We start from the raw sequence: 118,904 nt of genomic DNA on the forward strand, positions 1-118,904 counted from the left end.
CAAGAAGAGGTGACTAATCCAAGAATCCATACATGACACGCTCCTCCACTAAGAAAACCCTCCTTCTCGGTCGCAGCCGAAGGCGGAGAAGCCTTGTACAAATTCTCACACACACAAACAACTCACACAAGAAGAAGAAATACAAATACAAGTAAAAACACTCTCTTCTTGCTTACTTGTTGCTTGTTATTGCCTCTTGAACCTTGAGAGAACACTCTCAAGAGCTTTCAAGAATTGGCGGTGAAAGTCGGAGAAGCTCGTTGAAGATCGCAGAAAAATCGTTGGAAGAAATCGCAAAGATCTAGCGAAGAAAACGCTCTGCCCATGCTTTATACAGTACCTCCAATCGATTGAAATCAACCTCAATCGATTGTCATGTCAGCACCGCTCCATCGCAGTCGTCCATCACCTGCATCCTGCGCAACGGTCGAATCTCAATCGATCGGCCAATCGATTGGGACAGTCTGAATTGATCCACCGAACGATTCAGATGCTTTATGTGTTCTCGCGATCGCGCGAGAACTCCCAGCTCCAATCGATCGACCGATCGATTGGAGATTCCCAATCGATTGCCCGATCGATTGGGAAGGTCTCTATGCTCGCGACTCATGCTCCCAATCGATCGACCAATCGATTGGGCCATTTCTTCCTTCGCAGCACACTCCAATCGATTGGTTGATCGATTGGACCATGGTTCAATCGATTTCCCAATCGATTGACCATCCTGGACTTGAATCAATCTCAAGTCCAAAGTCTCCAACCCAACTCCCCGTCAATCGTGACCTGTTGGGTCTCCATGCCTAGCATTTGGCCACACCGGACCAACCTTGAACTAGCATTCTAGCTTCCTCCATCAGCCTCGCGTCCCTCGGATATCTCCCCATCCTTCACGCCTTGCCTTTAGGAGCTTCCTTTAGCCTCATCCTAGTTGTCGGGTTCTCCTTGCCAAGTTACACTAGGACTTATCTTGCCAAGACCACATGCTTGGACTTACACCCTTTGCCAAGATCACACTTGGACTTTCCAATTGTCTGGCTCCTCACCAGGACTTTCTCCTTTGCCAAGATCACACTTGGACTTTCTAATTGCCTGGCTCCTCACCAGGACTTTTCCTTTGCCAAGATCACACTTGGACTTTCTCCTGCCTAGCTCCACACTAGGACTTTCTCGTTGTCTGGCTCCTCACCAAGACTTTCTCTTTCCTAGCTCCACCTAGGACTTTCTCGTTGCCTGGCTCCTCACCAGGACTTTCTCCTGCCTAGCTCCTCATTAGGACTTTCCCGTTGCCTGACTCCTCACCAGGACTTTCCAAATGCCTAACATCCAGTTAGGACTTTCCCAGTCAAGTCTTCTGTCAACCTTGACCTACTTGACTTGTATTCTCATCAACCTGGTTAATCCTTTGACCATCTCTGCAACTGGGCAATTGCTCCAGCAATCTCCTTATATTGTCAGACATCAAAACTCAAATCCTGACTCAAGCTTGACTCAACTCAAGCTTAGTCAAACTAGTCAAACTTGACCCCAACAGTGGATTTGATTCTTAGGGATCCAATACTAATCAAGTCCAACTTGATTAATCAAGTTAGACTTGGGGACCTATGCTTAAACCACTTTTTTATTTGTTCAATTAACAAGTGACAGATAAGGTTTGAATGTGTGTTTAGCCTTATACCCAAGTTTGGATCACTTGTGTACGACCCTTTATTTCCCAAGAATTAAGTCAAGGTTCTTGGAACCCAAAGTAAATCGTTCCAATGAGTTCCTAAGTTCCTTGACTTGATTTTTCAAGTTATAATTTTCTTCCTCAAGTTGTTGGACTTGAGTTGAAGTTCCAACTTGAACAGATTCGGTCAAGGAGCTTAGGTTAGTCACTTCCTTGAGGGCTTTGACCTCCTCTTGAAGTGACTTAACCCGGAGGGTGGATTTAGTTAGTTTTCTAGATAAGTATGAAATTAAATTATGCGATCTAAAAAGATAGATGCTTATAGTGGATTGGCAACCTTCTGAACCGGATACAGATCCGTAGCTTTGCTCGGACTTGTCTTCCAATTCTGTCTCAAACTTAAATTTGATGACTTGTTCTCGGGCCGGAAGTGTGAGGAAACTTATCGGTTGGATATCTTCATCTGAATCTTTTAATGAAGATTCATCTCACGTTGCCTGCAATGCCTTCTTCTTCTACTACTTTTTCATTTTCTTTTGGTTTGGATAGTTTGCTTTGTTGTGTCCCTTCTTATTTCAGTTGTAGCAGGTGACTTCAGACTTAGCCTTTGTGTTTGGACTTGGTTGTGTTGTTTTTTACTGGATCACTTTCTTGATCTCGCATCTTGTGAAGCCCTTTTTTCTTGCATAGTGTTTGTACAAGGTTAATAAGCTCAGCGATGATTTCATCGTCATCTTCTAAGTCTGATTCATCTTCGGACTCGAGTTTGGTCTGGCGCTTGTTCCTAGACTCCTTGATCTTGCTTGTACCTGTAACCAATGCAATACCTTTCTCGACCGAACGTGTATTAGTCTGTTCGTGAAGTTCAAATTCTACAAATAGCTCCTCTTTGGTTAAGCGACATTGAAGAGTTTGAGTTGCCTTGGCATCGGCTTCGATCTTCTTCATAACACTTTGGTCCCAATTTTTGCAGGATACTAGTTTTCTAGTGTCGTCGAGTGGAAGTGCGAAGCCGGTTTGGATGATAATTCACATCTCAACTTGTGTTTTGAGGTAATACTTCATTCGACTCTTCCAGTAGCCGAAATCTTCCCCAGAGAAGAGTGGTAGACGCGGTGCTATAGCCTTCTCGATAAGTCATTTAAGAAAGAAATCTTGTAAACAATAAAATATTAAAACTTGTCCCAAGACTTTGTCTTGGATTAGTAGTGTGCTATGAAAAGAGAGAGTAAAACTCGAGTGGTGTTTACACCAATTTCGAGAAAAAATAATTAAAAAATAAAATAATAAAAAAATTATGACAAATTTTGTCAAAAGGGTTATTTCACTAATTATGACTAATTGTGAAAAAATGAGAATTTTTCAATGAAAAAATTTTGGAGGGAACCCCCTGCTCGATGAGTGATTTCACCAATTTAGAGCAGCTTCATTCTATTACCACTTATTGGATCGTTAAGATAACAGGGGGGTGAATAGCGTTCATCACTTTTTCAGAAATCGAGAATAGGCGGCGAAAATAAAGTTAAGGAGAAAGATGTAGGATCGTTATGCTAGAGGGGGGTGAATAACGCTCGTGACTTTCACGTTTGTTTAAAAACTTTTGAGAGATGAGCAGCGGAATAAAGACAGAAAGAAAGATAAGCAATCGCTAACACTTTGATTTACGTAGTTTAGAGTCTATGACGGCTCCTATTTCAAGGCCCGCACGTGAGAGTGCTTTCGATGGTCAATCCATTAGTAGTTCGAAGAAAGATTACAAATATTATGTATAAGAATTACAATTATAAAACTATAAACAAAACTATACCGACAACTTGTAAAGATTTGAAGTCACGAGCCTTCAGTTGTCAGAGTAGCCGTTGGGCATCGTGGAAGCATTTTCTGAGCAGCGCACAAGGGTAGAAGATGCTTGGAATATTGTACTTGAGGTGCTTGTCAAATCCTCCTTTTATAGCCCACTCCGAGCACCTGGAACCTCTCCCAAGTGCCCCAATAGGGCTGACATGGCATGCTCTCATCGAAACTTGATCTGCAAAAATTATCCATCTTTGGGCGTCTAAACCACCCCCGGGCGCCCAGACCATGACGTAGGTCAGCCAATCATCGTGCTCTAGCTTACTGTAAGGATTGATTTTCGATCGTTCAGGCGTTTGGAACAACTCTGAGAGCTCGGACTGCGAGGGCTCCTGGCCAGGCACCCTACTCCTGGCGAAGGCATCCCGGGCGCCTGGACTTCGGGCGCTTGGACCATATTTTCTGTACTTTTGTTTATTGCAAAATAAGGTTAGTATAGACAAATAATATTTAAAGAATGGAAAGTTTTGACAACCTTCGAACTATCCGGTCCTGACTTTGAGTTTCGTTGAAACTCTAGGTCAGACCGACGCTTACTGTTCCCTCTTCGGGGAACACATCCTTACCTACTCCTCAGGAGAAATTACCTTTTGCCAGATCGGTCCTCCAGACCGTCTAAACTTCTGCTCAGCATCTGAGGCTTCAAGATTTTTCCTCTAGACATCCGATTCCCGACCCACTAGTCTTCCACCTGGTGTTCGTGACCCCTAGTACTTCCACCTAGAATTCACAACCCTAGGATTTCGCCTGACGTCCTAAAGCTACTAATACTTTGCCCAGTTCCCCGGATCAGAACTTCATTGCCTAACCGTAGTTGGGACTTTCCTTTGCCTAAGATCAGTTAAGACTTTCCTGCACACTTAGTTCATCTAGTTAGATCACAAGACAGCTTAACTTTGAATCTTTTGCCATAATCAAAATTTAGGTTCGATCGTCTGGTACTTTCTGCACTAACAAAAGATGCGAGAAAGAAAAAGATAAATATTAACACAAGTAGTTTTTTACTTGGTTCAAGCCTTCGACGACTCCTACTCTAAGGCTCGCACTCGTTGAGTGCTTTCGATGGGCAATCTACTAATAGTTTGAAATGTTACAAAAGTGAAGTACAAGAACTATAAGGAAAAGTTACCGACAACAGAGAAAATAAGTAGAACTTGATCGTCGATTGTCAGAGGAGCGTTATAGTGTCGTAGGAGCTTATTTGGACCAGCGTGCAGGAACGAAAGTTATAGCAGATGTTATATTTAAGCTACTGATCAAAGCCTCCTTTCATAGCCCCGTCCGGGCACCTGGATCCCCTCATGGGTGCCTAATTGTGCTAACATGACGAGTTTTCATCGAAACTTTATCCCTAAAGTTTATCCACCTCCGGACACCCGGACCCCCTCTGAGTGCTTGGACCGTTGACGTGGATTTGGCTAGTCGACACGCTTCAACTCAGCTTCTGAATGAGCTTTGTTGATCCGAGCGCCTAGAGTATCTTCGAGCGCCCGAACCACTCGGGTGCCAAGTCAGGCACCCTTCTGGGTGAAACTGGTCCAGGCGTCCAGATCCCTTATGGGCTCTCGGTCAACTCTTTTTCACCCTTGCTTTTCTGCAAAAAAGAGTTAGTCCAGATAATCATAATATGTTTATCCTGAAAAACAAAGTTAGCACAATAAAATAGTAGTATTAATTAGATCTTGTCTCGCCGAGACCAGGATCTAGTCAAAATCTCAGCTTAGGTTTTCCAAATAGACCTAAGTTGGACTTACGCCTACTGCTCTCTCAACCGGTAACGCGTCCTCACTGGATCTCTATTCCAGTTGCTTACCTCCACTTATTAATTGTCAACTTGGTTGATGTCAGGTCCCTTGATCCACCAGGACTTCTTGCCATATTTCAACCAATCTAGACGTCCTCCTGCCAGATTTCAACCGATCTGGACTTTGTGCTAGCTATCAACCTAGCTGGACTTCCTTCTGTCAGAACTCAGCCAATCTAGAATTCGTGCCAGCTATCAACTTAACTGAACTTTTGTCTGGTTTTCCAGTCCTCTAGACCCATCATGCACACTTGGTAAAAAGGTTAGACAAACAACACATCTAACTTTAACCTATTTATTATACATCAAAACTTGATTATCAGTACAATCTGCACCAACAGACACGTGGTCCAATGCAACTCTTTAGCTCAGCAGAAAGGCCGAGTGAAGACCGAGTCCCTGATATCATTCCTTAAATCCGACCTGGCCGCTCCTACAAGCGACATCTGATCGTACCACAAAAGAGACTCAGTTGATTTGTCGATTAAGAACACTAAGGGCCCCTTTAACCTAACGACCTAACCTTCCTCCTTGCCAATTTGTACAACAGCTGTCAGAGAATTAAAGAAATATCCCTTATGCAAGTTATACACTAAATGTTTCTACCTTGCAAAATGTAAAGATTATAGATTTATTTTAGGAAAGGTGTTAGAATATCATTATGATCTATCATTTTCTGGCAATGCATCAAGATTCGTCCAAAGAGGAAATTAACACAATAAAAGGAGGATCTTCATCTATAGGCGCAGGTACGCTTCACACATAGGCGCAGGTACACTTCACACAATGCTACGCATATGCCACCTTATGCATCAACTATTCATTTACTACTATTCACTATCTTCTGTTCGATCAGTCAACTTGAGTATCGGAGTATCTGCACTGGAGACCCCTCCCTGGCTTCATTGTTGACACTTTTTAACATGTAAAAGCGCTTAGAGTCATCTTTTTTCCAGCTAAGAGTTTTCACATAGTCAATTTCAAAGTCACTTGTCTAGTGTATCATCTTCTCCATTTTTAGATAAAATTAATAATCATTATTATTATTATTTAAATATTATTAAAATATCTTTATAATTTACTACTGTTATTTTAGTTTGGCATAAACATGATCCCTTTCATTAATATTAGCAGACATACGAATCCATAGTAAATTACAGCATATAAAAGTGACTACCCTCGTCCATCTCCAAATTATTTAAAAGATGATAAATTATTGGGTACCGTCAAGTGTCCAGTGGATTCAAAAAAAAACTTTCCTAAGGTCACGTATCGGTCGAAAATTAATCCCTATTTATTATAATAAATTTACCACTCTCACACAACTAATCATCCTGAAAAAAGATAAAAATCAAAATTATTGCTAGGGATAAATTTAAACAAAGTGTTAAATAGATTAATCTTAAAATTTATTTGTAATAACATTTTATAATAACATTTTCACCTGAGATCTAAAATCCAGTGAAATATTTATTTTCGAGTAATTACATTTACATCACCAAAGACAAAAGTGATAGAGATTATACGCAATTATCAATTCGCCTGCCAAGCTATTGAATGGCGGTTAAGTAATCCAAAATAGCAGACAAGAATATATCATATCAAGAGTAGCAAAATGATACCCCAAAACAAAGGACAGAGTAGTCTTCAGTTAAATCTTCCTATATCAATTGACAGAAAACAGACAGAGAAGAACAGAGTTGAAATTGGCACACTTTCTGTCATTCTGCTAAGGGTTTCACTTAGCGTGTACTTTGCTTTAATATTTCGAAAGAATCTACTGTTTCCTCCAAGAATTCCTCCAGTTTCACTGCGCATGGCATGCAAAGAGTAATCCACGAGAAGTTCTTACAGTTGACAAAATCTGATATGCCATGAGTGGTAAGGCATTGCAGAGGGCTTCAGTATAAGAAAAACCAATCATTTAAGCCATGAGACTTCCAATCCAAAGCCTCCAGAGTTAGCTAACATTCTTCTATGTCATCTTCTTCGCTTTCCTCTACTTTGTTAACCTCTGATTTATCTGAACCGCCACTGTAATCTTCAATTTCAGAAAGATCGTCATGCATATTGACGCATAAAGATGTCTTTGAACAGAGCCATTTATTTGTTGGTCTGAATTCAGTGGCTATGGAAGCACTGCTGCAACAACTAAACGTACTGTAGGCTTCAAATCTTTCAAGCAACATCCGAACCTGCACAATGATGAAAAGAATAGTCAGTCATATTCCACCAACATGAAATGTCTTTGTGTTTAAGGCAAGTAGATCAGACAAAGTCTCCTGTCTAATATAACTTTAGCATTTGATGTTAAATTTTACCGTGTGATTCCAAAATATGCCTACACTAATTACTCAGAAAAATGGAATCAAAAGTAATATTGCAAACTGTATAGGAGTTCTGCCTTGTAACTCAAGTCTTATAGATCTTACCTGAGTCGATGCATCTCTCACAAATAGACAAGTTGAAACAAAGGGCATTCCCTTTGTTTAGAAAAACGAAAATTTTGTGCTAGAATCCATCTGGAAAAGGCACAAAAGCATACAACCTACTTTTAGCTCCTCACCCACTGCTTGCAAAGAGTTACAGCCAGTACAAGTAAAAGAGATACCATTACATGCTACCTTAAATACTCTGAAAACAATTCATATATCTATCAAAGAAAGCTTTGCATAATCTATAAATACTGTTGGTGGAACTCTCTAGACTTCTAGTCTTTTTTTTTTTTTTTGGAAAAAACATATTAACATCAAAAGCATTCTCCAGCTAAAGAAATTAATTGACATGACAACTGAATTACCTTATTGTGCCCTAACGATGGTTCAAGCTGCCAAAGTTTTGGGGCACGGATGGCATGCCACCTGCTTACATGATAGTCAAAAATGTAATATGCTCTTTTTTTTTTACTTTGTTGATATTAAAAAAATATTAAAATAATGAACCTTGAAGGTGAAGGACAAGAGTTTCCGAATAATACACCACGTACAGCAACTGAGGCAACAATCTGTTGTCTAATACTGTCCGGTTCGTATGTATCAGTTATTCGATGAAATCTTCGGTGTGTCATACTTGCAAGAATGTTGTCAGCATCACTTAAATAAGAGGCGATGAGCGATGCATTTTCAATTGCCTCATCACTTAAAAAATCAAGCACTGCAGGTGAGGAAAGTAATTGTACTAAATTCCAAAGGATATTTCACAATCTAAAGAACAACAAAATTAAGTTGGCAATTGTAATCTGAAGTAGTTATAAGCAATCAGTCAGTTCCAAACGGGTAAGGAACTAACCTGGTAAAGATGGATAATTGGTATTTGGTAGTTTACTTACTTTTTAATGCAAGTTTAACTAAATATACTCTAGTTAATAGAAAATATAATAGATTTATTCTATCAAAAATAGCATTTGTGTGTTAAGTTCACTAGGTATAAATGTAGAATTCAACTCAAGCAAGTTCATGGTTTGATTTCATTGGTAGTGTGGTTACTTGCCAATACATATGAACTGGACTGTGATTATCCAACGAAAGGCTATATATATCTGAAGATATATACCATTGCTTCGAATGGAAAATAGTTTAGTTTCTATAGCCTCTTTTCTCCAGATCAGAGCAACACTGAGTTTTCTAGTCAATCAGGCCAGTTTCATTAGTAACTAGAGTCAAAAAAAAATATGTGAGTGGAGTTATTTTAAGCTCTAGGAAAAATTAAACATTCTCATGACTCAAAGGTGTTCTAAAATAGCTAGGCTCTTTAAGGCATCAAGGTCTTAGTATAATGTTTGAGGTGCAAGGTGATAGACCAAAGTGCCCAGGCAAGCAAAGGAAGGCACTTGTGGCTCTTTGGAGATCATCCTCATCCAGATATGGAAATAAATAAAATTTAGATAATATCAAATTAGGCATGGGAAATTTTATGAGTTGCAATAGATTGTATTCCCATAACTAAAGTGTCAATCGAAAAAGAAAATTATAGTTTTCGTACATGCTAGGTGAGTTAGACTCTTACCTTCAGGGATATTTAATTCTGGGCGAGATAAGGGTCATAAACGATCTTTGTGAAATTTAAATTTGATATGAATCCTTGAAAAATTAGACATGTATAAGTGGCAACCTTTTAGGAAAAAACAAAGATAAACAACTTTTTGAACATCTTTAGGACCTGGTAGTCTTTGCCCAATTTCATTCTATATGGATCTTAATGTCTTACTAACTTAATCATAAAAATTGAAATGTAGGATTTCATAGTAAAAAATGAAAGAGAAGAAAATGTATGTTTATGTAGTTTACAGCAATGGAGAGAGAAGATAAGAAATACAAAAGGCTGAAGTAGAAAATAGAGAGATGCGCTTTAGAAGAGAGATTATGCTAAAAGGGGAAGGAAAACAGGAACTTTCTATCTATCGACTTAACTGTCCTTCAAAAATATGCCAATTATCAGAAATGACATGAAAATTTGGACAAAATAGAATATCAGCCAAACATGGTAATCAATCACAAAGTCATTCTACCGATGGGGAAAAAATAGATAAACAACTACCATTTTCATGTAGAAAATCAGAAACGGTCTGTGCTTCTCCATGTGCCTGTGAAACAACTTTCTCAGGAGCATCCATTTTCATTGGCTTCCTTGAATATCTCTCTTTCAGAACAAATGGTTCTGGTGCTACAGAAGCCAATCAAAATGTGAGCTTACTCAAGTGTAATAAAGAATAGAAAATAACATATACTTTTCCATTTCAACTGAGACATTGTTGGAAGTGCCATACAGTGGCTCAGATTAATTTAAACTGATAAGCAAGGCTATTCTAACACGAATACTAGAGTCCTAGCACTAAGAAACATCTGCATGCATTCAGCTTCATGCAGGCATACCTTTGACAAGAGGCTTATTCGCTACCACTCCCATAGAGTCTCGGAGAAAATCCTATTATTAATTGGTCCACTGTGCTCATGATTTATCTTAATGGCATGATTGTAAAAGAGGGCTGTGTCCATAACTGCCAAGCACATGAATTGTCAAATGGTGAAAATTCATACCTGTTCGGTTGATCATGACTTAAATAGGTTTTGTTGCATTGCGATTTGTATTGCAGTGCACATATTGAAGCAGATAGTTACTTTGTGGTTAAACTTGTCTTTGCAGTTTGCTGCTTGTGAGTTTGCACTAATTATGTTGTCAGTTGTTGGACTCATGTTAATAAATAGATTACATTACTGATGCTATTGTGGAAGCACTCCTTCAATGCGCATGATTATACTTGTGCTCATATACTTTCTGCATTTCTGCATAGCATTTCTTGTGTTAATTCATCAACTCATCTCCTATTCCAAGAGTGAATGTCATGTTTCCTGGATTTGATCTTAGACAGTTGCAATGTTACCCAATAGAGGTATGGTGTATATTGTTACGCACATCTTTAAGACTAGGAGTTCTTAAGGTTATGTGCATCTATGCGAAGTAATTTCCTACGAATTTGCTCACTGAATTTCTGCCCAACTCTTTCCCTTCCCTTCCCTTCCCTTCTTTCTCCTACACCCTGCATCAACAATCACAAAATAATAATTTTTCATAAACCTATAAACAGAAAGACACCTTGGTCAATGTAGCTCGCTCAAACTAGGTGAAGAATTGGCCACCACCTTTGCACGTTGACACTATCTTCCCAAAGAAGCAAATTCTCATGTTGGCCTAAGTCCTAACAGTGCCTCCCACAAGCAACTTTAGCACCACCTCTACATGAGTACAAATCTCCTTTGCCAATGTGTCCTTAAATGAGGAAAATTATCTAAAATGACCTCCTCACCATGACAGAGATGAAGACCTAAATGACCTCAACAAGGGAGAATTGAAATACTCAAACTAAACAAACCCATAAAATTGGTAGTAGTAGTGTTCATGCAAACTCTGTGGGAACAGAGCTTTCTTATGGGAGGGTAACAAGAGTGGAAGTAGAGAAATATCTAATTGGAGGGTAACAAATTTGGTTGTGGGTATCCATTCAAGTAAATGTAGGAAAATGCAGCCACTATCTATGAATATAATTCAGAGTCACTTACCAAGTGTAAGAGCATCTGTTTCTTCTCTCTTGTTGTGAAGGAATTTCCCCAATGCATGAAACAGAGAAATTTTTTCATCTCTCCCCCATGGCAGTGATATTTGAGAATTAATTTGTCCGTATCCAGAATGTGAAATTGACAATAAAACAGGATTAGTGGAATTTAATTTGCAGGAACTGCCATTAAAAGTTGATGCCTGAATGGGCAAAGATTCCACTTTTTTTAGACAAGAATACTGTAAAGATATTATGGCATGTCTGATGTCACCTCCACTAAATCTGGCAATCTGATCTAGCAATTCTGCAGGAACATTACACTTCTCTTCTTGGCAAATTCTAGTAAGCCTTTTCTTTATGGAATTTTCAGTTATAGGATTGAATACCACCTGCAATATAAATATTACCCATGAAAAATTGTTGCTAATACAATCTTCCAAAAATTTTAAAATATTTTTACGAAAAAAATTACCTTAAAAGCCCCAGCTTGCTCAATAAATGATTCAAGTTCCTCCCAATTCCCTGCAGCACTGTCACAAGAGTCAATTTTGTGATACTGAGTAATTAAAATGACTGTAGGGACCAGTGCTGAATGTGTAAGGGTTTCTAAGCACTTCCTTAATCTGGAAAAAGCAACTCTTCCATTTGTTACTGGGATGTCATCAATTAAGAGAATAAGGGGCTTTCTTATTTCTTCAAAACAGGCTGGATGAAGCAATGAATATTTTCTTATCCTTTCGACAAAACTTTCAAATTCATCCAACTTTGAGACATACTGTAGTCCTGTCAAAACATGCAAGTCTGAAAATATTACAAGTTGTACAACAAAAATCATTTGTAGTTAACAGTTGGTCTAACAAAGAAAATCATAGAAAGGTTAATTTACATGAAATGATTGTGCAGTTGCACTATTGTTAGTAAAGCAGATAACATGGTGTGAACATCATAGAAAATGAAAATACCTGAATTAGAATTATGGATATTTTCTCCCCAAAGTGTAGGTGTGGGAGTCATCCATTCACACAACTCAGCTCCAAGTAGTGATGCAATTACATGAATAGCTGTCTGAAGAGGTAATGAACTCATCATGTGAGAATATGAAAAAAATGCAGTTCTATGCTTCAACAATCTTTAACACCAGCACAAAACCAGGGGATGGATTAGCATATTTCCAGGTATCTCAAGTAACAAATAGAAGTATTTATGAATAAGATTGCATGCATTGTACTGTTTTGCGTATGCAGGACAGCTAAGATTTTTGAAATGTCTAAAATATCTAATTCATGTCAAACTTTTTGTAGAGATTTATACTAACGCTTTTAATCAGTTTGACTGTATAAACTTTGACTGCAACTTAAACAAAAAAGCAATTCTGGTTTCAAGTTTGCCTCTCCCTGACTTTCACAGAAGTTATGCAGTACCTATGCCAGCAAAAAGTATTTTCCAGCTACAGTCTACCAAAAAACAGAAAGTACAATGATAGCAATATAATCATACAAAGCAGAAGGAAGCAGATAGAAGTAACATTCAGAAAGTTAAAAGGAAAGTAACATACAGATTTTCCAACTCCAGATTGACCAGTGATAAGAAGACAGTTGTTTCTTCCTTCCTGTATTCAAGGAAAACAAGCATATTGCAGGATGTCAATATGCTTCCATATAAACAAAACAAAAAGATACAGAGTTGAATTAACAAGAGTTCTTTGAAAAGAAAGGTGCTGCTGCACTGCACTAGTCCCAATATACCCACATGGATATCCAAAAATTTAGAAACTTCTACAGAGTGACACCAGTTTCAACTTATCTCGTGTATGCATACAGCCATTCTATTATTCTGCAAGAAGGGAGGTAATAAATTATAGAAGATCAGACTAGGAGGCAATGATGTGCATTAGACCATCATGACAGCAAATTAATGCTCTTTGTATGGTTAATGATAACTATTTGATTAAGGATAGCATCTTCTTCACCTTCTCCCTTGTCTCCTTCCTCATACAGTATGCAAGTGTAGGTGGCAAACCATGAGCATTTGGATGCACAAGCACGTGTTACAGATGCACAAGATTGGACCTATTTTTTCATAGAGAATCCCTCAGAGTCATATGAAGAATTTTCTTAGAATTTCTGCTGTTGATTTCATATTTCATCAATTTTATTGTTCATATAATTTGTATTTGAGATTCGAGATGTTAATATGTTATTTTTGCTAATGTTCTACTTTTGCTTGCAATTATCATGACTTTTACATGTCTGAGCCCTATTCATCATTTGCTAAGTTTTGCTTCTGCTAGATTGTTATGTACTAAGTCTTTTGTTATCAGTTTTAATGGTTTATGTAGAATTTATTATGGATTATATGATGGTTTAGTTGTGGTTACATGCTTTTAGAAGTGAAATATACTACAAAAAGTAGGGTTTTTTCAAGATATTTCAAAACACTGAGAATTAAATTGTCGCACAGAAGGAGTGGGTCAAGTGATTTTATAAAATGGAAACAATCTCCTCAGGATGTGATAGCAAGTTCAAGTAATATGCTGCTACAAGATTACAAGCAGAATCATTGTATGATGAGACTAGTAATCACCTTTCTTCTCGTCATCCTCTCTTCCAACCATCTTTTGACTTCTTCAACCTGAGAACTAAAAGTGAAATAAGAAAATCGAATCTGCTAAACCTGGAGAAAGATGAACTGAAGAACTGCTGGTGTGTTCTCATTTAAAAATTAAAAAAAAAATCCTCTATGGGACAAAAATTAAACCAATGCAAGTTGAAACTAAATCAAATGCAAAAAGAATACTGTTAGCGGTGGGTATGAGTTCAACATAATTAATGTCCATCTTTAAGCCTTAGTTTTCTAGGTGGATGGAAGAGAGGGACAAATGGGCTGAGGGAATGATGAAATTGAGTCCACATTTCTCCCTGTTTCCTGTGTGAGAGAGAGTGGGTGGAAGAGAATGCTGGAGAGATTCATCTCAGTCTCAAGCTAACACTGTCACCTGATTGGGTGGGAAAACAATACAATTGAAAAATGCTTGCTGTATTTATAAACAATAAAATAGGAGGGGGGAAAAACTCATTCTGATTCTTTTAGGATGTTGTTTTTAACTTTTTATATTTTTAGAAAACTATTTTAACAAAATTATAAAAAAAATCCATCTTCGTTCCCCTCCAAGGCAACAATGGGAAAAAAAAAATCATTTGTTCTCTTTCTCGCAACTAAATATTACGAGGGAATGACTATCATATCTCTTATTCCCACTTTCTTTCCTTTTGGGCATTTATTTCTTCCCCACTTCCTATCACTTGTTGCAAACACAAGGACAGCATATTGATCATTAGCGTACTATCTCATGTTTCCATTTTCTTTGCTGTATGTGTTTCTCCATTTGTATGAAATAATAAATGTAATGAAGATTCTAAGGGAACGTGCCAAGTTTTGCATCCAATTACCGTCATAACTCATGGGTTACAATAGTTATAGACCAACACAAAATACACATAGGCGAATTATCAGCTAGCAAAATCCAAAAATGATCTTTCACTTTACAATCTTGTTATTCTTTATTAGCAAAATCCCAGTTGTGTTTGTCAACATTGAAGAACAAACTTCATACATGTGACATTAATAGTTAGAAATTTTGAATTAAACAACCTAAAGGAAACTAGAATTCAGCAATGGAAGTACAACAAGGTGCCTTTCAAGAAAGAACCTTTTTTTTATGGACAGCAAGCTCTGCCAAGGAATGTGGCTTGTGCTTCTCATTCCAAAGTTCTTTCTTCTCAGTATGTGTAACCCCTGTTTCAGTTGAACGTTTTGGGAAAAAATAACTAAAAGAGCTGTTGCATTACATAGGCATGAAATTAGGTAAGTTATGGAGGAACAATAAGCTAATAATTCAAGTATTAATGTGTCATTTTGTCATGAGCTTTATATGAACAATGAAATAAGAACAAGCAAAACCAATAGCTATATACATTAGTCATTATGATGAATGACAGGGAAAAGAATCAGGTTCATATTATTATAGAAAAGTTAAGGTCTAGGTGTAATATACTTGATGCAATCAGATCGCACAATCAAACTCAGAAGCAATTAAATGTAGCCATAAGCATGATGATTCTGCAGCATGTACATAAACTAACTGAATAAGATGGATTTGGCTTGTGCCTTTACATAAGCCAACTAAATCCAACCAGACAATTGTACAACCTAACTACAACCAGATGAAGCAACCAAAACCAACCCACTCCGACCACCCACTCACATTTTCCTACCTAGATAGAATACGAAAGCAATAAATTTGAGTCATACTGAACTGATATGAACTATACTACATTTGAGACCTAGGCTCTATCCTAATAAGTCAATATTTGAATGTTTCTGCATTTGAGAACAGAATCTACAAACTGCCACCAATCCTATGGCAAGTTTGTACAATCATACAAGTATTAGCAACCAAATTAGAAAGTGATTAGTCAAGTCTTCAGAGTTCAAACATCCAATTTAGCGAACAATATACAAGATGGAGCCTATGGTGTGCATGATCAACTCAAGTGATGAGATATAACCCAAAGGGAAATGAAGAAGAAACGAGGAGCAAGGCTCAAGCAGAGATGAAAAAAAAAGAATATATATATATATATATATATATATATATATATATATATATATATTGTAAGGAACTAGGGCGCTAAACACGCAAAAGCGCAGCGGAAAACATCTAGTTCCTCTCAGAAGATCCATGCGAAAAAAAACCATATACTAAGTTTTACATGAGAGGGAGTTATCCCTTTGGAGCGTGCACTCGATCTCCCGACAGCTAGGATCTCAGCACGATCACGTGTCCGTGCCTCTTTCGGTATCCACACGAACACAAGGAAATGGAGAAGACCAACACTCAAGGTTGTGCTAGCAACCCTCTTGAGGAGTTTCGGCCAAGAAGAAGAGGAGAAGAAGAAGAAGAATGAAATTCACCCTCAAAAATGAGAGGAAAAAATGTTTTTTGTACTTCATCCAATGAAAATACTTAATGAGCATTAATTCATTTAATGCGACTTAATGAGCATTAACACTCCATTAAGGCCATTTTGAAACTCTTCATTTTTTAATTCAATTTTCAAAATTAATTCTTCCAATGTTTCATTAATCTCCATTAATCCTCTTTAGTGAATGAATTCACTTGAGTCTAACTAAAGTCTAATTCGGATTAGATTGAATCCATATGGTTGGGTTCACTTGAGTCTAACTCAATGATACTAATATGGATGTGTCAATCATCTCATAATTGACTCTTAGAGCTAATACTAACATTATATATATAACCAAAAGGCTCTTGATCTAAAATGTTATTACCCCCACTGCTAGTGACCATCAGGTAGGCATTACTAATGAGACCTATAAGCCTAATTTATCTTTCACAATGATGAAGGATTCGTTACAAGTATTTTATATGTATTTTCATTGTTGACAGTGTTGCAAACAGTATAACCAACAAACTGCTGAAAATAACCAGTATTTTATATGTATTTTCATTGTTGACATGATGACATCTATTTATGAACCAATAATCTATTTCACAGGATGTCAAATTCAGTTGACTCCAATACATAAAGAATCATTATGAAACTAAAAACACTTCAACTCAAGAGTATATATTTACCAATTATTGTGAAAGATTACACTACGACATAAAACTTTTGCAATTTCAACATTATGTGATCAGATTATACCTGGTGTAATACTGAAATTGTGAAGATGCTCAGAAAACTCTTCAGAAAGACTATCAAATGCAACCTTAAGAAGAGCAATAGATGTAAGAGTTACAGTGACAAGCATGAGAAGAAGAAAAAAATAGTTGAAGATACAAAGTTGCATGAAAAAAGAGAATATCTTGGCACTAAGAAAGCATTTGGTGATAAATATAGGGGGTTCAAACTCTAATCAGCACTGAGATAATAGAACCCTATTCTCTCTGTATAGTATCTTCCAAGTAGTTTGTTTCTTTTTTGAGTTTGTTTTTTCTTTTGATCATCCTCTCTTTTCTTTATAAGTTATAATTCGGTAACCATCCACCTCCTCTGAATCCAACAAAGCAACTATTTTGTCAAACATATATAGATTTAAATGACAATCAGCACCAGGAAGTCAGTTCTTTCTCTGTTAACCCATTCTCCTCTTTGCTGGTAACTTAGTGAATCATCACCCTTCAGGCTCCAAGAGATATCAGCCACACACAAATATTTGATGCATATTCATGCATTACATGTAATTACTTATACAATTCTAATATTCACAATGATAGATAGTATACAGCTATTTTAATCTACCAATGCCAGAGCACTATACTGCATCTACTATTTCCTAGGCAAATGATGTTTGAAATGAAGAATGGCAAATGGAATGCTGTTTGCTAAATTCCAAGGGAAGTAGTGGAGTATAAATGGGGAGGTCATGGTATATGGATATGCATTCCCAATGGCTAATAACTTATTAATGTCAGTCACTAGCCCAATTTGGAACAATGAAGAGAATCACATGACAAATTGAATAAGGATAACTTTGCAGGAGTGTTTTTCTGTTAATACCTTATTCAGTTATCTCAGTGTTACCTCGTAAAGATAAGCTAGATCAGTCATCAATATGATGTTTTGTATCATTAAAAAATGCTAGCTACATTTTATTGCATATACAACACTCTTTTGTGAGACTTGAAAATTTTGGCATCACTGACACCATTCTTGTGTTTCTCACTTTTAACCCTTTTTGTCATGATTGGGCATCCATCTCTGATTTTAGTGTCAAATTAGAATAGGCATACAAGATGATATATAAGGCCCTCAAAAAATCAGTCTGGGAAATCTTCTTTTTGTGTTCTCCTGACTAAATAAAAGTTCCCCATCAGTGACATCACAAGGCCTGAAGCATTACCAAAACCACATATGATACCCTAGACTCCCCATTGTTATATATCATCCCGCAAGCTTAAGAGTACATAGATTCAGAGTCAACCACATTGCAGTTTTAAGCTTTGACGCATGCAACGTTCAACGAACTTGGTTGCCATGATCCAGAAGTGCTCCAACATACAAAGAACCAAAAAAAAACATATTTTAACAAAGAATTAACATAAAAGAAAACAAGAAACAGATCCTTCAGCTGAATAAACTATAACAACAACAATGGTTGAAGAAGCAGACTGATCCGAGTAGCGTACCGGATACGCCGGCCGAAGTGCTGATGCGGCACCCTTACCCTTCCTTGAGCCCTGTCCTCGGGGCCTCTTCCTCGCAGTAGACACCGACCTTGACTTCGGTCCGGAAGAACCGCGGCCGGGAGATGTGGCGCGACCTCGAAATTCACCTTCGTTCTCCTCCTCCGAGGAAACCACCACGACGGGGGTCCGCTTCCGCATCGAGAACCTAAGCGGCGCCCATGCTTGCGAGTGATCGTCGCGGACTTTTGTTTTTACTTTTTCCCCCTTCAAGTTAAGTAAAATAAAGAAACAAAATGAAAATAAAGAAATATGCATTTTTCCCATCGTTAAATTATTTTATTTAAATAAAAATTGAAAATAAATACTAGCGCGAACAGAGGGCACCGACACTCCGCGCCACCGACGTTTGATCCGATTGTCACTTTTCTCTATTAAAGTACCCACATGTGGAAAAAAAAAATCTAATGTGACATTTTTATTCTCTATATTTCAGCTTCTAACTCACTTGATCATTCACAACATTAATTATCAATGGAAATATTGAGAGAACGTAATCTCCAAACAAGAAAATTGTGAGGCCATTCCACAATTCCTTCTGCAATATTCCATCTGAGTTCATCCTTCCTCTGCTGATTTTTCTCAGCTGTTCTTTTCTTTCTGGTATTAGAAAGGTGTGGCTGAACTAGATTCTTAATTATGTCCTATACGTGACCCACCCCTGGCTGTCTCCCCTGGCTGATTTCTGGAGTTGGGTTGGGTTGGGTTGTTGCTAAAATGATGTCTCAGGTAGCAAATCCCTTCTAAACTAATTAAAAGCTTGCAGGACTGTGACTAATCAACTAGCTTTAGGTAAAGCACACAATTAGGAAGATTGAGGGTTTCATTTGGTTTCCTTTGCAAGCTCTGTAAAATGAAACCATACAGTAAGTGATCCCCCTTACCTCCTACCTTTTAATGAGACCGTTTTGGAACTTGTATTTGTTCTGCTCCTTGCTCACTTTTCTCCTTGGCCAATCATTATTGATCAGATCGAGAATCCGAGCATCAGAAATCTGGATCGGAGACTTGGTGCCAATGGGGGAGGCATTCTCGGAAGACCAATTCAAAGGAAGGAGCATATTGGTAGGGCTTGAAATGAATGCCAAGGGCAAGGAGTTGCTCGATTGGACACTCGACACAGTGGCCGAGCAAGGTGATCGAGTCGTGGCAGTTCATATCTGCCATTACTCAGGTACTAAAAACCAACATGGACTTAAATTTTACTGCGACGGGCGACTTTTCTTGTTCAATTAGCATTCTCTTGTTTCAGACCTCAAGAACACTACCTTTTCTCTCATCAAAGTGTTGGAAGACTACCTGGAAACATGCGAGAGCTTATGTAATCTTAAGCAAGTGAGCCAATTTAGCTTCAAGGTCTCTTTTTTTGGCTTCGCTTCTATTAATTTGTGGCTTTTAGATTGTTCTAGTGGGCAGGGTGTCGAGGGGGAAGTCGATCAGAGAGACTTTGGTGAAGGAGGCCAAGGTCTATGATGCCGAAAAAGTAATAGTAGGAGCAAACAAGCAAATCTCACTAGGGTATGTGAGATGTCTCAGAGCATTCGAGTTCCTGTTCTAGTGCTGATCTAATAGAAATTCTAAATTCTTTAGAGGCTCAGCTTCACTAGCTAAGTACTGTGCCAGGAAGCTCCCTCCAACCACTGCTGTAATGGCAGTTCAGAATGGAAAAGTGATATTCAAAAAGGTGGCTACTACTAATGCCAATTCATCTCTAGGTAAATTCCCGGTTATTAGGAAACCACTAAAGTGCAACATTTTTTTTTTTTTGCTTGTTCTTAAACTTATTCCTTTTGCTGGAACCAGAAGTGGCACTGAAACCAAGCCCGGATTGCAACCTAGTGCAGAAGCTGGCAGAGGCAAAACTTGGTTGGCCCTTGCTTAAGAGAGGAGCGACAAAGCACGTGGAAGATGATGCGAGGAAGATGTCGGTGGTTCGATGGGTGATGAACTTGCCAAACAGATCTTTGTCAGTGGATCAACAGTATCTAAATCTAATCCAGGAGTTAAACGATATCCTCATCAGAAATGGTTCCAACTGCAGATGGTTTCAATACAATGAGCTTCATAGTTCAACCAGTCAGTTCTGTTCAGGTTCTAATTTCAAACGCTAGCTTTCATTAACATGGATAAACACATTAATCCCTGCAATTACTATATTTCTGTTATGTAAATAGAGAATTTAATTGGGAAAGGAGGGAGCAGCCAAGTTTACAGAGGGCACGTTTCAGATGGCCAGCAAGTAGCCATAAAATTGTCCAAGCTTTCTGAAGAGACATCAAGGCATTTCCTTTTGGAGGTCGACATCATTACTAAGCTGGAACACAAGCTCATTGTTCCACTGCTCGGGATCTGCATTGAGGACAGTACTCTAGTTTCAGTTTACAAGTACTTCCAGAAGGGAAATTTAGAAGAAAACCTCCATGGTGAGACATTATTTAAGAAACCTGTCAAATAGATATATATATCAAAATAACTGGTGAAGAAAGAGAAAACAGTTAAAAATTTCATTTAGGAAAGAAAATCATCTAGTTTGAATGGTGATCTATGCATGGATGCTTTCCTTAATATTCATATGTAAAAGCAGGTAAAAATGGCAAGTGTTTACTGAACTGGAACCTGAGATTTAGGGTTGCAATTGGAATTGCTGAGGCTCTTAGCTACCTCCACAATGAGTGTTCGACACCAGTGATCCATAGAGATGTCAAGTCTTCTAACATTCTTCTCACCGACGAGTTTGAGCCTCAGGTGAGGTTGCTTCACAAACTTCTGATGAGCATTCACAGCTCGTCATGAGTATATAACAAACTCTAACGCATGCAACAGCTATCTGATTTTGGGTTGGCAATGTGGGCACCTACAAGCTTGACCTATCTGACACAAGACAATGTGGTGGGCACTTTCGGGTGAGTTTCTTGTTCATGTAAATTAACCATGTATATCATCCCTATGATTCATATATACATCTCATTCCTAGCTGCAGATACCTGGCTCCAGAGTATTTCATGCACGGGAAGATCAGCAACAAAGTGGATGTCTTTGCATTTGGTGTTGTTCTACTTGAACTCTTAACCGGGAGAAAGCCAATTGATGAGGAAATCTCCAAGGGTCATGGAAGTCTGGTAATGTGGGTAAGAACAAAGAAGCCTCTCTGGTTTTCTGAGATTGATTTAGCAGCTAGCGAGACTGAGCTGCTTTTGTTTCTCTAGGCAATACCACTACTAGAGAAACAGGAATTTACAGCCCTGCTCGATCCCAACCTCAATGGCAAGTACGAAGAAGCTGAAATGAAAAGAATGATGATGGCTGCATCACTCTGCATCACAAGGAGGGTTCATCTACGACCTCGAATGAGGGAGGTATATATATATATATATGCCATTTCAATTTCTGATGCATCTTTGTATTATCTTCATGATGCATGTCTCTGCAGATACTGAGTCTTCTGCAAGGTGAGGAGAGCATGGAGTCATGGATGAACTGCCACAGCGATGCTACCTCAAAGTCAAACAGGGCGTCAGATTGCCAGGACGACGGAGCATATCCATGTTCAAGTATAGGATCGCATTTAAGCCTTGCGTTGTTCGATGTGGAGGACGACACATCATCCTTCACCAGCTTTGAGCAGAGCAACCTTGGTTCTTTGGACGACTACATAAGAGAGCGATGGGGTCGTTCTTTAAGCTTCGAGTAGCTCTAACAGTCCGCCGGTGTCTTCTATTAATGTAATCACCGATCGTCATCATCGTTGCTTTTTGGCTACACAAAGTAGTATCCTATTTTCTGAAGTCAAAATCACAAAAAAAAAAAAAATGATCTAAGATTTCGTGATCAAACCTGCTCATCAATCAAACAGCAAACGTACATGATTGATCTGGTGGGAAGAAAGGGGGGTCCGTCTGACAGAAGATCAAAGTGGTCAACATCCGACAGACGTTCGACCCGGGCGGGGGTTATCTTCTTAATCAGTAAAAGGATTAGCCGATCTGACATCTCGACAGCTCGGCCTGACGTCGAGTTTCCGACGTACATAAGGCAAAGCAAGAAGAAACGGAGGCCGAGCGGCCATCCCGCTCGGCCAACAGTAGCCATGACATTCGGTCGAGCGGGCATCCGCCTAAAGGCCGTCAGCCGACGGGCCTCCACTCGACACGGGAAAGGTACTAGCCGTGTGCAAAGCAAGAAGAAACGGAGGCCGAGCGATCATCTCGCTCGGCCAACAGTAGCCACGGCATTCGGCCGAGCGGGCATCCGCTTAAAGGTCGTCAGCCGACGGGCCTCCACTCGACACGGGAAAGGTACTAGCCGAGTGGTCCCTCCACTCGCCATGAGAAAGGCGCTAGCCGAGTGATTCCTCTGCTCAGCCCGAGAAAAGCGCTAGTCGAGCGGTTCCTTCGCTTGGCCTGGTAAAAGACAGAGGGAGCAGGTGGCGAAATCTTCCTAGGAACCAGTGTCGCCGATAAGAGGCATGGACAGCGCCCTGGTCGAACGGAGAATCGTACGGTGGAAACTTCCACTGTCGCATCAGGAATATGCTCGTACTATTGGGGTATGATCTCAGGCATGTTTTCCTGATACACTCATTCCAGGTATGCTTCGAGGGACGTGCACGTCTCAGGGAGCGTGCACGTGCCTCTGGGGAGCCATATATAAAGACCCTCATGTTTCGACGGAGGTATGTTTTATATCTCTACTGTAGCTATAATTCTTGCCTCTGATATACTTCTTTCTTTTTTGTTGCCGGAAGTTTGATTTGAGCGTCAAAGAGTCATCGTCGGAGAACTCCTCCTCGGCTCAGCACTGTATTTACAGGTCCGCGGCGGCAAGGGATTTACATCTCTGGAGTTTTCGACCATGCAACAAAAGCGCCACGTCTTCAGCGTTCATCGACTCATCACTCGGACAAGATGAAGGATCAACTTACTTCAAAATATAAACAGAAGCAACAGAGCAATACCCTCAAAGGTTCTGGTAAACTATAAGTTTTTAAATATTTTATTAGAGAAAATGTCAACTTAGAATCTACTACTTGGTCTTTTTTATATCGATAAACTGAAAGGTTAATTATTTAAGCTGTCCTTTTAAGTTTAGTAAACTCCTCCCTTAAAGAATGCCAATTCCAGTTGTTTTTCCAAACAACTGATGCTGATGGAACACTGGATTATAAAAAAACCAAATTCACAAGCTACAAATGGCATCATGAAAGAGAAATATGTACGACATGTTCAGTATATTGATACGAATATAAAAATTCGAAGAAAGAAAGAAAAGATAAATTAATCTGGTTTTTAACTGCATGACATAAGCATAAATCATTACTGAAAGAGACTTATCAGAATTACCTTAGTTAAGCAGAGTGAAAAATGAAGTCCAAATTAAAAGTAAACAAAAAAATTTGTTCAGATATATTTTAAAACTGAATCCTAGATTTTTCTTAACTATGAATCCATTAAATTCACGCAATGATTATGAGAATATATGTTTTTCTAAGGCCTAAATACCATGGCAAATAAGCCTGTGGTATCTCTGGCTTCCAATGATTGAGGTCCCTCATGCTCAGCTGTTCAAATTTAATCAGATACAAATCATGCAGGCAGGAATTGCAGTGAGCATATTCTCCTCACAAAAGAGTTTATTATTGCTTTCTGATCCTCGAAGCAACCTTCTCAAATCTGATGGAGCAACCTCCGCAAGAAAAAGATTAATCAACTAAAACAAAAGAAGAGGATAAGAGTGGAAGAGCCACAGAGTCCTGTAATCTCGAAGAGAACAATTGATGATCTGATAGGAACGAGATAGGGTTAATTTTTGTATTATTTGATGGGTACAGCCACAATTGCATCAGAAAGGATGATGATAGCGACTCATGTTAAATCCTGCATGCACTAGGAGCAGTGCTATCCAGAGAGCTCATCATCCATCGTGATTAACTTAAGAGATTACTAAACATGAAGAAGTGACAGCCATGTTGAGCTGTGTTCATGATCGACATCAATGAGGCAGACTTAGTTTTAGTTCCTGCAACTGTTTGGGTTGTAAAGAACGAGATAGAGCCAGTAGAGCAAAGTGGCAGATGCAGTGAGCAGTACACGTGGTTGGGCTGTCAGCGGGACCCACTTGAATCGTCCACATAAATCCAACAACCTTTGTTGCTGCAATTGAAGGCGGGGAACACTTCACGTGAAGCCTATATCCAATCCAATGTGCAGCGAAGGTGTTTGTGGAAATACCACAGTAGCAAAACAAAAAATGATTATTTAATTTATTCAAAAAAATTGAAAATTTTACTTATTATGTTCTTTATATTAATATAAAAAAAATCAATAAATAGTTATTTTTTTTATTTTTATTAATGTGGGGCTGTGCCAATATCAAAATCAATCATGGTCTCGATAAAGAGACCATCGCCCCTGCGCTTTTAGGTTTGAAGAACGCAGAGAAGCAGCTGAAGCAGTGGGCGAATCATGTCGAAGGAGGTTAGCGTGGAGGCCGAGCAACCGCCGGCGAAGGACTACTCGGACCCACCGCCGGCGCCGTTGCTGGACCTGGGCGAGCTGCGCCTCTGGTCCTTCTACCGCGCGCTCATAGCCGAGTTCGTGGCGACGCTGCTCTTTCTCTACGTCACCATCGCTACCGTCATCGGCCACAAGGAGCAGAACGCCGTCAACCAGTGCGACGGTGTTGGCTTGCTCGGCATCGCTTGGGCCTTCGGCGGCATGATCTTCATTCTCGTCTACTGCACCGCAGGCATCTCAGGTTCTCAGTCAGCTTCTCTACTCTCTCGGGCACTAAGCCAAACACCTTGTGCGCACTGATTAGAAGGTTGTGTTTTTTCTCAGGTGGGCACATCAATCCGGCGGTGACGTTCGGGCTTTTCCTGGCGCGGAAGGTGTCTCTGGTCCGGGCGGTGCTGTACATAGTGGCGCAGTGCTTGGGCGCCATCGTCGGGGTGGGCATCGTGAAGGGGATCATGAAGCACCCCTACAACTCGCTGGGCGGCGGGGCGAACCAGGTTAACTCCGGCTACTCTAGAGGCACGGCTCTCGGCGCCGAGATCATCGGTACCTTCGTCCTCGTCTACACCGTCTTCTCTGCCACCGACCCCAAGCGCAGCGCCCGCGACTCCCACGTCCCCGTACGTCAAAATCCCATCCTTCTTCAGCTCGACATCAACAAAGTCCCATCGTTTTCGTCTCATCTCAAAGAAAAAAAAAATCGATTTTGCTTGATCGCAGGTACTGGCGCCGCTCCCCATCGGCTTCGCTGTCTTCATGGTGCACCTCGCCACCATCCCCATCACGGGAACCGGCATCAACCCCGCCCGGAGCCTCGGTCCCGCCGTCATTTATAACCAGGACAAAGCCTGGGATGATCAGGTAAATCCACCAGCCAAGTACTGAAGTGTGTGATTAACTCAAACAAGCTCACTTCATATTCTACTTTGTTTTGTGCCTGCAGTGGATCTTCTGGGTGGGTCCGCTGGTCGGAGCCCTGGCGGCGGCGGCGTACCACCAGTACATCCTCCGGGCAGCTGCCATCAAGGCCCTGGGATCCTTCCGGAGCAACCCCACCAACTAAGTCTCGAAAGCCTTGGTCTTTCTTGTTTGCTTTCATAACTCGTGTGTGTGAGGGAGAGGACCGGTCTCCGTTCCCTTATTTCATTCTGTCTCTGTTTCCTATCCCTTTTCTTCTGCTTCTTCTTCTGGCTTCTTCTTCTTCGTCTGGTTCCTTGTCCTGTGTAAATCTGTAACGTTTGTTAACTCACCTGGGAGCTCATTATGGATGGCTCATGGTTATCTCTTGTCTGCGTGATTATTAATTGGGAGCAGAATCGATCGCCATGGCCCATGGCCACTGAAATTGTCCTCCACTTTGCGTTTTAAAAATACATTATGTTTTTAATCATTTTTTCCCGACTTTTACGTTTCACCGTTGCATTGCATGCTTTTGTCCCAAGCATCAATCATAAAGCGGAGACTGTTTAATTTTATTTGGTCGAGGCTAGCTGGGCGTCACTGTCGCGCCATGCCCCGCCGGCCCGTGCTCTGAGAAAAGGGACGAAGTCGAGGGTGTGCTGCTGCTGCAGCTTTGATCTCGGCGAGGGTAAAGTAAGCAAGTGGGAAAACGCGTTGAGCGTCGCAGAAGATGCCATGGCCAGTGGGGCCTGCGCCTTAGAAGCATGCGAACAGAGGTCACATCGCCATGGCTCCACACCTACGTGGATGCTTGTCCTATTCGAGCGACGCCATTAATGATCATCTTAAGCAAGACAATTTTTCATAATCTAAAAGAAATCATTAGCAATAGGACTTACAATTCCACTTCGATCGGGCGATAAAAAAATCTTCGCATCTGCAGAGACTGCCATGCCGGCATCAAATTCGTCTCCAAGATTGAGAGCAGAGAGATGCTTGTGATAGTTACGAATCGGTATCATTGCTTCCACGATGGAAGTTGCTTTTGTGGTGAGTGAGCATTTTGGAAGTTCTTCTTTGGTTCCTTGTGCCAGTCTGGATTCACAGAGACAGGTCAAACTGGCATGGTGAATGACTGTGACTTGTTCCGATCCAAATTGTTCTTGATGAGTTTCTTCTGAATCTTCCGTTCATTTGTTGCTCTACAGCCTCAGTTATCCTACAGACGTGGTATTCTTGGGCGTAATGGAAAAAAAAAAAGACTGGGAAAGTCCACATTTAAATGATAAGTTCTCGGACTACGTACACCATGTATGATATTTGAAGAGAGATCAGACTTTTGGCGTTCCGTGTGTAAATGCCCCGGATGTATGGTGAGAGAAGAGAACAAAAACTACAATCCAGTAGACGTTTGAGGTTTGTTTCAAGCAAATTTTAGCAACTAATGGGATTGATTTTTAGATGAAAATTGTTCCAGTGGTCTTCTTCTGTTTGCCTTTACTAAGTTTCTTATGATATCTGCAATGTTATAGTTCAGATCGACTGCCAATTAAGCTAGAGTGTTATATAGAAAATATTTTTGGAGGGGGCGGGAAGGAGATTTGTTAGATAACGAACTCTTGCCTTAAGTTGATCCACATCGTGTCTAGCCCACTCCCATCCTGGCCTGCTTAGTGCATTCATTCCTTTGGACAAGCCAACCCACAATTTCACTCGTTTGATCTCTCTTTTGGTTCATTCATTGCAATGCCTATCCGTTCTGCTAAGTCTAGTCCAATGCTTAATGAGCATATCAACTGATACGGTTCTACAAAAACCAAAAAGAAGTATATCCTTCTTTCTTGCGACCTACTAGATCCATTCCTGTGCAAACAAAAAAAAAGGGGGAAAAAAAGTGTCAAGTGCTACAGGTTCCTACATTATTCTCAGTGACTCTCCTGTGATGAAAATCAAAAGAATAACATCTTCTAATGAGCATGACATTGTTTGCAGGAGAGTGGTAGATTGCAAACAAAATTTGTCACCATCCCACTTCACTTTAGAACGTATAGCTCTTTCAAAACCTGGCTTCAGTTAATCATATACGAAGAAGAAGAACAAGAAGAAGACGCCGCTGAAGATGACGACGATGATGGAGGTAGGGTCGTAACATCTGGCAGGCTTGGACCTTTCTTAGAGATAGCCGCCCTAATGAGGTTAGAATCAAGGAACACAACAATGACAGTAATGTCATCGTGGAAATGCCGGCGAGCGTGATTATCAACGCTCTCCAAATCTGAGTACCTCATCTCTCTTTTCGTTGCTGCTTTTTGTAGTGCAGCTTTGACAAGCTTTCGTGCACTTCGCTGCAAGTAAATGACATGTAGCAAAGTTAACAGTTGACTCCATAAGTATCCAAGAGTAAAGTTATACACTGGAGGGAAGAAAGAAATTTGCAATATAATTCTAAAAAAAAATTAAGGTATGTTTAGTTTACGGAATGAAATAAACAAGGAATGGATGCAGCAAATAGTAGAATAAGAATAAATTACCTTAATTTTGGTTCATAGAATTCAATAGCCATGAAATAACTATTTGGTTTATAAAATGTTGTAAAGAGTAGACAATGAATAGTTTGTACAATGATAAAACATCCCTATAAGAAATATTTTATTTAGCACGTCCGCTACAAACCAAACACATCATTAACGTACTGTACGTGGACCCAACCAGACAAAAAGAAACAGTTGCTTTCCCTTATATTCTCTCTAACTAAGCAAAGTCTTGATACACTTTTCTTGCACAAGCACAATACAATATGATAGTGTATTTTGGAATGACAAGTGCTGAAACACTTTTGGATCTGCACAGTCAAAACCAATCCCTCCCATTGCACCAGAGGATCTAAGGCGTTTGAAAGGCAGTGTATATGAGTCATCAAACAGAGCACGGTATTCTTCCTATTCTTCGTTCATTGACAGTGAGATAGTTTATCTCACAATTTGTTGATGCATATCTTTCATGTATCTTACAAGGCACCATATGTACTATGATAGATAGTTTGGACGAACCTTGTACTATTTCACTCTATACATGCAAATAGTTTGGACTGAAATTATCTTAAAATGAACAAAAAATATTCAACCATCATATCTATTGTATATTTAGCATGTTAGATTGTTAATGATGGAAAAATGCACCAAACTTTTCATGCAAAGTTGAATAACTACTTTAGTTCTGTAAGATAGAATGATGGTAGTTATCAGTGAGCCTTAACTACTCTTTTACCAGGGAGAGATCAAAGTCATTTCAAGACTTGGCTATGAAATTGGACAGATATCGCAATTTGGTCTCACGGAAACGACAAAGAATGGATCAGTCAAATGAGAAGTCAGGCACGTCAAATCCAATGAAGATGGGAAATCAGACTCATCAAAGTCCAACAGAACTCGCAAGTCCTAGACTGGAGGACAGAAAGAATGCAATAAGTGACATATGATCTGACCACAGAAGAGACTTGGTCGGTTTGCTAGCTAAGCACATTAAGGGTCCCTCAACCTAACGACCTAACATTCCTCCTTATTGTTTTGTACGACAGCTGTTAGAGAATCAAAGGAATATTTTTTATGCAAATTGTACACTAAAAGTTTCTACCCTGTAAAATATAGAGATTGAGGGTTCATTTTGGGAAAGGTGTCTGAGCATCATTATGGTATGTCTTTTTCTAGCAATACATCAAGATTCGTGCGGAGAGGAGGGAGCCTTTATCTATAGACATAGATACGTTTACTGCATGCAACGCTACGCATACGCTACCTTATGCATCCACTGTTCATTTACTACTATTCACTGTTGGAGCAATCTGGGTACCCTAGGTTTTGATATTTGGGTAAAGGTTTAAGTTAGGTTTTATTGTTGTATTTGATATGCATTGTGAGTGTGCAGGATACAGGTACAACAAGAAAAGTCCAAGTGTGATCTTGGAAAAGGAGGAAAGTCCAAGGATGAGTCTTGGCGGTATAAGTCCAAGCATGTAGTCTTGGTAATGGACGAAGTCTCGGAGGTGCGACCTCTTGGCAAATGAAGACTCGACAACAATGACAAGGCCGATGGAAGCTCTAGAAGGCAAGACGTGAAGGATGGGGAGGCATCCGAGGGACGCAAGGCTGATGGAGGAGGCTAGAAGGCTAGGTCTAGGTTGGTCGGACGAGAACGAGTGATGAGTGAATGTACTCGGGATAAAATCCTAGAATTAGGATTTACTGTAGAAGTCGATTGGTGGTTTCGTCAGTCGACTGGTGCAGTCGACTGGGAGCGAACAAAGAGCTGGTATCGAGCCGTTGGGCTGCAACGGTCGAATTTCCACGAAGGTAGTCGACTGCATGTTTTGGCAGTCGACTGGTAGGCGGGGTTTTCCAACCTGTAGCCTATATAACCAAGCATTGGAAGGTTGGTTAAAGTTGACGAAATTAGTGGTGGTTAACCCTAATTAGAGTCTCCTAATGCCCAAGTGATCTAGCGTGCTTGTACAAGGTTGTGGCGAGGTTTCTCCACCCACAAGGAGCTACATGAGCTAGCCGGAGGTTTTCCGAGGAGTCATCCACCGACGGATCAGGATCGTCCACCTTACGGACAGCCGTGGAGTAGGAGCTTCATCTTCGAACCACGTTACATAACGTGTCATTGAGTTTGCTTCTTGTTTATTATTTTCTAGGGTTAGCTTTCCTTTTGTTTGTTAGTATTTTTATTCCCGCTGTGTACTAACAAGCGTAGGAAGCAACGATTTAGGTGAGACGCTATTCATCCCCCTCTAGTGAACGTCAAGGTCCCAACATTCACTACCTTCCATTCAAACTGTCACTGATTTGAGCGTCGAAGTGGCTGCGCCAGGACACCTCCCTGAACCGGTTACTGACGTTCCTTTTGACACTCAAGATCGCTCGGAGTCATCTTTTTCCAGCTAAGAGTCTTCACACAATCAACTTTAGAGCCACCTGCCCAATACACCATCTTTCCTACTTTCAGGCATGATCAATTTTGGTACTGTCTGTAGAAAACATTGCCTACATTTGAAATGTGAAGATAGATGAGACTGGACAACTCACTATAGTAACTTTGTCGCAAGAATATTTGGAGCTCCTGATAACTGCCCGAGCGCGGAGATTAGTACAACAATAATAAGTAGCGACCGAGTGTCCTTTACCCAACGACTCAGCTGTATCTACAACTAGCCCTCAAGATGAGCACGGAACTCGAGTGGAAGGCTAGACTGAGTGTCAACCGATTCCTCCTCCCAACCATCTTCACGCAAGCAGCTGCGCATCTGACCAGCCTCCCACCCGTGCCCCTGTCGTTGATCGCATATCACCAAGCATTATTTTGCATGTCGTTCGATGAGATGGGCCAAGTGGATAGATCACAAGGATTGTCTTCTGAACACGCGTCCGCTTGAGACATTCAAAAGGGGAAGGCTTCGATGGTTAACAATTCCCCCGAGTGAGTCAGCATGCTTTTCTCCCAGGAAATATTGGAGGACAAGTTGTCAATGTTAGGATGTATACTAAAAGCCTAGCTTTTGTATAAACATTTATAAAAATTAAATTGGTCAAATGTCTATATTTTTACTAAGTATAGTTGTCCATTTCATCTATATTGAAGATAACATGGTGTGAAGAGACACACAGAAGATCATGTTATCAGTCCCTTATAAATTATAAATAATAACTCACAACCAAGATGAAATTGGACAAACCATTGGAGTGGTTGTAGTGTAATTTGGTATTAGTTTATCTTGACTATAAAATTACACTAGTACACTATGAGTGTATTTGACCAGGACCATTTAAAGTAGTTTCTTTTATACTGACTACATAAAAGAACAAAATCTCTGTTATTATGGAAGTACGTACTCTTAATCATGATATAATAACAAGCACGTATACTTAATATTTATTTCTTTAATTTATCAAAGTGTGCGATTTAGCTCGTTAAATCAATAGGCCCGATAAGTTAGGAAATGATATTATTTATATGGTATGTTATTGATTATAGAATGAAACTGTGTCCTAGTAATCTAGGTTGATGATGTCCCCTTGAGGAGCTCATAAGGATTATCATGTAAACCCTGCAGGTGGACTTAGTCTGACATAATAATAAAGTTGAGTGGTACTACTCTTGGAGTTAGATATTAATTAAGTGAGTCGTCAGTAACTCATTTAATTAGTGGACATTCAATATCTTAAACACAGGGAGATTAATGCACTCATAATAAGAAGGAGTCCATAATATAATTTGGGATTGGTGCGGTAGTTCACTAATAACTTTTTAGTGGTATGAGTTATTATTGATGAACTTGAGTTGGGTGTTCGGGGCGAGCACAGGAAGTTTAAATTCATCGGGAGACCAAAATCAATTTCTCCTCTCCGTTCTTGTTGTAGCCTCTATAAATCCTTGTATCCACAAAATCCACTTCTTACCCAAGTAATGGGCTGGATACATCCTTGCTTAATGCAAGGGGTCGGCCAAGCATGAGCTTGGAAGCCAAGAGGTGGCCGACCAAGCTTGGTGCCCAAGCTAGGGGTCGGCCACTAAGAAAGGAAAAGGAATTTTTTATAAACAAAATTTTGTTAAATCTTTCCTTATTTGTAGTAATATACAATGGTTAAAAGAGAGATTTTATTTTGTTAAAATCTTTCCTTTTTTTGTAGTTATATATAATAGTTAAAAGAAATATTTTAATTTTGTTAAAAACTTTCCTTTTATAGCCATCTTCATGGATTTAAAAGAAAGTTTTAAAATCTTTCCTTTTATAGCTATCTACAAAAGATTAAAGAGAGATTTTAATTTTGATAAAATCTTTTCTTATTTGTAGTTATCTATAATGTTTAAAAGAAATATTTTAATTTTTGATAAAACTTTCTCTTTTTGTAACCATGATTTAAAAAGGAGAAGTTTTAATTAATCTTTCTTTTTTTGTAGTTGTCTACATGTTTTAAAAGAGAGAGAGATTAATTTTAAAACTTTCCTTTATTCCCATGTACAATAGGAAATTTAGGAAAAAGAGATTTTAATTGTTGTTAAAATTTCCTTTTTTAATAGGAGGCCACAAATAAGGAAGTTTTAATTATGTTTAAAATTTTCCTTTTTTGTCTTGAGCAAAGATTATAAAAAAGAGGTAGAGGATGTCTCATGGGAATTAATTCCAAGCTTCTCATCTTAGCATTGTGTAGCCGACCCCCTCTCCTTGTTCTCTTCTCTTATGCCAGCGGAACACACAATCAGGGCATCTCCTCATCTTCTAATCCTTGGGGGTCGTTTTTCCTTTCTCCCTTTCCTTTTCCTAAAGCTGGCGACACCATCTCTTCTTCTCTATTTTTCTTCTTTCTAAGGCCGACTTCCATCTATTCTTGGTGGCCGAAAATTGAAAGAAAAAGGAGAAGCTATTGGTGGCCGAAACGTGGAAGAAGAAGAGAAGGAGTTTCCTATTTTGGCATCACTTGGTGGCTCGAGAGTCTTGGAGGAGAAGAAGTGGTTCGAGTGGATTCTATCTTGGTAGATCGTTGCCCACACAACGTCCAAGAGGTGGAGAGGAATACAACAGAAGATCAAGAGGTCTTTAGCTACAAAGAAAGGTATAATTAGTTATTTGTTTCCGCATCATAACTAGTTCATGTTCTTTGTATAGATCTTGAAACATCAAACACAAGAGGCTATCGATTTTATGTTATCATTTTTGTTATCAATTTTGTGTTTTGATTTCATGTTTCGATATCGTGCTTCTATTGAGTTCTCTGTAGTTAAACCTAGTTTATTGTAAGAAGTTAAATATCTGATTTCTTTGAAAGGCTTTGTTTAGGAAGTGTTGGATGATCCCATACCCAAGAAGCCCTAGTGTCTCGCCATGTTTAACTTGGAAGTCGATCTTTGAAATAGATATTTAATTAACTTCTGTAATATGATTTAACTTAGGAAGATCACATCGGTTAAACTTAGAGTAAAAATGTTAAGTATCGTTTCCAATCCAAGTTTAACTTCTGAAGAGCAATTTGGATTAATAATGTTAAACATCATTTGCAATCCAAATTTAACTTCAGTAGAGCACATGAGTAGCTAGGATAGTTCTATGCTTGTACAAATTTTTATACAGGGGAACTAGAACGGTATTCCGAGTAGCAACCAACAACCGAGCCATTTCCTACCTCTGACAATAGGAGAATATAGAGGAGTGATAGACCCAGAAGACTATATCCTCAAATTTAAAAATGTAAACTATCCTCCATCAATACATGGACAGAGTTAAGTACTAAGTGTTCCTACGAGCGCCCGGACCACCATTTTCTGCACTTTTATTTTCTGTAAAACAAAGTTAGTTCAGACAAATAATATTTAAAGAATGATAAGTTTTGATAGCCTTCAGATTGTCCAGTCCTGATTTTGAGTTTCGCTGAAACTTTAGGTTGGACCGACGTCTATTGTTCCCTCTTTGGGGAATGCATCCTCACATATTCCTCTCAGGAGAAATTACTTTTTGCCAGATCGGTCCTCCCGTCTAGAATTCCGCTCAGCATCCAAGGCTTCGAGACTTTTTCACTGGACGTCCGATCCCCGATCCGTCCAGTCTTCCGCCTGGTGTTCACGACTCCCAGGACTTCCACCTAGAATCCACGACCCTAGGATTTCACCTGATGTCCTCGACTTTTGAAGACTTTTCCCAATCCCCCGGACCAGGACTTCGTTGCCTAATTACAGCTAGGACTTTCCTTTGCCTAAGATCACTCTAGACTTTCCTACACACTTAGTTCAACTTGTTAAATCATAAGACAACTTAACTTTGAACTCTTTACCATAATCAAAACTTAGGTTCGATCGTCTAGTGCTTTCTATACCAACAATCTCTCCCTTTTTGATTATGACAACATAATTCAAAGTTAAGTTAAAATAAGTAAAAACAAGTAAAACTAAGTATGTATTCTTACAAGTAGATAGAAATTTTTTCAAAAGCTAAGGGGGCGTTTGGTACCTGCGTTTTTCATTTTCATTTTCTGGAAAACGCGCGTTTTCTGGAAAATAGTGTTTGGTTTGCATTTTCCGCGCGCATTTTCTAAAAAATTGACTATCGTTTTCTAGAAAAACAAAGAATGATAAAAAGTCGTTTTTTGTTTTCTAGAAAACGCACGTTTTCCAGAAAATGAAAATGAAAACGGTGCAAACCAAACGCACCCTAAGTTTCTAAGTTTTTGAAATGGAATTAAGAATTCTTTAAAGAGTTCAAAAACTTCCTCTAAAATATTACATTTTCTTTAGCTTTTTCTTTAATAACAAACTTAGATTTATTTTTAGATTTGAAGAAACTTTGTTAAGTACTTAGTTTTAAAAAAAATTGATGGAAACTAAGTTAAGTACTTACTTTTTTTAAAAAAAAACTTAATTAAGTACTTAACTTTAAAAAGATTTTTATAAAAACCTAACTTAGTTAAGTACTTAGCTTTAAAAAGATTTTTATAAAAGCTTAACTTAGTTAAATACTTAGCTTTTAAAAAAAAACTTAGTTTAAGTAAAAAATGAAGCAATTTTATTACTCCTTTGTCATATATCAAAAAGAATTTTAGAAAAAAGAGAGAAGAAAAAAATTTAATCTCTCCCTTAATGCTTTACAATAGTCTAAGTGAATGCTTTTAAGTTTGAGGGGGAAGTCCCTGATTCTTATCCTAAAGTCCAAGCATGTAAATTTTAAAGTAAAAAAATTTAAAAAAACTTTAAAACATTCATTTACTTTCCTTAGAATAAATATCTAACCTTTATATACTAGTTGTTTACCATAAGGTAGTAGTGTTTATTTGGTTAGTCAAGTTAAATATGTGATCCAGTTAGTTTTGACTAAAAATGATGACTCGACTTGATCAATTTGAATTGGTATTTATAGGCCAGGTTTATGTTGATGCAAAGATATAAGCATTTTGAAGTCCAAGCAATACCCTATGCATCTCACATAATTCTAAGTATTTGTTCATATACAAGCAAGGTATTCTTAGTGTGCTTGTAAGATGCTCTAGCTAAAACTTATGGGTACATGCTTTCTAAGGGGGAAAACCTATGCTAAATCTAATCTTTGAAAGTACTAGTAAAATTGGGAGTTTTGAAGAAAACAAAATGATTTTATCCTAAAATTTTAAAATCAAGCTAATTTTGAAGAAGTAATTTTGGAAAATCATAACTTTTTTTTAAAAAAAATAAAAAAATAATTTAAATATTTTATTTTGAATCTATTCTACTAAACACATACTTAACTGTCTTCTAAGTATACTAAACTCGAGTTCAGTTAAGGCTTTTGTGAAAATGTTTGCTAGATTTGACTTAGACTTAACATAGTCAGGTACAATATCACCCCTAGATACATGATCCCTTACAAAGTGATGCTTAACCTCTATGTGTTTAGTTCTTGAGTGGTATATTGGATTTGTAGTTAAATTAATGGAACTTATGTTATCAATTGAATTTTTTATATTTTTATATTCTAATTGATAATTTTTTAAAGTGCATATCATCCATAATAGTTGAGATGCACATTCTCTCATGGTTATGCACTCTACTTTAGTAGTGAATAAAGCAACATAGTGTTGTTTTCTACTAGACCAACTTACTAGGCACTGACCCAAAAATTGGTAGCTTCCACTTATACTTTTTCTATCTAGTTTACACCCAGTATAGTTTGAGTCACAGTACCCAACTAAGTCAAATGTGCTCGTCGTAGGGTATCAAAGTCCTACACTTAGGGTTCCCTTAATATATCTAAGTATTCTTTTTACATTAGTTAAGTGTGATTCTTTTGCACAAGACTGGTACCTAGTACACATACCTACTGTAAATAAAATATCATGTCAACTTATAATTAAGTATAGTAGACTTACTATAACACTTCTATAATATTTTAAGTCTACTGATTTTCCTTCTAAGTCAGAGTCAATTTTAATATTGGTTGACATAGGAGTAGTTATATTTTTAGAATTTTTCATTCCAAACTTTTTAATTAACTCTTTAGCATATTTTATTTGAAAAACTTAAATTTCTTCTTTTGTTTGCTTTATTTGTAAACCTAAGAAAAAAAAATTAAGTTCTCCTACTAGACTCATTTTAAATTTATTTCCCATTAATTTAGCGAATTCTTTTACAAATTTAGTATTGGTTGAGATAAAAATTATGTCATCAACATAAATTTAAGTTATAAAAATATCTTTTTCTAAGATTTTAACAAATCAGATTTAGTCTATTTAGCCTTAGTTAAACCCCTTAGATATTTGGTATGTTGATAGTTGTTCATATCAGACCCTAGATGCTTATTTTAGTCCATATAAAACTTTCTTTAATCTAGGGACATGGTTTGGGTGATCTAAATCCTTAAATCCTGGGAGTTGATTTACATAGACTTCTTCTTTGATGAATTATTGAGAAATGCGGACTTGACATCCATTTGGTATAACTTAAATCCTTTATGTACTACATAGGCTAGCAGCATCCAAATGGATTCAAGTCTGGCTACTGGTGCATTGGTTTTATCATAATCTAACCCTTCTACTTGGTCGAACCCCTTTGCCACTAGCCTAGCTTTATTTCTTACTATTTCACCTTTATCGTCTAGTTTATTTCTAAATACCCACTTAATACCAATTATAGATTTATTTGTGGAGTTTAAGCACTAGTTCCCAGACTTAGTTTCTTTCAAATTGAGCTAGTTCCTCTTGCATTGCAATTATCCAATCTGGGTCAGGTAGGCCTTCTTCTATAATTTTAGGTTCAATTTTGGAGATAAGAGCTATTTGACTTAGGATGATTGAGTTCGAACTCCTAAGATTGGATCACCCAAAATTTGGTCAGATGGGTGATTTGATCTTATCCTTGATGGTCTTATGTTAGGGTCAACAATCGATTCACTTGTTCTATGTTTAATTTTACTATCTTATTCATCATCTATTTTTCTTATATTCTGATGATTATTTTCATTGATTAAGTTAGGTAAATTATTTTCTTCATTAAATATTACATTGGTTGTTTCTCTTGTTGGGACCATTGGAGGCCGGCTAGCAGGGGGGTTGAATAGCCTGCACAAATAAAAACAAACTACCCTTCACGGACTTTCAAAGTAACACTTGCATAAATTAAATAAAGAACTAAAAAGGTAGAGGCACAAGAGTTGATTTTTGGTCGGGGTCCTCTGCTCTAGTGCTGCTCGCCTCAATCTGGGTCTTCCGCTCCGGCTCCACTCGCTTGGGTGATTTTTTAAATGAGTTTGATGTGAGTGTGACCCAGTTTTCTGTGCCACAACTTGTTTTTCTCTTGTTGTATCAAGACACTTTAGTGAGGAGGTTTGTAGGTCAATTGTGTAAATATTATTTTTCCTAATTCTCTTAAGTGTAATTTCAGAGTTTTTAACATTTTTAATTAAACATTCAAGGTTAGAAAATATTACTAAGTATCTAAAGTCACACAGTTGACTTATGCTAAGTTAAAATTGAATTTATCGACAAATAATACTTTTCGAATAATGAAATAGGAACTCAGTTCGATATTACTTGTTCTGATTACCTTAAGTTTCCGTCATTGTTAAATGCAACTGATCCTAAGATCTTGAATTTTAGCTTGGTGAACTTCAATCGATCTCCAGTCATGTGTCTGGAGCATCTACTACCCAACATCCATTGGTCCAAATCATTATGTTCCTACACATATAGTATTTGATTTGGATTCAATTTTAACGGATTATAAGATAGATTGATTGAATTCAACTCCTTAATTTTCTATCTTACCCAGTCTAGGTTGTCAATCATGCTATAGCTATGGGTGATTGTGAGGTGGTTAATTGAGTTTAACTTAAGTTTAATTAGATTAATTAGATTTAAGTTTTAAATTAATTAGATTTAAGGTTAATTCGCTTTGATTTAATTAGTTTATTTTAATTTGATTTGAGTTAAATTTAATTTAAATTAGATTTGACTTAAGTTATATTTAATTTAGTTTTGATTTAGGTTAGATTTAATTTAGTTTTGATTTTACTAATTTTTATTTTAATCTAAATTCATCTCATCATTTTCTATATTATCAATCAGGGAATCTTATGAGTTTTGTAAGATGAATAATTTTAATATTTAATTTAGATTAACATTTAAAGATTGATTTATATTCGAGTTAGATTAAGTTTTAATAGTTAGTCAATTAAACATTTATTTCAATAATTGACTTCCAAGCTGTGGTGAGGCACTAGGCCTTTTTGGATATTGGAACAATAACCACTTCTAGACAAAGCCTTTTAAAGAAATTAAATATTTAATTTTCTTTTTGAGAATCCTTAGTCTAACTAAACAAGTGTCAATCAAGTCTAAGTCCTTATCTATTCTAATTTAAGCATATATAAGGAAAGTAGTAAATCAAGCATCAAACAAATTTATTTAATAATAAAAATGATCTTTTTATTGGCTCCCTTTGGATCATAGTCTCAATATGATTTATCAAGGTAGTGGATGTTGGGACTGATGTGCCCACTAGAGGGGGGTAAATAGCGTCGTCGCACGCTCGTTGATTGTGTCTTGATGATGATATGCAGCGGAAATAAAATACAAGACTCACACAACGCTACCAAGTAGATTTACTTGGTATCCACCTCAAGAAGAGGTGACTAATCCAAGTATCCACACATGACACGCTCCTCCATTAAGAAAACCTCCTTCTCAGTCGCAGCCGAAGGCGGAGAAGCCTTGTACAAATTCTCACACACACAAACAACTCACACAAGAAGAAGAAATACAAATACAAGTAAAAACATTCTCTTCTTGCTTACTTGTTGCTTGTTATTGTCTCTTAAACCTTGAGAGAACACTCTCAAGAGCCTTCAAGAACTAGCGGTGAAAGTCAGAGAAGCTCATTGAAGATCGCAGAAAAATCGCAGGAAGAAATCGCAAAGATCTAGCGAAAAAAATGCTCCGCCCAGGCTTTACACAGTGCCTCCAATTGATTGAAATCAACCCCAATCGATTGCCATGTTAGCACCGCTCCATCGCAGCCATCCATCACCTGCATCCTGTGCAACGGTCGAATCCCAATCGACCGGCCAATCAATTGGGACAGTCTGAATCGATCCACCGATCGATTCAGATGCTTTCTGTGTTCTCGCGATCGCGCGAGAACTCCCAGCTCCAATCGATCGACCGATCGATTGGAGATTCCCAATCGATTGCTCGATTGATTGGGAAGGCCTCTGTGCTTGCGACTCATGCTCCCAATCGATCAACCAATCGATTGGGCCATTTCTTCCCTCGCAGAACACTCCAATCGATTGGCTGATCGATTGGACCTTGGTTCAATCGATTTCCCAATCGATTGGCTATCCTGGACTTGACTCAATCTCAAGTCCAAAGTCTCCAACCAAACTCCCAGTCAACCGTGACCTGTTGGGTCTCCATGACTAGCATTTGGCCACACCTGACCAATCTCGAACTAGCCTTCTAGCCTCCTCCATCAGCCTCGTGTCCCTCGGATATCTCCCCTGTTGGTGTTGCATGATTGCAAACATAATCCCACATTGAAAACACATGGGAAAGATCATGAGTTTATAAAGAGAAAATTATCTTCATTGGCATGAGACCTTTTAGATAGAGCCTAAGAACAAAACCATGAGGACTTAGGTCCAAAGTGGACAATATCATGTAATTATGGAGATATCTAAATTCTTTTCGATCCTACAATTGGTGAGGGTCAGGAAGACCTGGTGGGTCGAGGATCGAACATGGGAAGTCTGTGGTCCTTTGTTTGAGGGGTGGATTGTTGGTGTTGCAAGGTTGCAAACATAGTCACATATTGAAAACACATGGGAAAGATCATGGGTTTATAAAGAGAAAAATATCTCCATTGGCATAAGGCCTTTTGGGTAGAGCCTAAGAACAAAACCATGAGGGCTTAGGCCCAAAGTGGACAATACCATGCAATTGTAGAGATATCTAAATTCTTTTCGATCCTACATCCCCATCCTTCACGTCTTGCCTTCAGGAGCTTCCTTCGATCTCATCCTAGTTGTCGGGTTCTCCTTGCCAAGTTATACTAGGACTTATCTTGCCAAGACCACATGCTTGGACTTACATCCTTTGCCAAGATCACACTTGAACTTTCTAATTGCCTGGCTCCTCACCAAGACTTTCTCCTTTGCCAAGATCACATTTGGACTTTCCAATTGCCTGGCTCCTCACAAGGACTTTTCCTTTGCCAAGATCACACTTGGACTTTCTCCTACCTAGCTCCACACTAGGACTTTCTCGTTGCCTGGCTCCTCACTAGGACTTTCTCTTGCCTAGCTCCTCACCAGGACTTTCTCCTGCCTAGCTCCTCACTATGACCTTCCCGTTGCCTGGCTCCTCACCCGGACTTTCCAAATGTCTAACCTCTAGTTAGGACTTTCCCAGTCAAGTCTTCTGTCAACCTTGACCTACTTGACTTGTATTCTCATCAACCTGGTCAATCCTTTGACCATCTCCACAACTAGATGATTGCTCCAGCAATCTCCTTATATTGTCAAACATCAAAACTCAAATCCTGACTCAAGCTTGACTCAACTCAAGCTTAGTCAAACTGGTCAAACTTGACCTAGGGAAATTGCCCCAACAGTGGATTTGATTCTTAGGGATCCAATACCAATCAAGTCCAACTTGATTAATCAAGTTAGACTTGGGGACCTCTGCTTGGACCACTTTTTTATTTGTTCGATTAACAAGTGGCAGATAAGATTTGAATGTGTGTTTAGCCTTATACCCAAGTCCGGATCGCTTGTGTATAACCCTTTATTTCCCAAGAATTAGGTCAAGGTTCTTGAAACTCAAAGTAAATCGTTCCAATGAGTTCCTAAGTTCCTTGACTTGACTTTTCAAGTTATAATTTTCTTCCTCAAGTTGTTGGACTTGAGTTGAAGTTCCAACTTGAACAGATTCGGTCATGGAGCTTGGGTTAGTCACTTCCTTGAGGGCTTTGAGCTCCTCTTGAAGTGACTTAACCCGGAGGGTGGATTTAGTTAGTTTTCTAGACAAGTATGAAATTAAATTATGCGATCTAAAAAGATAGATGCTTATAGTGGATTGGCAACCTTCTGAACCGGATACGGATCCGTAGCTTTGCTCGGACTTGTCTTCCAATTCTGTCTCAAACTCAAATTTGATGACTTGTTCTCGGGCCGGAAGTGTGAGGAAACTTATCGGTTGGAGATCTTCATCTGAATCTTTTGATGAAGATTCAACTCACGTTGCCTACAACGCCTTCTTCTTTTGCTACTTTTTCATTTTCTTTTGGTTTGGACAGTTTGCTTTGATGTGTCCCTTCTTATTGTAGCTGTAGCAGGTGACTTCAGACTTAGCCTTTGTGTTTGGACTTGGTTGTGTTGTTTTTTACTGGATCACCCTTTTTTCTTGCATAGTTTTTGTACGAGGTTAATGAGCTCAGCGATGATTTCATCATCGTCTTCTAAGTCTGATTCATCTTCGGACTCGAGTTTGGTCTAGCGCTTATTCCTAGACTCCTTGATCTTGCTTGTACCTGTAACCAATGTAATACCTTTCTCGACCGAACGTGTATTAGTCTGTTTGTGAAGTTCAAATTCTACAAATAGCTCATCTAGTCAAATTAAAGAAAGATCCTTAGATATCTTGTAAGCATCTAACCATCGATGCCTACAAGGTATTTCTCGAAAAAGCTCGTTAAGGGCATACCTGATGATGTCACAATTTATGTTTTTTTTTTGTCCGATTCGTGGGAGCCGTTAAGCATATCTTGGATGCGAGCATGGGTTGACTTCTGGGCTCACTATCCTAAATTTTAATATTATATAACTTATTCGATATTAGATCTACGTTTGCTTACCTAAGTGTAGGTGCCCTGTGCATCTCGATCGACTTTCTCGATAATTCATCTCTTTGGTTAAGCGACATTGAAGGTTTGAGTTACCTTAACATCGACTTGATCTTCTTCGTAACACTTTGGTCCCAATTTTTTACGGGATACTAGTTTTTCTAGTGTCGTCGAGTGGAAGTGCGAAGCCGGTTTGGATGATAATTCACATCTCAACTTGTGTTTTGAGGTAATACTTCATTCGACTCTTCCAGTAGCCGAAATCTTCCCCAGAGAAGAGTGGTAGACGCGGTGCTATAGCCTTCTCGATAAGTCATTTAAGAAAGAAATCTTGTAAACAATAAAATATTAAAACTTGTCCCAAGACTTTGTCTTGGATTAGTAGTGTGCTATGAAAAGAGAGAGTAAAACTCGAGTGGTGTTTACACCAATTTCGAGAAAAAATAATTAAAAAATAAAATAATAAAAAAATTATGACAAATTTTGTCAAAAGGGTTATTTCACTAATTATGACTAATTGTGAAAAAATGAGAATTTTTCAATGAAAAAATTTTGGAGGGAACCCCCTGCTCGATGAGTGATTTCACCAATTTAGAGCAGCTTCATTCTATTACCACTTATTGGATCGTTAAGATAACAGGGGGGTGAATAGCGTTCATCACTTTTTCAGAAATCGAGAATAGGCGGCAAAAATAAAGTTAAGGAGAAAGATGTAGGATCATTGTGCTAGAGGGGAATGAATAGCGCTCGTGACTTTCACGTTTGTTTAAAAACTTTTGAGAGATGAGCAGGGGAATAAAGACAGAAAGAAAGATAAGCAATCGCTAACACTTTGATTTACTTAGTTTAGAGTCTAAGACGACTCCTATTTCAAGGCCCGCACGTGAGAGTGCTTTTGATGGCCAGTCCATTAGTAGTTTGAAGAAAGATTACAAATATTATGTATAAGAACTACAATTATAAAACTATAAACAAAACTATACCGACAACTTGTAAAGATTTGAAGTCACGAGCCTTCAGTTGTTAGAGTAGCCTTTGGGCATCGTGGAAGCATTTTCTGAGCAGCGCACAAGGGTAGAAAATGCTTGGAATATTGTACTTGAGGTGCTGGTCAAATCCTCCTTTTATAGCCCACTCCGAGCACCTGGAACCTCTCCCAAGTGCCCCAATAGGGCTGATGTGGCATGCTCTCATCGAAACTTGATCTACAAAAATTATCCATCTTTGGGCGTCTGAACCACCCCCCGGCGCCCAGACCATGACGTAGGTCAGCCAATCATCATGCTCTAGCTTACTGTAAGGATTGATTTTCGACCGTTCAAGCGTCTGGAACAACTCTGAGCGCTCGGACTGTGAGGGCTCCTGGCCAGGCACCCTACTCCCGGCGAAGGCATCCCGGGCGCCTGGACTTCGGGCGCCTGGACCACATTTTCTGTACTTTTGTTTTTTTGCAAAATAAGGTTAGTCTAGACAAATAATATTTAAAGAATGACAAGTTTTAACAACCTTCGAATTATCCGGTCCTGACTTTGAGTTTCGCTGAAACTCTAGGCCGGAACGGCGCTTACTGTTCCCTCTTCGGGGAACACATCCTTACCTACTCCTAGGAGAAATTACCTTTGCGGATCGGTCCTCCAGAATGTCTAAACTTCTACTCTGCATCGAGGCTTGGGGTTTTTCCTCTAGACATGGATTCCCAGGCCCACTAGTCTTCCACCTGGTGTTCGTGACCCCTAGTACTTCCACCTAAATTCACAACCCTAGGATTTACTTTGGCGTCCTAAAGCTACCAATACTTTGCCCAGTTCCCTGGATCAGAACTTCATTGTCTAACCGTAGCGGGGGCTTTCCTTTACCTAAGATCATTTAAGACTTTCCTGCACACTTAGTTCAACTAGTTAAATCACAAGACAACTTAACTTTAAATCCTTTGCCATAATCAAAACTTAGGTTCGATCGTCTGGTGCTTTCTGCACCAACAAAAGATGTGATAAAGAAAAAGATAAATACTAACACAAGTAGTTTTTTACTTGGTTCAAGCCTTCGACGACTCCTACTCCAAGGCTCGCACTCGTTGAGTGCTTTCGGTGGGCAATCTACTAATAGTTTGAAATGTTACAAAAGTGAAGTACAAGAACTATAAGGAAAAGTTACCGACAACAGAGAAAATAAGTAGAACTTGATACGTCGATTATCGAGGCGTTATAATAGTGTCGTGGAGCTTATTTGGACAATGTGAGGCGAAGATTATAGCGATGTTATATTTAAGCTATTGATCGGAGCCTCCTTTCATAGCCCCGTCTGGGCACCTGGATCTCCCCATGGGTGCCTAATTGTGCTAACATGACGAGTTTTCGTCGAAACTTTATCCCTAAAGTTTATCCACCTCGGACACCCGGACCCCCTCTGAGTGCTTGGACCGTTGACGTGGGTTTGGCTAGTCGACACGCTTCAACTTAGCTTCTGGATGAGCTTTGTTGATCCGAGCGCCTAGAGTATCTTCGAGCGCCCGAACCACTCGGGTGCCTAGTCAGGCACCCTTCTGGGTGAAACTGGTCCAGGCGTCCAGATCCCTTGTGGGTGCTCGGTCAACTCTTTTTCACCCTTGCTTTTCTGCAAAAAAGAGTTAGTCCAAACAATCATAATATGTTTATCCTAAAAAACAAAGTTAACACAATAAAATAGTAATATTAATTAGATCTTGTCTCACCGAGACCAGGATCTAGTCAAAGTCTCAGCTTAGGTTTTCCAAATAGACCTAAGTTGGACTTATGCCTACTGCTCTCTCAACCGATAACGCGTCATCACTGGATCTCTCCTCCAGTTGCTTACCTCCACTTATTAATTGTCAACTTGGTTGATTCCAGGTCCCTTGATCCACCAGGACTTCTTGCCATATTTCAACCAATCTAGACTTCCTCCTGCCAGATTTTAACCGATCTGGACTTTGTGCTAGCTATCAACCTAGCTAGACTTCCTTCTGTCAGATCTCAGCCAATCTAGAATTCGTGCCAACTATCAACCATTTGAACTTATGGTTTCAGGTCCTCTAGACCCGTCGTGCACACTTGGTAAAAGGTTAGACAAACAACACATCTAACTTTAACATTGTATACATCGAAAACTTGATTGCTCCGGGTACAATCTTGCACTGTGAGACCACGTGGTAATGCAACTCTTAAGCTCGTGAGAAGTAGAGGTGAAGGCCAGGAGTCCACCCCGATGTCATTCCTTAAATCCATTTTAGCGCTCTCTGACGACATCAGTCGTACCACAAAGAGACTCGGTTGATTTAGCCGATTAAGAACACTAAGGGCCCCTTTAACCTAACGACCTAACCTTCCTCCTTGCCAGTTTGTACAACAGCTGTCAGAGAATTAAAGAAATATCCCTTATGCAAGTTATACACTAAAAGTTTCTACCTTGCAAAATGTAAAGATTACATATTTATTTTAGGAAATGTGTTAGAACATCATTATGATCTATCATTTTCTGGCAATGCACCAAGATTCGTTCAAAGAGGAAATTAACACAATAAAAGGGAGATCTTCATCTATAGGCGCAGGTACGCTTACTGCACACAATGCTACGCATATGCCACCTTATGCATCCACTATTCATTTACTATTATTCACTACCTTCTGTTCGATCAGTCGCTTACTTGAGTATCAAAATGTCTGCACCGGAGACCCCTCCTTGGCCCCATTGTTGACATTCTTTTTAACATGTAAGAGCGCTTGGAGTCATCTTTTTTCCAGCTAAGAGTTTTTACACAGTCAACTTCAAAGTCACTTGTCCAATGTATCATCTTCTCCGTTTTTAGATAAAATTAACAATCATTATTATTATTATTTAAATATTATTAAAATATCTTTATAATTTACTACTGTTATTTTAGTTTGGCATAAACATGATCCCTTTCATTAATATTAGCAGACATACGAATCCATAGTATATTACAGCATACAAAAGTGACTACCCTCGTCCATCGCCAAATTATTTAAAAGATGATAAATTATTGGGTACCGTCACGTGTTCAGTGGATAAAAAAAACCTTTCCTAAGGTCACGTATCGGTCGAAAATTAATCCCTATTTATTATAATAAATTTACCACTCTCACCTAACTAATCATCCTGAAAAAAGATAAAAATCAAAATTATTGCTAGGGATAAATTTAAACAAAGTGTTAAATAGATTAATCTTAAAATTTATTTGTAATAACATTTTATAATAACATTTTCACCTGAGATCTAAAATCCAGTGAAATATTTATTTTCGAGTAATTACATTTACATCACCAAAGACAAAAGTGATAGAGATTATACGCAATTATCAATTCGCCTGCCAAGCTATTGAATGGCGGTTAAGTAATCCAAAATAGCAGACAAGAATATATCATATCAAGAGTAGCAAAATGATACCCCAAAACAAAGGACAGAGTAGTCTTCAGTTAAATCTTCCTATATCAATTGACAGAAAACAGACAGAGAAGAACAGAGTTGAAATTGGCACACTTTCTGTCATTCTGCTAAGGGTTTCACTTAGCGTGTACTTTGCTTTAATATTTCGAAAGAATCTACTGTTTCCTCCAAGAATTCCTCCAGTTTCACTGCGCATGGCATGCAAAGGTAATCCACGAGAAGTTCTTACAGTTGACAAAATCTGATATGCCATGAGTGGTAAGGCATTGCAGAGGGCTTCAGTATAAGAAAAACCAATCATTTAAGCCATGAGACTTCCAATCCAAAGCCTCCAGAGTTAGCTAACATTCTTCTATGTCATCTTCTTCGCTTTCCTCTACTTTGTTAACCTCTGATTTATCTGAACCGCCACTGTAATCTTCAATTTCAGAAAGATCGTCATGCATATTGACGCATAAAGATGTCTTTGAACAGAGCCATTTATTTGTTGGTCTGAATTCAGTGGCTATGGAAGCACTGCTGCAACAACTAAACGTACTGTAGGCTTCAAATCTTTCAAGCAACATCCGAACCTGCACAATGATGAAAAGAATAGTCAGTCATATTCCACCAACATGAAATGTCTTTGTGTTTAAGGCAAGTAGATCAGACAAAGTCTCCTGTCTAATATAACTTTAGCATTTGATGTTAAATTTTACCGTGTGATTCCAAAATATGCCTACACTAATTACTCAGAAAAATGGAATCAAAAGTAATATTGCAAACTGTATAGGAGTTCTGCCTTGTAACTCAAGTCTTATAGATCTTACCTGAGTCGATGCATCTCTCACAAATAGACAAGTTGAAACAAAGGGCATTCCCTTTGTTTAGAAAAACGAAAATTTTGTGCTAGAATCCATCTGGAAAAGGCACAAAAGCATACAACCTACTTTTAGCTCCTCACCCACTGCTTGCAAAGAGTTACAGCCAGTACAAGTAAAAGAGATACCATTACATGCTACCTTAAATACTCTGAAAACAATTCATATATCTATCAAAGAAAGCTTTGCATAATCTATAAATACTGTTGGTGGAACTCTCTAGACTTCTAGTCTTTTTTTTTTTTTTTGGAAAAAACATATTAACATCAAAAGCATTCTCCAGCTAAAGAAATTAATTGACATGACAACTGAATTACCTTATTGTGCCCTAACGATGGTTCAAGCTGCCAAAGTTTTGGGGCACGGATGGCATGCCACCTGCTTACATGATAGTCAAAAATGTAATATGCTCTTTTTTTTTTACTTTGTTGATATTAAAAAAATATTAAAATAATGAACCTTGAAGGTGAAGGACAAGAGTTTCCGAATAATACACCACGTACAGCAACTGAGGCAACAATCTGTTGTCTAATACTGTCCGGTTCGTATGTATCAGTTATTCGATGAAATCTTCGGTGTGTCATACTTGCAAGAATGTTGTCAGCATCACTTAAATAAGAGGCGATGAGCGATGCATTTTCAATTGCCTCATCACTTAAAAAATCAAGCACTGCAGGTGAGGAAAGTAATTGTACTAAATTCCAAAGGATATTTCACAATCTAAAGAACAACAAAATTAAGTTGGCAATTGTAATCTGAAGTAGTTATAAGCAATCAGTCAGTTCCAAACGGGTAAGGAACTAACCTGGTAAAGATGGATAATTGGTATTTGGTAGTTTACTTACTTTTTAATGCAAGTTTAACTAAATATACTCTAGTTAATAGAAAATATAATAGATTTATTCTATCAAAAATAGCATTTGTGTGTTAAGTTCACTAGGTATAAATGTAGAATTCAACTCAAGCAAGTTCATGGTTTGATTTCATTGGTAGTGTGGTTACTTGCCAATACATATGAACTGGACTGTGATTATCCAACGAAAGGCTATATATATCTGAAGATATATACCATTGCTTCGAATGGAAAATAGTTTAGTTTCTATAGCCTCTTTTCTCCAGATCAGAGCAACACTGAGTTTTCTAGTCAATCAGGCCAGTTTCATTAGTAACTAGAGTCAAAAAAAAATATGTGAGTGGAGTTATTTTAAGCTCTAGGAAAAATTAAACATTCTCATGACTCAAAGGTGTTCTAAAATAGCTAGGCTCTTTAAGGCATCAAGGTCTTAGTATAATGTTTGAGGTGCAAGGTGATAGACCAAAGTGCCCAGGCAAGCAAAGGAAGGCACTTGTGGCTCTTTGGAGATCATCCTCATCCAGATATGGAAATAAATAAAATTTAGATAATATCAAATTAGGCATGGGAAATTTTATGAGTTGCAATAGATTGTATTCCCATAACTAAAGTGTCAATCGAAAAAGAAAATTATAGTTTTCGTACATGCTAGGTGAGTTAGACTCTTACCTTCAGGGATATTTAATTCTGGGCGAGATAAGGGTCATAAACGATCTTTGTGAAATTTAAATTTGATATGAATCCTTGAAAAATTAGACATGTATAAGTGGCAACCTTTAGGAAAAACAAAGATAAACAACTTTTGTAACATCTTTAGGACCTGGTAGTCTTTGCCCAATTTCATTCTATATGGATCTTAATGTCTTACTAACTTAATCATAAAAATTGAAATGTAGGATTTCATAGTAAAAATGAAAGAGAAGAAAATGTATGTTTATGTAGTTTACAGCAATGGAGAGAGAAGATAAGAAATACAAAAGGCTGAAGTAGAAAATAGAGAGATGCGCTTTAGAAGAGAGATTATGCTAAAAGGGGAAGGAAAACAGGAACTTTCTATCTATCGACTTAACTGTCCTTCAAAAATATGCCAATTATCAGAAATGACATGAAAATTTGGACAAAATAGAATATCAGCCAAACATGGTAATCAATCACAAAGTCATTCTACCGATGGGGAAAAAATAGATAAACAACTACCATTTTCATGTAGAAAATCAGAAACGGTCTGTGCTTCTCCATGTGCCTGTGAAACAACTTTCTCAGGAGCATCCATTTTCATTGGCTTCCTTGAATATCTCTCTTTCAGAACAAATGGTTCTGGTGCTACAGAAGCCAATCAAAATGTGAGCTTACTCAAGTGTAATAAAGAATAGAAAATAACATATACTTTTCCATTTCAACTGAGACATTGTTGGAAGTGCCATACAGTGGCTCAGATTAATTTAAACTGATAAGCAAGGCTATTCTAACACGAATACTAGAGTCCTAGCACTAAGAAACATCTGCATGCATTCAGCTTCATGCAGGCATACCTCTGACAAGAGGCTTATTCGCTACCACTCCCATAGAGTCTCGGAGAAAATCCTATTATTAATTGGTCCACTGTGCTCATGATTTATCTTAATGGCATGATTGTAAAAGAGGGCTGTGTCCATAACTGCCAAGCACATGAATTGTCAAATGGTGAAAATTCATACCTGTTCGGTTGATCATGACTTAAATAGGTTTTGTTGCATTGCGATTTGTATTGCAGTGCACATATTGAAGCAGATAGTTACTTTGTGGTTAAACTTGTCTTTGCAGTTTGCTGCTTGTGAGTTTGCACTAATTATGTTGTCAGTTGTTGGACTCATGTTAATAAATAGATTACATTACTGATGCTATTGTGGAAGCACTCCTTCAATGCGCATGATTATACTTGTGCTCATATACTTTCTGCATTTCTGCATAGCATTTCTTGTGTTAATTCATCAACTCATCTCCTATTCCAAGAGTGAATGTCATGTTTCCTGGATTTGATCTTAGACAGTTGCAATGTTACCCAATAGAGGTATGGTGTATATTGTTACGCACATCTTTAAGACTAGGAGTTCTTAAGGTTATGTGCATCTATGCGAAGTAATTTCCTACGAATTTGCTCACTGAATTTCTGCCCAACTCTTTCCCTTCCCTTCCCTTCCCTTCTTTCTCCTACACCCTGCATCAACAATCACAAAATAATAATTTTTCATAAACCTATAAACAGAAAGACACCTTGGTCAATGTAGCTCGCTCAAACTAGGTGAAGAATTGGCCACCACCTTTGCACGTTGACACTATCTTCCCAAAGAAGCAAATTCTCATGTTGGCCTAAGTCCTAACAGTGCCTCCCACAAGCAACTTTAGCACCACCTCTACATGAGTACAAATCTCCTTTGCCAATGTGTCCTTAAATGAGGAAAATTATCTAAAATGACCTCCTCACCATGACAGAGATGAAGACCTAAATGACCTCAACAAGGGAGAATTGAAATACTCAAACTAAACAAACCCATAAAATTGGTAGTAGTAGTGTTCATGCAAACTCTGTGGGAACAGAGCTTTCTTATGGGAGGGTAACAAGAGTGGAAGTAGAGAAATATCTAATTGGAGGGTAACAAATTTGGTTGTGGGTATCCATTCAAGTAAATGTAGGAAAATGCAGCCACTATCTATGAATATAATTCAGAGTCACTTACCAAGTGTAAGAGCATCTGTTTCTTCTCTCTTGTTGTGAAGGAATTTCCCCAATGCATGAAACAGAGAAATTTTTTCATCTCTCCCCCATGGCAGTGATATTTGAGAATTAATTTGTCCGTATCCAGAATGTGAAATTGACAATAAAACAGGATTAGTGGAATTTAATTTGCAGGAACTGCCATTAAAAGTTGATGCCTGAATGGGCAAAGATTCCACTTTTTTTAGACAAGAATACTGTAAAGATATTATGGCATGTCTGATGTCACCTCCACTAAATCTGGCAATCTGATCTAGCAATTCTGCAGGAACATTACACTTCTCTTCTTGGCAAATTCTAGTAAGCCTTTTCTTTATGGAATTTTCAGTTATAGGATTGAATACCACCTGCAATATAAATATTACCCATGAAAAATTGTTGCTAATACAATCTTCCAAAAATTTTAAAATATTTTTACGAAAAAAATTACCTTAAAAGCCCCAGCTTGCTCAATAAATGATTCAAGTTCCTCCCAATTCCCTGCAGCACTGTCACAAGAGTCAATTTTGTGATACTGAGTAATTAAAATGACTGTAGGGACCAGTGCTGAATGTGTAAGGGTTTCTAAGCACTTCCTTAATCTGGAAAAAGCAACTCTTCCATTTGTTACTGGGATGTCATCAATTAAGAGAATAAGGGGCTTTCTTATTTCTTCAAAACAGGCTGGATGAAGCAATGAATATTTTCTTATCCTTTCGACAAAACTTTCAAATTCATCCAACTTTGAGACATACTGTAGTCCTGTCAAAACATGCAAGTCTGAAAATATTACAAGTTGTACAACAAAAATCATTTGTAGTTAACAGTTGGTCTAACAAAGAAAATCATAGAAAGGTTAATTTACATGAAATGATTGTGCAGTTGCACTATTGTTAGTAAAGCAGATAACATGGTGTGAACATCATAGAAAATGAAAATACCTGAATTAGAATTATGGATATTTTCTCCCCAAAGTGTAGGTGTGGGAGTCATCCATTCACACAACTCAGCTCCAAGTAGTGATGCAATTACATGAATAGCTGTCTGAAGAGGTAATGAACTCATCATGTGAGAATATGAAAAAAATGCAGTTCTATGCTTCAACAATCTTTAACACCAGCACAAAACCAGGGGATGGATTAGCATATTTCCAGGTATCTCAAGTAACAAATAGAAGTATTTATGAATAAGATTGCATGCATTGTACTGTTTTGCGTATGCAGGACAGCTAAGATTTTTGAAATGTCTAAAATATCTAATTCATGTCAAACTTTTTGTAGAGATTTATACTAACGCTTTTAATCAGTTTGACTGTATAAACTTTGACTGCAACTTAAACAAAAAAGCAATTCTGGTTTCAAGTTTGCCTCTCCCTGACTTTCACAGAAGTTATGCAGTACCTATGCCAGCAAAAAGTATTTTCCAGCTACAGTCTACCAAAAAACAGAAAGTACAATGATAGCAATATAATCATACAAAGCAGAAGGAAGCAGATAGAAGTAACATTCAGAAAGTTAAAAGGAAAGTAACATACAGATTTTCCAACTCCAGATTGACCAGTGATAAGAAGACAGTTGTTTCTTCCTTCCTGTATTCAAGGAAAACAAGCATATTGCAGGATGTCAATATGCTTCCATATAAACAAAACAAAAAGATACAGAGTTGAATTAACAAGAGTTCTTTGAAAAGAAAGGTGCTGCTGCACTGCACTAGTCCCAATATACCCACATGGATATCCAAAAATTTAGAAACTTCTACAGAGTGACACCAGTTTCAACTTATCTCGTGTATGCATACAGCCATTCTATTATTCTGCAAGAAGGGAGGTAATAAATTATAGAAGATCAGACTAGGAGGCAATGATGTGCATTAGACCATCATGACAGCAAATTAATGCTCTTTGTATGGTTAATGATAACTATTTGATTAAGGATAGCATCTTCTTCACCTTCTCCCTTGTCTCCTTCCTCATACAGTATGCAAGTGTAGGTGGCAAACCATGAGCATTTGGATGCACAAGCACGTGTTACAGATGCACAAGATTGGACCTATTTTTTCATAGAGAATCCCTCAGAGTCATATGAAGAATTTTCTTAGAATTTCTGCTGTTGATTTCATATTTCATCAATTTTATTGTTCATATAATTTGTATTTGAGATTCGAGATGTTAATATGTTATTTTTGCTAATGTTCTACTTTTGCTTGCAATTATCATGACTTTTACATGTCTGAGCCCTATTCATCATTTGCTAAGTTTTGCTTCTGCTAGATTGTTATGTACTAAGTCTTTTGTTATCAGTTTTAATGGTTTATGTAGAATTTATTATGGATTATATGATGGTTTAGTTGTGGTTACATGCTTTTAGAAGTGAAATATACTACAAAAAGTAGGGTTTTTTCAAGATATTTCAAAACACTGAGAATTAAATTGTCGCACAGAAGGAGTGGGTCAAGTGATTTTATAAAATGGAAACAATCTCCTCAGGATGTGATAGCAAGTTCAAGTAATATGCTGCTACAAGATTACAAGCAGAATCATTGTATGATGAGACTAGTAATCACCTTTCTTCTCGTCATCCTCTCTTCCAACCATCTTTTGACTTCTTCAACCTGAGAACTAAAAGTGAAATAAGAAAATCGAATCTGCTAAACCTGGAGAAAGATGAACTGAAGAACTGCTGGTGTGTTCTCATTTAAAAATTAAAAAAAAAATCCTCTATGGGACAAAAATTAAACCAATGCAAGTTGAAACTAAATCAAATGCAAAAAGAATACTGTTAGCGGTGGGTATGAGTTCAACATAATTAATGTCCATCTTTAAGCCTTAGTTTTCTAGGTGGATGGAAGAGAGGGACAAATGGGCTGAGGGAATGATGAAATTGAGTCCACATTTCTCCCTGTTTCCTGTGTGAGAGAGAGTGGGTGGAAGAGAATGCTGGAGAGATTCATCTCAGTCTCAAGCTAACACTGTCACCTGATTGGGTGGGAAAACAATACAATTGAAAAATGCTTGCTGTATTTATAAACAATAAAATAGGAGGGGGGAAAAACTCATTCTGATTCTTTTAGGATGTTGTTTTTAACTTTTTATATTTTTAGAAAACTATTTTAACAAAATTATAAAAAAAATCCATCTTCGTTCCCCTCCAAGGCAACAATGGGAAAAAAAAAATCATTTGTTCTCTTTCTCGCAACTAAATATTACGAGGGAATGACTATCATATCTCTTATTCCCACTTTCTTTCCTTTTGGGCATTTATTTCTTCCCCACTTCCTATCACTTGTTGCAAACACAAGGACAGCATATTGATCATTAGCGTACTATCTCATGTTTCCATTTTCTTTGCTGTATGTGTTTCTCCATTTGTATGAAATAATAAATGTAATGAAGATTCTAAGGGAACGTGCCAAGTTTTGCATCCAATTACCGTCATAACTCATGGGTTACAATAGTTATAGACCAACACAAAATACACATAGGCGAATTATCAGCTAGCAAAATCCAAAAATGATCTTTCACTTTACAATCTTGTTATTCTTTATTAGCAAAATCCCAGTTGTGTTTGTCAACATTGAAGAACAAACTTCATACATGTGACATTAATAGTTAGAAATTTTGAATTAAACAACCTAAAGGAAACTAGAATTCAGCAATGGAAGTACAACAAGGTGCCTTTCAAGAAAGAACCTTTTTTTTATGGACAGCAAGCTCTGCCAAGGAATGTGGCTTGTGCTTCTCATTCCAAAGTTCTTTCTTCTCAGTATGTGTAACCCCTGTTTCAGTTGAACGTTTTGGGAAAAAATAACTAAAAGAGCTGTTGCATTACATAGGCATGAAATTAGGTAAGTTATGGAGGAACAATAAGCTAATAATTCAAGTATTAATGTGTCATTTTGTCATGAGCTTTATATGAACAATGAAATAAGAACAAGCAAAACCAATAGCTATATACATTAGTCATTATGATGAATGACAGGGAAAAGAATCAGGTTCATATTATTATAGAAAAGTTAAGGTCTAGGTGTAATATACTTGATGCAATCAGATCGCACAATCAAACTCAGAAGCAATTAAATGTAGCCATAAGCATGATGATTCTGCAGCATGTACATAAACTAACTGAATAAGATGGATTTGGCTTGTGCCTTTACATAAGCCAACTAAATCCAACCAGACAATTGTACAACCTAACTACAACCAGATGAAGCAACCAAAACCAACCCACTCCGACCACCCACTCACATTTTCCTACCTAGATAGAATACGAAAGCAATAAATTTGAGTCATACTGAACTGATATGAACTATACTACATTTGAGACCTAGGCTCTATCCTAATAAGTCAATATTTGAATGTTTCTGCATTTGAGAACAGAATCTACAAACTGCCACCAATCCTATGGCAAGTTTGTACAATCATACAAGTATTAGCAACCAAATTAGAAAGTGATTAGTCAAGTCTTCAGAGTTCAAACATCCAATTTAGCGAACAATATACAAGATGGAGCCTATGGTGTGCATGATCAACTCAAGTGATGAGATATAACCCAAAGGGAAATGAAGAAGAAACGAGGAGCAAGGCTCAAGCAGAGATGAAAAAAAAAGAATATATATATATATATATATATATATATATATATATATATATATATTGTAAGGAACTAGGGCGCTAAACACGCAAAAGCGCAGCGGAAAACATCTAGTTCCTCTCAGAAGATCCATGCGAAAAAAAACCATATACTAAGTTTTACATGAGAGGGAGTTATCCCTTTGGAGCGTGCACTCGATCTCCCGACAGCTAGGATCTCAGCACGATCACGTGTCCGTGCCTCTTTCGGTATCCACACGAACACAAGGAAATGGAGAAGACCAACACTCAAGGTTGTGCTAGCAACCCTCTTGAGGAGTTTCGGCCAAGAAGAAGAGGAGAAGAAGAAGAAGAATGAAATTCACCCTCAAAAATGAGAGGAAAAAATGTTTTTTGTACTTCATCCAATGAAAATACTTAATGAGCATTAATTCATTTAATGCGACTTAATGAGCATTAACACTCCATTAAGGCCATTTTGAAACTCTTCATTTTTTAATTCAATTTTCAAAATTAATTCTTCCAATGTTTCATTAATCTCCATTAATCCTCTTTAGTGAATGAATTCACTTGAGTCTAACTAAAGTCTAATTCGGATTAGATTGAATCCATATGGTTGGGTTCACTTGAGTCTAACTCAATGATACTAATATGGATGTGTCAATCATCTCATAATTGACTCTTAGAGCTAATACTAACATTATATATATAACCAAAAGGCTCTTGATCTAAAATGTTATTACCCCCACTGCTAGTGACCATCAGGTAGGCATTACTAATGAGACCTATAAGCCTAATTTATCTTTCACAATGATGAAGGATTCGTTACAAGTATTTTATATGTATTTTCATTGTTGACAGTGTTGCAAACAGTATAACCAACAAACTGCTGAAAATAACCAGTATTTTATATGTATTTTCATTGTTGACATGATGACATCTATTTATGAACCAATAATCTATTTCACAGGATGTCAAATTCAGTTGACTCCAATACATAAAGAATCATTATGAAACTAAAAACACTTCAACTCAAGAGTATATATTTACCAATTATTGTGAAAGATTACACTACGACATAAAACTTTTGCAATTTCAACATTATGTGATCAGATTATACCTGGTGTAATACTGAAATTGTGAAGATGCTCAGAAAACTCTTCAGAAAGACTATCAAATGCAACCTTAAGAAGAGCAATAGATGTAAGAGTTACAGTGACAAGCATGAGAAGAAGAAAAAAATAGTTGAAGATACAAAGTTGCATGAAAAAAGAGAATATCTTGGCACTAAGAAAGCATTTGGTGATAAATATAGGGGGTTCAAACTCTAATCAGCACTGAGATAATAGAACCCTATTCTCTCTGTATAGTATCTTCCAAGTAGTTTGTTTCTTTTTTGAGTTTGTTTTTTCTTTTGATCATCCTCTCTTTTCTTTATAAGTTATAATTCGGTAACCATCCACCTCCTCTGAATCCAACAAAGCAACTATTTTGTCAAACATATATAGATTTAAATGACAATCAGCACCAGGAAGTCAGTTCTTTCTCTGTTAACCCATTCTCCTCTTTGCTGGTAACTTAGTGAATCATCACCCTTCAGGCTCCAAGAGATATCAGCCACACACAAATATTTGATGCATATTCATGCATTACATGTAATTACTTATACAATTCTAATATTCACAATGATAGATAGTATACAGCTATTTTAATCTACCAATGCCAGAGCACTATACTGCATCTACTATTTCCTAGGCAAATGATGTTTGAAATGAAGAATGGCAAATGGAATGCTGTTTGCTAAATTCCAAGGGAAGTAGTGGAGTATAAATGGGGAGGTCATGGTATATGGATATGCATTCCCAATGGCTAATAACTTATTAATGTCAGTCACTAGCCCAATTTGGAACAATGAAGAGAATCACATGACAAATTGAATAAGGATAACTTTGCAGGAGTGTTTTTCTGTTAATACCTTATTCAGTTATCTCAGTGTTACCTCGTAAAGATAAGCTAGATCAGTCATCAATATGATGTTTTGTATCATTAAAAAATGCTAGCTACATTTTATTGCATATACAACACTCTTTTGTGAGACTTGAAAATTTTGGCATCACTGACACCATTCTTGTGTTTCTCACTTTTAACCCTTTTTGTCATGATTGGGCATCCATCTCTGATTTTAGTGTCAAATTAGAATAGGCATACAAGATGATATATAAGGCCCTCAAAAAATCAGTCTGGGAAATCTTCTTTTTGTGTTCTCCTGACTAAATAAAAGTTCCCCATCAGTGACATCACAAGGCCTGAAGCATTACCAAAACCACATATGATACCCTAGACTCCCCATTGTTATATATCATCCCGCAAGCTTAAGAGTACATAGATTCAGAGTCAACCACATTGCAGTTTTAAGCTTTGACGCATGCAACGTTCAACGAACTTGGTTGCCATGATCCAGAAGTGCTCCAACATACAAAGAACCAAAAAAAAACATATTTTAACAAAGAATTAACATAAAAGAAAACAAGAAACAGATCCTTCAGCTGAATAAACTATAACAACAACAATGGTTGAAGAAGCAGACTGATCCGAGTAGCGTACCGGATACGCCGGCCGAAGTGCTGATGCGGCACCCTTACCCTTCCTTGAGCCCTGTCCTCGGGGCCTCTTCCTCGCAGTAGACACCGACCTTGACTTCGGTCCGGAAGAACCGCGGCCGGGAGATGTGGCGCGACCTCGAAATTCACCTTCGTTCTCCTCCTCCGAGGAAACCACCACGACGGGGGTCCGCTTCCGCATCGAGAACCTAAGCGGCGCCCATGCTTGCGAGTGATCGTCGCGGACTTTTGTTTTTACTTTTTCCCCCTTCAAGTTAAGTAAAATAAAGAAACAAAATGAAAATAAAGAAATATGCATTTTTCCCATCGTTAAATTATTTTATTTAAATAAAAATTGAAAATAAATACTAGCGCGAACAGAGGGCACCGACACTCCGCGCCACCGACGTTTGATCCGATTGTCACTTTTCTCTATTAAAGTACCCACATGTGGAAAAAAAAAATCTAATGTGACATTTTTATTCTCTATATTTCAGCTTCTAACTCACTTGATCATTCACAACATTAATTATCAATGGAAATATTGAGAGAACGTAATCTCCAAACAAGAAAATTGTGAGGCCATTCCACAATTCCTTCTGCAATATTCCATCTGAGTTCATCCTTCCTCTGCTGATTTTTCTCAGCTGTTCTTTTCTTTCTGGTATTAGAAAGGTGTGGCTGAACTAGATTCTTAATTATGTCCTATACGTGACCCACCCCTGGCTGTCTCCCCTGGCTGATTTCTGGAGTTGGGTTGGGTTGGGTTGTTGCTAAAATGATGTCTCAGGTAGCAAATCCCTTCTAAACTAATTAAAAGCTTGCAGGACTGTGACTAATCAACTAGCTTTAGGTAAAGCACACAATTAGGAAGATTGAGGGTTTCATTTGGTTTCCTTTGCAAGCTCTGTAAAATGAAACCATACAGTAAGTGATCCCCCTTACCTCCTACCTTTTAATGAGACCGTTTTGGAACTTGTATTTGTTCTGCTCCTTGCTCACTTTTCTCCTTGGCCAATCATTATTGATCAGATCGAGAATCCGAGCATCAGAAATCTGGATCGGAGACTTGGTGCCAATGGGGGAGGCATTCTCGGAAGACCAATTCAAAGGAAGGAGCATATTGGTAGGGCTTGAAATGAATGCCAAGGGCAAGGAGTTGCTCGATTGGACACTCGACACAGTGGCCGAGCAAGGTGATCGAGTCGTGGCAGTTCATATCTGCCATTACTCAGGTACTAAAAACCAACATGGACTTAAATTTTACTGCGACGGGCGACTTTTCTTGTTCAATTAGCATTCTCTTGTTTCAGACCTCAAGAACACTACCTTTTCTCTCATCAAAGTGTTGGAAGACTACCTGGAAACATGCGAGAGCTTATGTAATCTTAAGCAAGTGAGCCAATTTAGCTTCAAGGTCTCTTTTTTTGGCTTCGCTTCTATTAATTTGTGGCTTTTAGATTGTTCTAGTGGGCAGGGTGTCGAGGGGGAAGTCGATCAGAGAGACTTTGGTGAAGGAGGCCAAGGTCTATGATGCCGAAAAAGTAATAGTAGGAGCAAACAAGCAAATCTCACTAGGGTATGTGAGATGTCTCAGAGCATTCGAGTTCCTGTTCTAGTGCTGATCTAATAGAAATTCTAAATTCTTTAGAGGCTCAGCTTCACTAGCTAAGTACTGTGCCAGGAAGCTCCCTCCAACCACTGCTGTAATGGCAGTTCAGAATGGAAAAGTGATATTCAAAAAGGTGGCTACTACTAATGCCAATTCATCTCTAGGTAAATTCCCGGTTATTAGGAAACCACTAAAGTGCAACATTTTTTTTTTTTTGCTTGTTCTTAAACTTATTCCTTTTGCTGGAACCAGAAGTGGCACTGAAACCAAGCCCGGATTGCAACCTAGTGCAGAAGCTGGCAGAGGCAAAACTTGGTTGGCCCTTGCTTAAGAGAGGAGCGACAAAGCACGTGGAAGATGATGCGAGGAAGATGTCGGTGGTTCGATGGGTGATGAACTTGCCAAACAGATCTTTGTCAGTGGATCAACAGTATCTAAATCTAATCCAGGAGTTAAACGATATCCTCATCAGAAATGGTTCCAACTGCAGATGGTTTCAATACAATGAGCTTCATAGTTCAACCAGTCAGTTCTGTTCAGGTTCTAATTTCAAACGCTAGCTTTCATTAACATGGATAAACACATTAATCCCTGCAATTACTATATTTCTGTTATGTAAATAGAGAATTTAATTGGGAAAGGAGGGAGCAGCCAAGTTTACAGAGGGCACGTTTCAGATGGCCAGCAAGTAGCCATAAAATTGTCCAAGCTTTCTGAAGAGACATCAAGGCATTTCCTTTTGGAGGTCGACATCATTACTAAGCTGGAACACAAGCTCATTGTTCCACTGCTCGGGATCTGCATTGAGGACAGTACTCTAGTTTCAGTTTACAAGTACTTCCAGAAGGGAAATTTAGAAGAAAACCTCCATGGTGAGACATTATTTAAGAAACCTGTCAAATAGATATATATATCAAAATAACTGGTGAAGAAAGAGAAAACAGTTAAAAATTTCATTTAGGAAAGAAAATCATCTAGTTTGAATGGTGATCTATGCATGGATGCTTTCCTTAATATTCATATGTAAAAGCAGGTAAAAATGGCAAGTGTTTACTGAACTGGAACCTGAGATTTAGGGTTGCAATTGGAATTGCTGAGGCTCTTAGCTACCTCCACAATGAGTGTTCGACACCAGTGATCCATAGAGATGTCAAGTCTTCTAACATTCTTCTCACCGACGAGTTTGAGCCTCAGGTGAGGTTGCTTCACAAACTTCTGATGAGCATTCACAGCTCGTCATGAGTATATAACAAACTCTAACGCATGCAACAGCTATCTGATTTTGGGTTGGCAATGTGGGCACCTACAAGCTTGACCTATCTGACACAAGACAATGTGGTGGGCACTTTCGGGTGAGTTTCTTGTTCATGTAAATTAACCATGTATATCATCCCTATGATTCATATATACATCTCATTCCTAGCTGCAGATACCTGGCTCCAGAGTATTTCATGCACGGGAAGATCAGCAACAAAGTGGATGTCTTTGCATTTGGTGTTGTTCTACTTGAACTCTTAACCGGGAGAAAGCCAATTGATGAGGAAATCTCCAAGGGTCATGGAAGTCTGGTAATGTGGGTAAGAACAAAGAAGCCTCTCTGGTTTTCTGAGATTGATTTAGCAGCTAGCGAGACTGAGCTGCTTTTGTTTCTCTAGGCAATACCACTACTAGAGAAACAGGAATTTACAGCCCTGCTCGATCCCAACCTCAATGGCAAGTACGAAGAAGCTGAAATGAAAAGAATGATGATGGCTGCATCACTCTGCATCACAAGGAGGGTTCATCTACGACCTCGAATGAGGGAGGTATATATATATATATATGCCATTTCAATTTCTGATGCATCTTTGTATTATCTTCATGATGCATGTCTCTGCAGATACTGAGTCTTCTGCAAGGTGAGGAGAGCATGGAGTCATGGATGAACTGCCACAGCGATGCTACCTCAAAGTCAAACAGGGCGTCAGATTGCCAGGACGACGGAGCATATCCATGTTCAAGTATAGGATCGCATTTAAGCCTTGCGTTGTTCGATGTGGAGGACGACACATCATCCTTCACCAGCTTTGAGCAGAGCAACCTTGGTTCTTTGGACGACTACATAAGAGAGCGATGGGGTCGTTCTTTAAGCTTCGAGTAGCTCTAACAGTCCGCCGGTGTCTTCTATTAATGTAATCACCGATCGTCATCATCGTTGCTTTTTGGCTACACAAAGTAGTATCCTATTTTCTGAAGTCAAAATCACAAAAAAAAAAAAAATGATCTAAGATTTCGTGATCAAACCTGCTCATCAATCAAACAGCAAACGTACATGATTGATCTGGTGGGAAGAAAGGGGGGTCCGTCTGACAGAAGATCAAAGTGGTCAACATCCGACAGACGTTCGACCCGGGCGGGGGTTATCTTCTTAATCAGTAAAAGGATTAGCCGATCTGACATCTCGACAGCTCGGCCTGACGTCGAGTTTCCGACGTACATAAGGCAAAGCAAGAAGAAACGGAGGCCGAGCGGCCATCCCGCTCGGCCAACAGTAGCCATGACATTCGGTCGAGCGGGCATCCGCCTAAAGGCCGTCAGCCGACGGGCCTCCACTCGACACGGGAAAGGTACTAGCCGTGTGCAAAGCAAGAAGAAACGGAGGCCGAGCGATCATCTCGCTCGGCCAACAGTAGCCACGGCATTCGGCCGAGCGGGCATCCGCTTAAAGGTCGTCAGCCGACGGGCCTCCACTCGACACGGGAAAGGTACTAGCCGAGTGGTCCCTCCACTCGCCATGAGAAAGGCGCTAGCCGAGTGATTCCTCTGCTCAGCCCGAGAAAAGCGCTAGTCGAGCGGTTCCTTCGCTTGGCCTGGTAAAAGACAGAGGGAGCAGGTGGCGAAATCTTCCTAGGAACCAGTGTCGCCGATAAGAGGCATGGACAGCGCCCTGGTCGAACGGAGAATCGTACGGTGGAAACTTCCACTGTCGCATCAGGAATATGCTCGTACTATTGGGGTATGATCTCAGGCATGTTTTCCTGATACACTCATTCCAGGTATGCTTCGAGGGACGTGCACGTCTCAGGGAGCGTGCACGTGCCTCTGGGGAGCCATATATAAAGACCCTCATGTTTCGACGGAGGTATGTTTTATATCTCTACTGTAGCTATAATTCTTGCCTCTGATATACTTCTTTCTTTTTTGTTGCCGGAAGTTTGATTTGAGCGTCAAAGAGTCATCGTCGGAGAACTCCTCCTCGGCTCAGCACTGTATTTACAGGTCCGCGGCGGCAAGGGATTTACATCTCTGGAGTTTTCGACCATGCAACAAAAGCGCCACGTCTTCAGCGTTCATCGACTCATCACTCGGACAAGATGAAGGATCAACTTACTTCAAAATATAAACAGAAGCAACAGAGCAATACCCTCAAAGGTTCTGGTAAACTATAAGTTTTTAAATATTTTATTAGAGAAAATGTCAACTTAGAATCTACTACTTGGTCTTTTTTATATCGATAAACTGAAAGGTTAATTATTTAAGCTGTCCTTTTAAGTTTAGTAAACTCCTCCCTTAAAGAATGCCAATTCCAGTTGTTTTTCCAAACAACTGATGCTGATGGAACACTGGATTATAAAAAAACCAAATTCACAAGCTACAAATGGCATCATGAAAGAGAAATATGTACGACATGTTCAGTATATTGATACGAATATAAAAATTCGAAGAAAGAAAGAAAAGATAAATTAATCTGGTTTTTAACTGCATGACATAAGCATAAATCATTACTGAAAGAGACTTATCAGAATTACCTTAGTTAAGCAGAGTGAAAAATGAAGTCCAAATTAAAAGTAAACAAAAAAATTTGTTCAGATATATTTTAAAACTGAATCCTAGATTTTTCTTAACTATGAATCCATTAAATTCACGCAATGATTATGAGAATATATGTTTTTCTAAGGCCTAAATACCATGGCAAATAAGCCTGTGGTATCTCTGGCTTCCAATGATTGAGGTCCCTCATGCTCAGCTGTTCAAATTTAATCAGATACAAATCATGCAGGCAGGAATTGCAGTGAGCATATTCTCCTCACAAAAGAGTTTATTATTGCTTTCTGATCCTCGAAGCAACCTTCTCAAATCTGATGGAGCAACCTCCGCAAGAAAAAGATTAATCAACTAAAACAAAAGAAGAGGATAAGAGTGGAAGAGCCACAGAGTCCTGTAATCTCGAAGAGAACAATTGATGATCTGATAGGAACGAGATAGGGTTAATTTTTGTATTATTTGATGGGTACAGCCACAATTGCATCAGAAAGGATGATGATAGCGACTCATGTTAAATCCTGCATGCACTAGGAGCAGTGCTATCCAGAGAGCTCATCATCCATCGTGATTAACTTAAGAGATTACTAAACATGAAGAAGTGACAGCCATGTTGAGCTGTGTTCATGATCGACATCAATGAGGCAGACTTAGTTTTAGTTCCTGCAACTGTTTGGGTTGTAAAGAACGAGATAGAGCCAGTAGAGCAAAGTGGCAGATGCAGTGAGCAGTACACGTGGTTGGGCTGTCAGCGGGACCCACTTGAATCGTCCACATAAATCCAACAACCTTTGTTGCTGCAATTGAAGGCGGGGAACACTTCACGTGAAGCCTATATCCAATCCAATGTGCAGCGAAGGTGTTTGTGGAAATACCACAGTAGCAAAACAAAAAATGATTATTTAATTTATTCAAAAAAATTGAAAATTTTACTTATTATGTTCTTTATATTAATATAAAAAAAATCAATAAATAGTTATTTTTTTTATTTTTATTAATGTGGGGCTGTGCCAATATCAAAATCAATCATGGTCTCGATAAAGAGACCATCGCCCCTGCGCTTTTAGGTTTGAAGAACGCAGAGAAGCAGCTGAAGCAGTGGGCGAATCATGTCGAAGGAGGTTAGCGTGGAGGCCGAGCAACCGCCGGCGAAGGACTACTCGGACCCACCGCCGGCGCCGTTGCTGGACCTGGGCGAGCTGCGCCTCTGGTCCTTCTACCGCGCGCTCATAGCCGAGTTCGTGGCGACGCTGCTCTTTCTCTACGTCACCATCGCTACCGTCATCGGCCACAAGGAGCAGAACGCCGTCAACCAGTGCGACGGTGTTGGCTTGCTCGGCATCGCTTGGGCCTTCGGCGGCATGATCTTCATTCTCGTCTACTGCACCGCAGGCATCTCAGGTTCTCAGTCAGCTTCTCTACTCTCTCGGGCACTAAGCCAAACACCTTGTGCGCACTGATTAGAAGGTTGTGTTTTTTCTCAGGTGGGCACATCAATCCGGCGGTGACGTTCGGGCTTTTCCTGGCGCGGAAGGTGTCTCTGGTCCGGGCGGTGCTGTACATAGTGGCGCAGTGCTTGGGCGCCATCGTCGGGGTGGGCATCGTGAAGGGGATCATGAAGCACCCCTACAACTCGCTGGGCGGCGGGGCGAACCAGGTTAACTCCGGCTACTCTAGAGGCACGGCTCTCGGCGCCGAGATCATCGGTACCTTCGTCCTCGTCTACACCGTCTTCTCTGCCACCGACCCCAAGCGCAGCGCCCGCGACTCCCACGTCCCCGTACGTCAAAATCCCATCCTTCTTCAGCTCGACATCAACAAAGTCCCATCGTTTTCGTCTCATCTCAAAGAAAAAAAAAATCGATTTTGCTTGATCGCAGGTACTGGCGCCGCTCCCCATCGGCTTCGCTGTCTTCATGGTGCACCTCGCCACCATCCCCATCACGGGAACCGGCATCAACCCCGCCCGGAGCCTCGGTCCCGCCGTCATTTATAACCAGGACAAAGCCTGGGATGATCAGGTAAATCCACCAGCCAAGTACTGAAGTGTGTGATTAACTCAAACAAGCTCACTTCATATTCTACTTTGTTTTGTGCCTGCAGTGGATCTTCTGGGTGGGTCCGCTGGTCGGAGCCCTGGCGGCGGCGGCGTACCACCAGTACATCCTCCGGGCAGCTGCCATCAAGGCCCTGGGATCCTTCCGGAGCAACCCCACCAACTAAGTCTCGAAAGCCTTGGTCTTTCTTGTTTGCTTTCATAACTCGTGTGTGTGAGGGAGAGGACCGGTCTCCGTTCCCTTATTTCATTCTGTCTCTGTTTCCTATCCCTTTTCTTCTGCTTCTTCTTCTGGCTTCTTCTTCTTCGTCTGGTTCCTTGTCCTGTGTAAATCTGTAACGTTTGTTAACTCACCTGGGAGCTCATTATGGATGGCTCATGGTTATCTCTTGTCTGCGTGATTATTAATTGGGAGCAGAATCGATCGCCATGGCCCATGGCCACTGAAATTGTCCTCCACTTTGCGTTTTAAAAATACATTATGTTTTTAATCATTTTTTCCCGACTTTTACGTTTCACCGTTGCATTGCATGCTTTTGTCCCAAGCATCAATCATAAAGCGGAGACTGTTTAATTTTATTTGGTCGAGGCTAGCTGGGCGTCACTGTCGCGCCATGCCCCGCCGGCCCGTGCTCTGAGAAAAGGGACGAAGTCGAGGGTGTGCTGCTGCTGCAGCTTTGATCTCGGCGAGGGTAAAGTAAGCAAGTGGGAAAACGCGTTGAGCGTCGCAGAAGATGCCATGGCCAGTGGGGCCTGCGCCTTAGAAGCATGCGAACAGAGGTCACATCGCCATGGCTCCACACCTACGTGGATGCTTGTCCTATTCGAGCGACGCCATTAATGATCATCTTAAGCAAGACAATTTTTCATAATCTAAAAGAAATCATTAGCAATAGGACTTACAATTCCACTTCGATCGGGCGATAAAAAAATCTTCGCATCTGCAGAGACTGCCATGCCGGCATCAAATTCGTCTCCAAGATTGAGAGCAGAGAGATGCTTGTGATAGTTACGAATCGGTATCATTGCTTCCACGATGGAAGTTGCTTTTGTGGTGAGTGAGCATTTTGGAAGTTCTTCTTTGGTTCCTTGTGCCAGTCTGGATTCACAGAGACAGGTCAAACTGGCATGGTGAATGACTGTGACTTGTTCCGATCCAAATTGTTCTTGATGAGTTTCTTCTGAATCTTCCGTTCATTTGTTGCTCTACAGCCTCAGTTATCCTACAGACGTGGTATTCTTGGGCGTAATGGAAAAAAAAAAAGACTGGGAAAGTCCACATTTAAATGATAAGTTCTCGGACTACGTACACCATGTATGATATTTGAAGAGAGATCAGACTTTTGGCGTTCCGTGTGTAAATGCCCCGGATGTATGGTGAGAGAAGAGAACAAAAACTACAATCCAGTAGACGTTTGAGGTTTGTTTCAAGCAAATTTTAGCAACTAATGGGATTGATTTTTAGATGAAAATTGTTCCAGTGGTCTTCTTCTGTTTGCCTTTACTAAGTTTCTTATGATATCTGCAATGTTATAGTTCAGATCGACTGCCAATTAAGCTAGAGTGTTATATAGAAAATATTTTTGGAGGGGGCGGGAAGGAGATTTGTTAGATAACGAACTCTTGCCTTAAGTTGATCCACATCGTGTCTAGCCCACTCCCATCCTGGCCTGCTTAGTGCATTCATTCCTTTGGACAAGCCAACCCACAATTTCACTCGTTTGATCTCTCTTTTGGTTCATTCATTGCAATGCCTATCCGTTCTGCTAAGTCTAGTCCAATGCTTAATGAGCATATCAACTGATACGGTTCTACAAAAACCAAAAAGAAGTATATCCTTCTTTCTTGCGACCTACTAGATCCATTCCTGTGCAAACAAAAAAAAAGGGGGAAAAAAAGTGTCAAGTGCTACAGGTTCCTACATTATTCTCAGTGACTCTCCTGTGATGAAAATCAAAAGAATAACATCTTCTAATGAGCATGACATTGTTTGCAGGAGAGTGGTAGATTGCAAACAAAATTTGTCACCATCCCACTTCACTTTAGAACGTATAGCTCTTTCAAAACCTGGCTTCAGTTAATCATATACGAAGAAGAAGAACAAGAAGAAGACGCCGCTGAAGATGACGACGATGATGGAGGTAGGGTCGTAACATCTGGCAGGCTTGGACCTTTCTTAGAGATAGCCGCCCTAATGAGGTTAGAATCAAGGAACACAACAATGACAGTAATGTCATCGTGGAAATGCCGGCGAGCGTGATTATCAACGCTCTCCAAATCTGAGTACCTCATCTCTCTTTTCGTTGCTGCTTTTTGTAGTGCAGCTTTGACAAGCTTTCGTGCACTTCGCTGCAAGTAAATGACATGTAGCAAAGTTAACAGTTGACTCCATAAGTATCCAAGAGTAAAGTTATACACTGGAGGGAAGAAAGAAATTTGCAATATAATTCTAAAAAAAAATTAAGGTATGTTTAGTTTACGGAATGAAATAAACAAGGAATGGATGCAGCAAATAGTAGAATAAGAATAAATTACCTTAATTTTGGTTCATAGAATTCAATAGCCATGAAATAACTATTTGGTTTATAAAATGTTGTAAAGAGTAGACAATGAATAGTTTGTACAATGATAAAACATCCCTATAAGAAATATTTTATTTAGCACGTCCGCTACAAACCAAACACATCATTAACGTACTGTACGTGGACCCAACCAGACAAAAAGAAACAGTTGCTTTCCCTTAAATTCTCTCTAACTAAGCAAAGTCTTGATACACTTTTCTTGCACAAGCACAATACAATATGATAGTGTATTGTGGAACGACAAGTGCTGAATCTGGTTCAAGCGTTTATCCAAAAATAAGGAAATGTAGGAACTACCTATTTGCGTTATCAATTCGTTTCAAAATATAGCATGAGGTTCCAGCGGTCAAAGTAGAAATGTAGGAAGATTAATTGTATGAAATATACTCGAGAAATAGAAAATATTGTCAGTTCTTTTAAATAAATGAACTGACGTATTATCTATTTCTGAAAGATTAGCACTGGAGGCTCATAACCGCCATCAGGTCTATACATGAAAGACAGCATGTTAACTAAGAAAGTAGAACAATGCCCATTTTAAAAAAAATTAAAACGCAATTTAGAACAAAGAGTAATTGCTTTCTGAATGTATAAGTATTAAACAGAGATTGACTGAGAAATATACAACTTAGAGATGAGAAACATACAGTGTTAGGATTCCTTCGAACAATATCAACTGCTTCCTGATTGTCTAGATTCTCCCACAGGCCATCTGAGGCAAATATAAGAAATTGATCTTCCAGCTGCAATTCTTGTACCAGAATTGCTGGCTCAGAACTCAGGAATGGTGTACTGAACGGTTCATTAAGGAGAAACTTTGGAGGCAAGGGCTCACGGTTAAACTCTGTTTTCTTGAGGTAGACATCTCCAATAGATCTAGAAATCTGCAGGCAAGGTCATAAAAGCCTGAGAAATCAAGGATAACATAGATGTCAAAAGGGCAACGTACATAGACACTGTATAGTATATAATTAGCACCCCCTGGTGGTGGGTTGTTGTATTAATATATACATGAAGTTTGTTGCTATTTGGAAAAGTACATCATCATAATCTTTCTTTTGCTTTTTTCCTTGTTTCACTATCAAGCATTATTTTAGTACATAGTCATGTTGCAGTGTGATCATAGTATTTTTTTTGTATATATATATATTTTAAAAATACTTATTCTATCTTGTTGAAGAAAGAGTAATATGCCAAAAGTGTAGTTATGGGGTTGCGATTAAATTAAAAGGACAAAAAGGTCTAATTTAGTTTTGGCTCAGCCACCTACCAATTGTGGTGCTAAGTACTATGAATGATAGTTCCATAAGTGAAGCTAACAACAAAAATTTGCCTTTTTGACTTATTGCAAGATATAACTAGCAAATCCATTTACCTGTATAATTCCTTTGACACGCCAAATATTGCGAACGAGAACGACAACCTCTGGGTCATCAGGATGCAAAGAATGCAATTCTTGTCTGACTGACTCAATTGCTGCATTGTGCTCTTCCGTTAGCTGGACAGCTAGAACTTCTCCGGTGGTCCTCACAAGCCTACCTAATACAGCACGGGAATCGCCAAGGTTTGCAACATACAGTGTTCCTTCACTGATTACTCCAACCAAACAACAAGAGCCAACTGCTGCTAACTGAGGTTTCACAGCCCATTGTCCAGTGACCAAAGACAAGTAACCTTCTTCTGTAGCCTGGTATGCCCTCCTCAGTATATCAGCTGACATTGTATTTGTATGCTCCTCCGATGTAAATCCTATGAAACATCAGATGGAATATAAGATGGCAAACTCGGGAGGCATTTCTCAACCATATTCCATGTTATTGATTTTATACATTTGAATCATCAATTGATGCAGAATGGTCGAAATGCAAATCGCCAGATGTGCAATACAATAAACAAGAGCATACCAAAAAAAATCTCTATCACTAAAACGTCGACAATAAAAGAATTAAAAATAAAGATTAGAAATATGGATTAAATGACCACTACGAACCAGGACTGCAAGAATCCAGATTCAGAACCTTACTCTTGAGGTGAAGGAAAAGATGATTGGTTATGTACTGGGCAGTCTCGTGACCGCCGTGTCCATCGTAGATGCCCACGAAGGTTCCCAAAGGGCCACAATCTTCCAAGCTCAGCGAACCTGATTCAATCTGGTTCTTGTCTTCAATTGGGTAGTTGGCCTGGACGGCGGCCATCGAGAACTCGCCGCTCACGTGACGCCCTGCGTTAGTGTTCCAAAGAAGCCGACCTCGCCGCCCACTGGTGCCGCACGGCTGGATGCAAAAGCAGGACTTGAAGAAATTCATCAGAGATTACCTCCGCCAGATGGTTTGTTACATAGACAGCCAATGAATCCCCCTTCTTTCTTTGCAATCAAGAAGAACAAGAAGACAGTATGAATATGCTAAACTCCACCAGATAGAAACCTCAGGCTCCGGAAAGGGATTCACGCATAAATCTCTTGAAAACTCGCACTCCTACTTCTCAAGCGCCGGCCCCGCGTCCTCCAATCCGGGACAAGCGATCAAGAACCAAACTCGGTGCCTCCGCCAGATCTCAGAAGCCGTGAGGGATGGACGAAGCTCAAAAGCTGCAAAGTGCGACGATGCGGTGATTGTGGAAGAGGAATGAGGCGGGAAGGAGAGGGGAATCGGCGAATGGGAGAATCGACGAAGGGGGAGGAGGCGAGTTGCACAGGGCGTGGAGCGATCGGCTCGATTTAAAGGCAGAGCTGAAAATAATAAAAAAAAAAAAAATCAAGAAATAAAATAAAATGAAGACAAAGAAACCATAACAACTTGCCGCCGGCCCCAGCAGTGGGATCCACCTAGACCACACAAGAAATTAAAACAAACCAATTGCCCCGCCAGATCGGAAAATCAATTTTAATTATATAATATTTTCAATATATATATTAGAAAACTTTCATAACCAAATAATTTTTTCAATATAATATTTCCCTCAAGTGTTTAGACGTAAAATTATTCTAAATATCTTTCGATACATTATATGTGTTTAATGTTGTGAGGTTATATTTGAGTATTTTGAATGATATATTATATTTGAGTATTTTAAAAGATGATATGAAAATTCAGGCCGTGTTTGAGGTTTCACTTTTATTTTTTCAAGTTATTGAGATCTTTAATTTTGTATTTTTTAAAAAAGAAAAATTATAGCCATATTAAAATTTAACACAATACCTTAAATATGTCAAATCAAATTCTCTATCATCATGTTCCTTCATGGATCGAATGGGCATAATATGCACTGTATCTTTCCGATATAATTTAGCTCATCCGATCAATAAAATAACATAATAATATAAAAATATTAGGATAGAGGATCTGAACTTTAAATATATAATATAAACATAGTTAAAATATATTTATAAGCTTTAAAAATAAAATCTCACCTTGTAGACATATTTGCCATGCACAACTATTATTTCGCCTAAATTTATTAGCCACTTAATATTATTAATGTCTTTCTCACTATAAAAGAAAAACAACTAAATTTTGATCGTAAGATTTTTAGTAGATAATGTATGATTCTATCTAAAAATGATGAAGATAATTGACTGGAGATGTGACTTCTCGGTTGACTATATAAAGACTCTTCTCCGCTTTGTAACATAAAGAATATTAGTGTCGAGTTAGGGAAGGGATTCCAGGTTGGCCCTCCAACGCTCAAGTCATTTATTGGAATAGTAGAAAATATTGGTTCAAACAAAATTTAGATATCTCCACAATGATATGATATTATCCACTTTGAGCCTAAGCTCTCATGGCTTTGCTCTTGGGTTCTACCCAAAAGGTCTCATGCTAATGGAGATATCTTTTCTCTTATAAACTCATGATCTTTCCCATATGTTTTCAATGTAAGGTTATGTTTGCAACTTTACAATCCCAACAATCCCCCCTCAAACAAAGGACCACAGGCTTCCCATGCCCAATCCTCGAGCCATAAGGTCTTCTTACCCCTCTGTCCACCCGACCTACTAGGACTTCCTTGCCTAGCCGCAACTAGGACTTCCTGCGTAGTGTCTGATCCTCTTGATCCGAACATAGGAGCCTCCACTTTCTTTGTTCGAGGTTAATATTGTACCCACATGGCTCAATCATACCATAGCTTTTGTGTACAGTCGGTGGTTAAATTTTCTGGCAGTCTAAGCTCTGATACCACTTGTTGGATCGAGGAATTCGCTAGAAGGGGGTGAATAGCGATTTAAAAATCCGTTTAGAGTAAGCAGCGGAAAAGTAAACTCACAACGCTAACAAGAACCGTTTTACTTGGTTCGGAGCCTTCGTCGACTCCTACTCCAAGGCATGTATTCGTCGAGTGCTTTCGTTGGGCAATCCACTAGCAGTTTGAAAAGGATATTACAAATGAAAGTACAGAAATGCTTAGAAATAAAATACCGACAACAATTAAGTAAAGAGAAAGCAGCATGTTGTCGTAGAAGCTTTGCAACGCAGTAGAGCAAGTGTTGGAAGACATTGTTGTGAGTTCTCTTTTGCTCCAGGGCTCACCCTCTTTATATAGGAGGCTCCGAGCGCCCGAATCCCTTCTGGGTGCCTGGAGTGTGATGTAGCCTAGCCAACCGTAGAGCTCCATGTGGCGAAGCGACAAGGAGGATAAAGTTTACACTCTGGGCGCCCGGACCCCATTTTCTAGCAGCTTCAACTCCTTGCAAGAAAATATTAGTCCGAAGCACAATTATATTACCCTGCAAGATAAAATGTTAGCACAATTATAATAATTAAACAGAGTATTAATTAGATTCCATCTCACCGAGATCTGAATTTTGTCAAAATCTCAACTTAGAGTTCCGAAATGGTTCTAATTTGGATCGACGCCTAAGTTCCCTTCCCGGGAACGCGTCCTCACAGTCACTCCCCTCAGTGACTTACCTTAACTTACCTGCCAAACGTCCGGTCAGTCATTCGGCCCATCTGGACTTCATGCTAAACGTCTGGTCAGCCCTTCGACCCATCTGGACTTCATGCCAGCTATCCGGTCCACCCGTCGACCTAGTTGGGCTTCGTGCCAGACATCCGGTCAGTTCGTCGACTTATCTGAACTTCGTGTCAGCTATCCGGTTGGCCCGTCGACCTAGCTACGCTTCTCCTACACACTTGGTCAAAGCGTTAGATCACAATAAAACTAACTTAACCTACTTTGTCATTCATTAAAACTCGAGTTAGATCATTAGTGCTAACTGCACCAACAGAAAAGATGATAAAGAATTGTAGCAACAGTAAAAGCTCTAGCACAAATAACACATACCTCCACCGGTGCATGGACCTCCCTTTATATAGTGCTTTGGTAGCAGACGTGTACGCTTCTCAAGGCATATGTACATTTTTCCAACTATCCTATGAAAAGACATGTCAGGAAAGTATCTTTGTATCATTCCTTAATAAGGCACGTAAATCCCTTGCATGATAGTAGAAGCTTCCGTCATACAATTTTGCCTGTTGACCATGTCATGTTGTCAGCGTCACTAACTTCGAGAAGGATATGATGAGCTGTTCGACTGTTAGGCCTAGTGGGAGAGCCGCTCCACCAGTATTCTCTGTCCTGTTGCTTAAGGCTATTCTGTTCCATGGTCGCTCGAGCTCAGTAGGTCATTCCTCGCATGGCTGGACAGGTGATCAGGTCAGACTAGGCTTTGTTTAGTAACAATTATGAGCATTTGATGTCCTATATAGGGTCGTCTTGGCCGGATGAGCAATCTGCTCAAATGAGCATCCGTGCTAATCGGGATCATTCATGCTTGGTCGACACGTTGTCACCCGCTCGGCCGACTTTGGTCAGCCGACTCTTTCATTCCTTTGACTGCGTTATCTTTGATCTCCACGTTGGTTGTTATTACTGTCTTTGCTTTACGCTTGGTGAGCTCCCTTTATCATCGCATCAATGTATTTAGTGACAAAATATTAAATTTTCATTGTTAATTTTATTATAAATTTTATGATATTGATTATTGGTATTGATATTATTTAATTGGTGTTGATATGGATGATATTAATATTGTAATATATATATATATATATATATAAACAATATATATTATTAACGATATTGAAATGTACACAATTACAATATCAACATTAATAAAAGTTTAATTTACTGACAACATCCACATATATATACTTATTGAACAAGATGTTATTGAAGTACTATATATTGACGTACAATTACAATATCAACATTAATAAAAGTTTAATTTACTGACAACATCAACATTAATAACTTCGTTGGTTATTGTCAAACCCTCGAGCTAAAGTTCAGGTAGGCTATAACGTGGCTTCGCCTATTGTATCACTCAAAAAATCATGACTAGTAGAACCAAATCAACTTTGATGAATGACCCTTTGTTGTAAGATAACAGTATCACCTTCCCCCCCCCCCCCCCCCCCCCCCCCCCTCCGCGCCACTGGACGAAATCCTTCATGATTTATAAAAGGAAATCCTTTTGATAGCTCCCTTTCGGAGAGGTTGAGCCTCTTTAAGGACAAATCTCTTTGATAGCTCCCATTCAAGAAGGTTGAGTCTCTTTAAGGGCGAATCTCCTTGATAGCTCTCATTCAGAGAGGTTGAGTTTCTTTAAGGGCGTATCTTCTTAATAGCTGTCATTCGAGGAGGTTGAGTCTCTTTAAGGGTGAATCGCTTTGATAACTCACGTTCATGGAGGTTGAGCTTCTTTAAGGGTGTCTCCTTGATAGCTCTCGTTCGAGGAGATTGAGCCTCTTTAAGGGCGAATCTCCTTGATATTTTTTGATGAAAGGTAAATTAGATCATCATGAAAAGATGTACAATTATACATGTCCGAGGATAGTCAGCTGTTTTTGATGAAATATCATATCCAACTAGCTATCGGAGATATGAACCCAAGCAAGCCAATATACATGCAGTGTACTTTCATTGTACCATCCCCAAAATACAATCAATGTCATATACTCTCATTGTATCATCCTTCCTGATACAACCAATGTCATGTACTCACATTATATTATCCTTCGAAGATACCGACAATGCCATCAATGTCTCAGTGCACGAACGTTGACATCCCCACACATTAACCCAATACTATGCAGTATGTGTTCTCAGTCAACCTGCCCACATTTGTGTCCCAGTCATCCGAGTGTCTTTGGGATATATGCCAGCTATTGACTCGGTGCTGGCCATATGTCACCCACTACCGCATTCGCTGGTATCGTTGTGTCCTCGCTCACCCGACTACTGCAATGCTCGGTTTGGCCCTGGTATGGTGACTCTATCAATCTGCTTGAGGTAAGTCTCACCTCACCAAGGTTACCATCCCGTCATATGTCATCGCGCCACTTTTAACAAGTGGTTAGCTATCAATAGATTTTCTAGTGTCTTTACTGCAAGCCATTTGCGGCAAACTAGTTAAATCTTTATGGTGGATCTATGAATTCTCTTGGGCTTTATGGTAAAGCTCTAGCCATCAATGAATTTGATCGCAAGTCATTTGCTGCGGACTAGATAGATCATTATAGTGGATCTATTCACCCTCTTGGGCTTTTTGGCAAAATCTCAGCTATCAACGGATTTGGCGTTGTCCTTACCGCGAGCCATTTATTACGGACTAAATAGATCAATTATGGTGGATCTATTAACCATCCTCGCCCTTGCCTCCCAACCCTCATCCCCTCTCTATAGCCAAAAGTGTACAACCTCATGTCCTCACTGCTCAAAGTATAATCCCTCCCCATATAGAATATGTAAGATCTCTCCCTCTATTGTATAATCTCACCATGACCATTACCTTGTAGCCTCCCTCTCTCTCGTATACATCGACGCCACTGCACAAAATAAGTATGGACCCTCATAATCATAACTTATACACTCCTCCATGCTGATGCTACTCCTGCCGGTGGTTCTCTTCAGGAGCCTCACGTCAATATGCATACAACCCCAATGAGCAAGCTGTATAGGCTTGTGGATAGCAGTCATAGCAATGTGACACCCTCTCATCAACACCCCTGTCCCCTGATAGTGGCGCATGAACACGCGTAACATCCGTCAGTACTTAGTCCTCTCATGCGTCATGTACAATCAGTCTCTGATGTGGTCTCATGACTGTCGTATGTATGGACACCCGAAAAATAGATGCTCATGTGTCTCCTCCTCCATACCATATAATAAGCAGACCCTATCAGTATCCCCTAAGTACTCCAACCGATTCTTGGTAAGTAACCTACGGTGTGCAAGTAACCATAAGGTAAAATTATGGCTGGGTTGGATATGTTTCTTCCACACTGCCCCTACCCACGACACGCAGACTCTAGTATCATGGAAGAAATCATATGTCTGACTGATGCCTCTGCGACTCAACCTGGTCTAGCTAAACCAACCAACCAAGGTTTGTTGTGCCAACTCTATAGATTCGACTGAAGTAATCACCTGTTCACGTATTTGCATTAGATTCTTCAAAAGTGGAGAGTCAGTATGCTTGTTCCTCTATATTAATGTGTTGTAGGTAGGTGTGATGAACCCATCAAATCTATATGTCGTCCTGCTTATCATGTATGCGCTATAATACCCTGGATAATAAAGCAGTGTTCCATGCAGATAGCTCTCTAAACCCTAGCCCTCCTTCTTCTTTAGGCCTGCACATCTCAATCCAAGCAATGGGGGGATGCTTGCATGCCCAAAGAAAGCTCTGACATAAGCTATAGATATGCTCCACAACTCCCTTCGACAATGGCAAAATTGACATCCAATAGCATTCCACCCCCTGCAACACAAACTGTATCAACTGTAATCTCCCTGCATAAGAGAGGGTAAGTTTCGACCATGCATTGATCCTCTTACTCAACGCATCCATCAAGGGGCTATAGTTCGTAAGTTTAAGCTTTTCCGACGCCAAAGGAAACCTCAAGTATCTATAAGGCATGTGCCCCCTCTTGGAAACCTATGATGGTGAGCAACTCCAATCGTGCATCCCCCTGTAGGTCAACTATATAAATATATGATTTGCTCAGATTCAGCCTCAAACATGCCATCATTTCGAAATGCTCCAAGCATCCCATAAGAATGGTTGTGGAGGATCTATCACCCCTAGAGAACAAAATAATATCATTAGCATATGTAAAGTGGGCAATCCTGAGTGCTTGACATCTCGAGTAGAAGTGAAAATCTGCTCTCCGTGTCTGCTGGCTTATGAACCTAGCCAGGGGTAAAAAAGGTACGGGAAGAGAAGGTCACCCTGTCGCAATCCTCTAGTACCCCTGAAGTAATCATACATGTCACCATTGATAGACAAGGAGAAACTGGTGGTAATAATACATTCATGTATCCAAGCAATATAAGTAGGGGAGACTGTAGTCCTGCAAGGGCCTTCATCAAGAAATCTGAGTGAATAGTGTCAAAAGCCTCTATCATTATAGTGCTCCTAGGGGAGATTCTCTTTCTTGTGTAATTCCTCATAATCTCTTATGCTAGATGAATATTATCTGCTATATTCCTCCCTTTAACAAAAGCAATCTGGGTTGGGTGAAAGATGTGCTAAGCAACCTCTACAAGCCTAGAAGATAGTAGTTTTAATCTTGTAGAAAACTGCCCAGCATGATATGGGTCTGAAATCTGCAACTCTACTAGCATGCGACACTTTTGGGACTAAGGAGATAAGAGTGTGATTCCATTATTTAAGTAGCTTTCCATGTCTGAAAATTCATTAACCATCACCACCAAATCAGTCTTTATGATGTCCCACAAGTGTTTGAAAAATTTGGATCCATATCCATCCAACCCGGGAGCTTTTTGATCACTAATGTTAAAAAGAGCCTTCTTGATGTCACCTCCAGTTGGCATTTTTTGAAGGGCTTCTTGTTGTTCTAAACTTAACATTTTCCCAAAAGCTAGACATTCGGTTTGGATTAGAGTCCTTTGGATACTAGTGCCAAACAAGTTTTGGAATACTTCCATAAACTCATTAACAATCTCATTCAAACTTATTGCGCTACCACCATCTCTCTTCTTAAGGACTACTGTTTCTTGTCCTCTCGGATTAGTCTAGTGGCTAGCACACCTGATGTGTTGCCACAATGAGGTATGGGGTTAGAATCTCGGCAATGCCGAGGTAAATACCTCTCTTATGTGCTAGTCACTATTTTAAAGGCTAGTAGCCGCCCATGATTTACTTCCTCCGTGTTGGCTCTGGGACAGGTTGGCGGAGGCGCTGGGGGCGAGCGTATTCACCTTTTGCCACAAAGGACTATTATTTCTTTATAATTTTTAAGTTGATTTCTTTTTAAGTAGATAGAAATCACAGTACATGTCCGGCGTCAACAACAATCATTATGATTCAAAAACCACGCTGTCACGTGTTAGATTCAATCGCATCAATTTACATAAAAGGGGCTCAGAAATTCAAAAGAAATAACGAGGAAAACTAATTTGCCAGCTCTCTAGGTAGACGTGGCAGTATTAGTTGCTAAACAAAATGTAAAGTTCTAATCAACTTAGCATGAAACCCACTACAAGGTATAGACTAGCTAGACACAATTGCTACAATTTTATAGTTTGAATTAATATTAAGAGTGTACATAGAGACGGAGTTAAAAATTTCATATTGAGGGGATGAAATATATGTGTTTATATTTAGGAGATGTGACCATGTCATTGTCTCCCATTCGCCTCTCTATCACCTCCTATTTCTATAGCTTATGCATTTCTTATACTTAAAAATTGAGGAGGAGCGGTCGCCGCCATCGCCCCTCCTTTAGCTCTGTTCCTGTGTACATATAACAGGCTAGCTTTAGCCAGATTTGAGATCTCGTATTGAGTCAGTTGAAACGGATGAAATATTTCATTTCGTCTATCGATCAATACTCGTACGAATCTGGCACCAATCTCGCTACAGCCGCAAAGGCATCGCGACGCCCACGACTGCTCAGGAAGGGTTACGCAAACCCCACGGCAACGTAAGAGGGGTCGCATGACCTGCGGCCACACCGGAGGGGCCACACCACCCTGACAACTACGTTGGAGGGGCTGCGCGACCCTGACAGCCGTATCGGAGGGGTGCCTACAGTCACGATTTTTTTTTTAATTAAATATTTTTTAATAAAATAATTCTCAAGATAGATGAGGATAATTCAAAGATATTTAATTAAATCCTAATAAAATTATTTAATTAATTAAACATTTTATTTATTTTATTTTAAATATATATAATAAATTTTTTATTTATTTTTTAATTATATTATTAAATTTTTTTAATAATCTAATTATCTCTAATTTAATAAATAATCATTTTTTTAAAATCCTAATTAAATTATTCTATTAAAATATATAAAATTAATTTAAAATTAAAAAAATCTAATAAAATATTATATATTCCTAAAATCTTATGTGATTTTCTTAGTCTTTTGATTAAGTTGTTTTTTTTATTTTTAAAATATCTATTTTTTATAAAAAAAACTATTATTATTAATAATTATAAAATGTTAAAAATTATTTCAAAATTTTTAAATAATTTTAATAAATATATACAAAATAATTTTAAAATTTTTAAATAATTTTAAAATTCAACATAAATGTATAATAATCTAAAAAATTTAAAATATATATAATTCTTAAACATTTCAAATAAAATTTTAAAAATTTAAAATTTACAAATACATTAAAAAATAATTTAATATTTATTTTTATAATTTAAAATTTTAAAAATTACTTATTTTTAAAAATATTTTTTATAAAAATTTAAGAGGCATTATTTTATTAGAAAATATTAAAATATAAATTCAACAACTCAAAATCTAAACATCTTTAATAATCAAATATTAATATACATTTATATTTATATTTAAAAAAATGTCAAAACTATATCAGCACGGTACAATACAATATCAAAATCGTATCATTCAAATCTCGACATAGGTCGAGATTTTAAACCTTGAACTCTACACATGAGTTTGTCTGTTCAATAAAGACGCATAGAAATTCATCAGGTATTATTGAATTAATACTTTGGAACTGATCTTCCCCTTCAGAGATGCTGTAGATTGCATCAGATTGCTCATCTCCTTCTTGGACAGACATTATTTCATAATCGTCAGGGATCTCTAGCCCTTCAAAGAAGACGACTCTCTTTGTATTTTTGTAATCCTTGGGGCATTCTCTTGCAAAATGTCCCTCTTTGCCGCGTAAATAACATTTACACCTTTTGTTTCTGATAAGGTGTTTTCTTTTCTCCACACGAGCATGTGTATTATGGGGCTTGCCTTTATAAGTAGAAGATTTTCTGAGACCATACCTTTTACTTGGATTCTTGTAATAACCAAGTATAGAAATTTGTGAGTAAAAAGATAAACTCTTCATAGATCTACTAAAAGCTGCCCTTTTGCACTCTTCTTCCAAATATATGTAGATAAATAGTATCTGAGGATGTACTCCTACAGTATTACCTTGATATTTACTTTCAAATGCTTCTTTCACCCTTCTTCCGAGATCACCAGGTAATTTGAGCCAAAACTTTTCAGATAGCTCTGCACTGGTAAATAACCTGCCAATCTTTGCTGCAATTCTCATATAATCACTCATAAATTGCAGAATATCTTTAATATTTGTGCAAGTCATTCTTTCTAAATCTCGATAAGCATTATCTTGCATAAGGGTAGAGCCTTGAAAGGGATCTTCTAACATAAAAATTTTTCTTATTTGAGAAATAATATTTTACATATCATTTCTTCCATCTGCTGAGTTCACCGGTTCTTGGAATTCATTGGGGTACGTTATTCTCCACTGTATCCAGGTTAACTTTTCTGCTTCGTATAATAAATTTTCAATAAAGTCAATTTTTTCCAATGGATCAGTGAAATTCTGCGAGGCTACAACATTCTTAGTAATGCTTTCTCATCTCATAAAGACATCATCAAACATATGAAGTTGAGTTGGGATGGTTAAGATTGCACCCGTAGGTTGTTGTACTGACGGCAAATTCCACCACTCAGAGGGTTCTCGTCTTTTAAACTGTCCTCTTGCTGGCTGATATGGTGGTGCCAAACTGACTGGCTCTTGTTTTGCTATTCTAGGGGGATAGCCTACAGGACCCATAACTGTATCCTGCGGTGGCCTGTATTGAGATACTGCCTCCTGGGAATATACCTGTTCTGATAATGCCCTCAGCGGTGGATAATCAGAGAGCCATTCTTCTCCTTCCCCTTCTTTGCCTGCTGCAAGAATTTCATTCGGAGAATTATTAATGGGAGAAGTAGAGGTACCTTCACCATCTTCCGCAAAAGGATTGATAAATTCTTCCTCAGGTAGTGTATCTTGTAATGCCAGGTATTGGATATATTCAAGATAATCATCATCATCATTAGTAAAGGCATAATTATGATGCCAATTCGAAGAAGATTCTTGCGGAATAAGAAATGGTACCACATCTTGTAATGTTGGTGTATGTTCTGGAGGTGAGAATCCGATGGTTGAATACCAATTTCTCGGGTCATTAGGGTCATCTGGATCCGACCCTATGGAACTAACATCTTCTGGAATAAGACCTTGTGCTATTGTTTTAGCTTTGTCCAAATCAAGATTTCTTGTTTGGTCATTATTGCGGGCGGCTATGGCTTCATTTTCTTTGGTAACTTCATAGTCCCTTGATAGCATCTTCATTTTGCAATCCAGATCATCCATCTCCTTTAGAATGTCTTTGCTAGTTCGTGGTGTTATCTGGAGGTTGAGCTGCTGATTGGCCAATTGTTCTTGTGAGATGTTGTTGAGCCAAAACCTTTATCAGCTCGTGTTGTTTGTGTCAGATCTTCAACTTCAATAACTTCAGGAGTTGAGATGTGCTCCAGAATAATTTGTGCAATGCATTCATGTTTCTGGAGAAAATTATCAAATTCGGTTAGGTTAAAAGCTAATATTTTAACCTCATCTCGGTAATCAGCGTCAATAACCCCTCCTCCAATAAGAATACCCTTCATTGAGGCGCTAGATCTGGGGGCAATTCTTTCATAAGTTCCCTCCGGAACTTGTATTGCTATGCCGGTGGATAATAATGATTTCCCATAGCTAGGAATGTCCTCTTGCGAGATGGAATTACTGCTGATTGATAAATCTTCTTGACTAATAATGGTTGTTCTTGTATCAAGACAGCCAGTGTATGAGATCTTATCTCCTCCTCATCACTTGCTGTTTCTTCATCTTTTTCATTGTATCTTGGTGGTGATGATGATGTTGTTGCTGCTTGATAGTTGTCAAATTGCAGGGATACACTTCCATCTAATAAATTTCTGGTATTAATCTAATCAGAAATGTCAAAAAAAAAACAACCTAATATGAATTCATTTATAAACATTTTATATTTTCCCATGCAAACTAGCTAGCTTCAATATTGCAATGTTCATTCACTGTTTACAGAATTACTACCAAATAATGGTTAATAAGGAAATGACATGAGTGTTAACCCTTAACATAGGAATGAAACTGAGCAGTTAAATACCTTTGAAGAAATTAAAAGAGATAAAAGAGAATTTCTTCTTTTTACAAAAATCACACTGAAGAAATCATATAGAAATAAGATGGTATATTTCATTTTAATGACCAAAATTTCCAGATAAAAGACTAAATAAAGGAAAAACTTATGCCTGCGCACAAAGAACAGCAGCTAGTTCTATGGTATCATTTTAACAATCTGCAGACCTACAATGAAAAAGTATTACGCAACAAAACTGACATCTTTTAACAGTGAAAGATGATGAGCACTCATGGAAAATTGACCACAATAGAACACCTTTGATAACGTGAAAACAAAGTAGCATGTAATTAACATGCTAATTCAACCAGGTCGACCCTTTCCGAAAATCGTAGAGATGATTAGTTGGGATGTGACTTCTATATTGTTTGGATATAGATCTCGCTCCACTCTGCAACACAGGAAACGTTAGTGCTGAACGAGGGAAATAGTGCCCTGGTGGGCAATGCGCACGCTCTCCAAGGCGTGAGCATGCTTTCCGAACCATCCCATGAAAGGACATGTCAGAAAAGTATCTTTGACATCATATCTTAACAAGATATGCAAATACCTGATGAAATAGTTGAAGCTTCCCTCGTACGATCCGTCTGTTGACCATGTTTTATGTCGGCGACACTATATATCTCTCAGAAGGATACTAAGAGATACATCAATGAGCTCTCTACTTGGCCGAGCGGTGTAGCCCCTCGGCGGGGTATCTCCGCTCGATCGGCCTTAGCCGATCTTCTCCATAATCCCTTGAGTCGGTTGATTGTTTCCACCCGACCGGAACAGTGCTCCGGTCGTCTAAGCATCCACCGCTTTGTGATGAGCATCTAATGTTCCTACTTCCTGCTATGGTGGCCTTGGCCGTACAGACGCTCTGCTCGGACAAGCCACTTGCAGATCGAGCATGTCATGGTTCATCGACGTGTTGACCATTTTGACTTTGACATCCATGTTGACTGCTCTCTCCGCCCTTGACCCGCACTTGGTGGACTCCCTTTATCACCGCATCAAGGTTAATTAGTCAACTCAGGCAATGAATTGACCTTGCTATGAGGCTGCAGCAGAGGGTGTGACCGGCCTCACTACTTCGCTACGAGGTTGCGGTAGGCCTTAGGCATGACCTACAATGGCGGAGCCACGTTGATGGCTACAGGGTCCACGATGGTAGAAAGGAGATTTTATCGGAGGAGAATGGGAAAAAAAGTGAAGAAAAGAGGAGGCTAACCGTGTGACGGCGTTGGCATCCACGCTCATGGCCAACAGACCGGAAAAATCACCCGAGTTAACTCTACCATTGGTAACCTGATCATGAGCACAACGAGGTCACGCCTCGGCTGCCCACATATTAGGGTAAGGGGAGAGGGAAGAGAGGAGAGAAGGGAACCTTATCGACAGAAGTTTATTTCTATCGTTAATTTAGAGAAGAAATTTATTTAAGTCGATATTTTATTAGCGACAAAATTATATTTCGGCCACTCATTAGCAATGAAATTATATTTCAATCCCTAATTTAATGGAATTATATTTCAGTCACTAAATTAAGGGCGCACTTATTAAATTAGAAATTATATTTCAGTCACTAAATTAGGGACGCACTTATGAGTAGTTTTCTTGTAGTGTCTTACTATCATTTTTAACCAACTTTTATTTTCTTGACATAATCATCTAACCCGACCTCGTGAATGTTGGTGCAACATGGGACCATTTAGTGAGTATGGAAGTGGTTTAGGTCTCGATTGAGATGTGTTAATGAAAAGGTGAGATTGATATGGACGTTAATAAGCTAGAATTAGGGTTTACACGTCTAATTAAAGTTAGTGGAATGATTAAATGGATGTGAGCTAACTTGGTCACTATCAACAAGAAGATGATCTTGTTAGGTTTTGGATGGAACCATGGATCCAAATTATGGCCAGTCCTATTAATTACTTTCTTTTTCCTTAGCCTCAACGAACAGCTCGGCAGGCTGGACCGAGCCCAACGGCCCAATTAAAAATAGCCCAAAAACTCACCATGATTAGAAGAAGCTACGAATAATAACTAATGAATCTTATCGCTTAATAACTAGCATATATATATTCCTCTACGCGGCTACGCAGACACCCCAACTTCCAAATAATCATGAGCTATTATTAAGATATATTTGTGTTCTAATGAGATTGATGGAAATTATTTAATTTCATTATAAATATAACATGGCGTGAAGCTTCTTCTCCATGATTTAGGTTGGTACTCTGCGCAATAATCGCTTCATCCATGTGATATGATACGAGTCGGTGGAAACAGAATCCATCATTTGTTTTCTTTTCATTTTTTTCACACGTTACGCTGCCAAAATTCATGCAAGTTATAACCAAATCGCTCTCAATTGTTTGGTTTCAGGCAAAATTTAAGCCGGCGATTCTTGATCATCTTTCAAACTATTTCCTTTTTCTATGCCACCTCCTTCTCTTTCTCCCTCTCTGCGCGTGTGCATATATACAGAGATTTCGACGAGGAGGTACAGATTTAAGGGTCGCCGGAAATGGAGCCCAAGCTCGTAAATTCCAGAGCGGAACGCCGCAATGGCCTCGTGGAGTGCTTCTGCCTCGCTCGCCGTAGCAGCGGGAGGAGGAGGAGGTTCGCCGCGGAGGAGGAAGGCCGCCAAGCGGCCGGCACCGTCGCGGTCGGGAGGGTTATCTCTGCCGAGAAAGCCGACGACGGAGTGGTGCGGGTCCGAATCGTGGTGAGCAAGCGAGAGCTGAAGTTGATGGTGGCCGCCGCCGCTTCGGTGAGCTTCGACGAGAATCGGCGGCGGGGGTCCCGGAAGCCGCTGCAGAGCGCCGAGCAACTGTTGCAGGGGCTCCGCCGGCTGCACGCGCAGAGCGCGGCCGGGAGGATTGGTAGGTGGTCGCCGGCGCTGCGGAGCATTCCGGAGGAGAATTGAAAATGGAGCTGTTAATAGTTATCAGATCGGATATTCTCTAATCTCTATAGATTAATTGCGATACAAATATCATTTTAAATAATAATAATAATAAAAAAAAAATCAGATTGAAACTTTATAATTCATGACAATTAAAATTTTGAAAAAAATTGTTAAAACGAAATAAGATTATTTGCATAGGCTTTGCGATCAAAGAATTCTATCTATTTGTCCCAAAATATTCTCTATTCCATTTTTATTCTCTAATAAGTGAATTAGATCTAAGAACCTATATAATAACAAAGTTAAAAGAGAATTAAGGGAGTATTTGGTTCTTTCTTAGGAATAAAAATTGGAATAAGAATCATAGTGTTGTGGAATGAGAATGAGTATAAATATTGATATCACACTTTGATGCAGATGTGATTAAGAGGTAGAGGAGAGATTTGGAGGGAAGAGGAGGGCATTTTGGAAATTTGAGACTAATTAGGTTTTGGTTTTAAAGAGAACACTGTTCACTTTAAGAGGAAGGGGTTTGTGAAAATGGGGCCGCCGCCGCGCGCTACGAGGAAGGGGAAGGAGGCCGCTTCCTCCATCTCCGGCGCCGGTCATATCTGACGCCGGCAGCCCTCTCTCCCCATACTCGTCTCCTTCACCATCTCTCACCGTAGCCACCTCGAGCAGAGGGAGAGGAAAGCTCCCTTCCTCTTCGCGTCGCCGCCCCCGGGCTGACTCGAGGCCTCTCTCCCTCACGCACCTCGCCTGCGCGTCCAGCGACCTTTGCCGTCGCCGAGTCCAGCAGGCACCACTGCCGCGTCCATCGGTCCCTGCCGCCGCCAAGCCTAGGAGTCACCGTCGGCCACTCATCTTCTCTACCTCCTCGCCTCCTCTCCCTCCCTTCGGCGCTGACGCCGCTGGGGAGTCTCGTCGTCACCACTTCTAGCGGCTATCACAACTGCCCTTATAGGATACCACCTCGCCGCCTCCGGCGGTCATTGTCGTCGCTGCTCGCGTCGCTCCTCCTTGTATGTCGTGGCCTCTTCTCGCCATTGAAGCCGCCGGCAGCACGCCGCAGCCCTTGAGCTAGCCACCTCTAAGCGCCACAGTAGCCTCCACGTGCCATAGCCAGCGGGCTCTGCCACCAACGCGTGTCGCCGCCCCCTCCAGCGGGCGCCGAAGCCACCTCCAGTGGCGGGCACCGCCTCCCGCGGCCGGCGCTGCTCATTCTATTTGTCTACGCCGGCTTTCGAGCCAAGATGGTGTTCAGCCGGCGAGCCGATGTAGTTTCGGCCCTCGAGCCGTTATTTTACGTTATTTGTACCGTTATTATGTTTGCTATTAATATTATCCGGGCTGAGTGTCGTGTGTCGGCCTGCGAGCCGAGAGTGTGTTCAGCCTTCGTACCGTTATTGTATCCCGACCTGCGAGCTGATGGAGTGTTCGGCCTTCGTGCCGCTGTTACATTCCGGCCTGCGAGCCGAGGCTATAGTCGTACAGTGCGTCGTCCTGCGGATCCATATCGCGTTCGGCTCCGAACCACCGGAGCCAGCTACTCACCTTGTGGACATTTATCTACCATTCAGGGTCACGACGACTCGGTCAGTATCCCGACCAGCTCACCCATCCATCCGAGGGTGCCCCCCCGGGCCAGGGTACGTTCTCGTACTCCTTATTCGTGCATTTATTTCTATATTATTATCTGGCTGCTTATATGTTCGCGGGACCCACCTCGAGCATCGAGGTACCAGGGATCGGGGCAACCCGGTCGTTGGCTGCAGGTGTTGTTGACTAGAGGACTTCTGACGACTTGGTCAACACAGAAGACAGCTCACCATCCGGGTCATGGAGATGTGATCAACATTCCAAACACATCACACCGGCAGGTCTGTCTTCTCAGCTTCCCGACAGGATCACTCTTAAAAGCAATATTTGGTTAGTTGAATATTTTCTATTGGAATATATCAAAATTTTCGTTTTTACCCTTAAAGGAAAATAAGAGAAAAAATTATATGTGAGAGAAAAATATGATGAGAGAGAATGATGAGCGAGAAAGTATGATGAGAGAAAAAGTGTGATAGAAAGAATGAAGAGAGGAAAAGTATGATGAGAAACAATGAGGAAAGAGAGTGTAATGGGAGAGAGCATGATTAGAGAAGATGATAGATAAAATATGATGAGAGAGAAAGTATAATGGGAGAAGATGAAGAGAGAGAATGTGTAATGTGAAAAAATGGGGAGAGATAATGTGATGGGAAAGATTGTGGAAAGAGAATGTATGATGGGAGAGAAAACGTGATGAGAGAGAAAGTGTGATTAGAAAAAAGAAACGGCTAGCGAATGTGATGAGAGAGAAAGTACGATGAGAGAGAAAGTACGATGAGAGAGAAAGTGTGTTAATAAAAAAGGGAGAGAGTGCGATATGAGAGATTGAGGAGAGAGAAAGTGTAATGAGAGAGAAAACATGATGAGAGAGAAAGTGCGATGAGAAAAAAGAGTGATTGGAGAGATTGAGGGGAGAGAAAGTATGATGAGAGAGAAAGTTGATGAGAAAGAAAAGGAAGAGAGTGTGATGGAAGAGATTGAGGAGAGAGAAAATATGATGAGAAAAAACAAGAAGAGAGAAAGTGATATGAAAGAAAAATTAAATAAATATATTTTAATATTTAATATTAAGGGGGAATTTTAGTTTTAGGTCAAGAGTATTTTTAGAATGGTAGCACTAAATGGTCAAAATATGGTCAGCCAAAATATATTTTATAAGTTATTATCAAGGGTATTTTAGTAATATCATATTTTTATATTAATTACATGCATGTGTATGCATGCATTGAAATTTAGAGAAAATTATGTTTTTAGTCCTGTAATTTATATTTTTTTCAATTTTAGTCCTGTTATGAGTCAATTTATAGTTTTAGTCCTGTAACTTGTAATATTTTCCAATTTCAGTCTTTTTTTTCTTTAAAATTGAAATTTTTCAACGAAAAATGATGAGTTGTAAATTGAATTTAGGGATTTTGATTTTTTATGGCCTATATACTTTTTATATTCCAACCACAAACTAGACATTTTTAGTTGAAAATTTTAAAATTGGGAGGAAAAATGATTGAAATTGGAAAATATTACAAGTTACAGGACTAAGAACGTAAATTAACTCATAAAAAAATTAAAATTGAAAAAGATGCAAGTTACAGGACCGAAAATATAATTTTCTCTAAAATTTATTTTAGTTGGTTAGATTCTAACCAACAAGATTTATTATTTTTGGAATAAAGAAATATTTTGATTGTTGAAAATAGAATAATGATTCATTGAAGGAAATATGAGAATTAATGATTACCCAATTATAAAGATTCATTCTCTTATTTATATTTTAATTTAGTTAATTCAAATATTAACACAATTAATAATTACTATTTCTATTCTCCACTCTTATTCCCCTAAATTAAGCATCCCTTAATATCTCCACCTAATTGCATCCCTTAATATCTCCACCTAATTGTAAAGGGTCGTTGTAAACGCCTCTTTCTCAATGAATACGAGAGAGAGAGTCGAGGCATTGTGCAGTAGCGATCGAACGCGAGATGATGTATCGAAGCAGAAGATGCCTGCAGTCGGCCTGCCTGTTACCATTAATTCTGTCAGACCAAGATTCCTTCACTTACTCTTCGCCCATCCTCATTCAATGCCATCCGTATAATCAATGCTCTCCACCAAAAACTCACAAAACTATTATACCACCAAAGCAGTACTTAAGTGATTCACTTTGACATGTTACCATTAATTACGAGTGTGAATTGCTTGGCCCCTTCCTTGTCCCATTCCCTCACATGAAATGCGTACATGCATTATACGTTAGAGAAGAGAAGAGAGCAGATCAGAGTAGAGCAGGCAGTAGTCCACTAATGGCGACAGCAGAAGAAACCTCAAAAGTTGGTGGAGCAGGGCATCATTCATATTTATTAACTACCCCTTTAAATGCTTCGCCATGCATGCATTCCGTGATATCTTCTTAATGATCCATTAATGACCTCGCATTTTATCAGAAAAACAAAAACAAAAACAAAAAACCCCCTTCTTTCTCCAGAAATAATATTGAATTGCGAGGAAGAAGTGCTAACAATTTCTAGTATTAATGCTTTAGCCCTGTTTCTCTCCATGGGTAGCCGGGGCGTTGTTAATGCATGCCTTTGGCCTTCTTTAAATTCCCACACATTCCTCTTCTCCTTTCTCACTCTCTGGAGATCGAGTTTCTCTCATCCGCCTTCTTTCTTTCTCCTTGAATTGCAACGTTATAACTATTCTTCCATTTTGCTCTTTCTCTTGATGATATATCGGTTGCATATCGAAAGAACACACATGAAATTGTTACTATGATGTTGGCTCGGCTCACTCAAGAGTACTACGTACTTTCTGCATAGATCGTATATTTTGATTGAGCCGTGCCAATATCTTAGAAACTTTTCATTCGATCGCTTAGGATTTCCTTCTAGCCCCTAAGGTACTAATATTGTGTTGATTTTGAATAAATTTAGTTAGTGTTGGGATAATATTTAATTAGTAGTATGTCATAATATTTATATATGAGATATGTTTTAGTTAATTAAGGAAGAACAGCCTATTATAAATGTTTCATAAATTTTGAATAGGCAAATGGATCATTCCAAATCAAGGATCTAGTCAATCATATCAACAGTTGTTTGTTAAGTGTAAACACCAATTGGATATGATCCAGAGCAATTGTAACTAAAAGTGAGGTTGAGGGTTTAAATTATGTTATGAAATTCTTACAAATGTTATTATGAAAAACGATAATAAAAAAAAAATTTAAAAAAATGCCAGCGTTATATATCAGATCGCCATCACTCAATTGCCCATAATTAAACAAAAATGTCCACCGACAATATAAAATTCCAGCGCAAGAAGATAAAGTAAAGGGAGTTGCCTGAAAATTCCTTTCCTTTCCTTTCCTCTCCTCTAAGTTCCACGACATCAGCCACTTACCTAGTTCGTTAACGCGTAGTCAACTGTCAACGGAACAGTTCCCTTGATTTTGGAATACCACGTTCCAAAACCATGGGCCTCCCCTTAATTTCCTATTTAATTAAATATATCCAAATCTTGGACCAAATCCACCACATGGTTACTTGGCAAATCAATAAATAAAATAATAATTAAAATATAGCACTTTAAATTTTTTAAAAGTGTTTAATTGGCCAAAATCTACCGGTTAAGTTGTCCATCTCGTTAATAAATCCACCGGTTCGTTATCCGCTGGATCTTATCTCGATCGTGATTGGTTAAAAATCAGTGGGGACAGTCAGGTTTATCGGGTTCGGCTGGAGCCGGCGCCACGTGACGGCCTGGCCGCGTCAGACCGCTCCATATCGCTAACGGAAGGGGAGATTCCGTGCTGATACTCTTCGGTTGCAAAATTGACTCCGTCGTCCGTTTCGCCGTTACGCCGTTAAAAAGCCCCCTTTCTCTTCGCCTAGGTTTTATCTCTCTCGCTTTTGAGTTCGAACCTCGATTCTCTCCCGGATTCCATCGATTCGGCGATGAGCAGCAATTGCATGGACCAGATCCTCGAGGAGGCCTTCAAGATCGGCGGCCGCGACAAGAAGGGCCGCTGTGTCCTCCGCATCGTCGGAAAATTCTTCCCTGGTACGGTGACGGACGGGGTTGATCCATGATCCTTTTGTTGTTTTTGGTGTTTCCGATCGATGGATTTGGGTTGTGATTTGGGATTCGGATGTGTGGCAGCGAGGGAACTGATTGCCGACGGAGGCATGGAGTCGCTGAGGAGCTTCCTGGAGAGGAGGGTGTTCCCGGCGCTCGGCGGGGCGCCATTCGTGGTGGTGTATATGCACGCTCACGCGCAGAGGGCCGAGAACTACCCCGGCTTATCGGCGCTTCGATCTGTCTACGAGGCGCTTCCTGCTGACGTCCGCGACGGGATCCGCGCCGTCTACTTCGTCCACCCTGGCCTTCAGGCCCGCATCTTCTTCGCCACCTTCGGACGTTTCTTCTTCAGCGCAGGGTAATCGATTCATCGCCCCTTTCTGAATGATTAACCATTATGACAACCGGTGTGTAATTTGGTATCGATGGTGGAGCAGCTTGTACGGGAAGCTTCGGTACGTGAGCCGGCTGGAGTTCCTGTGGCAGCACATCCGGCGAAGGGAAGTGGAGGTCCCGGAGTTCGTGCAGGACCACGACGACGAGCTCGAGCACCGGCCGCTCATGGACTACGGCCTCGTGGAGAGCGACCGCCACCATCGGGCCTTCGACGCGCCCGCCATGGACACCGCTGCCTCCATGCACTCCCTCCGATGCATCTCTTAGCATAGCCGGCCGTAGCAGGATCGCCGCTGGCGATGTGTTGCAGACAAGCCTCAAGTGTAGATAAACGCGTCCTTTGTTTCGATTGATGTTCGTAATGATCCAGAAAAGGTTCTTCTCGTAGTAATTTTGATTAGTTTTCCAGAAATTTTTCTCTGTATTTTTTTAACCTTCAATCAGATGGCAGCGTCAACTTAGATATGTCAATTTAAAACAAAAGAGAAAAATATTTAATCTGTTTAATTTTTATATAAATCCTAAAATGCATGTGATGCAATTTAATTTATACTTATCTGTTTAATTTAATACATACTATACTGAATCCGTCAGCAATATAAACAGTGACAGCTACTATCAACAAGATGTATAATAATATAAATATTATTACGAATGGGTAAGAATATAATTCACGGGTAAAAAATTGCCCATTGATTAATAGTCCCTACATGAATGTGCAAATTGAATTGTTAACTTATATTTTTAAAAAATTTAAAAAGAAAAATTAATGCCCCTTTTGAAGCATTCCCAAAGGATAAATATCTTGAACATTGATGAAAAAAAGATATATGAGAAAAAGTGTGGCCATATCTATCATGATTAAATCTAAGAATTAGATTAGGCGATGAGAAAAATATCTAGATTTTCTCTGTATTTATGAATTAATTCATACGGAAGTTTCTCGAGGAAAGTATGTCTAAAAAAAGTAATATATTGGGAGATGGAATTAGGGGTGTAATTGAATCGAGTCGAATTCTTAAATGTTTGAGTTTGGTTCGTTTATAATCGAGTCGAGCTTGAGCTTTATTTAATCAATATATTCATGAGTCACGAGCTTATTGGAACTTTTATCGAACCTAAATGAGTTTAATAAATATAAATTTAAATATTCATTAAAAATATAATAATATATTTAGGAAAAATTATAATATTCTTATTAAAATTTATAATTTTATTCTAATAAAAAATTTTAATATATTTTTTATATGTTTTGTAAATAGAGTGTAAAATCTATAAATTCAATATCAAAATTATTATTTTTTTATTTAAAAGTTGATTCATAAACTTAACAAACATGTTCATGAGAAACGAGCCAAATATTATAAAGTTTGAATTTGATTTGTTTATCTTAACGAGCCTCATTAAATGAGCTCAAACGAATTTTTATCGAATCGAGATTCGAATAGCTTATCAACGACTTGACACATTTACACTCCTAGAAAGTATTCGAGTGAGTTGATTTTTTTTTTAATGTGAAATTGTACTGCACTATTAATTTAGGGATTTTCAATAACTCGACCTCTTTTCCCCTTCCCCTTCTTTCCCGTCCCTTTATTCTCTTTCCCTCCAAATAAACATGTCACAATGAAATCATGCCTGGGCTGGGCTGGGCTGGGCTGGGTTGGGCTATCATTATTTATCGGGTAGCGGCCTGTATAAATATTCCGATATATGCTGCTTGAAACTAGGGTTTCTGTTCGCCGTGAACGCAGAAGTCAGAACAGAAAGAACCTTGTGAGAATGGATCCCTTCTCTTCGCCATCTTCGTCGGGCATCTCATCGGGTCAATCAGTACCGTCAGCCGATGTTCTCATGGACCAGCTCAAGACGCAGCTCGCTCAGGCCTACGCCGAAGAGTTCTTCGAGGTATTCCCTTGTATTCCGTGATGAATTCACTTCTGAATATGTTATTCTCGAATCCTACTGGTTCCTTGTTTCCTCTCCACCAATTTGATGTTTCATGAAACTCTGATGCCTTATCCCCTGTGCCTGCTTTTCACTTCGTTTAAATTGGCTTTGATTCATCTAACATTTGTGCCAACTATTTGAGGTTGGACATCTGGATGTATACATGGCATCGTAACTAGGTTTTAATATCTATGAGCGTAGAATTTTTTACATTGTTTTGCTGTTAAACAATGCTCGACCAATTGATAGACGATGCGTTTACAATATTCTAAAGCTAATATTTTGTCACAGCAGTTTTCCTACTTCCATTTTTTATTGTACCATAACTAAACTCCACCAACTTGATTGTGCCTCCTAACAACTGGTGAGTTGAGATTCACTTCATCCTCTTCTTTTGACTTTGGGTGAATCCCGTTTGATCTAGTCTTGAGCTCGATTAAGCTCCACATAACTTGATTTTCTCTGATATTGTTCCTGACTGAGGTCAAAGACAGTTCTTGACAGATGACAACCGTACTGCAATCTGTTATGGAAAGTACCATAACAAGGTTGTACAATTGTTTGCGTGCTTGATGTTGTTTTGATCACCATAATTTAATGTCTTGCCTAAGTCGATTCATTCTCATTGTTTCAGAATGAGATTCTTTGAGCCACATCATGCACATCCAATGCTTCCATGCATTATCCGTGCTCTTATATATATGCACAATATCATATTGCTTAAAAGCCTTTTGATTGTTTGGAGCATACCGAAGCTGATTTATTAGTCTGACCCAATTGAGTTTCTTTATAGATATGCTAGATGAGGATGCAATATCTAGTTAGCTTTATTTTGTCCGAATCTAGAGAATCAGCCAAGCATTATGATACTTAATCTCTGATATTAGAGAATGAGATAATTAAAGGAATCATTGTGAATTACTTATGGACAAAAATAACCTATCTCTGTAGGGTATCATGTGGTATTTTGTTGCATGTACTGTTTTCATTTAATCGGCCACATTGCGTTTATACCTTTGTTATGCCAAACCTATAACAGAGCATAGAAATTTGCTAGCTACGTCAATCTAATTTTGATCTCAGATGACAATGTGGATAAAGGAGTCTAGGTTGAGTGGAATTTGGTTGAATTGTGATTAAGTTGGGTTGAGTTGCAGATTCAGTTCATTAGAGCTTGACGAGGTGGAATTGTGACGTGTTCACTTCATTTGAAGCAGAACTCGTTGGCTTCAACTCGTTCAAACCACAAGTGATTTAGACAGTTGGGATACCTCATTTGACGCAGAACTCGTATAGATTCAACTCGTTCTTACTGCAAGTGGTTCAGATGGAGTTGCGACCTGTCAGGTGCTTGTGTAGTTGATGGGTTTAGGTATGTGGTAGGTCGTGGTGGAGCTTTGGATTGTGAAGTTCTGAATGCTTAGTGGGCCAAAGTGGGAAAAGTGTCAGTGGAATAAATTATTGAAATGAGCTAGAGGATGTCTGAGCTGGATGAAACTTTTGTTGGCTGTATGTAGTCCAAGATTCTCTTGAATAGTTGGGGACCTCTTCCTTTTATAGTTCCCTGGGATACCAATTCCTTCAACGGTGTCTTGCACTATGCTTCCACCATAGTGTCAAACTATCTCTTGTGGCAGCTCTTTCCCCTTGCTTGTGCTAGTGTCTAACCTAGTGTCTAACTCATTGATCGAGCTCTTTCCCCTTGCTTGTGCTTCCCGTTGACCCTTAGACCTGACACATGTTGACCATATATCGATTTCCAGGGTTAGTGATTTTTTACCCATGTTAAACTCATTAAAACTGTAATCGTGATTTGTATGAGAGAGCGGAATAAGGAAACACAGTTGATCACAAGGAATTTATGAGAATGGTACGAACTAAATAGAACCGTAACAAAAAAGAGTATCAAATGTGCACGCCGATTTCTAATTTATTTTACTCATTAATCTCGTTTGTAATTTTTCTTCTCTGATTTGTGCTGCAGACTGTGCGGAGCAAATGCTTCACAAAGTGCATCACGAAGCCCGGATCAAGCTTGAGTGGAAGCGAGAGCAGTTGCATCGCCCGTTGTATGGAGCGCTACATCGAGGCAACTGGAATCATCAGTCGAGCTCTCTTCAACGCGAACCGTTAGCTTTCAAAGCTTCTAGGACCTCTCTAAACACGAGGCGCCTGCAAGAAGAGCAATCACTTTTTTCTGTGTCAGAAACGCAACATTTATCTAGCGAGAAGTCGAACAAAAATTTTGAAACCTTCAATGTGGTAATTTATTATTTAATGGATCATGCAAGTTCCTTAATTGATCGTATGATGTGCTACTTCTGTATGACGTGATATTCTTCTTCATACCTCGCCGCCATTTCAGCCTTATATCCATCATGATTCTCAAAGTTTTTAGAATCAACTGTATATACAGGCAGATATAATTAAATAGATTAAACGAGAGTATAAAAGCACACGATATCATATACTGGAATTATGTATTGCCACTGCAAATTCTGCACAGAAACCACAACCCAGGCATCCAATTAAACTGTTGCAATTATGAAAAAAAATTTGCAAACAAAACCACACAGGTTAACCCACAACTTAAGGCATCACCGCGATAAATATGTTTAGCCATCACACATTAATTTAAGTAAGGTAACAGCATTTTGAGATAGGAGTAGATACTTGGATACATTAATTATTGCATGCAGACTTCTTAAATAGATAGAGCCATTAAGGAACCCAGCAGCCCAGCATGAACCTCTCCTCCTCAACTTGATTCCTCACCATGGCAGATTCAGGAGGAACGAACTGGTGATATCTGTTATTATTATTTTTACCCAGAAGAAAGAAAGAAAAAAAAGAAGAAGAAGAAGAGCGAGATAGATCAGATTTTGATGAATTAAATTAAAAGTTTCTTTTCATTTCTGAAAATTAGCAATACCCTATATGCAGTGTAGGCTCGCAGTCCATATTGGGATGAGATTGCAGTGGGTGAAGTGAGAAGGAATTGCCATCTACTATTGCCCCATCAGAAGTAGCAGCCCAGGAGGGTCCCTGAAAAGCCCTGTAGGTGGCACCTTCTGCCTCAAGCTGAAATCGAGAACCAACAAGATTATTTAAAATGTTTCAGCAAGTTATTCAAACTAATTATATATGACGTCGTTGATTATAAGCCAACAACCTGCTCTTTCAACTGCTTGTTGATTTCTCCAAGACGACGCTCCTGCATTAGTTCATGCAACCATAAAACTTGTAAGTTGCTGCGACAGGACGTTACTGTAGATGAAATCATCAATTAAGGAGGACTGTTGATGTGGTTATTGAACAATTGGATGAGTTAACAAACTTGCTTTCCGATTGTTTCTTTTGTTTATCTATTTTCTAGAACACTTAAAATACTTTCCTATGTTTGAATGGTTAAGTTTGGTTGACTATCGAGTTGGTTATAAAACACTTAATTTGAAACTGGTATATGCTGCCTGAATCCAACAATCCGAATTTGGATTTCTTTTTGATGTCTTTGTGTTCTCATGTTCAAAAAATCTAGTGTTCTAACAATCTTACCTGTTTAAGATATTGCACTTGTGGCTTCGATATAATTAAACTGACAATTTTGATCACTTGAAGTTGAAAAAAAAAAATAGCTTAAAGTTGCTTACTTTCTTACGAAGTTCTTCCATTTGGTCCAGCATCAGCTGAGTCTGCACTCATGACAAAATAAAGACAGATATAAGATCAAACATAAAAGTACAACCTTTTGATCAGTAGCTTGACATTTTAATATACAATCAACATAACAAGGTAGCTAAAAGAGTCCTGACACCAAAAAATAATAATTAATAATAAAAAGCAGCTAAAAGAAGTGGTTTGATTTAGTTCATGCATTAGGCTCGAAAAGTTCTTATGGAATTAGGAGTGTAATAATAATAAATAAAAAAACTACAAACTTGCAGGTTTTTCATATAATGAATGTATAAACTTTTTGAGTTTAGCATAGTTTAGATTATCAATCAGCCCAGTATGTATTGACTTGTTTCTTCCTTCACGTTAGCTTTTGTCCCAACTAAACCCTAATATATCTTTCGTAGAAACAAATAACTAAAAAGTGTTACCCTAACTTGGAGATGATGTTGATTATCTAGTTGGAATATACTTGAAATTAAACATGTTAAAAGAATTACTGCATATATATGCTAAAAGTTGGCAGCGATGCGACAACACTACCAACAAGAGCAAAGCTTCTAGGTTGAGTGATTTTCTTTTGGAACCAAAAAGTTGAAAAGCAGCTATACGTTTAAGGAAAGTTGTAAGAAAACAATTAGAAAAACAAATGATGAGGATAAGAAAATCCCAATCCTATTTATTTAATTACACATTTGAGAATGATTCAATATCAGATGTAGGTACGAAATTTGAATTGGTCTCCCTGTTAAGTTAATATCTAATGTTAAAATCTCATATATGAATTTAATGAAAATAAATAACATATTTGCTTAGGTTTCCCAAATTATCACCCAAATGAATCTGACTCAAAGAAAGTTTACTACTTAAATTAACACTAATTCATACGCAATAAATGAAAATTTAAAAGAACATAAAAATACAGTACCTTTCTTTGCTTGGCCTGTGAGAGTGCAGACTCAAGTTGTCTTTCTAATTGTTGTAGTTCCTTCACACTCAATGGACCCAGGTCTTCACCCAGCAAATGTCTTTGCATAATATGACAATTATTTTGTTAAAATAAATTTTTACACGCATATTTCCAAAATGTAAAATGAAAATTATATGTTCACATTTATATATTAATGATATTTAATATGATAGTTAATACAGGTTAATAATACTAAATCTTATTATTTTTTAAAAAACTAGTACCTTGCGGTTAGTATGTTCATTGCTATCAAAAGCTTAGCCAACAATAAGTTTTACCCTTGTAAAATTAGATCAATTGGACATCTATTTTTTTCTCCAGTTTTCTTATATAACTATCAATAGTTATTAATTTTCATTTATTCATGTAAGTGTAAAAGAACATAAAACCTTTGTGAGCGTTGTAGGGATTCAAACTTTGCCTTCAACTTTGACATTTCTTGGTACCAATTCTACAAGCGTCAAAGATTTGATAAACAAAAATAAGACATTTTATTTTTGTACAAAGTCTATACAAATACATGAAGGAATACTTGATTATCTTGCAAGATATACATAAAGAGTGTTTAAACAAAACTTTGTTAGTATGCAAATTGTTTTATGGTTTTAATGGACTGTGATAATTATTATCCAAAGAAATGACCCAAAGTAAGAATTAACTGTATATTACCTAATATTATTCAATAACTAAATTGTATTTCCTTGACTAACTTATTTAATATAAGCATAATTCAATGATGAGTTCCAAATTGATTAAAACTAGATCCACATTTATGACAACCTAATTAACTTTGCTAATATCCATATTGACTAAATGAGATTATCTATCTTCAACATAGAGCAATCATAAGCATATTTGGTATGTAGAATGCTAAGAACACTCAACAAATTGAAAAAGCACGTGTCACTATGATAAAAACCAAATAATATTTACCTGCGCTTGCGCTTCCCGGTTAGCAACATTAGGGTTTTGAGATGTGTAGCAACAATGTTGGTACCGCTCTAACGTTTTACTTGTTCTACAAAGAAATCAAGATGTGATCAATAAAAAATGTTAAGGAAAACAATGAATGTTTAAAATAAAATAATAAATTGCAGTTGTGACAAGAAATAAGTTGAAATAAAAAAACTATGTAGATGCAATGACTGCATTAGAGAATTTAAGCAATGACTATATGGTGATTTGTTTCTCTTCAAAAGTAATTATATTATTGGATAATATTTTAAAATTTAAGATAAAATATTGATAATTATTAGGAATATACTAGTTTATTGGATCACAATACTAACTCGAATGGATTAACAAGTTTCAATTGAATAACAATTATACAGTGCAATCAAATATTTTTCTACAGGCTATTTTCATGTCAGATGAGAAAAGTAAAGTCAAAGAGAAAAAAAAATACTAATGTCTTATTCTTTTAATAGTTTTTTTTTTCAAAATATTTAGAAAAATTCATGATAATGAGTATTTCTGATTTTTTTTAAAATGTGAATAGTTATAATAAAAGAGTTATTCATGAAAAATTGGAACAATAATAATTAGGAAATATTATCTTTCATGATTTGATGAGCCAAGTAGATCCACTATATATAAGTCACTTAATATCTAAGATTCAATTAAATGAATGATACGGTACAATAATTATCCAAAAAACAAATTAACTGAATAATTTAAAGATAAATTATACCAGCTGATTAGCTTAAATTAGGCACAACACTAGTGTTTGATATGTCTAGATTTGTCTTGAGTTAGATATAAATTTGCATGTTTAATAGCAAACCAAAGAAGAGGAATCATAATTAATCTTTGTCAGAACACTAATCAACTAAAGTCAATGAAAATTTTAAACTAATGACTTTATATTAATAGTACTATAGTAGAGACAACATAAATTTTTCAAGCCGTATTAGTTTCAACTGTTTGGGATTAACTACAAGAATCATTTTTTTTGTTCAACTCTATACAAAACATCCAACCAGTTTGACATATCTCAGGTTGTATTGTTTATCAAAGTTGCATTTAATCATTTACACATAAGAATATTTTCTATTCTACCATATTAATGTGGAAGTACCGAATCAAAATTACTAATACTTTTTAAAACTAACAACATAATCAAGAAGAAGCTAATATGCACCACTTGATGTGAAAATACTGAAATAAGATGTAGAATTATTGATTCCACACGATTTTTGTTAATCTATGTCTACCAATGACATATAATATGGAGCAAAAAGTTTTTTTTTCTTCTAATTAACAAGAAGTTAAATGCACAACTTGAAGTGAAACACTAAAATAAAATTTTGTATAATTAAGAAAGATGCAATTAACAAAGGATAATATAAATATAGAGATATATATGGCATTATGCTTTCTTAATCACAAAGTTGCTGTCGAGAACAGAAAAAGATACTATTAATTAAGTAAAGATAGGAGGAGATTAATTACACCTTGGTAAATATCACTACAAACTAAACTGATAATCTTCACAAAAAAGTTAATCCTACAGTAATGATGTATATGGTTGAACATCTCAAAATCTTAAGATGCATCACATAGATTGATAAATTTATTTCACAAACTAGATCTCAAAAGGAATCTCATGATTTTTCCCAGCTGAGGTATCTTATGATATAGCAGATGATCTAAATAAAAATAGCAGAAACAAGACACAAGTATATATAGAGAGCTAGTTAGCAGAAACAAGATAGAAAAACAAGATCCAAAAGATAAAAATAGAGAGAAGCCTAAGATCCAGAGAAGGCATGCATGCGTCGTTCCAACCGAAAAGACAAATCAATCAGTAGAAACAAAGCTCATAACAACTTAAATGAACGGGTCAGGAGCTGATACACCAAAATAGAAACCACGAGTTCTTATTTCTCTTTCTTCTCCTTTAATTTGCAAACTCATCTCTCTCATGAAAGATGCATACTTATGTGTTGTATGTTGAAGATCCGTGATCTTGTTGCCGTAAATGACCCGAAAAACTAAGTTTTTAAGAGAGATCCAGACCTAAAAGCTAAAGGAGAGCAAGAATTAAACACCACTACTCAAGCAGCAAAAGGTAGGCTGCACTTTCTCCCCGTCCTCCCAGTTCTTAGCATGAAAGAGGAAAGAATTAGACGAACGAGGCCTTTAAAATGAGAGAGAGTATGTAGATAAAAAAACGATCTTGATGAGAAATAAAAGTATGAGGAAACGGAGCAGAGAGCAGTTGTGGTGTCACACCCAACGCTGCCGAACTCGTAGAGCTTGCCGCGGCTGGAGAAGACGATGAGTGCGACCTCGGCGTCGCAGAGAACGGAGAGCTCGTACGCCTTCTTGAGCAAGCCGTTGCGGCGCTTGGAGAAGGTGACTTGCCTGTTGATCTTGTTCTCGATCCTCTTGAGCTCCACTCTTCCCCTCCCCATCTTTCCTCTGAGAGTGCTAGAGAGAGAGGGAGAGAGAGGCAGAGAGAAGAATGTAATAATGAATGAAGAGTGGTAGAGAATATTGGAGGAGGGTGACAGAGAGGTCACAAGAACTAGTAACTAGTACTGCTGCCACTGTTCCCCATTTCCATCAATGAATATTTCTTCCTGTTTTCCAAACTCACCTTGATTAATCACACCAGCAGCACACTTCGCTCTTGTAGTCGAGGCATCGGCCCCCTTCTGAGATTACTAGGTTGAGGTCAGAGGAGGTGTCATGGCGCAGTACACAAATCAACATCTCCATCAATCACCAAAAGTTACTACTCCCCACATTTAATTAAATCGAGCAGTACCACAAGCAGTTCACAGCATTATCGACATTTTATCCATCACACATCCTCAAATCCCCATAGTTTATCACTTTAATTATCTCTCCTTGCGTTACGTGCGCGAATGTCTCTAACCTCGAAGGAGGATCGCTTTTGAGCAATCCTTGTGGGGAGTGCCTTTCCCTTCGCTTGTATCGATTTTAGCAAAAAGAAATTAAAATTATTGTCGTACCTGAGAAGGAAGAGGGCCGATTGGGCAAGGGCCGACTCCAAGCTAAGCTAAGGCGCCATTAATTCCCTAGCAAGCAAGCGGCTAGATTTCCATAGACACTGGCAAAGTAGCATATTTGTAGCAAGGTGTGGCAACTTTCTCTCTCATCTTCTCCATGGAAACTACCCTTCCTTGTTCATTTAATCATTTTCCTAGTGCCGAGCTCATACTCCTCTTCCATTTCCTTGTCGTATCAGATTTATAGCTGCAGCCCTCACTGGACCACTCTAGGCGACGAGATCTCTCCGCATCCTGAAGCAGGCCGGTCGATCACAAGACGTTTGACGTAATGCTTGCAAGAATAATTCCGGCTGGAAAAATTGAAGAATATTGCGGCACTGCGACGAATTCCTTGTGGAGTAGCAATTGCAGCGGGAGCTAACGAAACAATTTTTTGAGGAGATTTTGCGATGCGGCGATCGAGATTGAGGAAGGTAGGCATCAGACTAGCGTTTTTGCAGGGGAGATTGAGGTTAGGATTTGGTTTGTATTGGGCTAGCCCATTTACAGCCCATATTCACATTTAAAGTATTCAGCCCAATATAAACAAATATGTTATTTATTTAAAAGCACTCCTAATCTCTTAATCAAAGAAGTAGTAGCATGGATAGTGAGGGATACAATTGTGATTTTATGATTCTAACAGATATTTTTTAAAAGAGGATAATTTCTGGGTTTGAAATGAAAATATGCGTAGCTTAAATTTGAAGTAGCAATGCTTGGTCGAGTCAATTTCAAGGGACCTCTTGTTCGTGTCCTTTGTTATTATTTTTTTTATCGCTCGTGTTCAGCATGGAGGGAGAAGTTTCACCTAATATTGAAACTTTTTTTTTTTTATGTTTTCAATTGCATAAATAGATCTATCATATTCTTGAGCAGTCCTATTCATTATCATATTGATATTGTTGGAGCAACCACATAAATAATTTTATTTAAAACAAGGTTAATGTTTAGTTCTATAAGTCATTATGTATGTTAGTCTAATATCCACAAGGTCAAATTTAAATGAACAATTAAGTTTATAATATTTATGCTCAAATTTAAAAACGTAAAATCTTCAAACTCGAAATTACGAGCGTCATAACGTTTACACAAATCAATAAATTTGAACCAAACTCAATTTAAAAAAAAAAATCGAAATTTGTCCAACAATTTAATAGCTGGATTAGTTTTAGATTTAGCTTCGCTTGCCTTTAACAGTGAATTTTAAATAGTACCAGCTTAATTCCCTTAGCTAGTAAATTATACTCATTTATATTGCACAAACAACAAAAATTAAAAGGTTAGCCTTTCAGATTAATTTGGCATTCAAGATTTGAATCTTAACTGTGTGATGTACTGTAGATATTTTTCTCCGATAGAATGATAGATTTAAAAATTTTAGGGTACATTTGGTTTGTGTATTTTTCATTTTTTTTAAAAAAGACGTGCGTTTCTAAAAAAATAATGTTTGATTTATTTTTTTCATGTCTATTTTCTAAAAAAACAGATAGCATTTTTTGGAAAAATAGAAAATGTACAAACCAAATGTACTCTTAGCCATTTGGATGGACTTCCACAAGTGTTCCCGATTTATCCTGATGATAGATAGAAAATTTTATAGAACTGAACCAGTCACCTCTAAATTTAATTTATTCGAAGTACCGTATACTTAGAATTATAAAAAATAGGATTGGAATAAAAAATAGGATTGGAATCTCCCTCGATGCTGTTTTATCAAAATTCTTCAATTTTAAAACTTTCATGACCTTGATAATTTTTCAAAAATTAAAAATAATTGAATACACACATGTATTTTTTTTCTTAGGAAGGGAATTAGAAAACATTTTAAATTTCTACTAGATTGGCAGATTTGACAAAAAACATTGATGGATTAATTTGATTATAAAAATAATTTTTTTGATAAGTTAATCAGAATTTGTTGAAGTTAGTAAAGAGTTGGAATGACCTAATCGATTGGACTGGTCTTAAATTCTATATTTTTTTTCTCTTTTTAGTTGCTGTTTCCAATTCTATAAATTATAATCTCTTGATATTTTATGTTTTTCGGGCATAATAAAATCTATTCCAAGATTCTTCGTGATCCACAAGAGAGTGAATTCCACTATGCGACGCACCATTATTCATGTTCTCCTACCTGTTATCAACCGCCCGCTGTCCGCATCAGATCATGACACATGGATTCAGTTGTCTCCGGTGGCACCGGACGTACACTTGGCACGATCGTGGGGATATCTCAGAATTCTACGCGCTCAAATTGCTGTAGCCTGTGCGTAACACACAGGAAAAAACCCCGCCGACGGGCCCGCGGATTCGTCAACGGTCGGCGCCGAACCCGCTGGGATTACACTTTCCCGTCTCACACGTGGCGCGACCCAAGCGAATTACATTCGGCGATCCCTGCCACGTCGACCGCCGTTAGTTTGATTAACTCGGTCCGATTGGTATCGCCGCCCGCGACTCGGGGAACTCGGTCCGTGGCCCGGCGAGTGGCTGGTTGTTAACTCACCGGGTCGCGGGCGAGGCGGTAGACGACGGGAAGAACAGCTAAGCGCACACGAAGTGTTCGATGGCGTGCGGCTTAAGGATGGAAGACGTAGACGAGGAACCGAGGAAAGCAGCCTCCATTCCAATTAGGCGCCGCGCCGAGAAGAGGAAACGGGGCATCTGCTCCGCGTGTGGACAACACTTGGCCAACGTCGCCTCATCCTCCTTCTCTCTTACACACACATTAATTAATTACTAATTGGTGAATAAATCGGGCATGAAAACAGCGTACTTCTCTTCGATTTTTATAGTTGTTGATATAATAAAAATGTGGGAGGGAGTTACGGAGATTACTCTGTTTCAGGGGTGGGAAAAAGAAGGCTGTCATCTTGATATGAGTCGCTCTTTTTAGATTTCTTTAGCCTTTCGTCCTCTTCTTCGTCCTCCTCTCCGGAGAGGGAAACATGGCGAGTACAGGTTTTCCCGGGCGTGAGTTCGGCTTTGGCGTGCCGGAGGCAGGCGGCGGCGGCTTGCTGAAGCGGCCGCTCTCGGAGATGGAGAGGCTACAGCTGCAGCAGCAGATGCAGCAGGCGATGTTCCTTCGCTCGGTGAAACAAAGGACGCTTCTTGCATCCTCGGTTCCTCCGCATCTTTCGACGCCTCCGCCTCAAGATCTCTTTTTAGGCGCGTCTTCCTCTCTGGCTTCCTTGAATTTGACGGCGGCAGGTCCGTTTCGCCGCCAGGAGGCGCCGTTCTCTGCACCGGCTGCGGAGATCGGTCCCTCAACCGCGCTGCGGGACGGGCTTCAGGAGCTGGAGAGGAGGCTTCTGTTGGACGAGGAGGAGGAGGACGCGGTGAGTGCTTCTGGGTCCGCCGTGACGACCGCCGAGTGGAGCGAGGCGATGCAGCAGCTTATTGCCGCGCCGGCACCTGTGCCGGCCCTATCAGGGGCAAATCAGCTCTCTCCATCTCCGACTAACTCTTCCTCCTCCACCGTATCATCCTCTGCCTCCAGCTCGCCTCCCGCATCGCTGGTCGCTGCGATCCCTTCTGGGGCTTCTTTGCGGCAGATGCTTCTTGACACTGCGAACGCCGTCGCCGACGGTAACTCCGACATGGCCAACCGGAATCTCTCTGTCCTGAAGGGCGCTGCGAACTACAGAGGTGACCCGGAGCAGCGGCTGACGGCGATGATGGTTGCCGTGCTGTTTGTCCGCTTGAAGCCGCCGTCTCCTGCCGGCTCTTTTCCCACGGTCGCTGAAGTTTGTGGCACGGACCACTTGGCGGCTTCGCAGATGCTCTACGAGGCCTCCCCTTGCTTCAAGCTAGGCCTCATGGCTGCCAATTTGGCGATTCTGGAGGCCACCAAGGACCTACCCAAGATCCACATCCTCGATTTCGAGGTTGGTCATGGAGGTCAGTACGTTGCCCTCATCCACGCCCTCGTCGATCGCCATCGCCTCCGGCCTGCAGGCCGTCCTCCATCTCTCCGCATCACCGCCGTCGCCGATCCCGCCTCCCCTTTCACCAACAACCACCCCGGCGGAACTCTAAGAACCGTCGGCGACCGCATCGAGAAGCTAGGGGAGCGGCATGGCCTCTCCGTCCGCTTCGACGCCGTCCACCACCGCGCGGCGGAGCTCGACGCCGCCGCGCTTGGGTGCGAGGCGGGGGAAGCCCTCGCGGTCAACCTTGCCTTCTCCCTCGCACGGATCCCCGACGAGAGCGTCTCCCCGACGAACCCTCGCGACGAGCTCCTCCGCCGCCTGCGCGCCCTCGGTCCGCGCGTCGTCGCGCTCGTGGAGCAGGAGATCAACACCAACAGCGCCTCCTTCGCGGGCCGCTTCGCTGCCGCGTGCTCGCACTACGGCGCACTACTCGAGTCGCTGGACGCCACCTCCGCCCGCGACAGCGGCGATCGGGGCCGCATCGAGGGCTGGCTGGCGCGGCGCGTGGTGAATTCGGTGGCGAGGGAGGGCGCCGACCGGGTCGAGCGCTGCGAGGTCTTCGGCAAGTGGCGTGCCCGGATGGGCATGGCAGGCTTCAACCCGGTCCAACTCCGGCCGGCTCTGGTCGAATCCGTCAAAAATCGGCTCGAATCAATGCGGCCCAATCTCAGTTTCTCCATCGCGGAGGAGGCGAACCGAATCGAGTTCGCATGGAAGGGACAGATTCTCACGGTAGCATCCACGTGGCATTAAGCCGGTAGAGTCAATTAATTACGTGATTAATAGGTCCGGTCGGATCGCCGAGCCGAATCGAACCGAACCCGATGTTTAATATGAACCATAGTTATTCCTCCAATCTATCAGTAACTCTCCTTTGTATGGGAAATTAATTAAGAGTAAGCTAAGTTATTTATGATGTCATATTTATATGTGTTGCATTGCTTTGACAAAAGTGATGTGGGTGCTTTTTCTATTGCTCCGTTCACTTGTTCTGGTCACCCTCTGTTTTTGCGTTTTAGTATATAAAAATTAGTCATTAATCCGATTTTAAAAACTTAATCTTTTCTCTCAAGACTCAAGTCCTAACTAACAACAGAAGGAAAGACGTGGAATGGTGTAGAATCCCTCACCTACCGATCGAGGAAGATAAATTATTAGGAATTTTACTAGTTTTAAATATTGCCAAGTCAGAATTGAATTTTGATTAATTTGTATCCAGCCAAAAACGAAGGCCGCAGGGTACAGTTTGGCACGCAGAATAACGTCCGTTCTTTAGTGCGGACGTCGGTACCGCCGAGGCGCCGACGCCGTCGCCGACTGGGCCTTTACTTATCGAGGTCGCATAATCTTTAAGTTTGCGGCTGTTCAGTAAATGATACAACAACTTTTTGACGGACCAATAATCTAAATTAAAACATTAACCCGTCTACGTGCCACCAACGTGGATGTCACATCATCAATTAAATAGTTATTCCCCCAACGGTCACATCATGCGCCCAACTTCGACGACGGCGGTTGCTGTTGCTCTGGACCGGTTTTTGAAAAAAAAAAAACCAAGCCGAACCGATTCCCAACAAAAAAGAAAAAAACCCCGTTATATTCGCCGAGCGAGTCTCTCTTCCAGCGTGTCTCCGATGGCGATTGGGCGGCCTGTCGTCTCCACCATCACCGCAGCACCACCGACGGCTGCTCCTCTTCGACCCGGCCGCTGTCATGCCAATTCATTGGCTCGATCTCAACATCATTAATTTATTGCCTCTTCCTTCACACATCTGGCGCCATGGCGCCCGTACGTCTGATTCGTCACAGAGCAGGAAATTAAACCTAGGTCAAGCTGCCTTAATCAGGAATCATGCCAAGGGCATAGAAACAACGTCGGGGGTCCATTCAGATACGAAAGGGGGTGAAGTTCTGGTCCCGGGCGTTAAATTTCTCGAGTTCGAACTTCGAAGACTAGTGGAATGAGACTGAGCGAGCTCGTCGCATCTTTCCCTATACGACGGGCCCATGAGAAGGGCGGAGGAGCTTTGCGAGCACCAGTGGCGGTCCCGGCCGGACAGTAAGATTCTACTTACAAATGTTAATATCTAATTTTATTCGTTTTTAGAAAGTGAAATTAATTCAAGAGACAACAACATTGGACAGGGCGAGGGAGGTGTATCGAGGTATATTAGAGAGAGAGAGAGAGAGAGCTAGCCCAATGTGCCAGCAGCAAAGGAGAAGCAATATTGGAAAGATAGATCTTGTCTTTGCGAATCATGTTATTCTATTGTTAGTGGTGGGTGCGTTGTGGTAGCTAGTGTCTCTTTGTTTATCTAGGAGTATCGATTGATAACTGTCGAATGAATCCGGTAAAATAGATAGTTTATTGTTTTTGTTGGATTGTTAGGTTTGCCATTTGATCCATCATTTTTTTTACAATATCATCGATAGAATAATATGTTATGCATCATATGAACTTAATTGATTGCAGGGTTAGAATTAACAGGAGAGACCAACACGTGAAAAGAGTACCTTTCTTTGCTTTCTTCGATTAGAAAATACAAAGTGATAGTGTTTAAAAGGTACATGGGCTCAATGAGATAATGGCTACTATAATTCAGCTCATGACAGTGTCAGGATTTGAATTTTTTTTTTTAATATATGGATTGGAAGTTACTGAATGTGAATAACTCAGTGGAATTTGGATATTATATTATTTAGTAGGACGCATGGGCTGCCATTTTTTGATTCTGTGTTTTATGCACTCGTAAACAAATTGTCCTATAGATCATCATCTGTTTCTGTTTTTTTTGTAAATGTTGGAGTCACTCTGTTTCATTATTAGCCTAAAACATTTTTCTGCACCTTCTGAAAAAAAAGGATAAGCTCAATCAGATTTTGTCCTGTCTCACCAAAATCTGTTAATTAAATTTCTCTTCTTACTATTTTCCTTTCTTAAAATTAAGCTAGCTTACTCAGTGATTCACTGAAGGGAGCCAGAAAAACAAAAGAGAACTATTCAAGTTGATACATTTACCTCTTGTGAAATTTGGTTCATGGTAGTTCAGTTTCAGACAAAGTTGATAAATCTTAAGAGTGCCTGACAAATTAATCTTGGAAAATGGCTTTGAATGGCTCCAAGGTACGCATAATGTACGATCTATTATTCATACTATATTTTCTAGCATTCATTGGGGTGCTATTTGGATTGTGGATAGTTATTTAAAAGTATTTCATGGTCTTTTGTCTCTTCCTTTTTTCTTCTTACTGCATATTGTTGAAACTGAACTGCAAGTTGGTCATAATCAATGGCAGTATCCTGTGTGAGAGATTGAGAAGTATCTTTAGTAGTCTCCTGTAAACTTTTATACTTGTTACAAATATGTCGAATTTAGAAGAGGTCGTCAAGAGAAACTGAACATGCCTGACAATTGTTTAAACTTGCAATTATTCATCCTTCACTGGACATGCCAAAGCTACTCTGGTGGGTATTTAATCCGAACTATTCCTTCTTGGTCTAGTAGATAACTGATGCTCTATTTTGGATTTATCGTAAGAATAGGAGTAAATACTGGTGATAGATTTCTAGATCCATATTCCTGTGGATGCTCACACACAAGTCTGAGTAACTTAGCACTATAACACTATGGAATTCCAATAATTGGGTATCCCAATAATTGGGCACTAATGATACGAAGCTCATGACTTCGATTTTAGCCTAGTGTTGACAAAGCCTTTCTTGTAGTTTTAAAACCGATCAGTATTGGCAATTAATTGATATTATTTAACAATCAAGGCAAACCAAGAAAATGGTGCTTAATCCATATTGTTTCACACGCTTACGCTGTCTATAGAATGTGGTGCTTAATCCACTTTAGAAGAATTTGAATATTTAATGTGGTATCATGCTTCAGGCTCATATCTTGAGACAATGGTAGGCAAACCAAGAAAATGAGACAGCTCTATAACAGTTTAATTGATAAAGAACACTGGCAAGTATGAATTAGGTATGCCAAATTTCAGGCTTTGACTATACCCAAGCCAAGGAAACAGGAGATTAGAAGAATGATCAGATCAATTATTAGGAATGGGAAAAGAAGATGATCCAAAGATGCCAAGATAAATTTGTAATCCAATTTTCTGCTTTAATTTGCTGATTGTATTAGTCTGTGCCTGAGTGGTCTATCAAAGCTATTATTGATACCATAACACAGAATATGCTGTGATTTAAAAAAACTAAAGACTCATGCTATTCTCTGTACGATAACTAGAAAGATGTTACTTTGTGGATGCCCATTATCTATACTTTTTTTTTTGTTTCTTTTCTTTTTTACTATATTTACTCAGCAGGGGACTTTGAGTGAGCATTGGCTGTTCCAGGACATTTGCCCAGAGTTGGAGGTGTCAGTCTAGTTTAGTACATATCAAATTGCCAAGGGTAGTGAAGAACACTACAAGAAATACATATATTAGGGACCCATATTTCGGTCGCTAATTGTGACTAGCGACCCATTAGCGACGAAAATATTCAGTTGCAAAAAATTCCGTCACGAATCCATATAGCAATGGATTTTGTGTTTTGTTGCTAAATTTAGCGACGAAAACTAAAATTCGTTGTCAAAGTTAATGACAAAAATTAAAATATGTTGCTAAGTTAGCAACGGTACACAAAATCCATCGCTAATTCAGTGACAGAAATTTGAGTTCCATCACAAAATTAGAAACGGAACTCATAATTCCAACGATAAATGTAGTGACAGATTTAATTTCTATCACTAATTTAGCCATGGAAGTTAAATTTCATCGCAAAATTTAGCTAAAATTCGAACATCACCCCTTCGTTTGCGCAATTTAAATCCTATTTACATGTTTACAACCAAATTCATGATACACATTCAACATTCATGATACACATTCAACATTCACGATACATTCAAATCATCCATAATACATTCATGTTTACATTAGAAACATCCATGATACATTCAACATTCATAAACCACACTATATTCATCATTCACAAATACATTCATTTATCAATAAAACAACATTAATGTTTAACAACAAAGTAATATTTAAAACATCATACATATGGTTAAAAAAAATATAATTATCATCTTCATCACAAAAACAAACACATATAGTTTAATTATATCACATCCCATCCTAAATATCAAAAAGTAATACATCCATTATCATCCTAAATATCAAAAAGTAATACATCCATTATCATCACATCTCGTCATCACATCCTACAATAAGTATAATACAATAGATTATTAAAAAAATAAACATAATTCAAACTACATTATATTTTCTATTTTAAAATAATCCTGCTCATATATGAATCAAAAATTAAAACTACTTATGAAGAATACACAAATTGATAAACATAAGTTTAACATTTTTTTTAAAGAATACATAGCTTCATGGTAGAATATAATATCAAATCCAATTATTCGAGTGCTGAATTTTTATCTATATTATTCTGGAAAAGATATAATACAATTAGAGCAGCATATAATATCAAAATTAACAAAATAAATCATTTTGCATGTTTTTAGAGTCAGATCATACAATAAAAATTTGAATAACACACATCTTTTTATGGGTAATGATCCTGTCCGAATCAGGAGTCAACGGACGCTGGGGACGTGGCGCTCTCTGCTGGATCCTCGAGTGTTCCGGCGAACCTGCAACAAAACCGAGCCGGGAGGGGTGTCCCGGCGACGGCCCTCCGACGCTCAAGTCAGGCGAGGAATAACAAAGGAAGTGGCTTCAGAGATCTAGATGCCCGTACCTCCGGTGAAGAAATGGGGGCCTTATATAGACCTATTGAAGAAGCCTGAGCACGCCAATCGAAGCGATCACCTGCTTTCGATCATGCCCAGGTATGGGTCTGTCAGAAGGACATCCCTAAGGCCATACCGTTACTGTATCCACCTCTCTATGATGTGACGGCGAGATCCTCCATCGTGCGATCTTGTGTACGGCCTAATCGTCAGACATGCTTCTGCTGATATCCCATATCCCGAGCCGAGCGCATAGGCCGCTCGGCCACCTTTGTACTCTCGCCCTTATCTTGGCCGAACGGACAACCCGCTCGGCCCTTTGGTCCCAGCCGAGCGGACTCCCGCTCGGCCCTTCGATCCTTCTGCCTTGGCATCGGAAACCCAAGCCCATGGATGGGTTATCTCTAGCTCGGCTCGGACCATTACCCGCTTGGCCAGCCCTCCATCCATCCTTAGGCTGGGACCCTTCAGAAGGTGGGCCCCCCATTCTTACCACCAGATCACTTGCCTCTCCTTCAAGTCTAGTCGAAGGAGGCAGTGAGTCCGACTGACTGGACTATGTGTCCGAACGGAGCGGTCGTCGCTTATAATATCCCTTGAGCCGTTCGGCCCTTACGCCACATTCAGCCGCTCGGCTCTTCGTTTTGGATGTCTTGGTGTTCAACGTGGATGTTCGCTTGTCTAAATCTTCTCGAACATCGCGCAAATCCTTTTCATCAAGTCGAAGCATGCGCGGTATGGGCGCATTAATTGCGCCTGGTGACAGAGCGCCACGTGGCTCTTCTCGCGTGGCGGTGATGATCCGTACGATGGGACGCCGGTTATTTCGAAACGGACGGTTAGATGATGACTTCGTCTTCCGTGACCTGCATCCGACGGACGAGGCCGACCAGCCTCGTTCGTATAAAGCCCTCGTCTTCGCCTTTTACGCCGCATTCTCTGTTTCATCGCGTATTCTCCGTCGAAGGTGCCCGCTGCTGCTGCATCATTCCGGCCGTCCCAGCTCTCGCCTCTTGGTGGTCTTCGGCTCTCTGGTGATCCTTTCTGTCCATCTTCCCTCAGTAAGCTTCTCCCTTCCTTTCGGCCTTTCCCTTTCGCGGGGAACTCCTTTCGTCTCCTTGCTTGCGAACTTTCATCAGTCCTCTGTTTCCGAGTGTCTTTCGGCTTCCTTCTTTCCTCTTCTTGGGGCTTTAGTCATGGCGAGCACTTCCGCCCCCGCCGTAGATGTTCACAGTCCCTGATATGTGACCATGGAGAGTAGATTTGACGAGGAGAGCGCTCGGCGTCTTGTTCGGACGTATGGGATCCCTAATGACCATGAAATAATTATAGCCGACCCGACCGACCGGCCACATGACCCGCCGATCGGCACCATTTGTTTCTTTTTAGACCAATTCCAGGGCGGCCTTAGGTTTCCTACCCATCCATTTATTTTGGAGGTTTGTAATTATTTCCGCATCTCGCTCGGCCAGCTGGTGCCGAATTCTTTTAGGCTGCTGAGCGGGGTGGTCGTCCTCTTTAAGCTGCACAGTATCCCTCTTGACCCCAAAATATTCCACTTCTTCTTCTACCCCAAACAATCCGAGTTGGGCACTTTTATCTTCCAAAGTAGAATAGGCTTCAGATTTTTTGATAACATGCCGACCTCCAACAAGCACTGGAAGGAGTTTTTCTTCTACATACGACTTCCCGAGCGGCCAGCATTCAGAACCAAATGGCAGACTGCTGTGCCTACCCAGCCGGGGCTCGGCAAATTCAGAAGCGATCCGGCCTATCTTCATGCGGCCAACTGCTTGTCCGGTCAGCGGTACAAGATCGACCAGTTGCTTCTCAAGGGGGTGTTGTACATTTTTGGGTTGTCTCCGTTCGGGCCAATCTTCCTACAAGTAAGGACTGTGGAAATTGAGGCGGCCACCAAAGAAGAACTTGCCGAGCGGGGTCTCATCCCAGCGCGCCCGACAGCCGAAGGAGAAGGGGGAGCGCAATCCGCTCCTGAGCTGGAGGTCACCCAGTCCGCCTCAGCGGAGGTTGAGGCGGATCCTGTCTCCTCGGCCCCGCTGAGTTGGGCGTCCGCCAGTCCGAGGACTCCACACTGGACACTCGGCGGAAGCGTCGGAGGAGCTCCCCCCAATAGCTCAATCGGGAGGGTGAGATCCCGGAGACTATTGAGGTGATTTCTCCGGACAGGACCCCGCCCCAGCTCGACTCTCCAACCGCTTCACCTACAGTCGACCCCACTCGGTCTCCTCCCAGGACCCGCCGCCGCCTTCGTCGCTTAGGCGAGACTTCAACCATCGGCGAATCCTCTAGCCGAGCTGCTGCGACCGAGGGAGTTCCGGCCGGCCATCCGGTCCTCAAGACCACACTCCGCTTCCCCTCGGAGGAATATCTCTTGGCTTCCGATCGGCCATCGAGCCCCGTTCACGAAATAACCTTGACGGGTCCGCTCGCCAAGCTTTTTGAGGATGCGCAGATTCAAGTGGCCCTCATGACGCCCAAGCAGCTCGGCGACAACAACATGCAGCAGGCCACTCAGGTAAATTCATTTTTCTTCCCGCACCATGCTACTGTTTGGTTCCTGATTTCATTATTTCCCTTACAGCGTTGGGCTGAGCAAATCGCCACTAGCCATTGGCTAGCCGAGCTGGAGGAGCTCCTGGAAAAACTCCAAGTGTCGGGAGGTCCGTCTGCTGAGCGAGAGAAACAAGCCTTCGAGGCCGAACAGAAAAAGGCTGCCGACCTGGCTACAGAGGTGGCTCGGCTAGAGGGCCAAGTCAAGAAGCGCGAAGCGGATGCCAAACGCGCTACTGCCCGGAAGAAGCGAGCGGTAGCCGATTTGGACAAGATGAAAGTAGATGTCCGTGCGCTAGATCAGTGATCCAAGGATCTGGAGGCCCAGCTGAATGCCGAGCGAGAGGACCGTTCGGCAGAACGCACAAAGGCCGAGGTGCACTTGAAGGCTGTCCAAGATACCTTAACCGCTTCTCGAGCGGCACTCAAAAAATATAAGGAGGGAGAGCCGAACCGCCTAGCAGCAGCGCGCCAAGAATACCTCCGCTCGGAGCGGTTCGACGCAAAATTTGGTGGCAACGTCTCCTCAACTTTCGCCGAGGCGGTCAAGGTCACCATGGTGTACTTGAAGAAAAGGGGGCACCTTCCTGCTGACCTAAGCATTCCCCCTTCGGATCTGGCTGTTATGATAGACGACATCCCGGACGCCTTTTTTAACTTTGAAGACCCTGAGTGAGGAGTGTTGCCTGTCTTGTTTTTGTGTTTTTCATGTCCAGTACAACTCTTTGTACTTGCCGTTTCGGCATGCTTTCCCTCTAATGCAATTTATCTTTGCTTGCGTCTTCCTGGTTATTACTCATAATATTCTTCTGTTTGCTTAACGCTTATGCTCCGAGTCATTCATGCTCCAAGTGTTCTTTGTCAAGCGGCTGTTTAACTTAACCCATTAAAGAAAGTCCGAGCGGGAGGGCCTACTTGCTTGTATCTGGCAAGTTCTGAAAGACTAACACCTGCTCCCCGAGTGGGCCTAAATGTTTTGGTACCTTTGGTTTTTGCGGTTTCTTACTCTTGTACTCGTTCGTCCGCCCGGGGTATTTATAGTCGCCGGACCGACTCTCGATCTTTAACGACGGAGCTCGTCGGCGCGGATATTTATAGTCGGTCGGCGCGGCTCTCGATCTTTAACGACGGAGCTCGTCGGCGCGGATATTTATAGCCGGTCGGCGCGGCTCTCGATCTTTAACGACGGAGCTCGTCGGCGCGGATATTTATAGCCGGTCGGCGCGGCTCTCGATCTTTAACGACGGAGCTCGTCGGTCTTCTGCTCGGGGATTTATAGACGCCGGCTCGTCTCTCGATCTTTAACGACGGAGCTCGTCGGCGCGGATATTTATAGCCGGTCGGCGCGGCTCTCGATCTTTAACGACGGAGCTCGTCGGCGCGGATATTTATAGCCGGTCGGCTTGGCTCTCGATCTTTAACGACGGAGCTCGTCGGCGCGGATATTTATAGCCGGTCGGCGCGGCTCTCGATCTTTAACGACGGAGCTCGTCGGCCTTCCAAGGCTAACTCCTTACCGGGCCGAACGGCCTTGGCCTTCGTTCGAGCGCGTGGCTCATTCAATATACCTCCGGCCGAACGGCTCGGGGCCTTCGGATAACCAACCGTTCGGCTATGAACACAGAATGCCTTGGGAATAATTTACTTCCTGCGATAAAAGGAGTACAGCTATTTTGAATTCACACAAAATAGAGCAAAGCGCACCTCTCACCCAGCTCTATAGGGCTGAAGGTGATTGGCATTCCATGGCCGGTCTAGCATACGACCTTCCGCATCCTTGAGGTAATAAGCGCCCGAACGGAGCTTCTCGACCACTTCAAAGGGTCCTGCCCAGGGAGCTTCCAACTTGCCGACATCCCCAACCGGCTTAACTTTCTTCCAAACCAGGTCGCCTACTTGAAAGGCCCTAGGGATCACGCGTCGGTTGTAGTTCTGCTTCATACACTGCCGGTACGCCATCAGCCGGACGGACGCTTTAGCTCTTTCCTCTTCGACCAAGTCTAGCTCCACGCTCCTCCGTTCGGCGTTATCTTCATCGTAGTTTTGCACCCGGACGGACTCCACCCCAACTTCAATCGGGATGACTGCTTCGCCTCCATATACCAAGTGAAAGGGAGTAACGCCCGTTCCCTCCTTTGGTGTCGTGCGGAGAGCCCATAAGACGCCCGGCAGCTCGTCTACCCAGCTACCTCCTTCATGGTCAAGCCGAGCCCGTAAAATTCTGAGAATTTCCCGGTTTGTTATCTCGGCTTGACCGTTACTCTGGGGATATGCCACCGATGTGAAGTGCTGCTCGATGCCATAACTGTCACACCACTCTTCGAGCAACTTCCCCGTGAATTGACGTCCGTTGTCAGAGACGAGTCGTCTTGGGATGCCAAAGCGGCATATGATATTTTGCCATATGAACTTTTTGACCATCTGCTCGGATATTTTTGCAAGTGGCTCAGCTTCCACCCATTTTGAGAAGTAATCGACCGCCACCAATAAGAACTTCCGCTGCCCGGTAGCCATGGGGAAGGGTCCCACGATGTCCATCCCCCATTGGTCGAACGGGCACGCCACAGTTGATGCTTTCATCTCTTCTGCCGGTCGGTGGGACATGCTGTGATACTTCTGACAGGATAGACAATTTGCAACGGTCTGGGCAGCATCCTTTTGAAGTGTTGGCCAAAAATACCCGGCTAGCAAAATCTTCCTGGTCAATGACCTTCCTCCTGGATGTCCACCGCACGAACCTTGGTGCACTTCTCGAAGGATGTACTCGGCATCTTCCCAGCTGACGCATTTTAGGAGCGGACGGGAGAAGGCCTTCTTGTAGAGTTGATCTCCTACGAGGGTGAACCGACTAGCCCTTCTCTTCAGTAAGTGAGCTTCTTCCCGGTCGGATGGGATAGCTCCCGAGCGCAAAAACTCCACAATAGTTGTCCTCCAGTCGCTCGGGTATGTGATGCCCTCCATCCGATCGACATGTGCCACTAAAGATACTTGTTCGATCGGCTTCTGAGAGCCGACCGGGGATAACGCACTTGCCATCTTGGCCAATTCGTCCGCCACTTGATTCTCCGCCCGGGGGATCTTCTGAATAACCACCTCCCTGAAGTTGAGTTTAAGTTTTTCAATAGCTTCCACGTAGAGCTTGAGCCTTGCACTATTTATCTCGAACATCCCCGAGATTTGCTGAGCAGCCAACTGAGAATCTGAATAGAGGATGACTCGGCCGGCTCCAACGTGCCGAGCGGCCTGTAATCCAGCAATAAGGGCTTAATATTCTGCTTCGTTGTTGGTCGCTCGATAATCTAGCCGGACGGAGAGCTGCATCCGCTCTCCTTGAGGGGACAGCAATACTATGCCAATTCCGCTTCCGTGTCTAGTGGACGATCCATCCACGAACACTTTCCACACAGCTTCGGGTTCTGGGTTCTGCACTTCTGTCACGAAATCGGCTAAGGCTTGTGCTTTGATAGCCGAGCGGGGTTGATATTGGATATCAAATTCGCTCAGCTC

At 39.8% G+C, this 118,904-nt stretch overlaps 12 protein-coding genes and 1 long non-coding RNA gene across 33 annotated transcripts; 9 read left to right on the forward strand and 4 right to left on the reverse strand.

The window, feature by feature from the left end:
- Positions 1–6,769: 6,769 nt before the first annotated feature.
- LOC122022695 (cell cycle checkpoint protein RAD17-like) lies at positions 6,770–18,872 on the reverse strand. Of its 6 annotated transcripts, none has more exons than XM_042580763.1 (13): positions 18,590–18,871; positions 17,106–17,169; positions 15,086–15,171; positions 13,960–14,007; positions 12,932–12,985; positions 12,339–12,441; positions 11,994–12,159; positions 11,849–11,906; positions 11,381–11,765; positions 9,861–9,986; positions 8,267–8,477; positions 8,125–8,185; positions 6,770–7,519 (listed from the first exon to the last, which is right to left on the reverse strand). In XM_042580763.1, the coding sequence occupies exons 1-13, from the start codon at positions 18,785–18,787 to the stop codon at positions 7,289–7,291; spliced, it is 1,791 nt and encodes a 596-aa protein (XP_042436697.1). In that variant the 5' UTR covers positions 18,788–18,871; the 3' UTR covers positions 6,770–7,288. The 6 variants fall into 6 exon arrangements, 5 of the variants coding, with proteins under 5 accessions (XP_042436697.1, XP_042436696.1, XP_042436698.1 ...); XR_006123063.1 differs by adding an exon at positions 7,757–7,846 and having other exon boundaries at positions 7,347–7,519; positions 11,849–12,159; XM_042580762.1 differs by having other exon boundaries at positions 11,849–12,159; positions 15,086–15,156; positions 18,590–18,872.
- A 252-nt stretch (positions 18,873–19,124) lies between these two features.
- Positions 19,125–22,405, forward strand: LOC122025555 (probable serine/threonine-protein kinase PBL5). 6 transcript variants are annotated; one of them, XM_042584381.1, is made up of 13 exons: positions 19,125–19,375; positions 19,439–19,512; positions 19,618–19,820; positions 19,899–19,981; positions 20,046–20,164; positions 20,237–20,361; positions 20,450–20,737; positions 20,821–21,069; positions 21,228–21,391; positions 21,470–21,549; positions 21,621–21,774; positions 21,853–22,002; positions 22,077–22,405. In XM_042584381.1, the coding sequence occupies exons 3-13, from the start codon at positions 19,664–19,666 to the stop codon at positions 22,335–22,337; spliced, it is 1,830 nt and encodes a 609-aa protein (XP_042440315.1). In that variant the 5' UTR covers positions 19,125–19,375; positions 19,439–19,512; positions 19,618–19,663; the 3' UTR covers positions 22,338–22,405. The 6 variants fall into 6 exon arrangements, with proteins under 6 accessions (XP_042440315.1, XP_042440314.1, XP_042440310.1 ...); XM_042584380.1 differs by lacking the exons at positions 19,125–19,375; positions 19,439–19,512 and having other exon boundaries at positions 19,532–19,820; positions 20,270–20,361; XM_042584376.1 differs by lacking the exons at positions 19,125–19,375; positions 19,439–19,512 and having other exon boundaries at positions 19,533–19,820.
- A 2,635-nt stretch (positions 22,406–25,040) lies between these two features.
- LOC122024209 (probable aquaporin PIP2-6) lies at positions 25,041–26,444 on the forward strand. The gene is made up of 4 exons (XM_042582772.1): positions 25,041–25,399; positions 25,483–25,778; positions 25,879–26,019; positions 26,102–26,444. The coding sequence occupies exons 1-4, from the start codon at positions 25,108–25,110 to the stop codon at positions 26,219–26,221; spliced, it is 849 nt and encodes a 282-aa protein (XP_042438706.1). The 5' UTR covers positions 25,041–25,107; the 3' UTR covers positions 26,222–26,444.
- A 21,103-nt stretch (positions 26,445–47,547) lies between these two features.
- LOC122023356 (cell cycle checkpoint protein RAD17-like) lies at positions 47,548–59,256 on the reverse strand. 6 transcript variants are annotated; one of them, XM_042581411.1, is made up of 13 exons: positions 58,974–59,254; positions 57,490–57,553; positions 55,470–55,555; positions 54,344–54,391; positions 53,316–53,369; positions 52,723–52,825; positions 52,378–52,543; positions 52,233–52,290; positions 51,765–52,149; positions 50,245–50,370; positions 48,654–48,864; positions 48,512–48,572; positions 47,548–47,906 (listed from the first exon to the last, which is right to left on the reverse strand). In XM_042581411.1, the coding sequence occupies exons 1-13, from the start codon at positions 59,169–59,171 to the stop codon at positions 47,676–47,678; spliced, it is 1,791 nt and encodes a 596-aa protein (XP_042437345.1). In that variant the 5' UTR covers positions 59,172–59,254; the 3' UTR covers positions 47,548–47,675. The 6 variants fall into 6 exon arrangements, 5 of the variants coding, with proteins under 5 accessions (XP_042437345.1, XP_042437344.1, XP_042437346.1 ...); XR_006123101.1 differs by adding an exon at positions 48,144–48,233 and having other exon boundaries at positions 47,734–47,906; positions 52,233–52,543; positions 58,974–59,255; XM_042581410.1 differs by having other exon boundaries at positions 52,233–52,543; positions 55,470–55,540; positions 58,974–59,256.
- A 252-nt stretch (positions 59,257–59,508) lies between these two features.
- Positions 59,509–62,789, forward strand: LOC122025552 (probable serine/threonine-protein kinase PBL5). 6 transcript variants are annotated; one of them, XM_042584374.1, is made up of 13 exons: positions 59,509–59,759; positions 59,823–59,896; positions 60,002–60,204; positions 60,283–60,365; positions 60,430–60,548; positions 60,621–60,745; positions 60,834–61,121; positions 61,205–61,453; positions 61,612–61,775; positions 61,854–61,933; positions 62,005–62,158; positions 62,237–62,386; positions 62,461–62,789. In XM_042584374.1, the coding sequence occupies exons 3-13, from the start codon at positions 60,048–60,050 to the stop codon at positions 62,719–62,721; spliced, it is 1,830 nt and encodes a 609-aa protein (XP_042440308.1). In that variant the 5' UTR covers positions 59,509–59,759; positions 59,823–59,896; positions 60,002–60,047; the 3' UTR covers positions 62,722–62,789. The 6 variants fall into 6 exon arrangements, with proteins under 6 accessions (XP_042440308.1, XP_042440307.1, XP_042440303.1 ...); XM_042584373.1 differs by lacking the exons at positions 59,509–59,759; positions 59,823–59,896 and having other exon boundaries at positions 59,916–60,204; positions 60,654–60,745; XM_042584369.1 differs by lacking the exons at positions 59,509–59,759; positions 59,823–59,896 and having other exon boundaries at positions 59,917–60,204.
- A 2,635-nt stretch (positions 62,790–65,424) lies between these two features.
- On the forward strand, positions 65,425–66,828 carry LOC122024108 (probable aquaporin PIP2-6). Its single transcript, XM_042582655.1, has 4 exons — positions 65,425–65,783; positions 65,867–66,162; positions 66,263–66,403; positions 66,486–66,828. Exons 1-4 carry the CDS (start codon positions 65,492–65,494, stop codon positions 66,603–66,605), a joined length of 849 nt encoding a protein of 282 aa, XP_042438589.1. The 5' UTR covers positions 65,425–65,491; the 3' UTR covers positions 66,606–66,828.
- Positions 66,829–68,307: 1,479 nt separating this feature from the next.
- LOC122024107 (probable protein phosphatase 2C 60) lies at positions 68,308–71,603 on the reverse strand. The gene is made up of 4 exons (XM_042582654.1): positions 71,044–71,603; positions 70,396–70,769; positions 69,668–69,904; positions 68,308–68,787 (listed from the first exon to the last, which is right to left on the reverse strand). The coding sequence occupies exons 1-4, from the start codon at positions 71,324–71,326 to the stop codon at positions 68,512–68,514; spliced, it is 1,170 nt and encodes a 389-aa protein (XP_042438588.1). The 5' UTR covers positions 71,327–71,603; the 3' UTR covers positions 68,308–68,511.
- Positions 71,604–86,004: 14,401 nt separating this feature from the next.
- LOC122023358 lies at positions 86,005–86,467 on the forward strand. The gene has a single exon (XM_042581415.1). The coding sequence runs from the start codon at positions 86,051–86,053 to the stop codon at positions 86,450–86,452; it is 402 nt and encodes a 133-aa protein (XP_042437349.1). The 5' UTR covers positions 86,005–86,050; the 3' UTR covers positions 86,453–86,467.
- Positions 86,468–91,870: 5,403 nt separating this feature from the next.
- Positions 91,871–93,055, forward strand: LOC122025798 (protein GDAP2 homolog). The gene is made up of 3 exons (XM_042584679.1): positions 91,871–92,092; positions 92,192–92,468; positions 92,548–93,055. Exons 1-3 carry the CDS (start codon positions 91,987–91,989, stop codon positions 92,771–92,773), a joined length of 609 nt encoding a protein of 202 aa, XP_042440613.1. The 5' UTR covers positions 91,871–91,986; the 3' UTR covers positions 92,774–93,055.
- Positions 93,056–94,237: 1,182 nt separating this feature from the next.
- Positions 94,238–96,755, forward strand: LOC122022480 (mitochondrial import inner membrane translocase subunit Tim13-like). Its single transcript, XM_042580498.1, has 2 exons — positions 94,238–94,414; positions 96,441–96,755. The coding sequence occupies exons 1-2, from the start codon at positions 94,289–94,291 to the stop codon at positions 96,588–96,590; spliced, it is 276 nt and encodes a 91-aa protein (XP_042436432.1). The 5' UTR covers positions 94,238–94,288; the 3' UTR covers positions 96,591–96,755.
- A 177-nt stretch (positions 96,756–96,932) lies between these two features.
- On the reverse strand, positions 96,933–102,681 carry LOC122024197 (MADS-box transcription factor 6-like). The gene is made up of 8 exons (XM_042582757.1): positions 102,333–102,681; positions 100,032–100,116; positions 99,488–99,549; positions 99,057–99,156; positions 98,107–98,148; positions 97,629–97,670; positions 97,389–97,537; positions 96,933–97,265 (listed from the first exon to the last, which is right to left on the reverse strand). The coding sequence occupies exons 1-8, from the start codon at positions 102,512–102,514 to the stop codon at positions 97,178–97,180; spliced, it is 750 nt and encodes a 249-aa protein (XP_042438691.1). The 5' UTR covers positions 102,515–102,681; the 3' UTR covers positions 96,933–97,177.
- Positions 102,682–105,593: 2,912 nt separating this feature from the next.
- LOC122023863 (scarecrow-like protein 8) lies at positions 105,594–107,973 on the forward strand. The gene has a single exon (XM_042582260.1). It carries the CDS (start codon positions 106,069–106,071, stop codon positions 107,803–107,805), a length of 1,737 nt encoding a protein of 578 aa, XP_042438194.1. The 5' UTR covers positions 105,594–106,068; the 3' UTR covers positions 107,806–107,973.
- Positions 107,974–108,455: 482 nt separating this feature from the next.
- Positions 108,456–109,427, forward strand: LOC122022507. Its single transcript, XR_006122990.1, has 2 exons — positions 108,456–109,111; positions 109,198–109,427. It is a non-coding gene; the product is annotated as an uncharacterized LOC122022507 (long non-coding RNA).
- The last annotated feature ends 9,477 nt before the right edge of the window (positions 109,428–118,904 follow it).

Source organism: Zingiber officinale, chromosome 9B (genome assembly GCF_018446385.1).
Source record: "Zingiber officinale cultivar Zhangliang chromosome 9B, Zo_v1.1, whole genome shotgun sequence".
NCBI lineage: Eukaryota > Viridiplantae > Streptophyta > Magnoliopsida > Zingiberales > Zingiberaceae > Zingiber > Zingiber officinale.

Excerpts from the sequence above, each read along its gene's own strand:
- LOC122022695 (XM_042580760.1), bottom strand. The coding sequence starts at position 18,787 with ATGCGGAAGCGGACCCCCGTCGTGGTGGTTTCCTCGGAGGAGGAGAAC. Across the intron at positions 9,987-11,380 it reads AACAGATGCTCTTACACTTG|CACCAGAACCATTTGTTCTG; the intron begins GTAAGTGACTCT and ends TGGCTTCTGTAG. Across the intron at positions 8,186-8,266 it reads TCTTGTCCTTCACCTTCAAG|GTGGCATGCCATCCGTGCCC; the intron begins GTTCATTATTTT and ends TCATGTAAGCAG.
- LOC122025555 (XM_042584376.1), top strand. The coding sequence starts at position 19,544 with ATGAGACCGTTTTGGAACTTGTATTTGTTCTGCTCCTTGCTCACTTTT. Across the intron at positions 20,165-20,236 it reads AACAAGCAAATCTCACTAGG|AGGCTCAGCTTCACTAGCTA; the intron begins GTATGTGAGATG and ends TAAATTCTTTAG. Across the intron at positions 20,362-20,449 it reads TAATGCCAATTCATCTCTAG|AAGTGGCACTGAAACCAAGC; the intron begins GTAAATTCCCGG and ends TGCTGGAACCAG.
- LOC122024209 (XM_042582772.1), top strand. The coding sequence starts at position 25,108 with ATGTCGAAGGAGGTTAGCGTGGAGGCCGAGCAACCGCCGGCGAAGGAC. Across the intron at positions 25,400-25,482 it reads CTGCACCGCAGGCATCTCAG|GTGGGCACATCAATCCGGCG; the intron begins GTTCTCAGTCAG and ends GTTTTTTCTCAG. Across the intron at positions 26,020-26,101 it reads ACAAAGCCTGGGATGATCAG|TGGATCTTCTGGGTGGGTCC; the intron begins GTAAATCCACCA and ends TTGTGCCTGCAG.
- LOC122023356 (XM_042581408.1), bottom strand. The coding sequence starts at position 59,171 with ATGCGGAAGCGGACCCCCGTCGTGGTGGTTTCCTCGGAGGAGGAGAAC. Across the intron at positions 57,554-58,973 it reads CACTTCGGCCGGCGTATCCG|GTTGCATTTGATAGTCTTTC; the intron begins GTACGCTACTCG and ends GCTCTTCTTAAG. Across the intron at positions 50,371-51,764 it reads AACAGATGCTCTTACACTTG|CACCAGAACCATTTGTTCTG; the intron begins GTAAGTGACTCT and ends TGGCTTCTGTAG.
- LOC122025552 (XM_042584369.1), top strand. The coding sequence starts at position 59,928 with ATGAGACCGTTTTGGAACTTGTATTTGTTCTGCTCCTTGCTCACTTTT. Across the intron at positions 60,366-60,429 it reads GCTTATGTAATCTTAAGCAA|ATTGTTCTAGTGGGCAGGGT; the intron begins GTGAGCCAATTT and ends TGTGGCTTTTAG. Across the intron at positions 62,159-62,236 it reads ATGGAAGTCTGGTAATGTGG|GCAATACCACTACTAGAGAA; the intron begins GTAAGAACAAAG and ends TTGTTTCTCTAG.
- LOC122024108 (XM_042582655.1), top strand. The coding sequence starts at position 65,492 with ATGTCGAAGGAGGTTAGCGTGGAGGCCGAGCAACCGCCGGCGAAGGAC. Across the intron at positions 65,784-65,866 it reads CTGCACCGCAGGCATCTCAG|GTGGGCACATCAATCCGGCG; the intron begins GTTCTCAGTCAG and ends GTTTTTTCTCAG. Across the intron at positions 66,404-66,485 it reads ACAAAGCCTGGGATGATCAG|TGGATCTTCTGGGTGGGTCC; the intron begins GTAAATCCACCA and ends TTGTGCCTGCAG.
- LOC122024107 (XM_042582654.1), bottom strand. The coding sequence starts at position 71,326 with ATGAATTTCTTCAAGTCCTGCTTTTGCATCCAGCCGTGCGGCACCAGT. Across the intron at positions 70,770-71,043 it reads TCTTTTCCTTCACCTCAAGA|GATTTACATCGGAGGAGCAT; the intron begins GTAAGGTTCTGA and ends GATGTTTCATAG. Across the intron at positions 69,905-70,395 it reads GTGTCAAAGGAATTATACAG|ATTTCTAGATCTATTGGAGA; the intron begins GTAAATGGATTT and ends CCTTGCCTGCAG.
- LOC122023358 (XM_042581415.1), top strand. The coding sequence starts at position 86,051 with ATGGAGCCCAAGCTCGTAAATTCCAGAGCGGAACGCCGCAATGGCCTC.
- LOC122025798 (XM_042584679.1), top strand. The coding sequence starts at position 91,987 with ATGAGCAGCAATTGCATGGACCAGATCCTCGAGGAGGCCTTCAAGATC. Across the intron at positions 92,093-92,191 it reads CGTCGGAAAATTCTTCCCTG|CGAGGGAACTGATTGCCGAC; the intron begins GTACGGTGACGG and ends GATGTGTGGCAG. Across the intron at positions 92,469-92,547 it reads CGTTTCTTCTTCAGCGCAGG|CTTGTACGGGAAGCTTCGGT; the intron begins GTAATCGATTCA and ends ATGGTGGAGCAG.
- LOC122022480 (XM_042580498.1), top strand. The coding sequence starts at position 94,289 with ATGGATCCCTTCTCTTCGCCATCTTCGTCGGGCATCTCATCGGGTCAA. Across the intron at positions 94,415-96,440 it reads ACGCCGAAGAGTTCTTCGAG|ACTGTGCGGAGCAAATGCTT; the intron begins GTATTCCCTTGT and ends TTTGTGCTGCAG.
- LOC122024197 (XM_042582757.1), bottom strand. The coding sequence starts at position 102,514 with ATGGGGAGGGGAAGAGTGGAGCTCAAGAGGATCGAGAACAAGATCAAC. Across the intron at positions 99,550-100,031 it reads ACCGGGAAGCGCAAGCGCAG|AATTGGTACCAAGAAATGTC; the intron begins GTAAATATTATT and ends TGACGCTTGTAG. Across the intron at positions 97,671-98,106 it reads TGGAAGAACTTCGTAAGAAA|GAGCGTCGTCTTGGAGAAAT; the intron begins GTAAGCAACTTT and ends GAACTAATGCAG.
- LOC122023863 (XM_042582260.1), top strand. The coding sequence starts at position 106,069 with ATGGCGAGTACAGGTTTTCCCGGGCGTGAGTTCGGCTTTGGCGTGCCG.